Source organism: Argentina silus (genome assembly GCF_951799395.1).
Source record: "Argentina silus genome assembly, chromosome: 21".
NCBI classification, from domain to species: domain Eukaryota; kingdom Metazoa; phylum Chordata; class Actinopteri; order Argentiniformes; family Argentinidae; genus Argentina; species Argentina silus.
Genome location: NC_139675.1, coordinates 4,149,718 through 4,293,896, shown reverse-complemented (window position 1 = coordinate 4,293,896; position 144,179 = coordinate 4,149,718). Strand labels below are relative to the sequence as shown.

The following is a 144,179-nucleotide window of genomic DNA, read 5'->3' as shown; positions in this document are numbered from 1 at the left end:
GTCAATGATTTGTTGCACTTTGCAAACATTATCATTATTCAGGTGTATTACAATGTGCATGCATAAAAAACTATTTGTCCAAAGTGATTGTCCAAAAAGTGATTGTTCCAAAATTCAGACTGAATATATAGGACACCTTCTGTTCTAACTTCTACCAACTAGCCACGGAGGACCATTTGCCCATGAGATACAACTTCATCTTTAAATTATCAACTAATTCTATCATGTTTAGTATAATGAGTTATGCTGCTCCAGTTTGTAGTTTAGAGCTTTAAAATAGTGCTTAAAGAGGGACTGCACTGGCTGCTTTCACCTTGATTTTTCTCCTCATTTTCAAAAGATGCAACTGAAAACTAGATGTGTTTCTTGGAGGTGTGGTTGGATGAGCCTGACATGTGTGAGGGAAGGGAGAGGCATCTAAACTTGCCAAGTGTTAGTGCTGAACGCTACGTTTGCACTGTTTATTATTATTATTGCTGCTATTCTTATTTTATGCCTTAAATTTTGCTGTCTTGTACATTTGTTTAGTATATATTGTATATTCTTTTGTATTGTATATTTTACATTGGTTGGCATTCTGCGGACAGCAAAGTAAGAATTTCGTTGTACAGGGAAACATGTTTTCTACTGTGCCAATGATAAAAAACACTTTGAATCTTGAATCTTGAATCTTGAAGTAAAGATGTACTGTACCAGCTCCATACTGAAATAAGGTATAGGAAAGTCCCGGAATGGTTCATAAAAAAAGTTCAAGTGGATGGGGAGATTTGGCGGGACGCCAGTACCTGGAGATGGCTGGTGGTGCCAGGTGGTGCCATAGGCTAGGTTTCTTAGCCAATCTTTCTTTTAGCGTTCCCCTACATTTCTGGTACATTTCTCCAAAAAACTAAAACGAAGTTTCAAGCCCTTTGTTCCCCCGTGTGTTTATTTCATACCACCACAAGATTGTACCTTTAAAGGGATGTTCCACCTTTTTAAAATGTTTTCCTGGTTTGGCTCTGACCGTGGCTGCAGTAGATTAGCCCAGACATTTTTTAGTTATATAATTTAGCTGCCTTAGATACTGAGTAGGGCCCATAGGGCCCCATTCATTCTGGAAATATGTCACCTTGAAATATGACACCTTGCAGACACTCCAAACCAACTAATATTATGACCGAATCCCCCTCTGAAGACTGTCTGAATTACATTTTTGAAAAGTAACTTTACTACACTGTACTTTAAAAAGTGAAATGCAAAAAGTGTATTACAGTGTAACAAAATTACTTTTCTGAGAAAAAAAAATGCAGACGAAGTCTTGGAATTATTTTCTGAATTAATGGTAATTAATATAACTACTCAGCATTTAAGGAAGCAACATATGCAACTAAAAACTGTCTGGGCTAATCATCTACACCCAAGGTCAGGGCCAAACCAGGAAAAAATTATTTAACAATAAATTAGTGCAGAAAACTGACAATTGCTATGTTTTCATCTTCTCTTGCCAGGGAAACCAGAGCGAACATCTTAATCTTGAAGGAGGACAGCTGCTGAGGCAGGAATTACATCATCAAACAAGTAGAAGCTTGAGTCATCAAGTGTCACAGAACAAGTGACACCATCACAATGTCAAAACAATGTCACATTAATTGGTAATAAATTAGTTGAGTGAGTTAATGGCAAACTCTCTGTGATTATAGAACTACATTGTCTTTTAAAGCCTTGAGTTATGTTCATGATAAATGACAGAACGACTGCACATGCAAGGTTTGATCCAGGCAGTGCGGCCAATGTGGACAAACACATATCAAGATTATTTTTTATTTAACCGTATGAGACCAAGGCCTCTCTTGCAGGTGCACCCTGACCACAATATAAATACCATTTCTAAACAACACATTAAATATACAACACAGTAAAAAAAAAAATCAATACATGATATGAAACCACAACATTTATATGTTTTATATGATTATTTCCAATTATACATCATAAAAAATTACAACATTATAAAACACAGTCACATCCTTCACCAACGAGGTCAATAATGATAGGTCATAATCATCCATATATTGAAAGTAAAGTATTTTGTAAATTACATCAGCGTTCACTGTCCAATAGCCAATATTAGAGATGAAAGGGTAAAAAAATCGTAACATTTTGTGTGTGTCTTTTCAAAATAAAAGTCCAGCTGCAATATAATCCTTTAATTATTGAGGGGGAACATTTTTGCTTGATTCTTACATGGGGAAAAGAAATGCCATGTGTTTGACACTCTTGCTCTAGAAGGCTACACCTAAGGCGTCCCAACATCCACAGTGATAGTTGTGAACAGGTCACCTTTCTCCAACTTGACCACTGTGTACTTGAGGGAGTTGATGCCGTCACTGTTTATCGTTGTTCTCGTGTGAAGTATCCTGTTGAACCTGCGTAACAAAACCAAACAATCTTAGATAACACATCTAGGAAGCAGAAAGAAAGCATAATGGCTTCCTTGACTTTCACTGATGTCTATTTGGTCCTCGTGTTGATTAGACTCCAAAGGCTGATGGAACACACCCGATTAACCAAATAACCGACAGTGTGAATCGCGCAGGGTCGTTAAATTTAGCTGGAACGCATTTCTCGAATGTTGCCTGAACATAATCCCGCCTACACAAGCCATTAATTATGTTAAATAAGAAAACGAAAATAAGAAAGAAAAGAAAAATCGAAAAGTGATAAATACTAACTGGACAATGTGATTACCACTGGTTTCATTTTTAAATTACAATTCGTTGGCGATTGAGTGCATGTAGGCGCATGGGAAGGCATCTTGAGTGAGGGGTGCTGCCATGCAAAAGCCACAATTGTATCCTTGAAACGGCTACATTTAAGTTGCTGTTTTCGTTATTTTTGCCCCATCTAATCATTGATTAATCATTGATTAGATGCATTGTGATGGAAGTATTCTCTCGCTTCGTCTCATGCACTCTCATTGTCGTTTCGCTCTCTCTCTCTTTCGCGCGCGCACACACACACACACACACACACACACACACACACACACACACACACACACACACACACACACACTGTGCAACCTTGCATCAGCTGAAGCCCTCGGTAACAAATAATCTATGGACTTTAACTGCTGTAGCTACATTTAAGAATATAAATAAATATTCTATTTTTTATATTCTTAAATTTAGCGCGAATATCTTCCCGTGCCTATGAGTGCACGAGAGCAGACACCTCTTGACCAATCACAACAGTGTTTATGCTCTCGCGCCAACGAATACAAAATTGCCGTTATACATTCTCTTCATCACTGACAGGTAAGCTTGTTTGTGAGAAAAAAATAAAATAAATGGATACATTTCTAATAAAAAAATTCAGCCCACACCCAGTGGCAACAGAAAGTTGTACTGGTACTACAAATGAAGCCCCTGCTGTTGGGACCAGCTGCTCAGGTCGTCCAGGTATGACCACCAGTTCTGATGCTAGCTGTAGCTCTGCTGGTGCTGCTCGCCAAGCTGCCACCAATATGGACAGTGATGACGAAGCAGCCCAAGAGCCACCGACCCCTGCCCCAGGAAAACACCAACCTGACAGGGAGGTTGGAGCCTCAAAGAGACGCAAATATAACAAAGTCTATATTACTATGGGGTTCACTTACACTGTGTGTTTATATAACTGTATGTATGCTGTCTTATTGACCAAAGCTCTCTGAAGAATGTGACCTCTTTAAATAAAGTATGAATAAAAACCTAAAAATGCATCCTGGAAAACCAGTGCCAAAGACAAACTAAAACCCTCAGACCCTGCAGTGAGTTTGACCCTAGTCCTGATGAAGTTTAAAGGCTTTACCTTCTTTTTCGATGTGGCTCCTTTATTATGTATTTTTTATTTCTGTTTAGATTTATTTGGGGTTTATTTTTTCCTTGTTTTCGTTTGAAGCTTTGTCTGATATCTGTTGTTTGTTTCGATGTGTGTTTGTGTGTTCTATTCCACAATGTTCTGATTTTGGTATGCTTACCTGTAACTGTTGGTGCTGTTGAAGGGGTCAATAGATAATTGTTAACAAAAACAAAAAGGCTTTACCTTTGAGGATTTGGTTCATTGTGTGCGTCTCGATTGTGTCTGATCATCCGATATTTTCCAATTTGGCCGTCCGGGCGAGATAGCGTCATGCCTTTCAAAGTAATCCTGTGAGAGTTACAAACAATGGGCTTTCAATGATGTAGCTAGCTCCTCAAACACTTCTTCAATGTAGTACAGTACCACTGATTGAAGACAATGTAGTCGTAAAGTAACTAATGGGTGTAGTTCTGTAAATGTGTGGGGGCATAAACTATGGTTAGGGCATTTCTCAACCTCAGTCCTGGGGTATCAGTAGGTTGTGCAGGCATTTGTTCCGGCCCAGAACAATTACAGTGCCCTCCGTAAGTAATGGGACAGTGAAGCATTTTTTCTTCTCTTGGCTCTATAGTCCAAAAGTTTGGATTTAAAATCAAACAATTACTATGAGGTTAAAGTATAGATTACCAGCTTTTATATGATGGTATTGTTGTATACTGGTTCCACAATTTAGAATTGACAACACTTTTTATACATTGTCCCCCTATTTCAGGGCACCAAAAGTAATGGGACAATTGGCTTGACAGGGGTTTCCGTTTAGTCAGGTGTGTTCTGTCACATCATTTGTGCAGGCATAAGAGAGCTGTCAATGTCTAGTCTGTCTCTTGGCTGTGTTTGCCTTTGGAGTCTGTTATTGGTGTCCGACAAATAACAATGGCTGAAATATCAGAAAAAAATCAATCAGAAACATAGCTAAGACCTTAGGCTTACCCAAAACAACAGTTTGGAACATCATTAAAAAGAAAGAAAGCACTAGTGATCTCAGCAATCGCAAACGGCCTGGTAGGCCAAGGAAGACTTCTACAGTGGATGACCAAAGAATGCTAATTATATTTAAGATAAACCCTAAAACAACTGTCCCAGAGATCAGAAACACTCTCCAGGAGGTAGGCGTGAATGTGTCTCCCATCTGCAGAATACGTCACCAACCAAACTACAGACCCTTCACTGCACTCGTTATCCTCAAAAAGGACGGTCAGGATACAGTTTGCTAAAACGTACTTAAGAATGACTGCAGAGGTCTGGAAAAAAAGGTCTTCTGGACAGATAATATTAATATTTCTTGACTGGCCAAGTCAATCTTCAGATTTAAATCCAATTTAACATGCATTGCATTTCCTGATGATAATATTTTAGGCAAAAGGACCTCAAAACAAACAACAACTGAAGATGGCTGCAGGACAGGCCTGGCAGAGCATTAACAGAAAACATACCCAGTGTCTGGTGGGGTCTATGGGCCGCAGACTTCAGGCAGTTATTGCATACTGTATGATTGTCATCCAAATAATGAACATGAGTGCTTAATTTGGACATTATATCTGAATCTGAATCTGTCCCATTACATTTGGTGCCTTGAAATATGGGGACTATATGTATATAAAGTGTTGTAATTTCTAAATGGTGAAACCAATATTTACAAATAAAATACAATCTGATAATCTATACTTTAACCTCATAGTTATTAGTTATTTCAAATCCAAACGTTTGAAGTATAGAGCCAAATTAAGAAAAAAATGCTTCACTGTCCCATTACTTACAGTACGGAGGGAACTGAACATCTTGTTCAGCGAACCCAAAAGCTTGATGATTAGTTTAATCATGTTTGTGTGTGCTGGGCAAGCCAGCCTGCAAACTCTGTGGGGCCTCAAAAAGAGAAAACAGCCTGCTCTAGAACATGGTCTCTTGGTCTGTACGACACCCTGCATTTCTGGTTGTGTCAACTTTGAAAAGAATGAAAGACAAAATTACAAAAAGTAAAAATGATGTCTCCAATTCCTTACCTGTTGGAGATGTCATCATCTTCACCACCCCAACCCCAGTAGTCGTTGGGAAAGCCATTGATTTTCTGGTATTGTTCTTTATTCAGTGCCGTGACACCGCCAAAAATACTACTGTAGGGCAACCTGTAGTATTCCAAAGTACAGCAGCATGTTTATTCCTGCTTCACATGTGGCTTGAATTTCTGACATGTTGGAATTGGAATATTTTATTCTATTAATTGTCTAATCTATGAATCGAGTGAGATCCAGAAAGAAGGTATTCAAACCCTCCGAAGGTAGGCTACATACAGAGTGACTGAATTTTAAACAATTTTTTAAATAGCCTACTGGCATTACGACTGCCAATGGCCCCTGGTGTGAGCATTGATTACTTTGTCTTATGATGACTGTTGGATAGATGATTCCCTTACTTAAACAAATGTATTTGTTGTATGTCGCTTTGAATAAAGGCGCCTGCTAAATGCCATAAATGTACAAATTTAAATGTAATGAGACGACCACACTAAACGTATCCTCAAAGCCAGTACAACCAAGTCAAAACTGTTGGATGTTATGAATGTTGATCTGATGAATGTGATGAATGTTTTCGCAGATGTGTGAACCTGCTGTCCTGTCACCTGACGTACAGCTGCAACGTTGACTTAGAGTGCCCTGACTGATCTGAACGTTATGCTTCTTCAACAACGGTAAGTGATCATCCAAGCTAGCCGTACTGTACCTAAAGCCGAAACTGTCTACAGCCACAGACAGGTGTCGGGGCTGGCTAAAGCATTTGTAGGCGTTGCGGTCATCCATGGGAATGAGGTCCACGTCACTGAACACAAAGCAGTCATAGTCGTACTCTTTCAGAGCCTCAGCGTAGCCAATGTTCATCAGTTTGGCCCTGTTAAATGTGCCGTCTCCATCCTAATGAAAAAAAAAAAGGATTACGCCCAATACTTTTGATCTTTGTTACACAACAAAGTTTTGTGTCTGATTGTTGAATACAGACCTTGGTTAAATACATGTTTAAAAAATACTTGTTTTTCAATAGTTTTGTGTATCGAAATCATTTCTGTTATGAATAGAATTTCTGTTCGGGGACAGACACCATGCAATAAATGGCACAACATTAAAGCCTTTATATCTCCAATGGTGTATTGTAGGTCTCCTTACTTTACCTGATTGATAACATAGATGCCATAGTCCAGCTGTTGGCGCTGCAGGAAAGGATGGAGATAGTGAATCCAAAACTTAAGGTGCTCATGGCGTTTGCGGAAGGGTATGATGATGGCAACTTTCTGGAGAGCGATGCAGTCATCCGGCTGATAGCGGCCACCTTCCATCACATTTGGGTTTTCATTCCTTGACGAATTCCAGCTTCTCGGTGTGGAAAATTCAACCCTAAAAGGCCCAACTGCCGACGAGGAAACGTGTTAGCATCAAAGACATAACCGACGCTCACTGCTGTTCACCGCGATTAGGGCTCGGTTTGATGAACATTGTATTTCTTTGCCTGTTGTATCCAGATGTTCCTTCTTTGTTTCCCCTCCTCTGATCACATTCCCCAGTAACAAAATAGTGTTTTCAAACATTACATAAACCCTTTTTGTAAAAGACGCAGTAACAGCATGACATCTTGTGATGTCTTGTGATGCATCTTGTGACAAGGTAGCTTTCACTTTCATTGACATTTTGAAAATAGATCAACCATGATGATGTGTTTTAGAAGACATGTTTTAAAAGACACGTTTTTACCTACCAAGATGAGGGGATGGATCTGGGCAGCTTTTAGATTTCTGCAACCTGTCTGAAAAAAGATTATTGAATTAAGACAATGGTTGAGTGGGTTGAAATCCAATGGGAGCTGTTGTCCACCCCAGAAACTAGCAACATACATTAGTGGAAGTTGCTTGACAATTAAGTGCAAGTAAGTGGAAGATATTTTATATTATAAATTCTGTCACACATGTTTTTATTTGTGCTTATTGGCAAATATTCATGAGGGCAGAGCATCTCTTCAGACTGCGCATGTACGTAGCAGTCACTCTCCTTAAACAAAGTCTGTTTTTTGCAGATTGGCATGCTAACATGTTCCGGTATGTGTGGCGAAAATATCAGAAGACCCTAGACATTACACAAGTTGAGCTCAAATAAATAAGGACAATGTGCAGATATTAGTATTAAACAAATGTTTTAACCAAAGCGACTTACATTGCAGTGACTGCATACATTTCAGTATATATGGTCCCAGCAGGAATCAAACCCACAACCTAAGCGTTGTTAGCGCCATGCTCTACCAACTGAGCCACAAAGGACCACAGAGGATTCATTAAGTGAATTAATTAATTAATATTTTTGAAATGTGTACTCCAATTACCTTTATGGGAATCTTTGACATACAAAAAATACATACAGTGTGGTTGCAGTACTGGAATTATTGCAGCAAATGTTATGACAGTGCTTGCCGTTGGGCTGGAGATGTGGCAAATCTACTTTGGATGACTTGGTTTGTAAAAAGTAAATGTTGAAATGCTAACCTTCAGAGCTTTCCCTCAACCCGCACCGGCCCCTGCATTTCGTTTGGTGTATGTATTGTTTGGTTATGCTTTTGGCAAGCGTTTCCGTTTTCGAATTAAGAGAACCTGTTGTTACTTCTGTGGGAGAAAATAAAGCAGTTATTAGTGGACATGCTTCAGCAAGTCCTGCAGAACACGTTCTTAGAATGATTACACAACAATGCACTCTCTTGGCTACCAGTTATACCCCAGTAAAACCACTCTCAACCATTAAACCAACCATCCCTCTACCCACTGCACTGAACTACCCCAGGCTCATCCTATATATCTATCTATGACCTTCTAAGATACTATCTATCTAACCTACTATCTTTCCAACCTTACATCTATCCAACCTTTCTATCCAACTACCTAGCATTCATTTCAACAGTCACTACTGCTTCACTCAGTATAACCCATACTCATGGGTTATCATTGTTTTGATCTTTCTATACCTCCCCTCTCTCATCCATCCATCCTCTCATTCATCCATTCATCCATCCATCCATCCAATCAACCAACCGAACCAACCTATCTCACTTTCTTTCAACTCCCCAGAAAATCTCAACCCTGATAAAAGGCTTTCTGATACCTATTAAACCTTTTAAACTATGAAGCTTTTTTGGAACTACCTCTGGCTCATCCTATCTTTATTTTATTGTTTTAATATGTTTTTAGGGCATTTCTGCTTTATTGGGATAGAGACAGTAGAGACTGACAGGAAGGATGGGAGAGAGAGGAGGGATGACATGCAAGACAGGTCGAGGGTCGGAATCGAACCAGGAACCTTGAGATTATGTGGTATGCGCATTAGTGTTCTACACCACTAAGCGCCCCCTGGCTCATCCAATCTATCTATCTATCTAGCTAACATTCTGTCTATGACCTTCTAACCTTTCAACTACCTGGCCATCGTCCTTTCACCAGTCACTACTGCTTCAATCAGTATAACCCATACTCATTAACCTCTTCACTGTTTTGATCTTTCTATACCTCCCCTCTCTCATCCACCCATCTTCTCTTTCACCTGTCCATTCATTCATTCATCCATCCAATCAACCAGCCTAACCAACCTATCTCACTTTCTTTCAACTACCCAGAAAATCATCATAATGTGTTTCAGCTAGCATCCACAAGGGAGAAATGTAACTCAAGGCAACATTTATAGCCTATGTCCCGTTGGGACCACATCTACTGAGAAATGTATGCACTCACTGCAATTTAAGTCGCTTTGGATAAAAGCGTCAGGTAAATGGCTTTTTTTTTTTTTTTTTTACAGCAAGCATCCACAAAGGGGAAATGTAACTCAAGTCAACATTTATAGCCTATGTATTTTTTATAAACAAATCCTAGTGTAATTATTAAGCGTTTGTTTTGTGAAAGGGGAAGGACAATTGCTGTGAAGAACTCGACGTTGTTATGAATAAATGTTTAAAGAAATAAAAAAAAAAGATATGCAATATTCCCTCTCCATACTGCGCGTCACGTCCCACTGCACGCACATCATATCCGATGGCCCACTATCATGCTGTCCAGTTTACCTCAACTCCTTGCGCTGTCTCTGAAATAATACTAAAATAAAATAAAAACTTTTGATAACGAATTAAACAGGCTAAGCACAACTTCGTCTGCGCTGCTGGGATACAGATGTGGGCAGAGCCACAACGATATAGAATGTGTTTGCATCCAAAGGCAGCTGTCTTGCCAGCGGAGTGGCGGCTACTGTGCCGCTTTAAAAAGACGATTTTGTAAACGATTCAAACTATTATACTCAAACATATACCGACATATATAAGTTATAGTTATTTAGCTTGCTAGGTTTATTTACTCAAACTATGTTGCTGACGACCGAACAATACCCAAGCACCTGGCTTTCATTCAGTGGCTGGCTCACACTCATATCAGACTGACATCTTCGGATGGTGGCATCTATATCTATATCTATATCTATATCTATATATATATCCCGTCGTCCACACTGTTAATTGTTATTGTTGGTTGTTGCGTTGTTGAGGAGTTGCTTGCCCTAAGGCATTTCTTTACACAGTATTATGTATATTGTGTAAACGACTATTAAGATAATTTATTTAACTTAACCTATGCTCTAGGCAAATGTGAATTACAAATTGAGCTAAATTCATGAACTATCACAAAACCTTTGTCATTGAGTCAAAGTAGTATGCATCAACCACTCACACTGACATAATAATATGACACGATAATGGGCAGTTGACGATGTATATGATTTTTTGGACCTGACCTTTTTGCCGCACCCTCTTTTACGCGTTTTGCCGCACCCTCTTCTACGCTAGATCTGTCACCTGCGTAAGTCAAGTCGGGAGGCTACACAACTAGCGCGCATTAGGATCCCCAATTAGCCCAATTAGGATCACCTTGAGTCAGCTCTGTGATCTGGCATTACAAGTTGTCATGCTGTTGTGTTGGCAACAGGATGGCACCAACCTTTATGCCACCACAACGCTACGTTTAACAGGTTAACGCTACGTTTAACCTCATTACAGCCTAACTTAAAGGTTATGTACTTTGGACTCATAGGCTACTAAATTTATGGCCACCGTAGCTTACAGATAGGGTGTTTATTGCAGCAGGCCCTGATTAGGGGAAATGTTTTGTGGAACTGTAGGTTACTTTTGACTGCACGATACAATACAAATGCTAATTAATATGCATTTAGTCAAATTATGAATTGAGGACGGAGTTTACGCAGTATTCCTTGGTGTTCGTTTCTATTAGTGGTGTCGGTCAAGGGGTAAGGAAATCTGAGTACATAGGCCTATTGACAACTGTGCATCTGGCCCGCCTTGGATTTACTTGAAACGAATTAATAGATACAATTATTTACCGTACCACTATTAGGCTTAATTGTAGGTTATTTAATTTAAACAGATCAATATGTATGCAAAGTTACAGTACTTACCTATGGTGTACACGTGGTCCATGACGAATTGTTTTGAATAGTTACGTTGCATCATTGACATTTCCCGTAAATTCACAATAATGTATTGTGAATGATACGACAACACGACAATCATACTCAGAGTGAAGAAGATCAGTAGCAAAACAATAATTTTTTTCAGCATCTTAAAGCTTCGAATCACAAGCTGCCACAAATCCGTGTGCCGATTGATGAACAAACTTATTTGCCAACAGCAATGTCAAGCAAAATGGGCAAGACAATGTTACGTAGTTCCCTCTCCAATGATAATCGGAATGAAAAAGGTGCCAGGCTCCTGACAGGTCCCGGCGGTGCGTTCATTGGTAACCAAGTCAACCAGGTGGACCAGACTGTCCAGTTTTTCAAGTCAACATGTAAAAGATACCTCAAGGAGGAGCTACCAATACGCTCTGACATACTCTGGACAGAATTATTCAAAGCAGTGAATGTTTTGATTATTCAAAGCAGTGAATGTTTTGATTATTCAAAACAGATGGGTCATAGATTCAACAGAGACTATTCTTCTCTTTTGATATGGGGTATGAAGTGTAACTAACTACCTGTTCCCTGCCAGCCTGTCATGGTTGGCAGTCACAATGCTAGAAGAAGGAAGGATTACTTTTAAAAAAGAAAAAAAAGAAAAAAAAGAAAGTCGAGAAACTGTACATACAGTAGGGCTCAAAGCACAAAGCAACGCTATTATTATTATTATTATTATTATTATTATTATTATTATTATTATTATTATTATAACTTAGTACCTTCGGAAAGTATTCAGACCCCTTCAATTTTTCCACATTTTGTTGTGTTATAGACTCAATTTAAAATGGATTAAATTAAAATCATTTGCCATCAATCCACACACAATACCCCAGAATGACAAAGTGAAAATAGGTTTTTAGAAACTTCAGTAAATTTATTAAAATTGAAATACAGAAATACGTCATGTACATAAGTATTCAGACCCTTAGCTATGACACTCTTAAAATTAGCTAAAATGCAAAAATGTCATCAACAAATCACTCAATAAGTTGAATTGAGTCCATCTTAATGCAAGGATAATAGTTCATGTAATTTTGGAATTAATATCTTTGTTTCTATCAATGTTTTTATAGGGTCTCTGATTTGCATAGGACTCAGTTACACACTGTGTAGATTAGGATGTCACAACCAACTCAGCATAATTTTCTCTTGATCCTGACAAACTCCCCAGTCCCTGCCAGTGACAAACATACTCATAACTTGATGCAGCTACCACTATTCTTCACACAAGAGATGGTGCGGAAACTGCATTGCATGTGCTGGATTTGCACCAAACTTAATGCTTTGTAGTAAAAACAAATAAACACATCTCCAGCCACTTTCTTTGCTGTATCACTTGAATTCATTGTTGCAAACACAATTATGGATATGAGAAAGATTATTTTCCATTAAGGGATTCTTTTTGGCCACTTGGTTATAGACCAATTTTGTAGAGTGACTGAGATGATGTTGTCCCATAGAGCGTGCTTTTTCTTCTCACTTCTTCTTTCTTCTTAACTTATTGAGTGATTTGTTGATGACATTTTTTAAGAATGTCATAGCAAAGGGTCTGAATACTTATGTACATGAGGTATTTATGCATTTCAATTTTAATACATTTATCGAAATTTCTAAAAACCTGTTTTCACTTTGTCATTCTGGGGTATTGTGTGGTGGATTGATGGCAACTTCCTTTAATTTAATCCATTTTAATTTGAGTCTATAGCGCAACAAAATGTAGAAAAAGTGAAGGGGTCTGACTACCAAGTGGCGTAGCACACTAAGGCGCATACCATATCATCGCAAGGTCCCTGGTTCGATTCCGGCCATCGACGTGTCCTGCATGTCATTCCTCCTCTCTCTCACCCATCCTTCCTGTCAATCTCTAATATCTCTATCCTAATAAAGCAGAAATGCCCTAAAAACACACACACACACATATATATAAATATTATTTATATATATATATATAAATAAATAAAAGTCAGCACTGTAGTATTTACAAATCATATCACCAAGATTGACAATTTCTCAGTCTCACATCAGCACACTTGCACTGCGTTGAGAGGTGTTCCATTATTTGAGGTGTGTCCTTTAAAACAGGTGTGTCGCAGCCGAGTCTTTTGGCTTGGTGCAGAGGTGCCTGCTTTAACGCGTTTTTCAAGTTCGTTTACATTTTCTGCACGCTGTGGGATACAGTGACATGCCCTGCTGGAAAGGTGAGTGAGTATTAACACACCAGCAAGTCAGTGGAGGCTGGTGGAGGTAGAATATCATCAGGAAATGTTCCTATTCTTGGCCTTGAAAAGCTCCCTAGGTGCTATGGCGGTATGTTTGGGGTCATGAAGTGCCATCCAATGAATTTGGAGGCATTTGCTTGTACTCGAGCAGACAATATGTTTCTCTACACTTCATAACACAATCAACAGTAACATCAATTAAGGCAGTTATTGTGGCAGCTATACATCCCAAAACCGTAGCACCCCCTCCATCATGTATCACAGATGAGGTGGTAGGCTGTAAATCTTGGGCAGATTTTTTCTCCAAACTTTCCTTTTGCAATCACTCCTTTTTGAGTATAACTAGTGGTTTGCACCTTGCAGTGAAATGTCTGTCGTTCGGCTGGCGACGTATTCTGCTGACACATTCACACCTACCTCCTGGAGAGTGTTCCTGATCTGTGGGACAGTTGCTTTTTAGTTTTTTTCTTAATTATGGTGAGCATTCTTTGGTCATCCACTGTAGAAGTCTTCCTTGGCCTACCAGCCTGTTTGCGATTGCTGAACTCACCAGTGCTTTCTTTATTTTTTAATGATCTTACAAACTGTTTATTTTGGTAAATCTATATGGGGACTATGTATAAAAATGGTTGTCATTTCTAAATTGTGGAACCAATCTGAAAAAAGAAAATGCAAAAATGCGTCCTCTTTCCAATACTTATGGGGGGCACTGTATAACAGAGATCAGTGGTTTTACCACTATTGTATTTTGAATTTGATGAAATTTTTAGGACATTTACATCAACAAACAATCATTTGCAAAAGAGCCACCAGCCTGTCTTATAAGAGTTAAGTGATTATACTTGGCTGTTAATCGGTTAATTACTTGTCTGACCATAATGTATAAATTGTATACGATCATGTTTGTTCTCTATTCAAAGGCCACACAACGAATGTATATTAGTGACATTACTATAGTGTGATTCATCTCTCTAGATGTGAGTGTTCATTAACCAGGTTTGGTTAGATTTTTATTTTGGAAAAATAAACATACAGCATAAAATGCATCCGATCCCAGAGGACAGCACATAAAAGCATTACTAAAACCCTTATTTCCAATGTGGTTGACAACAAAGTTGCATCCATCCTTACACGTTCAGGGCTGCGCGAAGCCCACAGATCGCATCGCTCACCGGCTCTGCAGCCCACAGACCGACCGGCCCATACACCAGCCCCACAGCCCACAGATCGCGTCGCTCACCGGCCCGCAGCACACAGATCCACCGGCCGACCAGATTTTGGTGCACCAGATGGCCAGTCCACTATTGGTACTTGGTAAGGTCCATGTAATATCAAAACTGAAAAATATACACTATACAGTATGTCTGTCTATAGTTTCTAATATCTGTCTGCCTGCCTGCCTGCCTGTCTGTCTGCCTGTCTCTGTCTGTCTGTCTGTCTGTCTGTCTGTCTGTTTGCCTGCCTGCCTGCCTGCCTGCACACCTGCCTGCCTATCTGACTGTTGAGGTAGCACTCAAAGCACTGTTGGAAAACCCGAGTCAAGAATGAATTTACAGTGAGGTGGTGTTGTGAGATGGTTAATGATAAACCTTTGGTGGTGTATAGAAACTAGGCTTTGGAGGGAAGCCAAAAGGTAAATAATTCCATGGTTATCTCTGACAGAGCCCTTTGTTGACAGTGTTATTGCACAGTAACATGCTTATCAATGGTATAACACAAGGAACCAGTAGGGAAGGTTGATTTTATGGGATGGGGGGGTCAAAGGTACGTCACATGGTCGCAAGTAGGAAACCAGACTTTGACAGTTACCGTCAGTTTTTTTTTGTTTTAATGACTGTTGGTTTTCTTCCTGCCTTCCTTCCCGACAGTCTTCCCAACAATGATAAGAGGCCCCAACAACATGTGAGTACACAGTTTTTCTCTGTTGATATGGGGGATGAAGTGGAACTAACTACCTGTTCCCTGCCAGCCTGCTCATGGTCCAAATTGTGCTCTTTACTTGGGTTTTTTGTTTGGTCTCCAAAAGAAAACAAGGCTTTTTGAAATAATGTGTGCTGTCTCTTGCAAGAGTTGAGCTGTGAAATGTACCTATTATTTTTGTATTTTGATTTGTTCTTCAATTACTTGCTTGTTGCTTGCTCGTGTAATCCTAGGATGGCATGACACCTAAAGAAATCGGTTATTCATCAATAATAAATGCTAGATTAGGTATAGATTTTTCTGCCGACGAAACCAACTGTTGTACTGTATTGTAGGCCCACACACACAAGTTCATAGTTTTTTTTAACTCTTTTACTGTAGCTTTGATTACAGTCAATTAAGGTCAATGAACTGAGGTTAGCCTATTGTTTTGTTTTCTTCTTATTTGGGGGCAGACATGAGGAATGTAGAATGCGGAAACCCATCTACTGTTTCTTTGCAATTAGACTGTTTACATGCATTGCAATAAATCAAGCTTACATTTAGGGTTCTGATGGGGTAAGAAAGTTTAACTAAGGTCATGAGCGCATTTCTAAGTTATATTCTGAAAGAATCAATGGATATACTGTATATCATGAATTGAAAAGTCAAAAAATTGATGTACTAATCGCAGATTGCCCTTTTCTTGAGTGCACTATGGGTAAAATAGCCTTTTCTTCTGCTGCCCCTGCCCCTGCCCCTGCCCTGCCCCTGCCTAGAGGGGACCCTCCTCTATCTATAAGATTCCTCTACACTGTTGAATCTTATAAGCCTAGACTGAAGACTCATCTCTTTGAACAAGCTTTTAAAAGCATCGTCTGGGATCTTGGAATCTTTCTCAATGGTAATTGATTCTTGAAACCATGTATAGCTTTGGGATATGGTGAAAACGATCATTTCAATATCATGGACTGTTCATCCTGCCTTCCAGAGCCCTGTCTATGAATTTGAGAATGATCACATTTCCCTGGTCCCATCTCTAAATTTGTGGTGAGCTAGTTATGCAGTATATTTCTGTCTGACTTTATTGGTTGTGATGTTTTTGAATATGTGAAGAACTTTGGATTTGTGAGCAAGTACAATTTATTATCGTAATTATTATTATTATGATTACCATGATTATTATGATTATGATTATGATGGTGATTATTATTATCCTGTTCTGGACTCTCTCCTTGAAGGGGCTCCCTGAACCAGACATGTGATAATGGCATTTCCATGGACCTGTTCCTGCACGGGTCCCTGATTCCATCGGTAAGCAGCAGTGTGTTTCCCAGTCCACTCTCGGCAACAGACTCACATGTTCTATTCCAGCACCGACAACCTGTATTCAACCACTTGGATCAATTATCTCCAAGCCCATGATTGGTTGAGGTTACAACAATGGCAATTTTGTACTGTATGTTCCAGTTTGTCATTGTGGTCACGCTGTCATACCTGCAAAGGAGAGCCCAGCAGCTGTCCATAGATGAGAAGCTTCCCTTCCTCAGCGGACGATTTGGGATCGTCGTGTGAGTTGAACCGTGTCTTGACCACTTTATGACCGTTTATGACCTCTCTTGTCAGACATACAGCCTTTATGGGGACATGCTTCGATCCCACAATTAAAATGGTTGTGCTCCAGCCGGTCTTCGCGTTAGATGTTCACATCTGAGGAACCACGTCAACGTAACGTTAACAATCTTAGAACCTCTGCAGTCTGACTGCTCATAAGCTGGGCTTGAATGCAAACCACTGTGTCTTACACGTATGTTCTGGATTTCTTTCCCTGACAACATAACCTGAGCAGGGAAAACTCTGGGCTCTATTCATAGCCTAACACTAGTGCCTGGAGAAGCCAGGTAAAAGAGAGGAACTTGGGGACCTACTCATGCAGTATCAACCACTATCAGTGGAGGCTGGTGGAGATAGAAGTCATTGTCATGCATGGAAGAGTATCCAACACGTGCACAGTATCTGTATATTGTATCTCTGTCTTGTCTGTCGCTGTATGTCATTGGATGTTGCTTGTTTTCGGCATGGAGGACCACACTGAAAAAAAAAAAGTGTTTTCAGTAATGCTGTCATGTGCTATCCTCAGGGATCAGATGCTTCTTTGATGTATTCTTTATCCCAAATTAAGTCAAATTTGATCAAATCAAATCAAGTAAAATCTGGTTCTTTCCAGGCCGTTGGACTTCATTGGGAGCCTCAGCAACAGGTGGTCCTATGGGTTTGCGTTTGGCGCTGTGTCCTCCAGTGTGTTACTGCTCTTCTCTGAGCATTACGTGCCATTTGATGTTCCTCCTTGGGCCAAAGGTGAACCATTGTTTACCTTCTTCTTCCTCCTTCCGGGTGTCAGACGCCTAAGCTTACTGTGTGTCACATAGCTTTACTGTTCCAACGGTTACTTGCCACTTTACTGAATGACACTGGTATGACATAGGATGATGCTGTTCCCAGGAAATTAACCATGTGTATCATATGTAAATATAAATGTCAAATATGTACTGTGGTGCAAATAATGATCTTGTTTAATGTCGGTACTGTATATTTGTCTTTGCAGCATGTGTGTATCTTGTGGGTGCTCTGGAGGTGGGCCTGGCTTATTTCCCCTTCTTTGCATGTCTGTCCACTCCCTTTCGAGCATTCGGTGCTGTCCTGGGTATCCTCTACTCTTTGACATGGTCAGTGCACTTTTGTTGTCATGGCGACTCCTGGACAGCTCAGTTTATATTGAAGGAAAGAATCTCACTAATGTGTCAAGTGTTTTTGTTAGTGATTGTTGTTTAAGTAGATAGAAGGCCTTTTTTATTTTCCTTCATGAAAGTGGAAAAGGCACACACATTTTACATTTAAATTTTTGGCATGTAGCAGACGGCTGTGACGTTTTTTATATACAGTCATGAGAAAAAGTTAGGACACCCCCCAAAATATTAAGTTATTCTCTTAAAAATATGGACATATCAATATGTTATCTTCTTTCTAACAATGTCTATAGATAAAGGGGATGTAATTGAACAAAAAACTATGAAAATGTAACTTTGTAATCATTTATTTAACGAAAAATTAACAATAATGCCAATTCCTACTGAGGAAAAAGTTAGGACACCCTATGCCCTAATAGCTAGTATTGCCCCCCTTGGCTGAAATAACCTCAATTAGACGTTTCTTATAACTGTCTACAGGTCTCTGACATCAATTGGGAGAAAGTTTTTCCCACTCCTCCTTGCAGAATTCTTTCAGCTGTGTGATGTTCGAGGGGTGTCTTGCATGCACAGCCAGTTTCAAATCAATCCACAGCATCTCAATAAGATTAAGATCCGGGCTTTGACTTGACCATTCCAGAACTCTCAATTTATTTTTCTTGAGCCATTCCTTGGTAGATTTACTGGAATGTTTTGGGTCATTGTCATGTTGCATGGTCCACATCTGCTTCAGCTTCAACTTTCGAACAGATGGTCTCACATTTTCCTCAAGCACCCTCTGATACAATACAAAATTCATAGTGGATTCTATGATGGTGAGCTGACCAGGCCCTGCTGCAGAAAAGCAGCCCCAAACCATGACATTTCCACCCCCATGCTTCACAGTTGGTATGAGGTTCTTGTTCTCAAATGCTGTCTTGGTTTTGTGCCAAACATGTCTACTCTTACTGTGCCCAAATAGTTCAACTTTGGATTCATCTGTCCAAAGCACATTGTTCCAGAAGTTCTGGTCTTTCTCTAGGTGTTCTCTGGCAAACTTTAGTCTTGCCCTGATGTTTTTTTTTGACAGCAGGGGTTTCCTCCTTGCACACCTCCCATGTAATGCAAACTTGTTCAGTCTCTTTCTTATGGTGGATGCATGTACTTTGACATCAATTGTGGCAAGAGATACCTGTAGGTCTCGTGATGACATTCTGGGATTGTTGGAGACTTCTTTAAGCATCTTTCGGTCAGCTCTTAGGCTGAACTTGCTTGGGCGGCCTGACCTGGCCATGTTGGTGGTGGTTTTAAATGTTCTCCACTTGTAAATTATTTTCCGGACAGTGGAATGGCCAATTTCGAATAGTTTGGAGATCTTTTTATATCCCTTCCCAGACTCATATGCATCTACAATTTTTCTTCTGAAGGCCTCAGAGAGCTCTTTTGATCTCGCCATGGTGATGCAACTCACTTCAACAATCAAGAGCAAACCAAACTAAATATCTGAGGCTTAAATAGGACAGGCTCCTCCAAAATCCTCTGTAACGATGTTCTAATCATTTGCACCTGATGTGGTGCTCTTTATTATAATTTTAGGCATTTTAAGTGGAACTAAATGTGGGGGTGTCCTAACTTTTTCCTCACAAGAAGATTGCATTTCTATTAATTACATTTTACCAATCATTTTTTAAATAATTTGTTTCAGTTGTATTTGTTTAGTTATATTACCTCAATTTTTCAATATTGTTCAAATGAATATCAAATGTCCATATGTTTGAATATGTTGAAGAAGACAAAGGTTTTCATAGGGTGTCCTAATTTTTTCTCATGACTGTATTTGTTTTAGTTATTTGTTTTGTCTGTCGACATGGCGCAGATCCTGCTTTAACAAGTTTTGTTGTTGATCTTTTCTGCAGGATAATCATCACGCTGTGGGATACAGTGACATGCCCTGCTGGAAAGGTGAGTGACTATTAACACACCAGCACGTCAGTGGAGGCTGGGTGGAGGTAGAAATCGGAGAACAGGCTCATTGTAATGAATGGGATGGAAGGAGGAATGGTGTTTGCCCATCCTACAATTTCTACCTCCACCAGCCTCCCCGGCAACACATAGACATGCAGCCAATCACCACCATAATGCATTTCAGAAAACAGAAGTGTAAGTCGTTCACTTCTCATCTGCTTGACTGATCAACTGTGAACTCGACAGACATTCTGACTGCTGCTGTGACTTCACTACTGTTTGCACTACTACTGTTTGCACTAAATACCTCATGCAATTTGCAACAATGCATAAGCGCACTTTATAACTTTATAACTGTGATCCACCAGGTGCAATATAGAATTTGTATATGTATATATGGAACTAGTTTTTTTTTTTTTTTTTTCTTTAGTTTAGTCTGTTGTGTTAGGGGGGACTAGCAAAGTAAGATTTTCATTGTGTGGTGTAACTGTCTGTTTACTGTGCATATGACTAATAAATATCTTGAATCTTGAATCTTGAATCTTGAATCTTGAATCTTGAATCTTTAGGTGCTGGGCAGTTACCAGAAGCTCATCTACCAGTGGCCCTGCATTTTATCCCTCATGTTCCTCCTGGGGCGCTTTATATACATGCTGGTGAAAGCCGTACGGATTCGTCTGCAGCTTGAGAGTGAGGTGAGAATAACTGTCAATGAGTAGCCTTCTGAAGGGAGATGTGGAGGATGAATCGCCTGGCACCAACCCCGGGCATTTTAATAGGTGTAAGCAATATGGTATTAGTTTCACTATGTCAATCAGAGGATACAGTTAGTTTGAAAAGCAACCATCCAAAGGAAGAGTTTAATCAAATCATTAAACGTAGATCATCCATTGGAATGGAGACATTTATTTTTTCTGTCACAATGTCATTCATTTATCAATTGACCTTCTGACCAAAAATACCTCGTCATTGACCAAAAAGACCTTGTCATTGACCAAAAAGACCATGTCATTGACCAAAAAGACCTTGTCATTGACCAAAAAGACCTTGTCATTGACCAAAAAGACCATGTCATTGACCAAAAAGACCATGTCATTGACCCAAAAGACCATGTCATTGACTAAAAAGACCATGTCATTGACTAAAAAGACCATGTCATTGCTACTCCCCTCTTTATTCCTGTGTGATGTATTTGACCACTCTTTACTCTTCCAGGACCATGAGCAAATGATACAGTACCACCAGGTCCAACATGTCCAACGGTTGTTCAGGAGACCTGATGACAGGTAGAGAAACACTGTCACTGAATTGTTGTGAAGCGTCTTTGTTCACAGATTACTGCCAGGGTTTTACTCTGCATGTAGTCTAGCACTGGTAGTCATAACAGTACCAATCTGAAAGTGCTATGGTGCAAATACTGCGCAGCTATACAGATTCAGTTGAGTTGAGCTCTGCATCTTATTTGAGTTATAGCCCACTGAAGTTACAGTACAACCTTAAGTTTTTTTTTGTTCAATTATAGCATTGCTGAATGTTACCAATGCCAGGTTTCTCTTTATGTTTGTCAGAAATGTACAAATTACAAACTTAAATGGCATACGCTGTTAGAGAAACCAATTTTTGTCACATATCATTGCTTGACATTATTAACGCTGAATACAGTATGGAGGTCATCCAGTTCATTGCTGTGTTAATAAAGGCTTTTGTTTATTCTCGTAGAACAACACAGGCCAGCTGGTTCCAGAGGAAGATCTATGACTGGGACCCCTACTTTAAGTTCCCCAATAGAATGATCGGCACATCCGTCATATCACTGATAGGCTTGTACACGGTGAGTATTTCTCCAGTTAACATGATGTTACTCTGATATCGGGGAGGGGATGATTCGGTCTCTGTCTGTTCGTATGTCACATGCTTTTTCTCCGACACCACTGGGACAATTTTGATGAAACTTGGGAGAATAATGGGTCATGCCATATACAGTAGACGTGGGTTAATCTACGCTGAAAGATGCTACTTGCCATAGAGATTGTTTCGGAGTTTCGAGGTGACGCCGATTCATCATTAAAAACGTCATAACAGGGTGCAAAGTGGAGAGCTAGGAGTGTAGCCTAATGCAGTAGGCATACAGCCTTACGAATTTGCGAATAATATTTTGAGACGCAAATCTGTAAGAAGCCTGATCAAATAAGCACTACAGGTTCAGGTGACTTTTCAGTCTGGCTATGAATGCAGCTGTAGGGAGTGTAGCCTAATGCAGTAGGCGTGTAGCGAAATGAATTTGGCAATATTCTCTACAAAACAGAGACTTAGTAAAAACTTGAATAAACTTTTCTAGATCATTCGTGGGGGAGAACATGTTTATTGTACACTTGTGTTTCTCAACTCTGGTCCAGGGTCCTCATTCCCCTGGGTTGCACATGTGTTTATCTCCCTGAACTTAATTAAAACACTGCTGTATTGTGTGCATTGGGTGCACCTTCTGCAGATAACTCTGGCTGACTACAGTCTCAGTGACTTTGCCTTTGATAGACTGGATATGTTGAAAGACTCACTGGAGGACTTGGCTGCTTCCTGCAATGGGACTGAGATGTTTGGAGCCATGATCCCCCAACTTGAGGAATTCAGTGACGTTGCCAGAAGTAAGGATTATGTTAATAATAAAATAAATAATGGCTTGGACTGGGATGTGTGCGTGCGTGCGTGCGTGCGTGTGCGTGAATGGTTTCCAAATTATATTTATGTGTCAGTTATGATAGTTTGTGTATGTTTGTTTTATTTATTTTCCAGAGTCCTGGCTAGCCACTACCATCTTTGCCAGCTTAACATCTGTGTCATACACATTTCATGTATTAGTGTGTTATAGGTATGTCCATTTGAACACTTATCTGATATTTAATTGTTATTGTAACTATTATTATTATTATTATTATTATTATACTATTATTATTATTATTATTATTATTATTATTATTATTATTATTGTAACTATTGATCTTTCAAGAGTAGAGAAGAAAAACACCCCCTTCCAAATATTTCAGACTACAATAGGAACAGCATACAGTACCTGTCTGTATGTCTGTAGACACACAAGGACAGGCTTACACACACAATGAAAGATATCATGATTAGAATAAATTTGAATAAATTTGGAGGCATTTGCTTGTACTCGAGCAGACAAGATGTTTCTGTACACTTCAGAATACATTCTGCTGCTGCCGTCAGCAGTTACATCATCAATTAAGACAAGTTAGCCACTTCTAGTAGCAGCTATACATGCCCTAACACTAACACCCACTCCACTATGTTTCACAGATGAGATGGTGTGCTGTAAATCTTGGGCAGATCCTTTTTTCGCCAAACTTCCGTCTTGCAATCACTCATGTTGACAGACACCAGTAGCAGACTCCAAAGTCAAACACACAGCCTAGAACCCTTGAAACAGGGGAGCGATGTTGCGTACCTTGGAGTGGAGTTAGGGTTAAGGTGAGGGCTAACTGGTCTCTGGTCCCAAGCCCCGTATTCATGATTATTTATAGTTAATCATAATAGGGAGGGATAGCACGTGAACACTGACATACTGGCATACAATTTCACCACGAGGTGTATAGCTTACACAAATGTTTACCTTAATGGGCGTTATAATTGTGGCCTCTCTCACAGGAAACATATTAAGAGATTGTGGGCTGGGCAGAAGGGCTTTCTTCCCGAGAAGTTTCACAATCCGAGCTCTGCAGTCAGTGTGGTGGGTAGCATCCCATTCTAGAATGTCCCTGAAAATGTCTGAGGAAGTTGGTTGGCTGTAGCATAAAAATATCTATGTTATGGTCATATTTTGTAATATGTCATTATAAAAAACATTGATATGTCATGAATGTGATATACTGTATTTACAATACAGTTGAGTTGACAGTTTTAAAATTGAACTTTTCAGGCTGCCATTGCCAGATACTCTGGTTGGCAAATAGCATTTACATTGTGGGGTAAGAAAACCATTTATTAGGCCTATAGTGCAACTGAAGAGCGTTCTTAAATGCCCATGTTGAATTTAATTTAAGGGGGGCACATACAGTACATCTATAAGAATGATAATTTGACACGGTGGAACACAGATAAGGATATTCCACTTGGTTGTGTATGTACAGTAATCATTCTCAAATTCCTCTCCCTGTTCCAGGTTATCTCATTGTTCACTTTGTCCAGTTTGTGTTTGCACTGCTCTTTGTGTACGGACTGGTCCTCCCCATTAAACATGGCAGGGTACTGGACATGTTGGCTAACCTGGGTGTCATCCTGTGAGTCACAGATAACACTGAAAAAACATTTTAACCAGGAAATAACTAGTTATCGAAATGATAACAATTTATTCAAATCAGTTGAGTGTTTGCATTTCTTTACTGAGAGTCAAAGTATTTATCTCATTGTATGTTCACTATGTGAGTACTGAAAAATAATCTTCTGTATGAAGTAATTCTGATTTATTTTTTTCTTTATTTTTTCTGTCTTAGCTTGACCATAGGTCTTGTTGTAGGACTAGTAATACTACAGATTATACTGGTCCAAGTGTTCTTTCTCCAGGACAAGATTTCACCCTCTGACAAAGAAAAACCATTGGCATTGAACAACAGGTACTTAGTTTTTTTTTTTCTTTAAGGAATAAACAACACAAACCCAAAATCAGGTACTGAAGAACGGGAACATAACCTAACACTGAATGAAAATTGACACCCTGAGCCGAAATGTTGGTGAATACCATTGCTATGATGTCACAGCAATGGGAGAAGAGCGTACGACTTTCACTTTTAATCAGTTTCAACAAAAGAAATGTCACCAAAAATAAGAACAGTGTGACAAACCTGAGGGTGGTTGGTCCCTTATAGGGGAGTTTATTGTGAGTTGGTAACGTATACCCTTGGCTCCAGTATCACTGGGTATCACCAACTCCACCCAACCAGAGTCAGAATGAGGGTTTACAGACTGATTCATTGCCATATACAGACATACATACTGACATACATACTTTAGTGCTTGTAACATTGGCATCTGGGCACAGAGTTACATGAAAAGGGTCGGTCTAATTGCTATACGGTATTTCTCCTCAAGGAAAGCGTTCCACAACTTCAACTACTTCTTCTTCTTCTACAACGTCGTGATGGGCCTGAGCAACTGTATTCTGCGTCTGCTCACCAGCTGCGTGGTGGGAACCTGGCTTGTGTCGCGCATCGACCGGACCATCATGCAGAGGGGTTATGAGTCTATGGACCCAGGTCAGTGAACAGTATGCCCAACCAAGAAACTATCACAGGTGCTGGGTTCAAGAAACAGGCAAAGAAGGGAAACACCCGCACACAATATGAATAGCCATGTTCATTCAAACAGTGCCCCCAGGTGTTTTTCTCCTTTTCATAGAAGTGAACACCTGAACCTGGTGGGACACCAATGCAGATACTGGAGGGCCCTGGCTCCACCCAAGCACTACCAGAGCTTATAGTGGTGTTTATGATTGTTGAATCAGGTGTTTTAGTGCAGGATTGGTGACCATGATGAAACATCCTGACGGGACTATAGGGATCAGATTTCTACTCCAACAACAAGCACATTTCTCCTAATTTATAAACAGTGTTTAGTAAGAGAAATCTTGCTGCATGCGCAAGTGATTCAGTAACTCAAATGTTGCCTTTTTGGGGTTTTTTTTTTACAGGGGGAGGCAGTATTTTGCTGTTTTTTAAAATGTGTTTCAGTAAATTAACTCAGGGCGCCACCATGTGGCAAACAATGTTGCAACCTGTTAAAATAGTGGAGTTCAGCTGAGTTTGTCAAAATGGGGCCTTGATTTGTAAACACAAATTTATGGTTTCTTCCTGTATGCAACTAATTATAATTTAAATGACTGTATAGCTGGATTACAGTTACACGATAAAGCGTGAATCATGTATTTTGTTTTGTATTTTGAAAGGTAGCTAGGCCTATCGTTAGTATATGTAATGGAGGTAGTTTGTTACACCCAAAGACTGGCGTTAGCTCCTTAAGATATTGCCTAGGCTTTAGCTCGGCAGGCTAACACAGTCTTGTGTCACAGAAGACAAACTCGGGCAAGTAGACATGTTAATGTCTGTGTATGTGACTGTATATGTAACTGTTAAATGGCTCTTTGTCATTTCAGGGTACAGCACATGGATCGGAATGATTTTCGCAGACCATTATCACAACAATCCTGTTATGATGTGTTTCTGCAACCTTCTACTGACCAACACTGTGGAGAGGCAGAAAGTGGCAGCAGCAGCGACATACTCCCAGTTCAGCAACACATCACCAGGTCGGTCAAAATCATGAGATTCATACATTTAAAAAACAACGTTTTACATATAATATTAAGAGATGAGGAATTATATTCTGTTCTATGAGTGTGCATTGCATCACACAGTACAAGGCAGCTCAAGGTTTATTGACGGGAAATATTTCGAAGGGAACATAGAGATAACACAGTCCTCAATAGGCCTAAAAATACTTTTGAGCAAACATGTAAACAGATCTTTGTGTACCGGAGGTGGTTTGGAATCAGGCTCTCATGAGAAAGTCAGGTCTCGGACCTTGAGGATGTGCTTTTGGCCTAATGGTAGACGCTCTGGTCGTCCACGGGGCAGACCGGGGTTGGAACACCGCACCACACTTCTGGGTCCGTGGATAAGTATAATTTAGATACAGGATTAATGCTGGACTGGGGGAAAAAAGTCTCCACACAGGACCGGAATAAAACAACACTGTTTTATCATTCATCACCTTTCTTGGTCCTAGAATCAGCAGCAGGTGGCAGGGTCAGGCGACGGTGGCTTCTCCTTTACACCCTCATGAAGAACCCACGACTGATCCTCCAGAGGAAGAACCGGATCGTTGCAGACAACGCTGACCAGGACACAGTTATCCGTACCTGGCTGTTAGCGTCTCAGACTAGGCAGTCAGAAGAGACAGCGCCAGCAGTTACTGTATCAGTGTCAGAAGACCAACAAGTATAATTTACTTCAGATTCTGATTATGTACAGGTAATTCAATGCCCCCGATTATAAAAGTCTTAGAGAAATCCCATGTAAACTTTTGTTAAAGATATGTTGTTTATTAATACATTGCAAATCAAATTGATAGTAACCACCTACCTACATCATTAGCTTACTCATGTGAAAGATGGGGCTTGGGACCAGAGACCAGTAAGCCCTCAAGTTTGTATTTCTTTCTGTTTGCGGTTGAAACTGGATTGACAAGTGTGAATAATTGCACATTTTAATAAAGACAACATTTTAATAACTTGTTATCGTCATTTGTGCCGATATGGAAAATGGCTTATGTGGTTTTGTGAAAGTGGTAGGGAACTTAAAGACAGACACCACATTGGAAGCAGACAGCGCACACTTGATAAGTTTCATATTAGATAAGTGCGGTTAGACGCAGAACAACTTGTGCCATGTGACCCCGACATCCCATTCAACTTGCTGGACACGTTTTTGTATCCCCCATACTGGATAGCATGTTGGTAACGTAGGCTGGAGTCAAATCGCAAATACATTCTAGGCTGTGTTGAGGACAAGGTTCACAGTTGTTCAGACACTTTCTGTTAGTGTCGATATAAATTGACAGGTGTGGTACCTTGGGCATCATCAACGCGACACTGAGGTGACGTCGTTTCGAAATTCGACCACATTTTCAAACAATTTCAGTTGACGACTATTTATTTCGCTACCATTCATATCAGGAAGTAGACGACGATTTATTTACGATCAATTTTAGTAGACTCTGAAATGGACGATGCCTCGTCTTGATTGAGAAGCATTTTTCCCCCAAACAGTGCCACCATTGATTGAAGTCAATTAGCATTCCTGGAGTCAGGTAATCACATTTTACGATACATTTTTATGATCAATTATTGTTCATCACCCGATATACATTTAACCAAAAAAGTAGTTTGTGTTATATTAACCGCTAAAAAAAACTGGATCGAACTATTAGGCTAACGAACAAGCTAGCTAGGTGTGTTAGGCTCTGTCATTGAGTTGTTATTAGAGTATTCGGAGTTGTCAAGTTAGCTAGTTAGCAAGCATGTGGAACAACATTGATCTTTTGAGCAAGTTATCAATTGTGGGCCGTTAACTAATAACTAGCTAGCTACAGGCTTTGAGTCAAGGACAGATGGCAGCCTTGGTCCCAGGCTAGTACAGGTATGGCAAAGTTGGACGTAGCCCGACGATCTTTTCACCGGCGTCCTACGTGTGATGATCTGGAGAGCGGAGCCGCCAACATTGAGCCCTTCACTTGAGATAACGTTTTGTAACGGAATTGTCAATGGTGAAAGTCAAGAACAATATGTCATGATTCCTACAAGATGGGTTTCTTTTTTTTCCAGCAGGATGGCTGATGATCTTATGAAGAAGATGTTACGGGCTGTCCTCCAGTCTAACAAACATGGAGTGTCCATCACACGCCTGCAGTCGGACTTCAAGTCTTTGACGGGCGATTTCATTCCCCACAAGCAGTTGGGCTACCCCTCCATGGAGGGCTTCCTCAGGAGTGTCCCCTCGGTGGTGAAGATGGAGAATCGCATGGGGGAGGTACAGTAGCTAGCCACGACCGCTTCGTCTGCACTGGTTCGGAAGTAGCCCATCTGTGTATAGAATTGCATTTATATTGACCTTTCGATGTTGTGTACAACATCTACATGTGTAAACATATAATCCTATTCACAGACAGTTCAGAAGTTCCACAGCTGCTGCTCATAAATTGGCTACTCAGACACTTCACTCTGGCAGAATTTTATTTCAATTTGATTAGACCAGTGGCTGAGATATGGACATCGAAGCTTATTTGGCTTCGGTAAAATCATCACATGCAATACTGACATACAATAATAGCCTTAAAACCAGGTTCTTTTAGTTTGGTAAGAGTTCATTGGTCGATTGGGCTCGAATGGTTTTACGGTGTGTTTTTTTATTTATGACTTTTGTGATCATACTACTCTAACTTCTCCTAGCTTATATGTTTTGCAACCGCCTGCCAAGAGACTGCACATATTGCTCAGCTGGTTGCCCGACAGAAGACCTCCAAGAAGCCTGGCCGGTCCCAGATGGTGAACTGTCAGATGAGGGTTAAACCATCCTCATTCATGTTTCATGGTAGGTCTGTCTTGTCCCTATTCCTGTCACCGTCATCCAACGGGAGATGGAGAAATGCCTCGTTTGAGGACATTAGTTAACAATACGTTTTGGCAGACATTTTATCTCTGCCGTTTAGCTGACGCTTTTGACCAAAGCGACTTACATTGCAGTGAGTGCATACATTTCAGTATATATGGTCCCAGCGGGAATTGAACCCACAACCTAAGCGTTGTTAGCGCCATGCTCTACCAACTGAGCCACAGAGGACATTTTGCTACTGCTGAACCATAGACATGGTTGGAACAGGACTTACAGTAACTGGGCACATGCAGGTCATAGAGAACTAGAAAACTAGACAGGCTGGCCTAGTTCAGCCGGTATTCCTCTGAGAATATCGGCTGTCGAAAGAAAGCTAAGAATACGACTCCTAAAAATCCCTTCCTCTCACTCGATTGCTCGCTCTCTGTACAATATTTTGGTGTGTGAACAAAACCTGGCGGGGGTGGGGGGGGAGAGAGAGAGAGAGAGAGAGAGAGAGGGAGGAAGTATGAAGCTTCACAACCCTGATGGCCATTGTCTCTCCTCCTTCCCACTTGTCTTCCAGAGAAGCCTAGGACATCGTTGCGTCAACCAAGCCACTATGGGCGCTCTGGCTGGGGCGTGACCCAGACATCTATGGGGACACGGCCGCGCATTAATGGAGGCTACGGAGGTTTTGGCAGCGAACAGGCCCCATACCAGACCCCCAGACAGTCCTTCAGCCAACATAACAATAGGTTCAACCCTGCACCCCAGCACAGAGGACCTATCACTCAGATGAAGAAACCACCCGTGCAGTGTGAGAGGTGAGTGGGTGGACTGAAGGACGCATGCACACACACACACACACACACACACACACACACACACACACACACACACACACACAAGGGCTGTCAGTTTTGGATTCAATATTCACGTTTTATTAGGATGTGACGACTTTGCCACTAAAATTAGAGGCAGCAAAGATGCGTCAGTGTGCGCAGGAGCCGAGAGCGGAGCAGCAGTGTGATGAGAAAAAAGGTTAATATTTCCCACAGCCTCTCAGGCAGTACTGCTTAAGCAGCCTGCCCACCTTATTCCGCTCAGACACCATACTTCAGACTGATGTAAGCATTAAGTACCAACTGTGACATCATGAGTGCCCAGGCAAACTGCTTTATTTCAAACATTGCTGGATTGCCTTTGGCGCAGGGCCAACTAGAGCTCCAATTAACCTTAGTAAGCACTTTTAGCACCTCCTGGTGGCCGGTTGTTGTAATGACACTGTGAAGTTTTTGCTGAAAAATTAATTCAACCAGTCTGTAAATACGGTTATTCTGCTCCACCGAAAGACGTGGTCAAAAAGGTGAGTTTCTTAAATTCAATGGATGCAAAATGTCTAATTTCTATTTGGGTGTTTTTGCGTTAAAATAGCCATAGAGACATGCATATAGGCAACATTGCATAACTATTGACATTTTTTTTCTTTCCAGAAATAATTAACTTGGGGTCTCTTTGGGAAGTCCTAATTCACTGCTTAATTGTCATGTGAAAGAAAAACTGGGTGGGTATCTAAGGGTTAATAAGCATGTTATTGGGGGCAATTTCATTATCATGCAAACATAATATTATCGCCTTATTGCAAACATACGAATGTGAATTTTAGACCAAATTGACACACACACAGTATTATGAGGTCATTGTGTGTGGTTGCAAACACGCACACATTCACACACATTTGTTCTTGTAATGTATAGGCAATATGTTTCAATGTTGGATGCAGGCCTCCTGTAGTTTACCACAAAACATTTAGTCTATTTGATGATGCAAAACAAGTTGCTCATGTTGATGGTGGCACACTTCATATTGATGGGGGGCCCAATCTCTCTGATGTCTTTAGGCCGGACAAGAGGTTGACCCCGCCTTCCAGATCGTCAAGTAACTACCATAAACCTGCTGGTAAGTGGCACTCCCTTGTCCACGCATCCGCTTATAAGCCTGTCCCAACACTTTTTGAATAATAATTTCTTTCTCCCCACCTTAAGTTAACCACTAATCTAATCTACCCACAGTTATGGGTGAGGTAACCACTAATCTAGTCTCTACCCACACAATCTGGAGTAAACTGTATTACTAGTACATCATTTTTTTGCGGCTATTTTCCAGCTCCCTCCCAGAGGCCAAAGGCCTCTCAGCAGAACATCTACAACCCAGAATTGGTTCAGAGTCGCCTCACTGAGGTCCTGACCAAATACTGCAGTGGTCTCTGGCAGTCCAAACTGCCCACGGTGTACCGGGAAATGTTCAACCAGGAACTACACGGCCAAGCAGTCATAGACCTGGAGAACTGGACGCACATTTGCTCAGTGAGTATGACTGCAACAATTCCAATATTGCTTGGAGGAGTAAAAGTCATGTTTCAGACATGCTTTTTTGTAGGCAGAAGTGCATTTGGTGGACACTAGTATCGCTTTGTAGTATCTGGACATTTCTCTGATATCAAGTATTTGTAAGTATTTGTAAGTATTTGAGCCTCGTACCTGCTGGACACCAGTTAGAACTTCATTGTTCACCCAGATATAGAAATAGTCATTTTGCTTGACCTCAGATGTAACACAATAATCATGAATCACAAATGTTGGGTTGTATTAATGGGATCTGCGTGTCTCTGCTGTGGACAATTTTGTCGCAACGAAGGTGACACTTTGGCCCACATTTCCTCTCCTTACCTCTATGCTTAAAGTAACAGTATAATGGATCATAGAAAGGACCCAGCAATTAAATCAAAACTAGTTTGGAACAGAACAGGCCGTGTTACGACAGACACCACCTGCGAATCATTTGCCAAATTCATGTGAAGTTTTGAGAGATGATTTGATTTGAGTTTTATGAGAACTGTTTTTGTGCAATTGGCGTGAGTTATGAGTAGAATGACACCGCTTGTGTTACAGATTGAACAGCCTGGCAGCACTAACCGAGCAGACCGACTGATTTACCCCCCTCAGTCCAAAGCCCCCAGCATCGCCCCTCCAGTGAAACCAGCCATCACAATGAAACAAACCACTCCTACCCCCCTTTCCATCCTGAGAATCCCAGCCCTGAACCCCGTCACCCCCAGGTGGAGTTTCTCCCCTTCTACTCCTACGTCTCTGACTCTGCCCTCCCCCAAATGGAGCCAGGCTCCCACTCCCGCCTCCTCGCCAGCTGCAACTGTCCCCCCGGACGTTTGCCTCAAACTCAAGGAGCTCCTGTCCAAGTACAGCCATGGCCTGTGGGCCCACGCCCTCCCCAAGCTCTTCCTGGAGACCTACAAGACCCCTTTCCCCGAACACGTGCTAGCAAACCTATCCCTGCTGCTGGACATGTGCACCGTGGAGTACCCCTTGCCTGACAACAAGAAGAAGGCCATTCTCTACGGCCCCTCCGCGGAGAACAAGAGCAGAGCCCAGCAGGTCCCCTCCGCCGCCCCGCCCCCATCGGCCAGCTCTCTGGTGCCTCTGCTGGTTCAGCCTGAGGAACAGTACCCCTCAGTGCTGGTGGTGGAAGCCAGCACCAAAGGTGTCATAATCAGGTAGATGCCAACGTTGACACTGTGAGGAAGAGCGGAAATAAAATATAGATCAGGCAAATGGCAAATATAAAGTCTGAAGGTCAGAGTCATTTGGCTTCTCACAGTGGTGGCCATACCTTCTGAAGAGATGGTTCACTTTTCTTTGTACATTTGCATATGTATATATCTGTTGTCGTTGATCTAGATGAGTTTTGATTGCATATTTCTGATTAGTGATTTTTCCTGCACAGTAAAAAATTATTCAGGGGTTTTGTAAATGTAACCCCAAAAATAACAGGTTCTTCAAAACTGCAGCAGCTTTTGCTGCCTCTGACCTGTACCATGTCCCTCAGGTACATAGGCGAGGGATATTCTCAAGCCCAGGAGGCGATGGAGAACGCCATGCGGTTGCTCTACAGCCAGGTCGGCGCCCAGAAGCCCTTACTCAACCACGCCATGGGAAAACTGGCTGCCGTGAGGGTCGAAGGTGGAGAGGAGGTCGTCCGAGCCCAAGTCGGTGAGGTCATGAATGACAGTCAGGTCAAGGTAAGGTCTTTTGTACCCCATTTATGGCAACAATAGTTGGGTGAACATAAGAGCCACAGTCATATTATAATGATAATATTATTGTCAGTCAAATTATACACACTGTTTAGTTTTAAGTCTGTTATGTGGTCCTATGTGGCTTAGTTGGTAGAGCATGGTGCTAACAACGCTTAGGTTGGGGGTTTGATTCCCGCCGGGACCATATATACTGAAAGATGTATGCACTCACTGCAATGTAAGTTGCGTCACAAGCGTCAGCTAAATGGCATACGTTATTATTATTATATTAAACGCATCATAAGAAAAGGTCCGGCCCTTTAGTGTTGAGACAGTGTGGTTGTCCATAGACCAGCGGTTTGTTTAGGTAGGTGAACTGTCTCTATGGGCAACCATCTCAAATGGGCATTGAGAATTTAAACGGGTATTGACAGTTTACTCAATCGACTCCTCTGGGTGCTTTTCCAAGCACCTGAATCTTGAGTGAGGATTTGACCCATAGCAAGGAAATCGAATGAAAAGCCCCCAGGAAATCAAATGAAAAGATTTAAGTTGTCATCAGTGTGGTATGATTTTGTACGTTTCGTAAGCATTGCTTGTCATGTATGTACTGGAGCTAAACGCAAAACATTTAAATAAAGGTCCACTGCAAATCCAAGCCCCCATTTCTGATCAGACTTAATCTTGCCCCTGCAGGTGTACTATGTGGACCATGGGTTCTCAGAAGTCATCAGCAAAAGCAGGCTTCTTGAACTGCACAAGGACTTCTTCAAGTTGCCATTTCAAGCTGCCAGCTGCAGACTAGCAGGTAACTACAAACCGCAGTTTATGACGCTTTATGATGATAAAGTAATCGTCATCTTCTATTGCTCTGTTCTCCTGAGTAATGTCTGTCTGCGATGTTCTCTCTGCAGGCCTGGAGCGCTTCATGACAGAGCCTGCAGTGCTGAAGACGTTGGAGTCCCTGGCTGTTGGTAAGATCCTCCTGCTGGAGACCCTGGGGAAGGACGAAACGCTGGTGGTGCTGTACGACACGTCGCACGATGATGATGTCAATGTCAACGCTGCCTGTCTCCTGGCCCTCCAGGATAAGTCCATGGCGAACCCTCTGCAGGTTGGTAGCATGTTATCATCCTGGGAATCGCTTTCTACAGCAGGTTAGGTTGTAAACCGAGGAGCTTCAGTTAATACCTCAGCAAAAACGTCAGTGTGGTGGGGGGGCAGACAACTTTTCATCCCCCGGTTGGACTTCCTTCGCTCCTCGAATCTCAGTTGAGAGATTTGAGATTCTGGTTTTCAAGATCACAAGCTAACACAAATGTTTTTTACAAGCCAAAAGCATTTTCAATACCCTTTCACAAACACTAATGGAATATACCTATGGTACCTGCTGAACATTGTGATGTTACATTAACATTTTAAAGCAAAAAATAGGGGCTACAATACATCTATAAGTAATATTCTTCAAGAGTCAATGGTAATGCATTTATACATTCAAAAGTGCCTTCACAAATTACTGATTGTGGCGAATCGTACAATGAGGAGTTTCTGTGTTTTCTCTTGTAGGTCAACAGCACGTACATGAATATATGTGTGACCAACGTATGCTCTGATCAGGCCATCTTCTGCCAGTTGCCCTCACGAGGGCAGGTGAAGCTGAAGGAAATCTTGGAGAAGATTGAAGCCTTCTTCATATCCCAGGTAAATGAAGACTGGTACAGTGGCACACCATTTATTTGTCACATGTATATTAAAGGGATTTACAAAATATTTTCACAGGTCACGTCAGAGTCGTTGGTGTCGAGGCCGTTTTGTGGGAAGTGCTGCCTCGCCCGCTACAAGGGGAAATGGTCCAGGGTGGAGGTACTGTACCTTTTAGAATAAAAATAAATTGAATTATTCAGCAACATTGGATGTTTTTCAATGTTTTCTTTGATAATACAACACCGTTCTCTTGCCCAGATATGTTCATGGAGGAATGCCGTGCTTTTTAAAAAGAATTCTCCACAGAATGCCACGCATGCTCAAAGCCAGCGTGTCCCACTCCCCTATCTCAGATCACCAACCTGCACGGTAGCAGAGTGCTGGATATTCGGTTTGTTGACCTGGGAGTCCCCGCCTCCGTGGAGGTCATCGAACTGAGGGAGATCCCCACACCGTTCTTACATGAGCTCATGGTCATCCCACACCAGGTGAGACAGCCACTCACCAGATGCCGAATCGACACCCACAGGCTTCAACACTTATTTTGAAATGCAAATTGGTTTCCCAAGATGCTTACCTAATCAGTTGGGCGTCGTAGAAGTGTGCAGGGCAGTCTTGAAGTTACAAGGTACAGTTGTTTCACAATTGTGTGACCATGGAACATTTATTTAAGGACCTCCTCTTCCCAAAAACCTCATGCACATATTTCTTGACTGTTGTTGTTAGAAAATATGTTAAAACATGTTAAATAGAACATGCTTTTGTGAAAAATTTGATTTCCCTTATTATCAAGTCTAGATATCAACTGTATTAACATCAACGAAAGTATCTACTGTATTGCTCAATGTCTCCAAGAGTGGCTCATCCTTGTAACTAAAGCCTCTCTGACCTGAATACAAGACCACACAGCTAAACAAGATGGTCAGCAAAAACCCTACACGTAGCTCAGTGGTCCTCAATCCTGGTCTTGGAGAGCCGCAGGAAAGGTACAGGTTTTTGTCCCAACCCAGCATTGACACACCTCACTCGGCTAATCAAGGTGATGAAGAACAGTTGATTCGTTCAATCAGGTGTGATAACACTAGACTGGAACAAATAACCTGGACCCACTGCGGCTCTCCAGGACCAGGATTGAGTACCACTGCTTTAGATATTAAAGTAAAGCATCTACAGAAAACAATTTTAAGGGTATGTCAGCACATTAGAAGGTCTTAATGTAAGAGTCCTCAAATACATTTTTCGTTTGAGAAGGGGAAATCTACAGTACCACTGCTAAACAAGATGGTCAGCATAAACCCTAGCTGTGGTGAAGACTGTGCCCTGTGTGTTTTTGTGTCCTCTGTCTTGTAGGCCATCAAGTGCTGTCTGGAGGATCTGGCTATAGCGGGGGGAGCCTGGCCTCCTGAAGCTGTCCTCTGGCTGAGAGATGCTGTCCACAACGCTATGGACTGTAGCATGAAGGTCATTCACACAGTTGTATCTATACATATGTATGTATGTGTATATATATATAGATATATATATAGATATATATATATATGAGAGACAGACAGACAGACAGACAGAGAGAGACTGGGTCAAATGACGTGCAGTTAAACAGTGAGGAATAGATCCAAGGGAAGTTGGTGGGTGTGTGCCAACCCTTTCTTTACTTGGGATCATGTTTACTTGACCGACTCACCAGAGCAGAGACACACAGTAAGTGGGTCTTCAGAGCAGGTTCAAACTTACACACACACACTTAATAGTGTAACAAGTGTAGAGCATGATAGCCAGACACACGTATGTATTTATCTTCATATTTTGGACAAACACAGATATTGTTGAAAAGTGTGTTATGCACAGCTAGTTAAAGAGGAAATTCTTGTCCATGCTCTGCTTGGAAGAAAGGACCAAAGTCAGTGGTGTAACTAATTCCATTGCTTGTAATATTAGTGGAGCTATATCTGACTTTTTGCTTGTAGCATTTGGGCTAATTTCGGATCAGATTTTTTTCAAACCTCCCCCCCCCTTCTTTCTGCACCATAGATCTCCAAGCTGGACGAAGCCAAGCTGGTTCACATCTACCTGTTCACCTCCAAGGGCACTCAGGATGTGAAGAGCAGTGTCAACCACCAGATGGCGCACTCTGATCTGTGGAAGCGGCTCAGCCAGAGGAACGCTAACCCTCTGAGCTCCGAGGCCGCTGCCACCGCCGGTGGCCTCACCAAGATGATGGAAGAGCTGTCCCTGACGAGCCCCGCCCGCAGCCCTGTGCCGCACCCAACCCCAGCCCAGGGATCAGAGGAGTTGACGGCGGACAGAGTCGCCCCCACGGGGGTCACCTCGGCTAGGGGGGAGTCTCTGCAGCTGCCCCCGCTCATGGAGCTCCCTCAGATGGGCCAGAACATGGATATTTATGTGTCTGTGGCCTGTCATCCGGGGCACTTTGTGTTGCAGGCCTGGCAGGATCTTTATAAGCTGGTGGTTCTGATGGGAGAGATGATCCTCTACTACAACAAGACAGAGGAGAGGACCAGAGGAGAGGACGTGAGGAAAGGAGAGATATATGCTGCCAAAGTGGAGAATAAGTGAGTACATCAGGGGAGGCTGATGGAGGTAGAAATCAGAGGCCGGACTCATTGTAATGCATGGAATGGAATATGGAATGGTATCAAACATTCTAATGAATGGAATGAGGAATGACATCGATGCCATTCCTCATTTCATTCCATGCGTTATAATGAGCCTGTCCTCCGATTTCTACCTCCACCAGCCTCCCCTGGTACCTACAGTAGCACAGGGCAGTGTTTTCCCCCAGCTTTTCCCCCTCTTAGGCGGGGTACAGAGGCCCATCAATCAGCATTCAGAGCTGCCTTTACTAACTGTTTCTATTGAGTTCTATGTAAGCCAAAAGGTTTTAGGCAGGGCAAGACCGATCCAGGCGGGTGACCCTATTCAATGGTGGGGGAAACGCTGGCACAGGGATGGGCAACACCAGTTCTGGAAGGCCCAGCACTATAAACAGGCTGCACCCAGCTAATCAAAAGCTGTATGGTTAGTTTAGAGACAACATCAATTGTGTTTGCAGCGTTCTCCTCTGGCGCTGGATTGCTTTATCAAAACCCGACTGGCATTTATTCCTGTCAGGAATGCGCTGAACCGCTGAATTAACTGAGGAACGTCGTATCACTTTCGCATTAGTTTTTAACAACGTTGTTGTTGGCAATCAAAGATAGTTACTCCAGGGGAGCTTCGTGGCGTAGCACACTAATGCGCATACCACGTAATCGCAAGGATCCTGGTTCGATTCCGACCCTCGACATATCTTGCATGTCATCCCTCCTCTCTCTCACCCATCCTTCCTGTCAATCTCTACTGTCTCTATCCCAATAAAGCAGAAATGCCGTAAAAATATATATATATATATATATAAAAAATAAAAGATAGTTACTCTATAGTTCTATCATAACTAAATATATAGTTTAATTTGCCTTGAAATGGTTTTCCTAGTGGTGCCGCCAAGTTCACAGCGTGGCCCAGTGCCACTCTCGCATTCTTTGGTTTGTGCTGGGGTTCTCCACACAGCCCGACAGGCCTGGAGGCATTCACCACATCTGCAGTTGGGCATGCGGTTCAACTCCCGGAGGCATTGGACATCTTTGATTTGACCCTTCAAAAATATCTGCTGGTTTTAGAAACTGCTGCCTTGCACTAGATGTTTACTCTAGTCCCTGACCAACAGGTCCTGGTTTATATTATAATACCTTCTGATAAGTTACGGACTGCAAAACTAACTTTTAACTTTTTTTTTCTGGGTTGTGATGTTGAACCTTGACGCTCTCCCTTCCCCTCCTTCCTCAGCTGGCACCGGGTGCTGGTGAAGGGGCTGCTGCTCAACGGCCTGGTGTCGGTGTACGAGCTGGATTACGGCAAACATGAGCTGGTCAGCTGCACCCAGCTGCAGCCTCTCATTGAGGAGTTTAGACATCTGCCCTTCCAAGGCATCACTGCACAGTTGGCCGGTGAGTGGACGTTGAGACACGATGGCTCTGATTTATAACATCATCATCATCATCATCAAAGAAATATGGTTGATCACATTGATCAGAGAGTAAATTGATGAATTGATTGCCGGTTGATAAATAAGACCGGTCTTTGGCAAACTCTTGTTCTCCCCTTCTTTATCTGCACTGAGCTTACTAGACCCCCCCCCCACACACACACACATGGGAAAGGAATGTGCTTTCGTTTGCCAGGTCGATCAGATCAGTGTGTGGATGAGGAGGGGAAGCACTTTTAGATTCATGGGATGCAACACAGGTGTTGAAGCAGTGGTCTGAACATCTCAATCTAATTTTAGGAAATGTAACAAATGTGTCTATATAAGCTCATCTGATCCCCCTATCCCTCCCTCCCTGTCTCCAGGTGTTGAGCAGAGGCAGTGGTCGGAGGCGGCCTCCATCGTGTTCAGGAACCACGTGGAGAAGAGGGCCCTGGTGGCTCAGATTGAGTCGGTCCAGGAAGCAGCCCTGCCCTGGGACAGGAAGGTCACCGTCTTCCTGGTGGACACGTCCAGGGAGACGGACGTCTGGGTGCACAACATCATGGCTGAGTTCCCAGAGGAGCTCAGTACCGCTGCCTAGGCTAGGCTATTGTCGGGAGGGGGTATCTGTGTCTGTGTCTGTGTGTGTCTAAAAATATATATCTTATTCCAGAGCCAGGTGCATTGTTCCGTTTTCAATCTCCATTTGCAGTTATTTAGCACCAGCTTTTGTCCTTTGCACGAAATCAGTTAAGCCATTTATCTCTTTACTAATTTAATTTGTGGTTGTGTTTTTGTGTTATACTTTATTTGTTTCCTTTTTTCTGATGCATTGGATGTTGAAATGCTTGAGATTGATTTGAATCTGTGCAGTTGTTTTGCTTTTTGCATGATCTCACAGTACTTATAAAAGAAAATGGCGAAATTGAGTGAATGTAGAGTTATACAAAGTTTTGTGCTTGGAAGGCATTATCTTCTGTTCTCATTCGAAATTACTGTTATGAGTGGGATAACAAATATTATTTCCATGTCCATGCGTTTTGTTAATTTCATTAAATGTTCCCTACATTCGGAATGTGTTCCATAAATATATTTACTTTCGTAAGAATGGAAAAAATAGAGGATTACATTAGGTATTAGCATTGAGAGAATTTATTGGTCGACGGGTCCGAATGTTATTTTGAAGAGCGAAATATACAGCACAGTTAGCAGTTGTTTAGAAAAGCGCTATACAAATAAAGGTATTATTATTATTTATTGTTATATGCGCGCTCGCCTTGGACCGAAGCAATGACATCACTGGAGTGGCAGGCCAGCGAGGGGGTGTACCGAAAAGTTTACTTTGCCTTTGAGGGAGTTACACACAGTACGCAAACCACTGAAAGACAAGTTGAAAGGAAAGTTGACTATTTCATTTCAGCCCGGGTTGTCAACATTCGAGGATATCCGTGCGTGCCATGAACGTTTTTGTTAGTTAGTTGTTAGTTTTCTTTGTATGAAGCGACCCAATAGTGTGACTCGACTGGCCCGAGAAGAAACCATATCTGGTCAAAGTATTCGTCTGTCACAACGCGGGACCCGTTTGCTATAAATAGATTTGGATAAGCAGTGGAAGAGGTACGGGAATATTGAAATATCCACTTGCAATAGCGGACTTCATCTTGACAACGTGAGTCTGTGCTGTCTTAAGACATACATGATAACATTTTAAGGATTTTGGCATGTAACATACTAAGACCCTGACCCTCACCGACGCTTTCAATGATGTGTTACCCAGGGGGTGTTAAAACTACTGAAACACTACTCAAACATTTAGTTTTTTACCAATAGCAATTCATTATTTTAATAATCAAAAGAAAAATTACTGGTATATGTTTATGCATTTGATCTGTCAAGTACTCTGCTATGGAGTGACAGTGCCCATTGTTTTAAATCCTGGCCTAATCTTACTTTAACTTTGCAGTACAATACTAATAACTTTGTTGCTCAAATAGAATACTGGCCTACATGTACCTCTTAGGAGAAAAACTGTTCTATTGTACTGTCTGCTTAACTTCAACTTCAGTGCAGACAGACAGCCCCCCACACACAGTGTTCCTCAGTCCTCACATAGCGTCTTTCTTTAGTTTGCCGTCTTCATAGCTGATTGATGAACGCGTTGAAACATTAAAACATGCGCTTCTGACAACAGATTCATGTTTAACATCAGCAACGCATATGTATACGTTCAAAGTGTAGCATACCATATGCCTTACGGTTTGTTGCATGAGAATAGTAATAAAGTCTACTTTATTTTTGAAGCACTTTTCATACATTATGTTCCTTTCGAAGTGCTAATACTAGTAGTAGGCCTAAAGTAGTTATAGGCGACGGGTAAACCCGCTGAGCTATGATGCCTGAACGCAGGGCTCTGATTTGATCCATGGTATTGCATCGTTATAGCAGCAGCCGGCCTATAAATAACTCCTCCCTCCCTTAGTGCCCCGGGAGTGACAGGGGAGCTGTTTCTATCAGCTGTCCCCCACTGGGGTTTAGAAGGCAGGGAAGGCTTTGCAGTTTGACCCACAGACCTTCAACTCCTCTCTCTCCACCATGATGCTAGCGGAGTGGTGGGGGTCTGGTCGGGGCGGGGGTGGATGGGTATATATGATCTCAAGACAGTGATGCCCAACTTTTGGTGTTAAGTGTAAGTGTTGGGCCTACCGCTGTACACAGCTCATAAGGCCTATGTTAACATTTCATGACACCAGTTACAAACATTCCCCCAACATTTGAAAACGCCAAGCAACACATATCAGTCTGAATCTGGGTCAAGGGTCCACTTTTATGTGCTAAACAAATGCTCATCTCGCAATGCTACTATTGCCAGTGAAGTTGTTTAGTTTGCAGATGATTATCGAACGGCATAAAATAGCAAAGTGATACTCAGTTCTACAGTATCCCCCTGGGTTTGCTCATGTTGTTCTAGCCTAGAACTAACACATGTTGGGGGTGGGGGTGGGCTCCGGAGCTGTGTTGATCAACTTGTGTATTTTTGCTGTTGTTGTTGATGCCTACAGACTTCCTCCCAGGGCCTCGCCAGGCACTGTGTTTCCTTTCGTCTGTTTTGTCGGGGGGAGGTCGGCCGCTGTGATCGGGTTGTGCCGTCATGTCCTTTAAGAAGGATTACAGGGATGTGGACGAGGACGAACTGCTGAAGAAGCTCTCTGAGGAGGAGCTGCAGAGGCTGGAGGATGAACTGGAAGAGTTAGACCCTGACGTAAGTTATGGTTTTATCTTTTTTATGACCTTTCAGGCAGAGTTGCTGGAAAAAGGTTGGGGTTGGGGCCATGCCAGTATGCATTAAATCACTGTATCACGATCGAATATCCAAGTGTGGGAGTAGATCTCAGCCAGAATGAATCCCACCTCCCTGCAACTCTTCCCCAGGTTGTTGCTGTCAACATGATTTGTTAACTTGGTAAAAAATCAAAAAGGGGCTGAATATTTACATTTTAAAAGATCCTGACATACAGGTGTATTACATTTATCATTATAACATTTAGTTTTTGTATGCTATTTAGAATGGCCTGAAAAGGCCTGGGCCAGTATGCTGTAAGCAGTAAGGTAAAACACATTAATCACATCAAACCCAATGCTTAAAACCACTCAACATGCACAAACATAACTTTCAAGTGAGAGCTACAAGCTAACTTTCATGTGAGAGTTTTGTGAAGTTGGCTGAAGTTGGGATACGATCTCAGCTGATATTTATGACTTTATGTGGCTACTTGTGGCTGTGTTTGTATCCATGATTGTTCATCATCTGTAGAGGTGTTGACAGAACCAGTAATAGGGTCATGATTAATGGGCGACAGCTCATAAAAGCTGGAAGCTAGCCATGCCAAGTGAGCTAGCATGGCTTTTTGTGTGTGTGTGTGTGGGTGTGTGTGTGTGTGTGGGTGTGGGTGTGTGTGTGTGTGTGTGTGTGTGTGTGTGTGTGTGTGTGTGTGTGTGTGTGTGTGTGTGGTGTGCGCACTTGTGAGTTCCTGTAGTGTGTGCATTAGTGTGTGCCTTAGTGCGTGGGTAGTATCAGTGTGTATGTGAAAGAACCTACGTTTTCAAGTGTGTAAAGTCCTTGCCTTTCGGAAGTCATATATTTGTGGTAATAGCCATGTTTAGGAGTCAGACTGATGTATGACTACTGTGTGGCATGTTAGTACCCATGCATGTGTAGGTGCTGAGAGCTAAGATAAGGTATCAGTCTATATGGACCTGATTTTGCACTAAGAATAGCTACAGTATAGTGTTTAACGGGTCTGGGAACTGTCTCTGTTCTATACTTGGATAGTGACAATAAAGGTCTTGCAGTTAATATTTACCACAACAAAGATACCACCATATCTGGCTATGTGGATCTCTATTTCAGGCTCTCTTTTAACTGTTTATTTAGGTTTGACGTTCCGCTAGCAGATATGCTAATTCGTATTTATGTCTGTGCTTTTGAGACATCAACACTGTCTACGAGGGTAAGTAGTTTCTTGGAGGCCTGCTGTGTATGTAAAACCAAAAGCTTACTGTACATGCATGAGTAATATGATTAAATATGAATTAATGCTCAGTTAGTTTTTCAGTTTTTTTGGCCCACAACTTGTTTTGGTATACAGCTAAGAGAGGGGGCTAGGGGAATGGCACAGTATGTCAAATTATTTGAATGTGACTTCAGATAAAACTTGTAAAGGTATAAAATACAAACACCAGAACAACAACAGCGTTGTCAGGCTGCCTTCAATCTACAAAGGCACTTAGATGTATCATACTGCAGGGAGCGTGATTTGGCATATATTTTTTATTTTGTCTCCTATCCACTGTGCTAATTAAAGAGTTCCTGGTGTGGTTAGAATGCTATGTTGACCAGAAAAAGGCTTTTTGCCCACCTGAAGTCGTCTAACAAGGTCGGCATAGGAGAAGTTAAACTTAAATCACCAACTGCCAAAGAATTCCGGAACACTCACCACCTAAAGTGCCAAGTGTTTTATGTGGTATTTACCAAGCAGCAATACTTTTATTGGCTACACAATTAAGCATCACAATTCATGCGTAATTTCTGGTGAATAAAGTCACCCTTGGCACTCTATAATGTTGACAATTTGGGTGACTTTTTCCTTCTAGAATGCCCTGTTACCTGCCGGCATGAGGCAGAAGGACCAGACCAAGAAGGCCCCCACAGGAAGCTTTGAGAGAGACAACCTGCTCGCCCACCTGGAGAAGCAGGCCAATGAGCATCCCGACAAGGAGGACCTTGTGCCCTTCACCGGGGAGAAGAGAGGTAGGAGGCCCATCCAGATACTCCTGTAGATAAGAATTTTGTCAAATGTACATCACAGAAAGCTAGCATCCATGCCCCTTGCATCATTTTCACATTTCCTTAATAAAAGTGTCATGGAAGAGGGTTTCATGCTCAAACGAGAAGAGAAGAGGTGCTGCCTTAAATAAATAATCACTGCATGTTCATAGAAGAGCCGTGACACTCTCTCAATAAAAAAAACAACACAATTTTATTTCTCTTCGTATTAAAAACGTGACGTTTCCGTCCCCGCGACCTTCATCAAGCAAGCTTGTCCGTGAAATTAGCATGCATAAGAAAAAGGATGGTGTAGAAGGTGGTGGTGGAACCCCCTGCGCCGAGAGGGGTGTGGTCAGAAGACGGAAGGGCTTAACCAACCGACCAATCTCTGGCACAGAGTCCTTTTATCAGGACATATGCCACTATAACTCTGACTGAGCCTGCCTATCTGTCAGGGCCCACGGCCAACTGGCCCATTCTCTTCCCAGGCCCAGACCAGGTGAGGCGGAGCCTGCTGAGCAGCAGTCTGTCTCTGCTGCTGCGGTCCCATACTCTACCCCGTCCCCTGAAGTGTGCTCGTGTCTTGTCCCACACTCCCCCACACAGATTCAAAAGCATAGGACGCAATGATGTAAGCAAGGGTAGTCACAGTTACAGTACATTCTTTTTGAAGGGAGAGTTTCATACTGTACCTTCACCCCAGGCGACACACCAAGACACTTTTGAAGACGTGTTCCTGTTTATTTTGTAATCATCCAATGTTATGGAAGTGGATGTGGTCCACATTTCTGGCCACAAATTGAACCACATCCACTTATTGGAAATTGTGGAAGTGGAAGTTGCTAAATAATGCGGAAATTGACTTGGTGTGTCGACTGGAGTGAAGGTTTGAGGTTAATCACGGACATTTGAAGGAAACAGTGGAGGATTGGAATAGAGCACCAGTCAGTCTGGTCTGACAGCCACCACTGAGCTGGCTGGTGCAGGAACATCCTGGCAGCCAGAGGCTAGGTGAGGTGAGGTGAGCTGACTTGGAACATGGAATGAGCAACTGTCTCCAGACCAGATGATCCGGTAGGGCTTCAGCTGCTGTCAGGCCCAGAGAGGACACAGTTTCTGATCCGGGACCAGATCCCTGACTCCGCATCGCAGGTTTTTCACACACATGTTCATTCACAGACGCTAATCCTGAGTCGTTAGGCGGTGTAGCCCATGACGCAGGGCGGCCAGATGCCAGGGATGGCTGGGAGTAACAGTCGCTCCCCTCTGTCCTGTGAGACTGGCTTTTTAGAGCCGCCATGATTGACGACTGCGTGACGCAATGTGATATTACAGACGTCGTTTCCATTGGTCAGTTGGTGAAAACCAACTGGAAAAGGAGTAGTAACTATCTATACTATCTACTATAGTAGTAACTAACACTGTATGTAGTAACTGGCCCATTGGTCCTCCAGGGAAAGCCTGGGTGCCTAAGAAGGTGGTGGACCCCATCATGGAGAATGTGACTCTGGAGCCGGAGCTGGAGGAAGCCCTGGCCAATGCTAGTGATGCTGAACTCTGTGACATCGCAGGTAGGGAGAAAGATACACATGCATATAAAGTACTGTATATATTTCTTTCTCTTTCTCTCCCTCCCTCCCTCCCTCCCTCCCTTCCTCTCTCCTCTCTCATTCCCAGTCACACAGGAACACTCAAACACACACATGAGCATTTACAGACACTCCTACATTCCGTACATTTCTGAAAGACATTGAATTTGTATTGTGAATTGAACATACTGGTCTGTTTACATTTCTCTGCGTTGACCAATGGAAGTAGACATACTGTTGGTGAATACCTTACATATAATGTGTGATCAGATTTTCAATGTACAGCGTGCACATTTGAGCTATACCTGTGTCTAATCTGTGTTATATAATCTAAAAACAATGTTCTGTGTTCTGTAGACACTTACAGAATCATTTTGAGGGGTCCTTAATGACCGCATAACCTTTTTGGTTACAAGACCTCCAGTGGCTTTGTGTCGATTTCTGTCCTATTTCCTGTCACCATTTCCTCACGGTTAATGCTAAGTGGGATACTTGGGACAGCCCGACTCTGACGTCACCCTATTGAAGTGGACATTTAAAACAGTTAGGTAAGGGTTATGGTTAGGGTAAAAGGGTGAGGATTGACCTGAGGATCCCACTTAGCATCTACCATTTCTTCACACAAAATGTCCTCTTTGCGTGAAGAAATGTTGTATTCGTCCTAAAAACAGCCACCACAATCTCTCCTCTATCAGTAACCTTCTGCTCTCATTTAACTCTCCTGTCTCCTCCAGCGTCCCACCCCTCCTCTCCCTGTGTCCCTCATCCTGCCATCATCTTCTTCCATCTTCATCACCCTCTCCTCGTCTTCATCATACCCTCCGTTAGTGTCTCCTCCTGCTGGACTCCCTCCGGGCTATAGGACAAATAGACAGGGTATCTAGGTGCCTGCCCACGCATAACCTGTCGTAGCATTTTCTTCACGTCTTTGTTTGTCACCACTTTATTTGGATAGTGCCCTGTAGTTCGTCTGCATCTTCTAGACGGTGAACTGCGAGTCTGTTGACATGGGACAGTTTACTAGGGTTAGGGATTTGGGTAAAAAAAAATCCCAAGTTTTTGAATGGGCCGGATACATAGACTTGTAACATATTCCAGGTTTTCAGTTCCTTCCAAGTTTCCTGATCTCCGTCTATGGTTAGGGTTAGGTTGAGGGTTCAGTTTAAGGTCAGGGTAAGGGTTAGGTCTAAGGGGAGAGGTTGAGGTCATGTTTAGTGGACAGTTGAACAGTTAGTTAGTTAAGTTAGAACATCTGGTAAACCATCTGCAGGGGACTATCCAAATGAAGTGACTTGATATGAGTTTGATCAGGGTTGGGCAGGTAAGCTTGTACCCACGCTGGCCCCATAGAAAAATCAAATCAAATCAAAACTCCATGGTGAGTGGACCAGCAGCCATCTTTGGTGTAATATTCTATTTTGGTGACTGGCCCTTTCATGTTTAGATTGTCCACTCCTGAGTTGCAGTAGATGGTGCCTCACGGTTTGCTTGCCTGGAGCGATTCAGCCCTCCCGGGTACTTCATTGGTTTGCAATTAATAATACCGTCTCCTCGAGATGACTCACTGGTTCCGTGGCCTACTAAAAATGGACAGCCTGTTCTCTGTTGTTTGTGTCTGTAAAAACAGCCTGTTCTCATACACTCCGTCACCTTGACAGATGAAAAGATGTGCTGGATGTTTTTTTAAGTGCTTTCTGCTGTTTTTCTGCTTTCTTCTTGGCTCTCTTGTTTTGACTCTTATTTGTGCTTGCCTCAATTCATTTGGTGCTGTACCAAATAAACCTGAACCCACCAGCTGGACAAGGGCGCAGAACATAACACAACCCCAAAAAATATGCATAGTCTATACAACAGTCAAGGTGTTTCTACAGCAGGGGAGGCTGGTGGAGGTAGAAATCGGAGGACTGGCTCATTGTGATGCATGGAATGGAATGACGAATGGTATCAAGCACTGATTCCATTCCATGCATCACAATGAGCCTGTCCTCCAGACTCTTTATACTGTCATTATAGGGTGTACAAGCTCAGGGAAATAATGTCTGTATTGAGTGACATTTGCAACAGTGACAATTGCTACTTGAACAATGCTCTTCATCGTGATCTGCATCGCAGCGGTTGTTCTTGTGTTTCGCAGTGCTGTGATATGAATTGCTTTGTGTGAAATGTACTGTATGTCTGGGCTGATGGTTTTTTGTGTGGGATGTTTTTAAGTTTGAACCTGCTCGGAAGACCCACTTACTGTGTGTCTCTGCTCTGGTGAGTCGGTCAAGTAAACATGATCCCAAGTAAAGAAAGGGTTGGCACACACCCACCAACTTCCCTTGGATCTATTCCTCACTGTTCACGTCATTTGACCCAGTCTCTCTCTCTCTCTCTCTCTCTCTTTCTCTCACTCTCTCTCTCTCTCTCTTTCTCTCTCTCTCTCTCTCTCTCTCTCTCCCTCCCTCCCTCTCTCTCTCTCTCTCTCTCACTCTCTCTCTCTCTCTCTCTCTCCCTCCCTCCCTCTCTCTCCCTCATACTCTGTTTTTTCTCTCCTTTCTTCCTATCACTCCATCTCTCCTCCTTCACCTCCAGCCATCCTGGGCATGCACACACTGATGAGTAACCAGCAGTACTACGAAGCTCTGGCCAGCAGCAATATTGTCAACAAACAAGGTTTAAACAGTAAGTGCGATAGCTCCTGGGAACTGCCCTAATGTGATTCACCTGTTTATCCTATATCATACTTCCAGTAATCCTTTGTTGTGAACTTGCAAGTGGCAAGACAAATGTGAACTACAGTCGTTTGGATACTGGCATGGAACACAGTTGTTTTTATCACTTTAACACATTTAACAATTATTGTTTCTTCAATTGTTTACAATTATTGTTTTTTCAATTGTTTGCACGATCCAGTTACGTTGATCAGTAATTATTATATTGTGTTACACACATTACTACGCGCTGTTTAGTGAGTTCAACAGAGAGCTAAATGGAGCAACGTTTCAGAACAAATAGCTCCAATTGAAAACTGTACCTTTTAAAGTTTGTATATCGCCTAATAATTCTTGATAGTTAATCTTAGTCTTTGATCTGAACTATTTGTTGTACGGTTACCTTTACTTGACATGCTGTCTCTATGTTGTCATGGAGTTTCTTAAAGGAGATGTTTTGCTTTTTGCTTACTTGCCCCGTAAACTTGATTCCATTAGATCTAAGGCGAGTGTGGCTGTTGGCTACATGCTGAGATTCCAAAATAGCACAGATAGGCACTCAAAAACAGTCTGGATTGTTCTACAGCACTTGCAAGGACTTGAAAAAACAATGAGCCATCCCATTGAAAATTAAATGAAGTTCGTGATAGATTTTTCAAACGAGTCCCCCCGCATCGTAGAGAATTAATAGATTTAGTCGAAATATGAACCATTTTCTTTGAAGCCAACGGGAACTTGAAACAAGAGTGTGATTTGCACTCATAGTATGCCGTGCGTTTCCCTGCTGCAGGTGTTATCCAGTGCACCCAGTATAAGCCTGTCCCTGACGAGCAGCCCAACGCCACCGATGTTGAGGAGACGCTGCAGAGGATGAAGAGGAACGACCCTGACCTTCTGGAGGTCAACCTCAATAACATCAAGGTGATTCTGGCCATTGATAATACATGCATGATTTATGATATAACACAGTACAGTAATACTGTCAAACAGGATATGGTTGATAATCAAGGGTCGGGGTCAATGCCATCAGTGTTATGGAAATCCAAGGGCAAAATCGCTTTATCACCACCACCTGTTTTACTCTACCCAATGTGTAGGTCTGTACAGCAGCACAGCCCTGCTACACCGTTATGGAGGCCTTACAGCTGAAAACAGCGGTGGCAACGATAGTTCACTACAAACTAAAGAGAGAAAAGTATTTTCTTGTCACCTTTGTTTTCTAGAACATTCCAGTGCCCGTCCTGAAGGCCTACGCAGAAGTCCTGAAGGAGAACACGGTCGTAGAGCGTCTGAGCATCGTCGGAACCAGGAGTAATGACCCCATAGCCTTTGTGAGTGACTGACTGATTGGTGATTCACATATTTTATGGAGACTTTACAGATGGTCACATGGTTCAACTCACTACTCATGTTCAAATACCCCCAGCCGCGGCATCAAATTGCAAATTGCTAGCTTTTCGGTTTTTAATATACCTGACAGCAAATTCCTGGAAACCACTGTTTGCTTGGCATTAATGTTTCCAGTATATTTTTGATTCAGTGTCCCTCGTTGCTCTGTCTGGATTAGGCCCTGGCAGACATGCTGAAGGGCAACACCACTCTGAAGAGCCTGAACGTGGAGTCTAACTTCATCACAGGGGCAGGCATCCTGACTCTGATACAGGCCCTGCAGTCCAACACAACTCTCCTAGAACTCAAGATTGACAACCAGGTTGGTACTAGTTGGTCTGTCTGTCTGTCTGTCTGTCTGTCAGGAACATTTGAGTGCCGAAACAGAATCCTTGGTCTGTCTGTCTGTTCATTTATTTATTTATTTATTATCTCTCAATCTGCCGTCCTATCAGATGCCCTATACTGGCTAGCAGACACAGCTTATCGAGAAATATTCAGTTTACAGGATGTGATGGTGTTAATAAACACAACTCTCCGGATGGATTACGGTCGCTTCAACAGGTCTGAGAAGCGTTTGCACAAGTGTGGAGTTCTTTCCAGAAGGATAGATTATTAATAAAAAGAAGCTAAATCCAAACTGTCATATGAGAGACTAAATATGGCCATAAGTCTTTACTGTACATCGAACAAGTGAAATATTTCCTAACATAGTAGGGAGAATGTCACTACTCCGGGCTTTGTATTTGTTTATGTGACATACATAGTTGGCCCCATTTTGTTGAATAGATTTCAGGTATTTGGACAGTTATTTAGATTTAGTTTGACCGTGTTTTCGAAGGGTGTTTAAGGGTTATGTTTAGGTTAAGGGTCAAAGGAATTAGCTGAACATTTCGTCTTGATAGTTAGTTGAACAATCTATCAACTATCTCTAAGGGGACTCAGTCAAATGTTGCTGAACATCTTCATCGTCATGATGCTGCGTCGTAACGCATGTGATTCCTCGCTCTCCCCGTCTCAAAACAGAGCCAGCCTTTGGGGAACAAGGTGGAGATGGAGATAGCCAGTATGCTGGAGAAGAACACGTCGTTGCTGAAGTTCGGCTACCATTTCACCCAGCAGGGCCCGCGACTGCGTGGCTCCAACGCCATGATGAACAACAATGACCTGGGTGAGATCTTTGTTCCAGTCATGCTACCGTACCACTCATTCACTAATGCAACTATCCTAATAATAATATTAATAACAATAATAATAATGATAATACTAATCATAATAACGACAATGATAATGATAATAATAATAATAATAATAATACTGATAATAACAATAATAATAATAATAATACATTGAATTCATAGAGCGCTTTTCTAAGACCCAAGTCCCTCCATCACTCACCCTGTCTTTCTTTGCAGGCATCTCACTATTTTATGACATCCTTACTCACATTTGTACAATCCTCAGAAACCCTCACTCACTCACACCTAAGACCTTTGAATAACACCATTTTTTAAATATAAACTTTCCAAGAAATGGAGAAGAAGAAAAAAAACCCACTCATGGAACTGAACCTGCCCCATCAGTACGTCATCGTTTTGCTGTAACTCAATAAGGCAAGCAGGCAGAGCCAAATCCAGTCATGTTAAATTCTTGTTGTTGCTGTTTCGATCTCTTCTCTGGAATCAAAGCCGAACTGGTGTTCCCGTGAACAGGCACTGAGGCACTACCAGTAATGAGTAATATAACGCTGTTTATAAAAGGAGCACTACGGGTCTGTGTTCTGTCCCAAATAAACAAATCAGCCTCGTATGAATCTCCTTGAATCATATGGCATAATCAATATTGCTCCATACATCAATAATATTATTATACTGTGTGTCTGTATGATTTTATGACTCTTCTCAAGAAGATATGCATGAGCTGCTCTTGTAAATTATTATGATTAGCGTTTCTTTTAGAATGTGAAAGGCACACACATTGTAGACAGTTAGTGTCGGTCATCGTGTGTGTGTGTGTGTGTGTGTATGTAGTGTGTGAATGTAGTGTGTGTGTGTGTGTGCGCGTGCTCGTGCGTGTGTGTGTGTGTGTGTGTACATGGGTGGGCATGTATTTATCTGTATGCCACTGTTTTGTTACAGCTCGGGTTATTCGATCTGACTCAGACGGTTCCTTTACCCTCACTCTGTCCGTGCCAGAGTTGGAGAGGGCGTTTGGTAAAAAGTTCAAGAGCAAGTCCAAGTAAAGACAGCCATTTTATGAATAGTCTTTCCTTTTCAGCAGTCTTTCTTCAGCAGTCTCTTCCTTCAGCAGTCTCTTCCTTCAGCAGTCTCTTCCTTCAGCAGTCTCTTCCTTCAGCAGTCTCTTCCTTCAGCAGTCTCTTCCCTCAGCAGTCTCTTGCCCATCCATGACTACCTGGGTCTTCCTCTCCTCTTCTCCACCCCCCTCCTTCCTCTCTCCACCAGTGCCCTTCTTTAGTAGCTCTTAAGATCTTAAGTAGGTCTTCATTGTCGGGCGCTCGCTTCTGGCTTTTACAATTTCAGTGACATGGGGGGGAAGGTTTGAAGGTGACATTGACCGGCTATTCTCTTCAAAACTCTCTATCAGGCAAACGGTCACAGGACACAACTGCTTTGCTTGACTGTATTTCTCTCTTCGAGCACTTCTGCTTAATTTAAAACGTAGGTTTTTTTGGTTATACAAAATGTTCAAGAGGACACTGTCTAGACAAATTTGTTGAAATGTTTTCATTGCGTCTCTAATTTATGTGTGCTTGCTCTTCCTCTCTCCCTATATCTCTCTCTCTCTCTCTCTCTCCCTCTCTCTCTCTCTATCTCCCTCCCTCCCTCTCTCTCTCTCTCCCTCTCTCTCTCTCTCTCTCCCTCTCTCTCTCTCTTTCTCTCTCTCTGTCTCTAACTTCCTTACCACAGTAAGAAAGAGAAGGCTTGAAGGAGGGCCCATCTTCCCCAAGTGTCGGTCAAACGTGTAGCCTCCCCTGCCGGGGCTGCCCGCCGCGCCGCGCCCCTCCACATCGAACCTAACTCCCACAATAAGCCCCTGCTTCAACCCCAACTCCAACCGTCCACCATGACAGAGATGGGCCCTGGTCAAATACCTCTAAAGTGCATTCTTCCTTCCTTCCTTCCTTCCTTCCTACCTTTCTCTCTTCCTTGGAATAAACATCTCTCACAAACTAATTAGTTTGACAAACAAACTCATCTGACTTGACAGGATCTTTGAAAACCCTGTTTTTCACCTATCCAATTATCTAGATCAGTGATTACTTCAAGGGATGGAGGAAGGAAGGAAGGATATATTTCAGAAGTATTGGAACAGAGCCGTGGTTCCATTTGAACAGGGGGGGGGGGTTCTGGTGAATCCTGTCTCTCCAGAGGCATGTAGTTATCTACTATTGTAAATGTTTTCTTTCACAGTTTTTGTACTGATACTGGTTAGATGACTTCAGTTATGACTGTTGGTCATTGTGAGACTAATCCACCATAAAGAATATATTTATTTGTTTTTACTGGAGATGACGTTTTGTGGTTGTAAAAATGAAATGGTGTACACCCATTCTGTAAAATGCTGTACCACCACCTGCAATGTCTTCCTGACTTTGTCAGGACATTACACACTGCAAATTTCAGCATTTTGCAACCACTTAACGTATTTTTTTTTGTGTGAGGTTCATAAAGGTTTGTAGTCAGCTCACACCGTTTGTAAGCAATGTCATTTGGAGGTAGAAGCAGTGTTCAGAGGTGTAGGTGGGGATACTATGTTTAGGGGTGTTATTTATTTATGAGTACCCCTAATAAGGTTTGAACAGTCAGAGTTTTGTTCTGATTGTTGCTTTTTCAGTTGAACTGGTAGCGATGGTCTTGAATGTGCCAGCCACCCGAGTGTTCTTGAAGTGCAATGTCATCACTTAGCAACAACAACCACAACAACAACAACTACAAAATGTGAAATGATTTACCTGCCTGCTGTGAGATTCTATGAGATTCCTCCTCGACACTCCTTAGGGTTTCTATGTGTGACCTGGTATCGATTTGATCCTGTATATTTGTTACTGGTTTGATGCAGGTATTAGTGTGGATGCTGTATTATCAAAAGGGACTCTCCAACCCAGCTGAACCACTGAGTATTAGCTTCCTCCTCACCCCTGCCTGGCTGTTCTGTGGATTTGCTTGAGTACTGTTTTATTAGGTAGTTCACATTATTGAATTGTTTTGTTTATGGATAAATCAGGTTTGCAAGTACCATGTTGTAATGTCTTTCCTGTGTGCATCCAGTGAACTTCTGAGGGAATAAGTATCGTTCACATCCCCCATCCAACTTCTTCTTTTGTCAGTTGAGTCCTTGGTCATAATCCTTTCTAATTGCATGCGATTGTGTCAATAATGATAAGCTCTGCTTTGTTATACCAAGCCGGAGGTAACACTGACCCCCTGTGGACAGCTACAGGAACTACACCATTGTAGTCACCCAGAGCTGGTGCCATGGGCTACTGTAGGCAGCAACCTGCACCCTGAGTTTTAATCAGACCAAGTATAACTAAAGGTCCAGGCCATGGGACCTTACCATTGTTAATGCAAACATCTTTGGCGTCAACTCACAATAAATACATCCTCCACAAAGCTACAAAATTACTCACTTATAAAACTTGAGTATGAACACCTGCAAAACCAATCTTCATATTGTTATAGGGGCACTTAACCTATTTTTGACATGATATTAATTTCATTACCTCCAGCACCGTACCAGTGTCTATTATATGAAAACAACGATTGTCTACGTTTTGTTGTCAAAAAGACAAAAAGAATGGTTCCACAGGAAATAAACATAGAACATTAAAAAAAATCACAGTTTTCACATGAAAACTGGTATAGTTGTGGAGATGATACATATGAGGTGAAAAATCTGTGAATCCCCCCTTTAAGTCAAATCCCCCCGATCTCTTTCAAAACAATGTAAATCCATCTCATCAAACAGAACTGGGGGAGGGAAAAAAAACATTTTGGTCTGTGAACAAGTTTTATTTATTCTTAAGCAGAACATACAAGATGGTCCTTTATTGCTGATATAGCATTCCATTCTGGTTACCAACATGACATTCTCACAACCGACCAACGTGTACAACTGAATTATCAAGCATAATAATGTCCTCTTAAACTGTATTTATTTATTTATATATATCTTTTTTTGCTGATTAAGCAAATTATTGAACAAACTATTCGCAGTCCAGGGGGGGAAAACTAATTTTCCCTCTCTTCACACGATGGAAAATCTAGCCCTCCAGTCAATACTGTTTTTAATTATTGTTTTTTTTTTCCATAGCAAATCCTGATAGCGTTATTGAATTCCAGTTAAATGTCGAAGCTTAAAGCTGAGTTTCAGCAGTACTGCTGCATGGTCATCCTCATCAAAAACTGTAAATGAAATTCCTGAATGCATACATGTTATTACCCTTATCATACCATGATAAGATAACCACATTCAAAATCAGAGTTATTGCCATATATTTTTGCGTGACTAAGAGGAAAAATGGGTATTGTACATATTCACAACAGACTTGACTAGACAAATGGCATGCACGACATAAGAAGGTACACAGAGTTGATATAAAATTTGTTCAGACCGACGTCATGATTATGGAGTGAAAGGGGGGCTCGACAAATAGGTGTACATACGCGTGTGCAAAAAGTTGACATAAGACAAAACCAAACGTAGCCTAACATGAAACGATTCTTCAAATGTCCTTTAAAGATAAAATATGGCTTATAAGAGTTATTCTCAGATATTGTTTTGACAGACACACAGTAATGATTATTTCATTGATCATTTCCACCTCAGGCTATTTACAAAGAAAACTGGTGAAGCGTGGAGTTTATTTTCGGTGCTAAGTCTCTGCATCGGCACAGAGCAAAGTAATCTAAGATTCTCACCTAGGAGGGATTAACAATCTAACGTCACTCCGGTTGTTAAAACCTACTTCTTCAGCATGTCTTGGAGTGGACCGGGGAGGTATTTCATGACGGTGTCCATGATGCTCTGCTCTTCCTCATCGTCATCCCCGCAGCCGGAGGGCACGGCTTTCTTGGGACGGGTCAAGCTGCCCTCGGTGGCCTCCTCCATGGCGGCCTGAGCCTCTGCCTCGGCCACCTCCCTCTTCTTGATGCCATACTGCACAGGGAACAGAGGAACACAGACACATTCTGGGTCAGTTGCCGAGGCACAAATTAAAGGTCCAGTATGTAGATTTTAGCTTTGAAACAGTGCAAAAGGCAATCGACTTTGTTAGCACTGTGGCTAACTCACTAGCTTTTGAAGCAGGGAGTCTATGGTTGGATCTCAGTTACCGTCGCAGGCCAGAGAAGTGTGACTCACAGTGCAATGAGTGTATACATTTTTTGTAGGCTCCCTGCAGAAGTTAAACCCGCAGCCTTACTCCACCAAGTGGGCCACACTGGACCACATAAACACATAATAATGTTAACTAAACAACAGCGCACTGACACCATCAAAAGTGCATGGATTCATGTAATCAAATGGAACCAAAAAGGTTTTTCCCACCAACTGCTTTAGGGTCAATACTGAATGCGGTCAACGGTGTACTACAGTACTTTCATGTGTCGGAGCTTATTTTCTGGCGTATGTATGATAAAATAGATCAATCGCTGTTGAAATCTCAGGGCTGATGAAACAGAGACCTGTAAAAAGTGTGTGAATCTGGTGAGATGGTGGTGCGATGCTGTCGCACTGTTGGGATTAAAGACAGTTTTGGATGTGTGACTCAAACACAGAAATCTGTGCTAATGAATTCCTCTCTCTCTCATCTCTCAGCCCCAAAGCATCTGGTGACAGATTGTGCACAGCTGTTATGAGCACCTTGGTACGTTTTCATGTTATTTAGGGATCTGCCGAAAAAAAAGTGTTCTTCAAATGAAGCTCTTGCAGTTTGACATATTCCTTTTTTTGTTTTGTTACACTGGCGCACAACTACCCAGTTGACATCAACTTCAATTGGTGCCATCTTAGAGAATTAATTGAATAGAGGGGCTTGAAGAATGGGTTTTTGGGGAAACGTAGTTACATAAAAACCCACCTTGTTGACCCTTCCTTGACCTCGTTTGCATGTTCAAGGTAAAAGGATTGTAGGGAAAGTCACAAGCATTTTAACAGAGCAATGTAGGCTACAGTGGGGCAAACTCTCCCAAAACACTTCCTGCAAAGGTTACTAGCCCTGCATCCTTGGTAAAAGGACCTTATGTCTTTGGCTGCCTCTGCCACCCTGCTTTCCAATGTATATTCCCCAGGTGAAGGTGTGGGTGTATATTCCCCAGGTGAAGGTGTATATTTTTGCAGTGTGGTGGTTACAAGCAATTAGCAACCACACGGTAGTCGTGCCTGAGTCCCTGAGGAGCATGATTCAATATGTCGCATTCGAATCACGGGAAATATGGTGCCTCAGCTGAACTGATATAAATGCACCTCAGTTAACAACACTTTTCTCTTTCTATGTTTTATTTTTTGTTGAGCACCGTGTATAAATAGCACTGTGGAAATACAGCAGGCGCAAAGCTAAACTTTCAAACAGAAGCCATGAAAGGAAGGAAAATGGTTTTATTGGAGAGCAGCCAAAAAGCAAGGCTTTTGAAGCCCATATTCCCCGTCTCCTGACGATTCTAAACTAGTGAACTCAGCTCTGGCAGCTGGACCTTCCTCCCACTGGGGCCTCTGAATGTGTGAAAATGTTTACCAGATCGATATGGGTCAAACGTACGCCTAGTTTCACTCCGCTTTTCCCTGTCGCAATGTGTTTGAACAGTATTTATAACCAAAGGTTGAGCAACGATCATAAATGTTCAAAGCAATGTTAACGTTCTGTTTTTATTGACAGTTTTTTTTCTACATTTATCGGTATGTTTACCTTATCTCGGATGCCTTGTCTCATTGTTTCCCTCTCGACTTCCATCTTGGCATATTTCTCCTTCCTCTCCTCCTCCTCCTGCCTCAGAGCCTCTTGTCTCTCCTCCTCCTTTTTCTCTGCGTCTGGGTCCTTCTCGGCCTCGTCTCCGCCCAGCATCTTCCCCACGTCAGGTGGGCCCCCTTCACATGACAGAGAGAAAGACAGCTGTCAAACAAACATCACAGATGTCCATCAGAGTAGTTGTTGAAGTGGGCCACAGCTTGAATGTTGGCACCTTTTACACGGGACCAGCTCTGAAATAAATTATTCCACTACAAGTACTTTATTAGAGAGGCAAAGTAATGACGTTTGGAATGGTGTCTCCAATGATTGACCATGAGCTGTGGGAAGAAAATTATATTACACAAATGCATACAATTCCTTGACACAATTCTGCTCAGGGTAATGTAATGCGTTCTAGGCAGTTGAGGTTATGTTTCCCAATAAAGACTAGAAACGTAAAAGTCACATTTATTAACATTTTAGATGGGTATATATATATATATGTGTGTGTGTGTTTTATTTTTTGTTGCATTGAGGGAATACAGTTAGTACATACACTTTAGTGGGTGTTTTTTTTTTTTACACAAATGCACACCCAATGACACAACAATAAAGCATCATCAATACCACTGACCCAGAAAATACATTGTATTTCTGAGTCTGGGTTGACAGTGGTCAGGTCTCAGGAAAACAACGTCACTGTGCAATGCTTAGCCATCTGCAACACAGGCTGTGGTTTAGTAAACAAAAATAGTACACATGCACCCACTGCTATAGAAGGTTTGATTGGATCCAGCACTAGTCCCCTCCTGGGACCTGGAGGAGAGAGGGGGTGAGGTCATAGCACTGGGGGAAGGACTTGAGTATGTTACATTTACATTCATCCAAAGCGACTTATAACACATACTTTTGTCTAAGTAAGTGAATCATCTATCCATCAGTCATCATAAGAAGAAGTAATCTATGCTCGGACCGGAGGCTATTGGCAGTCACCATGCTTTTTTTATTATTATTTATTTACAGGAGAGAAACTTGTACAGGGGGGTAGTGGGGAAGAAGAGGTCTTTAGGAGGGACAGTTAACATGTAGTATGTAGTATGTAGTACGTAGTATGTGGAGGGAGGCCTTGTTGTCACTGGTTTGTCTCAAGGCTGAGGTTGGTTGGTTGGTTGGTTGGTTGGTTGGTTGCAGCCAGGATTAGACGTTTTGGTGTTTCTCATCCTATACGAATTAAAAAAAATAAAAAAAATAATCTGTATCCTTTTCACCAAGAGAGTCACTCTCAATCGCATTACAGAGCGTAATGTTGAACGTGAAGAAGGAAAAAAAGCATTCGAGCCGTTCATTAGCCTGAGCAGTTGGGCTGTTTGTCTGTCTGAGTTATTGCCTGACTGTGCTTCACGACTGCATGGCTGCCCATGACAGAGAGAGACAGGGAGGGAATTCCAGGAGACCAATTCCCCTAGTGCTGTTAGGACTTTTCTTTTTTTTGTGTGTGTGTGTGTGTGTGTGTGTGTGTGTGTGTGTGATTTGTTTGGACTCATCAGCATAAAATAGAACTGCAGCAAAAACAGAGTCGTCGGCTGCTGCTCCCCTTTGCCGGGCGCCTCGTCATGCAGCTGACGCAGCAGAACCCCGCGTCCGTGAGTCACTCCTCTTCGATTGTGGCCAGGTGAGAACAAGCCACAGCAGCTGGTATCATCAAATTCCTTCCCTCCGTTTTCTCACCACGTCGGAATTTTAAATGGACCACAAGCCTCGACACCACAGGGCACTCTTGTCAGTCCTCCAGGTCCAAGTGAACCATGTTGTCTTACATTCTGTTCCTCCCTCTTGTGGGGTCCACTCTTCCTTATTGAAATACATTGAAAGGTAATATTATGACCAGTAGTTTGGATTTTTGGATTGGGGATTTTAGATTTTTCTGGAGATTTCATCCAAAATCAAGGACCGATTCGGAAACAGGACACAACACAACGCAGGATCATTTGGATCTCGATGAGATGTTCTGAAGAGATCTGAGAGGATTGGATAGGTTCAGGCATGGGGTGAAAATTCTACCGACTGTAGCCTTTTTGTTGAAATGCAGTGGTAAAGCAAGCAATAACTGTAGCACACTCTTTAAACCTATCCAATCCTCTCAAGATCTGCACAAAATGCCTAGAGGCTAGAGAGAACAGCTGGAATTTAGATTTCAGCGTTAGTGTTAAATTGATGTGGCGGCCGACACATAGCAAACCTTTTCCTTGCGTGTCAGCGTGATTTCAGTGTTTGCTTTCTGCTTCGCTGCATCCCATCACTTCATTCAGAGGGAATATACTTGAGAGACGGAATTGATGTGGGATGTTTTTTCACATCCCCTAATAACAAAGGTTAGGATTGGTAGAAGGGTAATCCGAACCGAGATCTGTGGTTTACGGCAACTCCTACCTCATGCTTTGATGTCGTTGAGCATGTTAACTGGATTAGGTATGCTTTATGAAACCGTGCAACCATCTTCTCGTAAAACGACCCATTCTCACTGTTCCACTGTCGTGACATTGTAGGGTGGCATACATTATTTATAGACTCGGGGGCCGTAGGCTGAAGGAGCCCAAGGTCACTGTGATGAATTGAATTGGATTTGCAGGACAAAGACGGAGCTGTGCACCTTCAGATAGAACCAATCACATTTAAGTGCCGTGGATGAGATTAGCTTTTACTTTTAGTAAATGACTGTGGAAAAATCTTGAATCTTGAGTCTGCCTTCAATCTTCGATCAAATAGCTACTGCTTTGTTGTGATACTAGCGTCCCTCAGGTTAAAAATATTGGAACTGTATTTTAATTACGGTTTGCTATATTTTAATTGGGTTGTGGGTTCGATTTCCACTGGGACCATATAAACCCAAACTGTATGCAATCACTGAAATGTAAGTCACTTTGGATAAAACCATCAGGTAAATTCTCTCTCTATATATATATATATATATATATCTATATATATAGATAGATAGATGGAGCCACCACTATATTGGTTTTGCTTAGGCTACACCTATCCAGCCCCTTTCCATGTGCGGACATCACCAGATGGAGCTAGGAGGAAGGGGCTAGTGGGGGCTAGTGGGGGCTTTTGGACCGGGCGTTTCTCTTCAACATGAAGCGGGAGTGTAATTATTTTTAACAATTTTTAAAATGTTCTCGAATTTTGGCCACACTCTTTTTCTCTGTCAACTCTTAAGTGACTGTGATTGAACTGGCGTTGCTGTACATCTTGTTCTGATTGATCTTGAGTTCTGATTGATCAGTCATGACTCAAGACACACTGGGTCTTGGTTTTAACCTGAAGGGGTCAGATCTGGCGCTTGACCTATAATAATAACCCTCCCTGCGGGTGTAACCGGTAGGGTTAGAAACCCAGGTGTCCTGCATCCCAAGCTTTAGTGTATACCATTAGATTGAAGAGCATATCCTTGTGGTCTGAGGGCGACATTTGTTCCCAGGCAGGTCTACCCATCATGGGAGGGTCATTCTTAATCACAGGGACATGTAGAGATAATTGAGCCATTGTCTTTCAGTTTAAAACTATGGTGCCATCCCATGGCGGAAAAGTCATTTTAAAAACAAAATACACATCCCACAAGGAAGCACGAGCGTGGGAGTATCGCCGAATCATGAAAAACCGTAGCCACAAGCAGGGATTCCCCATGAAGGTCTTAATCCATTGCCAAATATGGCAGAGTGGGCAATGATACAGACTCACAGCAATCAATACATTAGTGGAAATCAATACAGTATTGGCCAGCTCTGTAATTCACTGTAGCTCATATGCGGTCCTGCTTCAACACACCCAGCAGGTGATAAGTATAGGCGTTTCAAAATGGAGGAGAGTTTAAATAAAATATGTATGAATCCTGCACCATAGCATCTGGCATTCATAGAGATTTCTGAGACCAAAGGGGCCTTTCGATTACCTCCTTCTGCAATTACTACTTCCACCGACTAACAGTGTGAAATTGCATTTATTTTCAGGTGGTACAGGCAAGAAAATCATACAGGGAATCATAAATTCAAATATGTTAGATAAAGCTGTGGTTCAATTTGTGGAAGTACAGTATGCAGAAATAAGTCGGCTGATATATGACTTTTTTGAGCATCTAACATTGGCTTTGTTAATCCTTCAAATGAACAGCAATGCATTGGCTAAATTGTATATCACATTCATTGATGTACATATTTATTGATTGTTTTATTTCGTTCTTTCGTTTTTCACAGGTTTTCAAATGTGCAGCATACCCTGATGTCATGTTGCGCTATGCATGTCAGAGAAATCACTGCATGTCAGAGAAAGTGCAAGTTTGCAAAAAAAAAAAAGGTCATTCCTTATACGCTGATAGGAGGTATTACAGCTGTTTTTTTAAAACAATGTATTTACGAGCAACATTCATGTTTGGGCTACGCACATGAATAAACCAATCATATAATTTTAAATAAATATAGTGGATAATGAGATAAAAGACCAGCTTATTTGAATGCAAAAACGTGTAAATCGTATTGACTGTACACAACCCGGCGGCTTCATAGGATTCTTATCGCGAAGAGAGCACGCGGTTATGCTGCAGAAGTTGGGAGGTTGCGGTACTACATATCAGTGAGAATTAATAGCCCACCTCAACTCGCACAATCTGCAGACGCCACTACAGTGGAGGCTACGCCGAGTGATGGCAAAAGTGCAGCAGACCCAGACGAATATAATGAGAAGCAGTATACAAGCACTATAGACTACCGGTATTACTTTTCGTCACGTTCACTGATATTTCACATTTGAGAGAAACGTTAGATAGGCGACAGCATGTCACCTTACATACATACATACATACATACATACATACATACATACATATACAACTAGAATTCGTATTACTGTACACAACTAGGCCTATAGGCCTATTTATTTTGCGCATAATGTTATAGCCCACGTCCTCCCTGTCTATTAACCTCATGACTCTCCTCTTATGGCTGAGGGTTCATCAACTTACCTCCCATAGCAGCTTTCATTACAAAATTCATGGTGTCGCTTTTAGAGTCTTCTCTCCCTCAGATTCACGGTATCACTTTCAGACAGGACCGCTGCAGTCCAGGAGCCAGAACCTGGGAATGAATAAAGGAGCGGTTAAATTATGACCAATAACTGACTTTTATTCTCATTTAAAGATGGCTGTGTGATTCCTTGGTTTGCCACTTGAATGCTAGTGATTTGGATATAGGGTTTGTTATTGCACCTGTGAGGAACGCTACCCTTAACGTACAGCTCCATTTATCTTATGCATTTATGCTGACGGCTGGATTCCCCGGAAGCAGCCCCGTGAAGGACAGAAAAAAGGTCAATGATGAGCTGTTTCTTGGGGCATATTTCTGTAAAAGGCTACAGTTGACGGCACAGGTGTCGTAAGCAACCAGTCCATCCAACGTTAGTAGCCTGCATAGCATTCACCGCTCGCTGCATGGGCCAAGGAGGCTACTTCAAATTAGAAGACGCCAAAGCATAGCGTATAGCCTACTTGGCGAGGTATATGCGCCCTAATCAGAATAACAGCATTATGTTTCTCCGATCAACGGACATCCCTCGAGTAACCTAATGGTGAAAATATAAACCTAATCGATGCCTGCAGCCCAGTAATCTGCGTTCCGTACGAAACTTTCCATTATCCTCATTCAATCATGTTGATACCGCATGCATGGTGAGTAGCCTAGTATGCCGTCCCGAGTAGCGTTATCATTTTCAATCAGGGGTTAATTCAATTCCCTGCGATCACGTTTTTAAGTCGTTTTCCCTGTCATTCCCGACAACCCCAACTGAACCCCACACACCTATCATTTTCGTGCGCGGAGCATTTCAGAACCATTTTGGGGGGGGACAGCTCCCAATTCGTCCCATGTCAAAATATCCTATCTCCTCTGAAAATCAGGGCATGCGATTACCTTTCTGAGCGCCTTGGGTCTTTGAAAAGAGCGACGTTATCCTTGCAAATGTTGAAGTTCACGGCAAATAGAGGGTGGGGATCTTTAGAGGCTCAGAGTCACTTCGAACATCCCTGTATTTCCAGGCGAAAGGGACGTCTTCCTGCACAACGACTGCACGAGCGTCGGAGGAGGGAACTGCAGTTGCTGATGATGAGGGCAATCACATGGAGTTCTGTACCTTCTCCCAAACGTCCCACGTCTTCACTGACAGGAACTGACTGCCCATGCACAGCAGTTCATCCCCGTGCATCGTCTGCCTCCACTGCAATTAGCCTCCTCAGATTAGGCTACTCTGTGGCAACCTCCCGCCGTTTGATACCCTACAGATCAGTTTAACTCCTTTTGATATTTTCCCTCAAAAGTCTGACCTAAATGTTTTGCTCATGGGTGAATGTAGACTTCTCGGTAACGTCATGCACCACTTGGTTATCGTCGTTCTATCTCATTATCTCATGCTGTAGTGATTGAGGTGACTGATGTAAGCTAAAACGCACTCAAAATGCAAGTCAGCATTGTCTCTGCAGGACATTAATGCAGCCTATTATACATTTTTATTTTCAATTGCCCGGACAAAGGCTATTCTAATGAATTCCCAATGTCATCAGGTTGTGCAAACCTGCGTGAAAATAACGCATGGTATCTTTCATCGAGACATGAACAACTTAACAGCGCGAAAAGACACATAAATCTGCAGCAGCGCCTTTTTTTTTTTTATCTCCTCTCCCCACCACCAACCTCTGCTGCTCAGAAAACTGTTTAAAATTCCATAAACCTTTTAATCAAGCCTATCTTTTAATGATATCAAACTGGTTTAGGCTTTTTTTTTTTTTTTTTTGATAAATAGGAATTCATTTCATGTAAGTTCTGCTCTGTTGGTTTAATTGTTAAGAAACGTCAGTCCAGTAAATCAAGCGGAGCTGCATGCCTGTATTTCAGTTACACTAATTGAACTTTGAGGTGATAAATAACCAGATTGTAACCAAGGTGACAGATCATTAACCAAAGAAGGTTGGTAAATTAATGCGTAAACCAGGGAGGGTAACCAAGGTAACTAAGAGAAAGTAAGGTGCAGCAGCAGGTTTTCTAAAACACTTCACACATTGCCCACTTTCACTGCCGCTCCCTAAAGCTCTCTTTCTCTCTCTTTCTCTCTCACTCTCTCTCGCTCCATCACACACACAGACACACACACACACACACACAACGTTTTCATTTTCCTTATTAAACAACCTCTGCAAGGGTGACTGCATCTTGGCTTGCTTGCTTGACATGCAGCTTGCTCCCTGCTGCCTACAGAGTATACAGAGCCCACTGTGTACCTTAGTAGATACTACTGCAGCAGACTGGAGGAAGGCTGCCCTAGTAACCATTAATTAATCAAGACGTAGGGCTCTGTCCAGGAGAAACACTGACACAAACATCCATCATTCCCTTTGTCGAAGCCCCCCTGTGCTGTAACACAACATTACTCCAATCATGGAACATGCACCAGGGAGGTGTGTTCTATTGAACTGTATCGGTAGATGGTAGAGAGAGAGAGAGAGAGAGTCCCATTTCTCTATTGGTATGCATAAGAGCCTTATGTGGGTAAAACAACATAGGTTTTGTGATGTTGAATACTGTAGGTCTGATTGTTAATAAAAGAATGACATTTTACATAGTGGACAACCCTTTTGTTGATCATTGTGTTCTGAGAAATATCAGTGAATTGTCAGTTTCACCCGTCATGCACCATTTTATTCCTGTCTTACATTCATATCAGTGGTACTCGTCAAATCCCTGCGCCTTATCTAAGCTGAAGGACACACTGGCCTCTGAGTGTTTTTCCAGAAGTCAGGGGAGGGATGGTTTGCTTTTGATATGACTGTCCATCAGATGCACTCTGTGGTCTCCTGAGAACTAGGTGTGCCTGTGTGGGCTTCTACTGCAATGCGTAAAGGGTTCACTTCACTTTCCAGTGAAGGCAGACAGGCAGGCCAGGCAGGCAGGCAGGCAGGCAGACAGGCAGGCAGGCAGGCAGGCAGGCAGGCCAGCCTGCAGCTATTGTGATGTTAAGAGCTTGAGTGATCTTCCCCACTGAGTGGGCAAAGGAAGCATCCCAGACCCAGTTGGAACGTGGCCAAAGTGCATACAGAGCCTCAGAGAGACACTGTGTATCCTATGCTGCAGATGCATTCCCTCGATGGCTCTGTTGGATCATTTAACACGGCCACCCGCTGGTCCCCATGTTCCAGGGGAGGTGCTGGTGCGTGACGCTGGGTTACATTCGGTTACTCCAATGGGTAAATAATAACACAGCCAGCACTCTCAAACAGCCTATAGAAAAATACATATTTATTGAATGCGTGTTAACAGTCACTGCGGACGCGTTTCGGCGTCAAGCCTTCATCGTCATAGAGGCTTTGGGCTCATCTAGTTACTGCACATAAGATATTTGGCTGAAAGCAATGTTCACACAATTAGTACCCAAGCAGTGTTCTGTGTTATATAAACTCTCAGTGCCAAATGTGAGTTTAAGTGCAGTTCTCTGCCTTATGTGGACCATGACTGGCCTCTGCGTACCCTGCATAAGTAAGGGGACAGTGAAGCATTTTTTTCTTCTTTTGGCTCTACAATCGAGTGTAGTTTGGATTTTGTATAAAATGTGGTGTAATTTCTGAATGTTGAAGCCAATATATACACAAATACCATCGAATAAAAGCTGAGAATCTCCACTTTAACTTCATAGTAATTCTTTGAATCCAAGTCTCCAAATAATCTTTGCTTCTGGAGTGTAGAGCCGAAAGAAGACAAAATACATCACTGTCCCATTACTTACGCAGGGCACTGTATTTAACAGTGAATGTGTGTATATATGAATGTGTGTGTGTATATATATACACACATTCATCCCCTCTCCTCTCTCCAGGTCGTTGCTGTAAAAGATAACATGTTCTCAGTCAACTTACCTGGCAAAATAAAGGATTCATCAATACAAAAAATAAACATTGAAGACCTATGTGTTGCTTCTTATTTACAATTTTGAAATACAACATTTTCAATAACATTAACCATCCGTGTTGAAATTCGGTTAATTTAATGACACCAATATCTGAAAGGTATATATATATTTACCCACAAATCTATTTTTGTTCAATGTCAGTTCATTAATGTATTTGCCCAGTGAGTACAAGTACAATTGACCATGGAGCTTTGACTCTATATTCGGGATGTTAAAAGCTTACAGTCTTTAGAATGGATTTTGAACTTTTCTGACCTATTGCATTTACAAAAAGACAAAATAGATTTGTTTCACTTTAACTCAGGTTTGTTTTTCTAACTGAATTACATTTAGTTGAATCCTCAATAAACAACAAACGCAGTTGGATGGATCTGAACACAGATTGGCATTCAGTTTTGACAAGATACAATAAAAAATCGGCAGTTGATAGATTCGTTGGATTCAAATCTCAAACTCAACAAAAAATCAAAGATTGAGTATGGGAATGGGATTAATGTCTATGGCACAGAGTGAACTGTCCTAGCAACGTATCATACATCCACTTCAAATGTTCGTAATTGGTTGAGTTGACGACCAGGCACATTGTGGTTGAAATATCCTTAAATATGATCAATCTTGAAGGTAAAGTAATGATCTAATTTATTGTGTCCTATCATTGTAGTCATCTGTCACTGGGAGCAGCTCTTTCAATAAAACTACATTTTTAGAAGTCATGGCCTTTTTTGTTTTGTACCCAGCTTCAAGTTAACTAAATATTAATTAATTGATATCCAATGTGGGAAAGTGGTTGATGAACTAATACATCCCAGAACAGGTACATTTTGTTGTGTTTTATGGTTGGATGTATGTTGAATTAATATCAGAGAACTCAAAACAATAGGCAAATACCCTGGGCAACCTGGTGATACCTTCCCTTGAGGGGAGAAGTGAGCAGATCTGCTTAAAATCATTAATTTGCTCTTTCTCTGCAATCCTCACAGTTTGCAGACTGGCTGCCCCCAACCAGAAATACAATATCTGGACACACTACCCGCAACAGCCACGAACTAAACACTCCCCTAGCAAGAACAGGCCGGTGTCAGAACTCTCCCACCCTATATTTCACAAAACTACTCATCCACACACACACACACACACACACACACACACACACACACACACACACACACACACACACACACACACACACACACACCTCAGTCCTACTTCCTATCCTTTACAAGCAACCAAATATGACCCCTATTGACTATAAAAACACAATTGAGCTTTCTTGTTTTTAACTTTGTACTCGCCTATATTAGAGTTTTAGAGAACATCATGAATGTCTTTTATATGTATATAAATTGGTGTGACATTTCAGATTTGGGATTAGTAGTTTTATTGGTGTTTCTCGCCAATAAAACTACTACAACTACTAAAATGACCCAAATCGACAGCAAAATAAATCAATTAAAACAATATTATTATTTTAATAAAATATTATAATCAGAATCCACTGTTTAGGGTTTATACACTGTCAAATCCAATCCACAGTTTTTCAGAGAATATACATACAGTACATCACTGAAGATTTACAAATCCAGTTACAATATGTACAGAAAATAATCCATATTAAACTACTTAATTTATATTTTGCGTTTTATCTACAGAATATCTTTTCGAGAAAGACTTTTTGAAAGCTGTGAACTTATTTTGTAAAGGTGATAGTCAATCCTGGTCCTGGAGAGCCGCAGTAGGTCCAGGTTTTTCTTTCCAGCCTAGTGCTATCACACCCGATTGACAAATCAACTGATCTTCAAACCCTTGATTAGCTGAATCAGTGGTGTATTTGCTGAGCTGAAACAAAAGCATGCAGAGAGACCGTGGCTCTCCAGGACCAGGAATCAGAATGATCCAGACAATCTCACTTGTCAGTTGTTCTGTCGTGTACAGTCTTTTGTAAAACTGTTTTTGGTTTTGTAGTTTGTGTGAGCTTTTTTTTTTTTTTAAATAATAATTAACAGTTCTGCAGCGGAAATTAAGGGTTGTGAAGGTGTTGCTCGCTATTTTGACAGCTTGGAAGTGTGTTACCAAAAAGGTGCCAAAGCAAAAAAAAAAACGAAGAAACACTTTTACCTCACAGTGTCTGAGACAGAAAATACACAGTGCAGAATGATTGTCCTCTATACATTCTATACACATTTAACGGACATATAAATTGATGAAAGCTCAGTGATATTAATCACTATTCAGTTGAGCCGTATTAATCTACATCCAAAAGCGTAATATTGTCAAACAAATATTCATCATCTGAAAGACTTGGCCATCTTTGTTTGCAATGAGAATCGAATAGCCTGACAGCATGCCTGACTCAGCAAAAAAAAGCTTTGGGGGGGGGCTTGGGCCACGATATAAGCTGGTATTGATTAAGGTGGTTGATCAATATTGCATGGTTGGTGGTTAGTAGTTTTATGAGCAGCAGTCATGCTGCTTCACTTTGTTTTATGTTCCCAGCCTCACTGTGCTGACCCAGCTCTCTTCACAGCCCTGGGCTGAAGAGGAAAACATGTCTTCTGCTCAGAAACATCCTTGTTTGTGATGACATTGGAGACATTTGCTTACTGAGGGCTTTAATCTTTGCTTCCGTCCTCTTCGAACAGTGGAATGTTATTCTATGGTGTCATCATCATGTGTCAAATGGGAGTTTTCACGATGCATTGTTAATGTCAAATAATAATAATAATAATAATAATAATAATAATATGTTGGTATTGTTAGTATGTCATCATATTCAAATAAACAGTCAATAATGCGCATTGGGTTGAATTGGGTTTGGTGAGTGGTAGAGCTGTTAAATCTCCACCCTATGCTTCCTTTCCTCCGCTCCCGTCTCTGACCAGATCTACACCAAAGAACATGTGTTGGTGTATTGATTAAATGCCTTCCAGCCTGCACAAGCACAGACACACACACACTCACACACACACACACACACAAACACGCACACATGCGCATACACGCACACACGCCCGCACACATGCGCATACACGCACACACGCCCACACACACACACACACATGCGCACACACACACACACACACACACACACACACACGCACACAAACTGCTGATACTGAGCTTTCTAGTGCTGCAAAGATCCATGAATACATTTAGAAATACATTCAAAGGGTCATGCATATTTTATGAGTTTAAAAGGACAGCAAGGACAGTGGGCAGTTTCATCTCATACTCCCCCGAGAACTATGTGTACTTAAAGTGATGGCATCTATGTATACCTCAGTGGAGGTTGGTGGAGGTAGAAATCAGAGGACGGGCTCATTGTAATGTATGGAATGGAATTAGGAATGGTATCAAAAGTGTGTTTTATACCATTCCGCATTCAGTTCCATACATTACAATGAGCCCGTCCTCTGATTTCCACCTCCACCAGCCTCCCCTGGTACACCTACATTACACCACCATTTGTCAGGGTGTGGCGTGAGTCAAGGGTGTGTCTGTAGCTGCATTCTGATCCTCTGACCGCCTCCCCAAAGTGAACACTTGGTCACTCCCCCTCATGGATTTAAAGGGAATGGATCGGTGGGAGATATATATCGTGGAAACTCCCTTTAGCTCATGCTTACACCAATCCAGTGTTTTGAAATGAGTGAGGGGGAGTGTACGATCGCACACTTGGGGGCTGAAGGGTAGAGAGAATCAGAATGCTGCCTGTGACTTTGCAGATATGATGTGTGCCCTTGAGAGGCCTTCACTTGCATTGCAGGGATGATGAAATGCAGTCTACTACTGTATTAACTCTAGCTCCCCTCCCTGGTCAAATGTGAGAACTGCAGCAGACCAAGGCACGCCTAAGGAAGGTGGAGGGGAATCGTACAGTGTGTCTGTGGAGCGTTCTAGTTAATCAGTTCCAGGTGTTCATCGGACACTCTACATCCATTACCTCTCTGAGAATGCTATTGAGAGCAACCCCTCCTTCCAGATGATAATTTTAATGGGTCAACAGACAGTTGAGGCCGACCAAAGATGCTCTGGCTGTTGAGAAGATTAGCTCCTGAGTCTTGTCCCGTGGTACCAGGGCACTTTTTTTTAGTAGATATGCAGACAGTGGACCCTTGAGAGAACACATTTCTTTCGGGGGAACCCATGAGCAGTGGAGCTTGATAAATCTTATCTATATCTGGGAACACCAGATAACCTGCCCCTTGTGGGCATTGACAATGGGGTGGGTTGGGCAGAAAACTCACACCAGTGAAATAGAAAGGTGCAAGACCAAATAAGTTTTGTGGGTAATTCTAGCATTGTGACTGCCTATGGCCCCTGGTCCGAGCACTGATTACTTTATCTTATGATGACTGATGGATAGATGATTCACTTACTAAAACAAATGTATTTGTTGTAAGTCGCTTTGGATAAAGGCGTCTGCTAAATGCCATAAATGTAAATCCTAACCCTAACCCTACAGTACAGTACAGTCAGATTCTTTAGGAGAAGAGTTTAGTGAAACAAATAATAATACTGTTATGTTTAGCTGTTGTCTAGGGTTTGAATATACCAAATATTGTCCCGGCAGGGAGTGAAGAAGTGTATTCTGCCTCCCTGTAAAGGCATGAAATAGGTGTCAGCTTGAGACAAAGACAGTCCTTGTAGCCCATTGCAGCAGTGTGACAGTGCTTTGTTCATTCAAGACTTCCCTGGGTGCATCTCCCCAGGGCAGAGCGCTGTGGCTGTGCTTTCATGATGTCTCTGGGTTGAGTGGTTGGGGGTGGGGGTTGAGTGATTGGGGGTGGGGGTTGAGTGATTGGGGGTGGGGGTTGTGAAGGAGTGACTGCATTCCGGTCTCCATGCACGTCCTACTGCGTCACACACAACCGCGAACCCCCCCCCCCCCCCCCCCATCACCCCCTACCCTTGCTCTCCCCTCTCCTCAGCTCTGCAGCTCTCAAGGCTTTAACACCAGTCAGCTCTTATGCAATCCAGCCCTCATTTGTGGAAATAGCTCTGCAATGCAGCACAGTTATAAAATAGCAGCCGCACTGCTGCTGTTGACTTCAGCCCGGGAAGGGGGGGATAAAAGATGTGCTCACCGAAGTGGCTGCAAGCGGAGGGAGGTCCACGGTAGAAGAAGAAGAACACACTGTGGAACATGTTTTTGAAGAGGAAGAGAGGTTGTTGGAGACTGAAAATGAGTCCTTGAAAAAATGGTGTGCTGTAAAGCTGCAGCAAAAAAAAAACTTTTATATCCCGTTGTTTTTTTTTTGTATGCTTGTTTGTTTTTTAAGTCATTGTTGCCTTTGCTGGCTGAGTGCAAACATGCAATGGATAGAGTTTTGCTCTAGGCTATATGGATACATTTAATTCAAAGTTGATACAAAATGTGATTGGATTATTATCAAGTAACTCAGATGACCTAAATGCCTTTTGATTATCTACACATCTGTAGCAGTGGTAGTACTCAGAAGCTCAGCTCACATGACAACCTGCCTGAGCTCTTAAAGGTGACATGTAGTTTGCACGCTGCTGCCCTCTCTGCCCACACTCAACATTACATACATACATACATAATAGCAGCAAACATGTGCATATCTTTGCAAACAAACAAAATGGAAAATAGGTACTAAAGGCCAGTGCTTGATCTTGACACCAGATTTTAGAAAGCGCTTTTTTTGGACAGAAACAGCGCTCTTCATTGAGCATTATCATGTGAACTCATTCCTGGATCGCTTCCGATTTATCATGGCCATTTAGCACTATTTTAAAGCTCAAAATGACATGCTGGACCTTTGATGACTATTATTGATAACACCTAGACTTTAGCTTAGGGGGCTAGCATTGTTGATTTGACAACGTAGGTTCAATACCTGGTTATATGCATATACAGTATGTACAAAGCATAATCACAGTCTATAAGATTTCTAGAGATATGAAATATTGATTTGGATTAATATGACTATATATTAATATTTAAATATATTTTATTGATGTGATTTTATGTGATTATCTTATCACAACCAAAAACCTAAGAGACCTATTACATGATCCAATTACTTAGGCCTATGTTTTAGTCATAGAAGACTTTGTAAGGACAGAATTAATAGGATAAATCAATTCGTTTGTAATCAAAGCCATTTAGCTCCTCCGCATAGGAAATGTATTTCCGGTTTACATATCGGAAGTTTGAAGGTACAGCGCATACAAAAACACACATTTAGAAAATGAGCAGGTTGTGGGGTTTTTCGATTGCATCTTTATGCATGTTTGCTATTGTTTTAGTTATCATAGGAGACTTCCTAAAGAAATCGCTAATTCTTTCCATAAAGATTTGTCTGGGGGGTTGAAGTCCCAGAGTCAGTCTGTGGAAGACGTGGTGACCTGGATAGGAAGGGTCAGCTATGATCTTTCCTGCTCTCTTACTGGTCCTGGAGTGGAGCAGGTCGTCAGTGATATTTTAAAGTAAACATTTGTTTAAATTGATATGACTTCTAAATGCCTTCATCATTCTGAGTCAGGGTAGGATGGTGAACATTCTACACATTTTCTTTTTTTATATGGTTTGAGTTATTTATTTATTTTAAACGCTGGGTTTAGGAGCCCGAAACCATATTAAACATTTTGAAAATGTGAAAAACAAAAGGTGTAGATTTCTCTCCCATGACTCAGAATATATCATTTTCATAGACCTGTCACGCTGGGTTTAAGAGCTATTGAGAATGAGAACCGAATATCCACCTAATATCCAATATAAAACGAAAAGGAATGAGCCAACTAGAGCTAAAGACTTAACCCACGCAGGTCGACACCCCAGGGGACTTCTGACTGGTTGGTGATGGTTTGCTAGGAACCGTTACACTGCATGATGAGAAGAGGACCTGGCGGATAATTCAAGTAAATGCTGTTTTAAGTTTATACGCTTGAGTTGACTAGTCAGTGAACAATGTAAGTTCACAAGCTTGATTGCTGAAAAGTTGAACTGATCTCGTTAGTCATCTAAAGTTTTATCGGGCAGGACTAATTCCTGAAACGAAGGCGTCCATGAAGCGTCTGAGTAACAAATACAACGTCGTATCGGGTTAGCAAATGTAGCTTCATTAACTCATTTATGATCACAAACGCCTGTACATTAGTCATATTGATAGCGATGGACACGGAAGCTTCATATAAGTGTTGGTACTGTTCAATGGACCTGGAATATTCCTTCCAGCAATTAGACTGACGCATTTTTAGCTAGCTAGCTAAATCTTGTGAATCCGTACCATGGTAGGTTCCATTTACAAAGAAAGACAACGCCGTTGTATGTGTGTAGCTAGGTAAATGTCTCCAACTACTTGGAGTCGAATGATTGTAAATTGCCACTAGTAAAATATGAATTACTAACGCTAAGTTAATGGATTAGCTCGATAACGGTTGTGATCAAATGGAAGGCTAGCTTAGCTAACGCACGCAGCTAGCTGAAAGTTTGACAGCGTTTAGCCAGCTAACTGTAGTAGTAGCAAGTAGTTCTGGTTATAGCTTTTTAACCAATTTCAATAAAACACAAAGATGATTTGTGCGAAAATGTCTAGCTAGCACTAGTTGGCTGTATACTAGGTTATGAGATCAATGACATCTCGCTCATCGATGATCCAATAATACTATTACTATTACTAATAGTGCCTCAATGCATACACAACTGCTAGCTACCCGGGCCACATCGTCATTTGTCGGTATTTAATGAATAGGTGGTTGCTAGAAATGTTGTGATAATTGACATTCTCGGCCAACATTGATATCATGATCCGTGCACTGGCTTGCATTCTCTGCATTTGTGTGTGATAATACCGGTATGGTGTGTGCAACGCTGCATCATTTTGTGTATACCCCACTCTTGTCATGGGCAAATCATGCGTGTTGTTCACTCAAGGGTTCTTAAGTTAGCTTGTTTCTTGTTTGAAAACATGTTCTTCCATATTGAAAGCATGAAATAATTTTCTTCCTAAAATGTATTTTTTTGTTGTTGCTACCTGTGGATGGCGCAATTGTACTAGTTTTCTGCAACCCGTTTTGTTCTTACGGCGTCATATTTTACAGGTTAATGTGATTGGTTTTCGTATTCACATACAATGACCTTTTTGTTATCACACTTTAGTGACAGACTAAGTCGAGAGAGCATGTCTGTGTAAACAGATACAATTAAATTGCACGGATGTCACTGTTGAAATGTAAAGAAGAGAATAGTCCGAAGTCCATGTTGTTAAATTGCACAATACCACACCTTGAATCCAAATATTAACAACATAAACAAAGGTCCCAAGTTCATACGTGGCAGCTTCCTCCTCTGCCCAGTATCAACCCTGACTTGTCATGAATCATGATGAATTATGCAAATATCAGTGAACTTTCAGGTTCAGGCCAATGAAATGACACCATGCAGAAGGCATAGTTTGTGGAGGGGCATGGAGTTCAACTTCAAAAGCAACACAAGGAGTTTGACTGAGCAGCTGTTTGGGTGTTGGTTTAAACTATTTATTCAAAAAAAATATATAATAATGTATTCCATAAGCTAGCTGTAGACCAGATCAAGTAAATATGTGACAGAAGCAACTCTGCACACACACAAGCATAGGGCTACCTCACTGATTTGGGACTGGTGACAGTTTGTGCAGCCTGACTGGGATTGAACATGCTTTCCTCTCCCCTTTTTCTTTTCTTCATCTTGTCCTAGCAACTGTTGAAGTAGGCTAACCACTGATCTAAAAAAACTAAATGTTATGAGCCTATGTTGACTGACGTAACCCGACTACCCAGGAAGTTAGCTTGGATCATAAAAGGATAAAGTGTTCCATGTGGCTTCCAGATTATGTACCCACCCAGAGCTGTACTGTAGGAAGGGGTGTGTGTGTGTGTGTGTGTGTGTGTGTGTGTGTGTGTGTGTGTGTGTGTGTGTGTGTGAGAGAGAGAGAGAGGAAGAGAGAGTGTGGGAGGCATTGGCTATGTTTTTGTATTCACCTACCATGACCTTTTTGATGTCACTCTTCAGTGGCAGATTAAGTAGAGCGTCTGTGTGTGAACAGATTATAAATGACACTCCCCTTGCATGGATGTCACTGTTGAAATGTAAAGAAGAGAGGAGGCTGAAGTCCTATAAAGATAAGGACTCATTAACCCGGGAGTGCAATTTGAACCAATCGGTTCTAATACAGGTTTGAAATAGAGTTTATAAGTCACAGAGAGGACCGACATGCACTTTGGTACCAGAAATAAAAGGGGCTGAGCCAACTTTGTCTGAGTTGGACAAGGTCTGTGTGACCAGATCTGCTGATTCCCACCGCAAAAAACATGTTGGGCAGGCTATCTCTTTGGTGAATATTTGCACTGTTTGGATCAAGGCTAGGATTATACGGTCAGGGTATGTTATTTGATTGATTTATTATTTATTTGTCTTATCGTTATTTAGTTTTTTTTATCTTCCGTCCTTTACAGCACAGCGAGATAGTAAGTACCTTGTCTGTGAGAGGAATACTGAGGCTGAAGCTGTGAGCCTCCGCTCTCCCTCATCAGCCAATGAGGAGCTCACATGCAAAAGAGGGTGGCAGGGCCCTCCCCCCTCGTCTCTCTCTCTCTCTCTCGGAAGGGTGCTTTGTCGGCAAGAACCAGGTGGTTCTAACAGTGGATGTCTTTAATGCTTTGCAAGCCTGAATTGGGGAGGACAGAAACGGAGGAGGAGAGAGGGAATTCACAGAGATGCATCCAGGGCGTATAGGCAGAAACCCTCATGTGAGTCAGCTGGCTTTTCCTCCTTTTTTTTCTCCCCCTTCTCCGTCTCAGCCCCTCACATGCTCCCTCCCCCCATTGCACAGAGAAGACTGCAGCCTTTAGTCTTGTGATGCTTCATTTAAAACCAAGGCTATGGTTTCTGGATGCCAGAGGGCTTCAGGGTTAAAGAACCAGCATTAGCTAGGTTAGCATGGCTAGCTTTGTGAGAGATTTGGCCTCTCAAAGGAAAGCATGGTTATTTTTGCATATGATAGGGCCTAGCTAAATAGCTTTGCATTATGTTCTCAGGCTATTCAACAAACCAAATACGGGACAATTTGAATTTCATGTTGCCGTCAACATGGCCCATTACTGCATCTAGGCCAAATGATGGGTCTGTGATCAAATGTGTTTCCATAGAAACGTTACCCTAAATGTCTTTTCTGATTAATTGTGAGATTAATTCAAATGCCTTTATTCTTTTTTTGAGAAGTGATATAGAAACGTGTGAATCTGGCCTGTGAGCAGTGCAATGATGCCCTTTGAACATCATGCTATTGAATGACATCCAGTCAACATCATCGCAGCTTGACTTTCCCAGCTCTGCCAGAAAGAGAACATTGTTTCAGACATGCTAGGCACTGTTGGTGGTGTACATTTCACAATGTGTAGTTCTGATCTTATCAGAAAGCTTGAGACCTGCCACTGTTGTAGCCTCTACACTTCTAGGCCTAGGTGTTTACATGTACTTTAAAACTGGTCTGACAGAGCAGCTCCAACACCATGCCTTGGTGTCCCCCTGGTTTGTTGGAACAAGGGTTAGTTTAGCGAGGTAGGCCTATCTATTTGGTAATCATCTGGATGCAGTGATGGTGCCACAATTTCAGAGATGGAGTAGGCCAAGGATACTCAATCCTGGTCCTGGAGAGCTACAGTGGGTCCAGGTTTTTTTCCCAGCCTCGTGCTATCAAACTTAAATGAATTAGTCAACTGATCTTCAAAAACTTGATTAGCTGAATCAGTCAGTGCTGAGCTGGGACAAGAGCTTGCAGTTCTGCGGCTCTCCAGGACCAGGATCGAGTATCGCTGGAGTAGGCTATAGGGCCTAACCTTTTTATCTTGTAGAGATGGGTGTCCTACCCTGAAAAGAAAGTTAGGCAAAACCGTTTGGTTGATCAACCTATACAAGAAATTAGTGCTGCTCTTCAGAAATGTTGTCTTGAAATTGAATTATCAAATGACATATCATCTTTGGATTAACAGCTCCCGGACAATCTTTGGCACCATTTCATCCCAAACTACACCTACACCTCTCTAGTCTATTCCCTGTGCATCTCCGGTCTGTTTGCCTAAGTTTCTGTCAATATTAGCCTGGTCTAAGTTTTACATGTGGTTTTTGGCACAATGTGTAGATCCTGGGCAGTAGAACACCATTGTTGTTGCCAGAGCGTATTACTGCAATATAACAATCAAACAAGTGGAAACCTAGGAATGTCTTTGCTTTGTTTGTAGTTAACAATGTAGCAGGGATTAAAAAAGTGTTCTGTGGTGGTTTTACAGGAAACACTATTTCAGTGGACATGTCATTCTGAGCCATAGACCTAGCGAATGCTGAAAAACCCCAAAACATTTTGCATACTAAAACAGCATGCAGACAGACACAGAACTGCGTCTCTATGATTCAGTGAACGCTGAATCAAAGTTTAGGTCACACCATTCTCCTCTGAGGTAGCGCCACAGGCATGCAACGTCGTCATGCATGGCCGTGATTGGTTGTCCTAGCAGCACAGTGATCTTTGAGAGAATTGGCTCAGACTGCCCGCCCTTGCATGCCGTATCAGTCAGAGGCCTGCAGAAGTATCTGAACTGGATTGTTTGTTCTAAAATATTTTGTGATTAGTTTCCTTTTACTCTTTTGTTGTGTCTTTTCATGCAACAGCGCCTGCATAACAGGAACATTCATGTGAGTATTGTCTTGTACAGAGATTTTAAGTTTAGGTTGTTTGCTGCAACAGAATGTCCAAATCAAATCGGTAACATAATTACTGAAAATGAATTGGCTACATTCACTTATTGTACCTTGGTCTTTTTTAGGTTTTTTTTTGTCTGTTTTGTTTGTTTACAACACAAGGACCGGAAGGATCGCATAGACATTGGCTTAATCGACTTAATCTGCCCCAGACAATCTGCACAACACCTCCCACAACACAATGTCCCACAACACCTCCCACCGGTGCTTGCGCACCAGACACTCTTCATTCTGAGCCACACCCCGCAGTCGTATGACTCACTGGAATAAAGTCATGACTTTTCTACGTAGGTTCACTTCCACCATGGTCAGGTTTCAGTCATCCTTATTCCAGGGGTGGGCACAAAGCCTGGGAACAAGTTTATTTATACAGCAACAGAGAGTTGAAGGGATAGGCCTGGTTCATTCAAAGCACAGAATCACATATTTGAAAGATGGTAGCAGTCGTTTGACAATGGCAGGCTTCGATCGCCCCTTTGCTTCTGTTTGTATAGCCACTGTCCCCAACCGCTAACTGATAGCATTTTCTTACCATAAACCAATAGTTATAGATTGTGAGACAAAGTCATTTTTTACCTTACATTTTTTGGCTCAAAATGAAGCTATTGGCTGATGCATTGTATTAGATGATATAACACTTTAGTTAGGCCTATTCGTTTTTACTATTCCAGTGAATACAAATCCTATATATCGAAAGAGTTTGGCACCTTTTTAACTCTAATTTCTTTTTTTAGTTTCAAAGTTCTCAGAGCAAGCGAGCGCCATCCAAAAAGTTATTTTTGTGGGGTTTGAACTGTTTTTTTTGTTGTTAGTTTTTTTCTAGTGTGGTTTCCTAAAACTGAATAGCATTGCAGCCACATCAGGCAGATATCCAAAATTAACTGACAGAACAATTCTGCCCTTTGAACAACTTTGCTACCATACTAACAGTAATGCTAACAAACAGTAATTCAGGGTGGACCCAGGCTAATCACAGTTTCAGTAGAGGTTCAGTGACTACCAGAGGATTTATATGAACCCCTCTCTCTCTCTCTCTTCCCCACTTTCTTTCTTTCTTTCTATCTATCTATCTATCTATCTATCCATCTATCCATCTATCTATCTATCTATCTCCTCCCCCCTAGGAGCTGTATTATCAGACAATGCAAAGGACCAGAGAGAAGACTGAGACCATGGAGGAGAACAAGTCCAAGAGGAAGCTGAGGGTTTGTGTGGCCACGTGTAACCGTGCCGACTACTCCAAACTGGCACCCATCATGTTTGGCATCAAGGCCAACCCGGACGCCTTTGAGCTGGAGGTGGTGGTCCTCGGCTCCCATCTCATCGATGATTATGGGTGAGCGAAGACAGCAGGGGGTCTTGTCCTGAAACAGCTCTTAGATCCTTAAACCTAGACTGTCTTGGGTAGTTGTGAATATGGGCTCACTGTTCATTACATTTACATTTATGGCATTTAGCAGACGCCTTTATCCAAAGCGACTGACGACAAATACATTTGTTTAACTAAGTGAATCATCTATCTATCATCTATCTTTCTTTTTTTCTTTTTTTTTTCTTTTTATTAACAATTTTTTTTGTTCCAACAAAGACCATTTGAGGAATCAGTGCAACGTGAATGACTCTTAGGACTGCATGCAACAAATATGTTTTTTCATGGCCTTGGATTTACTGTAAATGTGCTGGTTTTGGAGAAGGCAATTGCATGAGTTTCATTCAATGCTGTCCGTCAACTGTTGGCACTTGTCCTCAAATGTTCTTTGTCGGTAGAATACGGAAACAACAGTGAAAATGTTACGATTGTGACAAGCAAGTGATGCGATAGAGGCCTTTCACATTACGGTCCAATAACCATGCATCAGCACAGGGTTTTGCAACATTCTGTGGTTGGCTTGGAATTTGTGAAACCTGACCAACTCGAATGAACAGATGCAGATAAAAAACAAAAAAGTGAACACAATGGAACTGAATCAGACAAGAAGTATAGGTGTGGAAAGGGATAGATTCTATGTGGGATCCTTGGGACGGCCCGACTCTGACGTAACTCCATTGAAGAGGAGATTTAAAAGGATCCAGTTTCCTTAGCTAGTTTCCCTCAGGAAGGAGTCAGTCTAAATAAGTTGTTGATCCTGACATGAATCTAATTAATCCTCCATTTTGCCCCCTGAAAGAAAAGTGCATCAAGTAATCTTTTGGTACCGGCCGTGTCCCCCTAGCAACACGTTCCGGATGATCGAGCAGGACGACTTTGACATCGGCTCCAAGCTGCACACCATCGTGCGTGGCGAGGACGAGGCCGCCATGGTGGAGTCGGTGGGTCTGGCCCTGGTCAAGCTCCCAGACGTCCTGCACCGGCTACGGCCAGATGTCCTGATCGTCCATGGCGACCGCTTTGATGCCCTGGCCCTAGCAACAGCCGCGGCGCTCATGAACATCCGCATCCTGCACCTGGAGGGCGGGGAGGTGAGCAGCGGGGAGGATGTGACGACCGATTTAGACGGACGTGACGACCGATTTAGACGGACGTGACGGCCGATTTAGACGGACGTGACGGCCGATTTAGACGGACGTGACGGCCGATTTAGACGGACGTGACGGCCGATTTAGACGGACGTGACGACCGATTTAGACGGACGTGACGACCGATTTAGACGGACGTGACGGCCGATTTAGACGGACGTGACGGCCGATTTAGACGGATGTGACGACCGATCTAGACGGCTTAATACAAATTGGGACTGGGAGTGAAATGTCACCTTTAACAGTCTTCATTGTTGTCGTAGCGATCTGATATGACTAGTCTAAGCCATGTGTTGAAACCCCTTGCTTGCCTTCCAGCAATGCAACCTTCAAAGGTCAGATACTATCTCAAGGGGAAGGACTTCGTTAGTCTTCCGACCAAGGCGTTCTGTCTGACCCGTCTCTGTCGCCTTGCAGGTGAGCGGCACCATTGACGACTCTATCCGGCACGCCATCTCCAAGCTAGCGCACTACCACGCCTGCTGCACCCGCAGCGCCGAGCAGCACCTCATCGCCATGTGCGAGGACCACGCCCGCATCCTGCTGGCCGGCTGCCCTTCCTACGACAAGCTGCTCGCCGCCCATCACCGAGACGACTACATGGACATCATAAAGAACTGGCTCGGTGTGTGTGTGTGTGCGCGCGCGCGTGTGCGTGTGTGTGCGTGTGCGTGTGTGTGTGTGTGCGTGGGGGTGTGTGTGTGTGTGTGTGTGCGTCTGTGTGGTGTGGGTGTGTGTGTGTGTGTGTGCGCGCGCGTGCGTCTGTGTGGTGTGTGTGTGTGTGTGTGTGCGCGCGTGTGCGTCTGTGGTGCGTGTGGGTGTGCGTGCGTGTGTGTGTATAATAACATAAGACTCATACTCTCTCTTGAATCTGTTTCAGTAGCCATCAAAAAGCTTTTCAAGGTTGAATTTGACTTTACAATTTGATCAGTGTAGTTGTCTCATGCTGGGCTCTAACCCAGTAAACATGCAAACAGTGAATTACAGTAAATTTAACACACACGCAGGCTTTCACCTGCTTAAACTGCAAGGATGTAATTGGAGACCGGTGAGATTGTAAATATGCTGAATGGAGTATGACACAGTTACAAGGACACAGGGGGTTTGGTTTCGATAATATCATGTTGGATGTAGCATTTAGAACACAAGGCTTTGTTGTCGACTTGGGTTGGTTGACTTTGTGAAACCTGACAAACGCAGATAAAAAAGTGGAAGACAATGGAGAGAGAGGGGGGCGAGGGCTATCTGGGTTTCTGGACGGTAGATTCTAAGTGGGATCCTTGGGACGGCCCGACTCTGACGTAACTCCATTGAAGTGGAGATTTAAAACGGTTAAGGTCGGGTTAAGGTTAGGGTTAAGGGTAGAGTCGTCCCGAGGATCCAACTCAGCAGTTTCTTATATCTTGTTTGATGGAGCATTTAGACAGACCTGTGCATCAGACTCGGATACAGAGAGACACGGTTGCCATGCCTTGGTTAGTTTGCAACAGTTTGTCCCACTGTCACCATGGAAGTATACAGTGAAGCCAGTGATGTCAGTGGTGTGCCCTAACCCATATCCAGTGAATATACAGTGAAGCCAGTGATGTCAGTGGTGTGCCCTAACCCAGATTGTCCTCCCCCATATTCTATGTTGTGGCTCATTACTAATTATTGGGCTGACCTTTGGGAAGGGAAAACACTCCCACATCCAGGCTGCGTAGTCTGCAGGGGCACCGGAGAGGCAGAGGCAAACAATTCTGGCCAAATTCTGCCAAGTGTTTTTCTTTGTTTGACCCGTTGGGCACCCTTACCTCCTGAGCAGAAATGACTTCAGCAACTTTAGAATGCTGAGAATGTGTTCGTGTCATCACTAGGGGACAATGTCAAGGAGCATGACTACATCGTGGCCCTGCAGCACCCGGTCACCACCGACATAAAGAACTCCATCAAGATCTATGAGCTGATGCTGGACGCCATCATAACCTTCAACAAGAAAACACTCATTCTCTTCCCTAACATTGATGCAGGTCAGTTATTAACTTCCTTAAGCATGTGCTCTTGATTTCTCTCTTTCTTTCTGCCCTCTCTCTCTCTGTGTGTCATGTCTATCCTCTCTTTGCTCATATCTCAAGATCATCTGAAAGCATCAGGCTTCAGCCCAGCCATAGCTGTGTTTTTAATTTTTTTTCGCACGAACCATAAATCAGGCTTTACTCCTCTGCCCTTGTTGTCTTGACAACATGACAACAGGAAGTAAGGAGATGGTGCGTGTGATGAGGAAGATGGGTGTGGAGCAGCACCCCAACTTCCGGGCAGTGAAGCACGTGCCCTTTGAGCAGTTCATCCAGCTGGTGAGCCATGCGGGCTGCATGATTGGCAACAGCAGCTGTGGCGTCCGCGAGGCTGGAGCCTTCGGGACCCCCGTCATCAACCTGGGAACCAGACAGACGGGCAGAGAGACAGGTATGGTTGTCTTCCGTCATCTGGTGGTCTAACAACCCTGTTTCACCATTACGTCACGGTGTAATAACAACACTTTTTAGTAGGGGGGAAAACGCAGCTAACTACATAGAGAACATTTTAAAATCGTTTTTTTTTTTTTTTTAAATCCACAAATTCATGTTTTATTGGGGCGCTTAGTGGCGTAGCACCGCGTAATCGCAAGGTTCCTTGGTCGATTCCGACCCTCGACCTATCCTCTCTCTCCCATCCTTCCTGTCAATCTCTACTGTCTCTATCCCAATAAAGCAGAAATGCCCTAAAAAAACAACATATTTAAATTCATGTTTTATTGTTTACCTCATAGGCTTCTAACTCACGACATATCGCTATATACATATAGCATATAAAACATCAAGAGGGCTGAACACACAACCACAACAATAACATACACATCATTTTACGAGTGGATGTTGGGTTAACATGAATGTGGAATCTGGAAACTATTTTCCATTGCAGAAAGAATGCATTTCATAAGTTGAGTTACAGTTAGAAATGACTTGACTGAGTTCAAGTGGGATTGACCCTCAACCCTCGTAGGGGTAGGCCTGCGTATGAGCCACGATGACGGCCTATTCTTCTATGATATCTAACAACTTCAAATGATATCCTTTGAATGGAAGGATTGACATACAGTGAACACAGTCGATCTGCTTTTACATTCTCATGATCTAAAGTACCTGTTTCGTAATTGTACAATGTTTGGGGAAAAAAATAAAAAATAAAATGCGTCCAGACTGGTCTGACAAACAGTTGCCAAGGTACACCTGAATAACATTCAATAGGACTACAGCCACCTCAGAGTGAGAGAACAGATCAGTTTACTGCCACACCACAGCTATGATGGAACAATGCATACAGACCTTCAGGACAAACTGGTATGCTCGATTTATTGTCTCAAGCGTCCTTGTTTATGAAACAAGCGTACGCAGGTAACGATGGTGACATCGGTCAGGTTTTGTTTGAATGTTGTAAGGAGTTTGATTTGGACTTCCCGCTCCATATCCCTTATGACACTTGTGATAACTAATCTGAGCACATCCTGGAAACTTTCCAGAGAGATAAGAGTTTGGAATTATCTTATCGTCTGGGTTCACTATATGCCAACCCTTTTAGTCAATAATTAATTGTGAGAACACGTTTCTTAGTCAAGCCAGTTTGTCCAGAAGGTCTGTATGCATGTCACACCTGTGGCGTTCTCTCACTCTAAACTGGCATTAGTCCTGTAAGAAAATAAAGGACAGTAACGACGTCTGTGTTTTAAGGAATCATTTACTTGTATAATCTTATTTACTGTTGTTAAAATAGACTATCATTGTGGCTTAAAGTCACCTCCTGTAGCCGTAGCCTACCCCTGCGAGGGTTGAGGTCCACTTGAACTCAGTCAAGTCAGTTAATTAGATAATTAGTGGGGTTGCTTGAAGTTTTAATAAACCTTTGCAGGGTTCCTGTGAAGGAGTGGCCCCCAGCTGTGGACTTTAACTGCCAAAGAATTCCAGAACACTCACCACCTAGAGTGCCATGTGTTCTATGTGGTATTTACCAAGCAGCAATACTTTGATTGGCGACAAAATGAAGCATCGTAATTTATGCATTTCTGGTGAATAAAGTCACCCGTGGCACTCTAGAAAGTCGACAATTTGGGTGACTTTATCCACCCTCTGCACTAAATGAGTTATAACAGGCTTTATTCACTAGGCTTGAAGCACCGGGCTTTGAACACTGGCTGGCCACCGATTAGCCCCGGCACACACCGGCACACGGTGGAAACCTGGCTGCTGTTCTGTTGATTTAAAATAAATCTAATTTTGAAGAGTTTATATGTCAGTCGCCTTTTATGTGGTTAGGCATCGGCCGGCTCTTCCCCCGTCCCTAGTTTGAAGAGGGAATCTATTACACACTGTGTTGATCAGGATGTCACGACGCAAAAATTGCCGATTTCTCAGGTTTTGTCTTGATCCTGACAAACTCCCCGTTCTTGCTGATTACAATCACACCCATAACATAATGCTGCTACCACTATGCTTGAAAAATTAATCAACTTAAAAAAAATAAAACAAAACTTAAAAAAACATTGATGTATTTCAATTTCAGGCAACAAAATGTGATTATTTTACAGGGTTGATTACTTTTGCAAGGCACTGTACATGGTGACGGTGATGATCAGCTTGGTTTTCTCTTTTCAGGGGAAAATGTTCTTCATGTCAGAGATGCAGACACTCAAAATAAAATCTACCACGCATTGGAGTTGCAGTTCGGGAAGCGGTACCCTTGGTTAGTAATTGCATTTGTTTTTGCTTGAGAGACATTCCAACATTGGCTCTCAGGATTTCTTGGCCTTGACACATTTGCAGGTAGGGTTAGGGTTATGTTTTGAAGACCTTTTAGTAAATAAAATTGGTTCAGAATGTAGATTTGAGCTTTAAAATCGTGCTAAATGGCCATGATAAATCGGTAGCCATCAAGGAATGAGATCACATAATGAAGAACGTTCTATGAAGAGCACTGTTTTAATACAAACAAAACGCTTTCTAAAATCTGGTGTTATGATCAAACACTTACCTTTACGTACGTATTTTACATTTTGTTTGTGTACAAGGATATTCACACAATTGCCGCTATTAGAAATGTGGCGTATGTAAAAAATATATATATTTTCAGTGCAGCCAGAAAGGGCAGCAATGTGCAAAACGACATGCTTGACCTTCAGAAACAAAGGTCGTGTGTGGTGGCCTCAGAGCAGTGATTTAAACACCTCTGCATGTTGTCCGGTGTCGCCTCTTAGCTCCAAGATCTACGGCGACGGGAACGCCGTCCCGCGCATCCTGAAGTTCCTGCAGGCCATCGACTTAGACGAGCCGCTGCAGAAGAGCTTCTGCTTCCCGCCGGTAAAGGAGTGCATCTCCCAGGACATCGACCACATCCTGGAGACCCAGAGCGCCTTGGCCGTGGACCTGGGAGGCACCAACCTGCGCGTGGCCATCGTTTGTATGAAGGTAGGAGGGTCGTTTCGGCCTCCGAAGCGTGTCATCAAAATGTAGTTTGTTGAATTTTTAACAACGAGATGCCCTCACCATACATTAAGGACTTCAAGATTAGAGATTGAGCTGTCAATAAATTACATGAAGAAAATGTATTTTACTGGAATGCCATCTGTCCCAAAACCCCAATTTGACTACATTGTGCTGCTTTAGGTGGTAAACCCAAAGAGTAGCCGGACTTCTGATGTGAGTTATTGTCAGGACAACATTCTAAGACACTGATTGTCTGTAATTCACGTGAGACAAAAACAGACTCATCAACCAATCAATTTATCAAATTGTTCCTGTCATGTGACAATCAAATCGTGGATGTACCAGTTTACATGTGTCCTCATGGGGGCGCCGGAGCTCAATGTGTTGATGTGAACGATCTGCATGAAACGTAACGATGAAAAACATTATTCTTTTATGATTCACATGAAATGCCTAATTGTGGAACTCTGCATGAACTTTTAGATTAAGGACACGTTTAATGGACGTTTGCTGCAGTAATTGGTTATGAATTGGTTAAGTCTTTTTTAATTTGTTGTTATTCAATAATTAATTGAGAATCCGTAATCGACATGAGAACCTTTTAATTGAGGAAATGGTAATCGAATTGTGACGTAGACCTACATTTGTTTAACATTATAGGGTAAGATAGTGAAGAAGTACACACAGGCGAACCCCAAAACCTACGAGGAGAGAATCGAGCTTATCCTCAAGATGTGTGCAGAGGCTGTTATTGATGCTGTGCACCTCAACTGTCGAATTCTTGGAGTTGGTATGTTGCTTTCTTTGTCTTATAGATAGATAGTCCCTTTTTCTTTAGAATTGCTTTGAAAAATAGCATCTGTTGGGATTCTAGATACTGTCAAACAAAAAAGCACAAGCCAGTGTGGTCCCACTTCGTAACACCCTATGAATGATTTGTGAAATATGTATTTGCCTTAAACCATGTATGAAAGCTTCATTAAGCCTTCATTTGTTAAAAGTAGCACCCAATTTCAGTATCCCTATTTCGTTGTTGTCCTTTTTTCTATTTCACCTTTAAAGCTTAACTCGACCCCATAATGTGCCCAGAGACACAGTCTGCATACACTGGACACACACTGCCCTAGTTTGACAATCTCGTCTCTGCCCCTTCACCCCCCCAGGTGTGTCGACAGGGGGCCGTGTGAACCCCCAGGAGGGCGTTGTCCTCCACTCGACCAAGCTTATCCAGGAGTGGAGCTCCATCGACATCAGGACCCCCATCTCCGACGTGCTCCACCTCCCCGTGTGGGTGGACAATGATGGCAACTGTGCCGCTCTCGCCGAGAAGAAGTTTGGCCACGGGAAGGGAGTGGAAAACTTTGTCACCATCATCACTGGAACAGGTAGTTTTATTAGGACAGCAATGATGTGTCAACAATCACTCTGTCAGGCTATTTTTTTGGTTAATGAATGGAACACCTGACGCATCGTACCTGATTAGACATTCACCAGGCATCTTTTATATGTGACCAGTTGAACAGGATGTAGGCTCAGGTGTCACAATGCTGTCCTCGTCTAACGGCTGTTTTATAGGTGACCGGAGGAACAGGATGTAGGCTAGGGTGTGCGTGTCACAATGCCGCTCAAGTTCCAATCCAGTTCACTCACGTCACCCTATTGGGTATTTCCACATGGCAGCTGTATTGACACAACGCGCCATGTTCCCATCTGTTGTGTGAGCAGGCATTGGCGGAGGCATCGTCCAGCACAACGAGCTGATCCATGGCAGCACCTTCTGCGCCGCGGAGCTGGGCCACATCATGGTGTCCCTGGACGGGCCGGAATGCATGTGCGGCAGCCGCGGCTGCATTGAGGCCTACGCCTCCGGCATGGCCCTGCAGAGAGAGGCCAAGCGGCTTCACGACGGTCAGAGCACTTCTCCTAACGCCCATGCCCACATGTGGAATTACAAGTCGGTGGAGGGAATTACAGAGACACAGGCCTCTGTTTGCAGATGCGTCACGTTAGCAGGTGCTCAGGTCAAGTCTCGGAGGGTCCCTTAAGGGGCCGTCATGTCACGGTACACCCAAATGTAATACCGAAGGCCCGACCCGGGACCAGTTGTCGGTAGGGTCTGGTGGTGTCCTGTTGGATTGTCTCGGGTCTATGTTACGGCTGATATGCCTGAGTGGACAATCACATAGTCACATAGTGCTACAGTCATGTTTACAGCCTAGTCCTACTCTTCGAGGAAGGGGACACACAGACCCAATGGCTAGTGGAAAGCCCTAAGACAATGTAACCAGAATTCTGTGCTGTTCTGTCTATACCCCGACTGTTCTGTTCCTTGCACATTTCTTCAGCATTAGAAGTGTGTGTGTGTGTGTGGGGGGGGGGGGGGATATGGTCTGTGTGTGTATGTTCACGTTTGTGCGTTAGGGAATCTGATGTGTGTGTGTGTGGTCTCCAGAGGACCTGCTTAATGTTGAAGGGGTGGAGCTGAAGAACATGGAGCCGGTCAGTGCCATCCACCTGATCAACGCAGCCCGGATGGGCAACTCGAAAGCAGACGCCGTGCTCAGAACAGGTGGGTCCACACTTACTATGCTGACCTGTAGCTGGCAACCCTGGTCCTGGAAATCCCCTCAGTAGGCTGTACTCTCTCTTGTTTTAGCACAATACTAGATCAGTTTTGAACTGTTTAATAGTCGGTTGAGTCGAGAACTTAATGGAATTAGTTGTTACAACTGGGCTAAAATCAAAGGCCTGCACATCCTGTTGGTTACCACTGTGGCCTAGTACCTTTGGCAGCTATGAAACGCCAACCTGCGTTTGTCGCTAATCATTTTTTATGATTTTTGCCTTATGTTTTCCATGTTGAGAGCCTAACCCAAGGCCTCAGTTAAAAGAACAGTACGCAACTGTATATCAGCTGTTCACCTTCAATTATCAGGTTGTTCGAGTAGAGAGAATATCTCCTACATTTCTCAATACAGATTTCATTAACCACTCTCCTCCCTCCCTCCCTCCTCAGCCGGCATGGCCCTCGGTGTTGGCATCGTCAACATCCTCCACATGGTCAACCCCTCTCTGGTCATCCTGTCGGGGGTCCTGGCCTCCCACTACCAAGATCCCGTCCAGCAGGTCATCAGCCAGCGCGCCCTCACCTCTGCCCAGAGCATCCAGGTCATGACCTCTGACCTGGAGGAGCCAGCCCTCCTTGGCGCGGCCAGCATGGTACTGGACTACACGACAAGACGCCTCTACTAAAGGGTATTCAGACACAGCTGAGCCAGGACTTACTGGTAACGACTGCCCCAGAGCCCGTCATCTTGGCTTGGAACATATCCCCACATAGCTTCTGGCACGACAGCCGGTCGGGAGCGACCGGCGCAAGTCAGCGAAAACGGCGTCCGACAAGAGACCCAACTGTTCGAACTATTACTACTCACAGAAGCGACCGTACAACAACAGTCAACTTTGTGCCGGCTCAGCTCTGTCTGAATTCACTCTCGGTTCTGCCGTAGTAGTGGTTCTGAACCCAACCAGCGCTTTTCAACTCAACCAGACGGCGTCTGTTAGGTCTGCGAGAGCAATGGCTCTCAACTGTTAGACTGGACTGACGTTGAGGCAGTTGGATGTTTATCTGAGATTTCAGTTAAATTTTGAAACAAATTTTGAAACATGAAAGCAACCATTTTAGCGGTCTCCATAGGAAGCTTGACACTCTCTGGGTTAATATCAGGTACTTTCACTGATATACTGGTAGATTCTCTGGGCTCCTTGATGTGGGATTCTATCTGCAGCTCGACAGAAGGTCATTGCTGTTGCTGCTCTGTCCTTATGTGACAATAACCCTATTTCACTATTACGTCACGGTGTAAACAATAGGCCTTTGACTATCATAGATAATGATAAACTACCTTCGTCAAATGCCAAAAACGACTTTTGTTGCTGTAGTTGTAAAATCCATGAATTTGCTCATTGGCATTTGCTCCCTTCTCACGCACACAAATAAATGTTCTGTTTCCATGGATACGTGACGGAGAAATAGGGTTAAGCAGATTATTTCAGTCTTCATTTACATAGACAGCAGCTTTTTTTTTGGGAGTGAAAAATGGTCAGTAATGCTTTATTTACCAGCAAGTAAAAATACCATGTACCTACTACCTACATTTGTTTTAACATGTAAAACTACATTGTAACAGTGTAATTACATAATCATTACTTAGTAATTACATCATGGTAGGATTAATTGTAAAAACAATTTTAGCAGAAAGTAGCAATTATTACCTTGGAGTTATCAATGTTAAATAAGTAATCATTACCATAAGTGTTTACTTTTTACAAAACGTCAGACCAAATACTATTAGTTATAGGACTGTAAAGCATTACCAAATAGAGTAATAATATTTGTATTCTTATCACAGATCACGCCGCTTCGCCATTTTGTCTGGTTGGGTTTGTTAGGGTTCTGTCTGTACTCCATAAAAGCAAAGACTTTACATGTGACCAAATGATCAATGAGATGTTTAAAGAGATGCTTGTATTGCCATATTTTAATCTTAAAATGTTTTGTTTTTATTCTAATGTCCAAAAGTATAAATGTACGCAACATTATTTGCCATGCCACACTATAGAAAGCAGCATGTTGATAAATGACACATTGATTACAGTGTATGTACTTGGTTTACCAAGGTGTAAACATTTTTTTCTGACTTCTTTTTTTTTGTTGTAACTTTTGCTTTTCTTTATTTTTTTTTCATCAAATCATATATCCAGCTGATTTGGAAGTGCTTTCAAAAGACGTTAGATTATCTGTTGTTAAAGATGAATCTATATTGAGCTTTGTGACCATCTGACCACTTGTGAGTGTTGCAGTGTTTCCCCTGCCATTGAATGGGCGGTTTCTTCTCAGTTGATTCTCGCGGTTCAGCGGTAGGCTACATGGACACAATGTGCTCACAACATGCAGAGCGCGTCATGAATTTTCGGCTTGACCACTGCAAGTTCACGTTGAACCTATTTCACATGATTTAAATAAGAGCTTTCATGAACCCATCCAAAAAAAAAGAAAGAAATTGACATGCCATGCGCAATGACGAGACTAAATCAGAGGAGGGCGTCACGGGTTAATGAGAGCGAGCAGGTGAGGACAGAGGGGGAGAGTTGTAGCAGATCATATCATGAAGAACAGCAATATGACAAAAGGAAATTGTTAGAATATCATCATTATTTCAATGGGGACCAACCCAGTGTTTAAAGAGTTCTTTAAAATATATCATAGCGTTTGTCGTAGTCATTATGCATTGTCTCTCCCGAAGCTCTCATGGGCAACAATACACGCGACAGAGCTGCCTGAGAAGTGGTGGAAATGTTTCATTGCATACAGTCAAACATGTGACTGTCTGAAGACTCACAGAACAACAGCTCAAAGAGGAACATGTTCTTATATGGACCTCCTGTCGTGGTTTCCCCTGTCTCTCTGGCAGTAATGTATATTAACTTTGGCTCCCTTATATGATTCAAGGCTCGAGATTGCAGGACATTGACGTGAACCCCCTCAAAGAACCTTATAAGATACTGCTGTAGATGTTAACCAATATCAGACAAACGCACGCCACCAAGCTACTGAGGACACCTGGTGTCCTGCCTGAAGAAAATCCTAGGGGAAACACTGGACTGTTGTATGTTATATCATATGATATATATTGCTCAACCTTTTTCAAATGAATGCATTGAACAGGTTGCCTGGCTACCCGTCCAGACCACAGACAATAGAACAGGCACCATATACTGTATATACAGGCCTTGTTTGAATACTTTACAGATGCATCCTTCCTTCCATCCTTCCTCCTTACCACTGATCTAATGTAGTAGGATGTCTCGTCACTGCATTGCTGAAAGCAACCAAGTTATTTTACATCAGTGATTTCTTCAAGGAAGGAAAGAAGGAAACATCTTCAAAGAGGTAGTTCATATGACTCCTGAATCTGAAATGGCAAGTTTCAACCGGCAGTTAGAACCCCTCACAAAGCAGGACATTCATCACCGATTGTAAAAAAAAAACAACATGCATAGCTTCTTGTCATGGGGTGAGCAATGATGGTCCTTGTGATTCATAAGGGGTACAATTGGCTATATTATCATTTCCAGTAAATTCATGAAATTAATTGTTTAAAGAAAATAAACTGTTACAATGCATTTTGAATGAGTATTTATTGATTTTATCCAATCATTTACTTTTCCAGTGTATCATACATATGCCTTTTTAAAATGTGTTAATATATTTATGGTATCACGTTAGTTACGTTTAATCAATATCCTTTGGATCATCTGCCAGCGTGGTTTTGGGTATTAAGAAAGTGCTATATAAATTGTAAATTCTATGTATTATTATTATCATCATCATCATCATGCACTGATCGAGGCCCAGACCTTCAATCACCTGATGCTGTAAAACTGACCATGACCTCAAATAAACCTGCTCTCCAGAACCATGATTCCTTACTCTTAATGCAGTGCCTATTGTCTTTATCTTAGTCATATTTCCTGTGTGCTTTAAGTGATGGTGTGCCACCAAATCACATGTACCCCTAAAATAAAAAATCTTTGCCTTTAAACTTACCCAAATCATGCCTGTCAAGTCTTTTTTTCCTATTTTAAGGGACTATCGTAGATTTATTGAAACATGTTTACCTCAGGGTCTCTAGTGTTCTAATGTGTGTAATATGGAAATGACTCCAGAATGAGTATTCAGATTTAGTGTGGGGTGAGCTACAACACAATCTGGGAAACCAAGGTAATACAACAGCGATGGGTCTAACCTCGTGACGACCCTTGGTCTAGGTAGATCAGATCGCATTTACTACACTACATAACTGACAACAGACCTCCTAACCTCAGGAGGCAGTGTTGTGCAGACTTCCCTCACTGTCAGGTGTACTTCCTGTCTGAAGGATATAAAAGAAAGGGGTGTGGCCCTGTGTGGTCTCTACCATTTCTTGACCAAGTCTCTTAGATGGTTTCTCTTGTTTGGCCTGGAGACCAACAAGGATTGTTGGACTGTTTGTTGGAGAGGGCCAAGGCTACAGGGCGGAGATCAGAGGTTGGAAGACTCAGGTGAGCACATGTCACTCTGGGCCTTAACAGACACATGCTATGCTAGAAAACCCCAAACATGGCAGTCCACATATCCGCATAGTGCAGGTAAACCAGAGGGTGATTAGCTAAATGGCATAATTGTAAACAAAGGAGCAGAAATGCAATTGCGATGCGGAATGCCATGTTTGGAGTTTTCCACTGTGACTTCAGATACTGACTGGTATAAAGTCAATTTGTATGGATATTAAGCAGCCTTTTGGATATTTCTTGGGCCGATGAAAGTCTCAGATGATGGAGTACGTGGATACTTTAAAAACTGGGATAAGTGACGCCAAAACAGGCATGGTCACAAGCTCTGGCAAGCCATTTCAACGACACTCGATCTCCTAAAACGAATAGAAACAATCTGTATAGAGGATAATGGGAATGATATTGCCCAATGAGCGGTTGTAGTGTGGTTCTGGGCCCATGGGGGTAAGAATTGGGATAAAGGTAGAGAGATGAGGGTTGGTTTGTTTTCTTAGCGGACCAGGGGAGCCTGCTTGAGGGAGATGAGGACAGAACGCATGCGCGACACATCTTTGGCCTGCTTGCTGGACTTGGGTTGAAGTCGCAAAGGCGGGCCACCCGCTCCCACTCTGTTCCTGGGTTGTTCTCGTCCATGTCCGACACCATGGCCTCCTCGGCCGCTCTGTTAAGCACATGGGAGAGAACAGCTTTAGTGGGGGAAGGCCCTAGGCAAGCCCAGAGAGCCTCACTCACGCCCAATCCCAAGTGGAACACTAGCCTCTAAGAACTTGTGGAGATCTAATCGCTTTTTTTGATCGGTATAAGCAACATAGCTCCACCATGTCCTCTGATTGGTGGAATTTTTCAGCATACTACTTACACCTAGATGGGTGGACTAGGAAATAGAAAAAAATTTCAGTCCAACAAACATTTTAAAATCCTGAATTACCCCCAAGTGCTCCTGTCAATTCTGAAATGATTGGGGCAAGTGTGAGCAATTTTGTAAAAATTACTCTTAGGTTCGACCTATCCAACCCTTTCAGATCTACAGGAGTGCCTCGGGGGGGGTTGGGGCTAGGGGTCAATTTGTAATTCAGCATGACTGTCCAGCAAACTGATTTCTACAGAGGGTTTCATCTTAGGGCTTACAATTCACAGGTGTCAAACTAATTTCATGGAGGGCTGAGTGTCAGCAGGCTTTTGGTTTTTCCTTTCAATTAAGACCTTGTCAACCAGGTTAGGGGAGTTCCATACTAATTAGTGACCTTAATTAATCAATCAAGTAGATGGGAAGAGCAAAAACCTGTACACTCGGCCCTCCATGGAATGAGTTTGACACCTGTGGCTTTCATAGATTTGTTAATCAGTCCAAATATGGTGACATGAGGTTTTTGACCACATCGCCTAGCCTTATTCCAGCCTGTACAACAGAGGTGAGGTGATACGCTGTTGCCTTGACATCCAGTGGGACTCCTCCTGGCTAAACCTGGGGACGTTTTTACCTGTTGTTGACTTTAGTCTTCTCCAGCTGCTCGTCCTGCCGAGTGTGCCACTCGTCCAGCTCCACCTTGGCCTTCTCCTTCCACTCTGACTCCTGCTTTCGTGAGTTAGCATCTAGCAAAAAAACAAAAAAGCGCATTCTCATGACATGTCGGAAGCTCGGAACCTCCTGCGTTAAAATTAACGTATTGTTTTGTTGGATTTCCTAGAGGCCTCTTTGCTTACCCAAGACCTCCAGTCTCTCCCTCTGCTCCTCCCTCCACTTGCGCAGGCTCTCTGGCTCCGCTTGCAGACGGTCAGCGCTGGAGATGGCTGCATACGCGTCAGACGGGCTGTTGGTCTCCTGAGAAACATGGTTGAATCACACCCAAAAACTTTAGTCAGAAAGTAGAAAATAAACACTACATGGTGGAGTACTCAGATGTGTTCCGACAGTAATCATTTGTGTTCAGTGTAAGAGATTATTTTACAAAGCTGTTGGAAACGCCCAGAGATTGTGTGGAGGGGTTCAAAATGACCACTATGCCTGATGTTGTATGGGCTACTATTAACTTTGTTGTGAGACAGACACAAAAAGCATTAGATGTTACCTAATGACGTTCTCCATTAACAGCACCATCAACTGCATCTGTAAGAGCAAATCATCAATTGATCAACCATCACAAACCACTGCAACACACCACCAATGAAGTAAATGGGATATAAGACACTCATGCGTAGTAGAATGGTCTCAAAAGCATGAGGAGCTATCACAAGCTAATTCATTTTCGAAATCATCATAAACTTTTAGCTAGCACAGTCAATATACCTTTGCCAGTCTGCACATTTTTGTGCAAGAACAGATTAGCTTACTACCTAGCCAGTTTACCTGCTAGTAGACCACCGTTGATGTCCATGTCACCTGTCAGATTATTGCTTAGCGAGGAAGGAACCTCTCCGCTGTCGAGGATGCTGAATCCTTCGTCGTTCTCGATCCCCGCGATCTCGCTTTCTTGCTGGGCCAAGAATGCGGCAGCAGGGTCTTCCTCGGTCCCATTCCCGGTAGCAGGCTGTGGCGCTCTGAGCATGTCAAAATCGTCCATATCTACCTAATTATTTGAAGCTAGCTATCGATAACGTTGCAGTACTTGAGGAGAAACAGGGTCGACCAAACCGATCAACTCAAGACAAGAGATGGGGAAGGACGAGAGAGTGAAAAAAAGATGCAAGGGGAAACGTGGGCAGGACCAATCAGAAAAGATAAATTGTGATGGACCTTGCTGTGCACCAACCAGTCAAGGAATATCCTCAAACTGGACTGACCAAATGAATTAATCTGATATACGTGAACGTGATTCACAGCGTGCCAAGAAAAGGTCGACCCTCACGCCCACGTGATGAGTTTAACCTGAGATGGTGCAGTTCTCTTGCTGATCAATTTGTCACGCTTGTTCCCTTTCAGCCAATGTGTGTGAACTCAGAGCGGTTCGCCTAAACTGCCATGCATAGGGACACTTGAATTCGGTTGACTTTAGGTCTGCGACGGGTTCGACTTGCAATTACCCATGGTAACCTAGTTGAGACCAGGCTTTCCGAGTTCAGAAACCTTTGCAGAAATCGTTAAAGGGGTGGGAACGCGTTTGAAATGAGTGACGCCTCGCGACATGTCAACTACACGACAACCAATCAAATACCTTGCTTGGGCAAGCCCACTAATACGTATGAGCAATTAGTGCTGAAGCAAGTCCGTTATATCGTATAATATCCGTTTTATTTACATTTAAATTTGTTCAGAAGAGGGCTTTTATTTTGAAGGTCACATCTAGCCGGAAGTATAAACTTTGTTCTCTGTGTGTCAGTCAAGTCAGCGGGAGACCATCAGTAGCTAGCGGCTTTGCCAACCTCAGATATTACACTAACCTCATTCATCACATTTTGAAAATGCCTTTAAAATTCGAACTTTGTCCTGGCAGAATGATTGGGGGTTCTCATCCCTGTTTTATCATTGCCGAAATTGGACAAAACCACCAGGGGGATATCGAAATCGCCAAGAAAATGATCAAGATGGCCAAGGTAACAGTTGCCAAATGAATTAGTTGGCATAGTTCTCTAGCTAGCTTGGCTAGGGAACTAGTGCTCCGCCTTTGAAATGTATTTTATCATGAAATGCTGAATTGTATTTTGAGTATTACAACTCGTCTGCATGGCTGTTCTGTGCATTCGTTAGCCTGCGTGGCGCCGGTCTACGCCTCCTTGGTGGGAGCATGACTTGTCGCTGGAACGAAATCGTTCCGTGCATGAGAGGGAGTTAGGAGGCGACGGAGAAGATGATACAGCTGATACCACATCAGCACAATGCACTTGATTTCATTATATTATTATAGACCGTACGATTGCTTCGATAGACAATTTTCATATCGGAATGTGGGGGTAAATGTTGCAGGGGTAAAGCACAGGTCAATGGCAATGCATTTACCAAGACGGCCACCAAAATGACACTGATGGGACGAAGACGAATCAGCTGTCCTATTTCAGAATAGGAATGTTCATCAACACAAAATGTCAGGTTTTACGCAATGCTGGAACTTATATTTATACATTAATAATAAGTGAGATGGATATGCAAATGACTATCTATGAATGAATATGCTACTTTATGCAGGATGACTTCTTACACAACTTAAATGTATCTTACTTGATATAATGGGACAATTTGATCTGGACTGGTAGACACATTGTATTATTTCCTTGCAACATCAAAAAACATATTGGGGCATGATTGAGATGCTCAGGGGTCCAGGGGTCGAGTGCTCCACCCACTGTAATGCCATCATAAGTTCAGACAAGAGAGGGGAATACATACTATACGCACGTTTTTAAAAGCCTTCTTTTCTGTATTGCAAGTATTGTCTATTATTTAAGGGAATTTGTTTGTTACAATCCAATCTGCTTCATTACAATGCATTACACGAAGCTCCATATGGTAAAGGAAAATAATAAGAATTGATGAATGGGAAACGTTGGTTTGTAAGTGTTTAACAATGTTGCTAACTGGAACTTTCCATTCCATTCCGTCAATGTGACTGGCCACTCCTTTACCGTCCCAAAGACGGAAATTATTAGAAGACGCAATGTGATAAAAAAATAAATGGTCTAGTAATAAAAAATAAAAAAAACCGTGATAATAAAACTTCAGCAAGGTTATCAATTTGCATGTCTGACTTTTAACCCAACCCCTTAGAAAGGTTCTAATAGGTCTAGCTGTCTATTTCACCATACTCATATTGACATCAATTTACAGGACTGCGGGGCAGACTGTGCTAAATTTCAGAAAAGCGAACTTGAGCACAAGTTCAACAAACGTGCCCTGGAGCGCCCATACACGTCAAAGCAGTCCTGGGGGAAAACATATGGAGAGCATAAGCGCCACCTGGAGTTCAGTCATGAGCAGTACAAGGAGCTGCAGAAATATGCCAAGGAGGTTGGAATTTTCTTCACCGCTTCCGGAATGGATGAGGTAAGGAGTGATTTAATTCATAAATGATTAGGACATGTTTATGAGATTAAGTGTGTGAATATTCCTGGCTTCAAGATGCATGATTTTGCACATTTTAGATCATTATTATGTTCGCTTAATAATGTAGAAATGTGGGTAGTACAAATGTGTTTTTAATTTGCATCCTTGTTAGATGGCTGTGGAGTTCCTAAATGACCTCAATGTGCCCTTCTTCAAAGTTGGCTCAGGAGATACCAACAACTTTCCCTATCTTGAAAAGACTGCGAAAAAAGGTCAGTTAGTCAATTCAACTGTTGTCAGAAAAAAAGGGAATCTTCCCCATTGTAGAAGTTGGTATAGTATACGTAGAATGTGTATTTAAAAATGTGTCATACTTTCTTGAGATCTTAAATAACTCCTGATTTGCTGAAATGATAGAGAATCCAAATGCAACCAAGACTTTTAACTCTATCAAACGTTTGTTTGTCTTTGGTGACCCTGGAGGTTTCATGATAGGCAGCCATGATACAGAGCATTCAAATTTGACAAGTTATGAAGGAAACCTTTCTGCTACCTTTTACATGTACATCTTTTGTGGAAGCGTGAAGGAAAGTTATGCTCCCTCATGCTTTGTTCTTATAATTATATCGTTTGAAACTTTCAAATATTTGCTATTATTGAGTTTGTCGAGTGCGTTTTGTATTTGTTAACCCCTGAAATGTTGCTTCATGGTTAAGTGACATCGAGAACGAGGATGGTCAGATTCCTTTAACTGCTGAACCTCCTCACCTTGATCTTTCTAACGTTTTCAAACAAGGTCATGGAAAAGTTGCAAGGTTAGGAAAAAAATCCTCCCCTCCCCCGGTCTCTTAGGGCGGCCCATGGTGGTATCCAGTGGTATGCAGTCGATGGAAACGATGCGTCGGGTCTATAAGACGGTGAAGGAGCACAATCAGAACTTCTGTATTCTCCAGTGCACCAGCGCCTATCCGTTGGAGGCTGAAGACGTCAACCTCCGTATCATCACGGTAAGTGCTTCTCATGAGCCACATTTCCACGACCACAGCATCTCAGGGCAGGCCAGTGTGTGTTAGTGCCAGAGGTTTGAAACCGAGAAACTCAACAAGCAATTACTTCCTGCAAACTAGGATAACTAGGAAGGAATACTTTTCCGAACTCCTACTGATGTTCGTTTGCATAGTCTCCTATTTGTTTTGTTTCAAACTTCTCTGGTGGTAGCAAGCAGTGACTTGCTCATGACATAAGTGCATGGATTGTTGCAACAGAGATAATTGGTCACTTTGAACTTGACAAACGGGTCAAGGATAAATGGCGACCGCGCATAAAGATGGCGTCCTCCACACACTTGCAGTGAAACATTAACATTTTGTCAGTGCATCATTTTTCTTATCTTTAAAAAACAAACTCTGGTGTGCAGGAGCAAGAAATGACAGCATGTTTGCCTTGCACTGTGATGTGGAGGATGCCATCTTTATGCACTTTCGCCATGTATCCTTGACCTGTCTGTCAAGTTTAAAATGACCATTTTTCATAGTTCACTGACAAAATGTTTGCATTGCACTGCCAAAATATGCAGAGGACGCCATCTTTACGTTTGGCAGTAGACTGACCAGTCACACTTCTTCTCTCTGGCATAGGAATACCAAAAGGAATTCCCTGATATTCCAATCGGATATTCTGGCCACGAGTCAGGGATAAACATCTCTGTGGCCGCAGTGGCGCTGGGGGCAAAGGTCATCGAGCGTCACGTGACCCTGGACAAGACCTGGAAGGGCAGTGACCACGAGGCGTCACTGGAGCCCTCTGAGTTGACAGAGCTGGTCAAAGCCGTCCGGCTGGTGGAGCGGGCTTTAGGGACGGGGATCAAGCAGATGCTGCCCTGTGAGAAACCCTGCCATGACAAGGTTAGCCACAGGATGACTATAGAGACAACATTAATTCTCTTTACACTGAGTCCCCTATGAGAGTGGGAATGATTTACAGGATAGCTGGAACAGCAAAGTTAAAAAAATAATAATAATAATCCTCATGTGTCTGTCCTCTCTTCCAGCTGGGAAAGTCGGTGGTGGCCAAGGTCGCCATCTCCAAAGGCACGGTGCTGAGTCTGGAGATGCTGACGGTGAAGGTGGGCGAGCCGCAGGGCGTGCCCCCACAGGACATCTTCCAGCTGGTGGGCAAGGCTGTGACCGAGGACGTGGGGGAGGACGAGAGCGTCACTCCGGAGATGGTCGACAGCTACGGCAAGAAGGCCAAGTGCTGAGTGCAGCCTGGGCGATGCAGTACCAATGTGCCAGTGCCAACCAATGACCGTCGATTACAAGCCAAGGAAAAGTCAGCTAAGGGAACTACGGTGATTCTGCAACTAAGATTCTACAAGATTAAGAGGCCAGAACATGTCACCGGAGGGAGGGAGGGAACATGTGGTATTTCAGCTGTCATGTGTTTTTTTCTTGTTTTTTTTTCTTGTTTTTTTTTTATAAATGCATAGAAACAAATAATGCAGCACACTAGACTGTAAGAGTGGAATCCTAACTCGAGATCTGCGTGCGTAACTCAGGCGTTTGTGGAAATCTTGCACTGATCAATTGAATTTGCAAGATGATTCGATTTAGGATTCCACCTTAAGTGCCTTATCCCAAAGGTGAACGTTTTGTATTTTTAACGCTGACTGACATGATTGGGTACTGATGGTAGATGGATGTTTATTGCTCATGTACTGTGGAAGAGACTGTACTGTACTTCACTGTCATGTGGAATTGAGATGAATTAAAGCTGCAATCCTATGTTGATTTGTTTACTCATTCAGACATCGATCAATTTATTGAACGCTGAAGGTCAGAAATGACATGCTAAATTAAAATGCTTTACTTAGTTTTTCACTTCAAGTACAACTGCATTTTAGTCTGTTATGTAGAAGTGTTGACCCTTCTCTCATTTACATATAATATATATAATATCTAATATAATACCAAACCATAAAGCATTCCATGAAATCAAGATTGATGACACATTTGAAGATTATATTACAGCTTTGATAAATAGGATGAATAAATGATAGTGTACCATTATACTGTTGTTATTATTATTATTATTATTATAGCATTACCAAACATGAAAATCACACACACAAGAAAGTGTATTTACAATTAAATCTATGACTACTGTCTGAGCAAAGTGAGTATTGTACACTATGGCAGTAGGGCCCTATGTATTTTGGAAATATGTCCATAACACCTTGCATATCAAAAGTCTTCTCAAAGCTGAGATTCCATCGTCATTTTTCTGCCCCTAATAAATCTCAGCTCTATTGCAGTCCTGCCAGAAGTCACTTTGAAAGTAAAACATAAGTCATCACAAGAATACTGGCAAGCAACAACACTCAAACCACAAAAACCTTGGAGGGTAATGTTTTACAGGTGCAGTTTCACTCGCACAGCACCAACAACACCATTGTTCTCACACAACTTTCACCAGGATATCTTCAAACATCTTTCTTTTTATGTAAAGTAAAGGTCACAAAAATTCCAATGTCCAAAATCGTTACGAATTTATTGTCATGTCCCTTGTGACGACCCTAGGTCTAGGTAGATTAGATTGCATTTATTATACTACATAACTGACTACACACCTCCTAACCTCAGGAGGCAGTGTTGTGCAGACGTCCCTCTCAGGTGTACTTCCTGCCTGAAGGATATACAAGAGAGGGGGGTGTGGCCTGCACTCTTAGTCTCTACCATTTCTTGACCAAGTCTCTTAGATGGTTTCTCTAGTTCGGCCTGGAGACCTCAAGGACTGTTGGACTTGACATGTGGGGCACAAGTCCCTTCTCTAGTTTTGTTTTATAGTTTAGCTTTACCTTTACGTTACGTTTAAATTTAATTAGGAAAAAATCTGAACAAACAACAAAGCGTGGGGGCGGCCGACCCAGAGAGGACCGACGCAACAGGTCTGAGAACAGAGGTTGGAGGACTCAGGTGAGCACATGTCACTCGGGGGGGCTGACAGACACTCATGGACATATTTCACTTCCATGTTATGCTGCCTTCAATGCTGAGAAACATGGCTTGCTGTGTTGGAAATGTCTGACTTTGAGTAAATGGCCATTCAAGCCGATGACAGTAGTTCAGCAAAAGCCAATTTATCCATCCGAACATCTATTCATCGATATCATCTATTTTGTAGATATTAGCATTTGTTTTTACAAATATCAACATATTACTGCCTACTGTGTGTGAATATCACAAACAAAGATCCAAAGATGTCATTGGGGGTAATAAAAATGAAAACTATCAGATTTTTTTTTAACTACAACCAGTTTCCAGACAGGTTTGTGACCGGATACTTTGAAAATCATTGTTGAGCAAAGCTGGGCCTGCTTGAAGGGCTTGCCTGAAGTGCCAGTTGGGCAGGCTTTGTAAATCTGAGATGATTCAATTGGCTCTGTTGTCCCAGGATTGTTATATTGTCTCAACGTGTCAGTGTACATTATGTATTGATAATTCTGTGTCATTGTCCCAGTGACTCATACTTTATGCTCAATAAATTCTTATATTAATAAAACATATTCCCAAAAAACAATTTGACACTTACATTCACACATTCCATTTATTAGCATGTGAGACTTTATACAGAACGACTGATGATTTTTACAGTATTATACATGATTCAAGTATACACGATTATGACTTCACTATGAATGTTGTGGAAATATAAAAGCATTGCATGTCAGCTATCACACGTCCTTTTAGTTCTGCGTATTGACAGGTGTTTGAGTTACTTGTGGATACTGTACATACAGTTTCAGAGTCATTGAAAGCAAAAGGTCAGAACTTGTAATTGTAACATTTGTCACATGCTAAATTGGATGCAGTCGGTAAATGTATGAGTCTCTAGTCATCTGCATTTGAATCTGTTATATAAAAGTGTTGATTCTTTCTACAATATGTATAATATCAAACCATAAAGCATGCCATGAAAGCAAGATTATCTACATATACAGTGCCTATGGAAAGTATTCACAATTTTCACATTTTGTTGCCTCAGAGTCTGAAATTGAAATGCATTGAATCAGGATTCATCTTTTTCGGCACTGTATGATCTAATGATGACACATTTTTATGTTTGTATTGTAGCGTCCAAACCATTAATAAACATTAAAATGACATACAGTACAAGAAAGTGTTTTAACAATATCTCAGAGAAATGAACGGTTTCACTTTACTCAAAGCACCCATTTGAAGTATTATGTAACCCTACCTTCTTCCAGCATTTAAAATACCCACATGTATTACCCAATTTTTCCTTTTTACACTATTTGGAATAAGAAACGTGAAAGGTCAATTCAATCGTGTTTCATATTCAGGAGCTTCAAAATATGACACGGTACTGGTTCAGTTATGATTGCACTGTTTGTACAGTGTCTCATGATGGGAAACAACATGGCAATATCTTGCTTGATATCCTAGTAAGACAGTTGATATTGACATTTCATGAGAAAAGAACATCATTCTTGTAATGTACATAAACATAATGTACTATGACCTGCCACCATATGATCCTTTGAGCTAGGCAGTAGTCATCCTTGAGCTCCTTATTTATATATAATGTATGTACATTAAATTATGTGGTCTAACATTTATGAAACATTTAAGAGATATTCACATTTAGAGTTAATAATTTCAACGAACCAAACTGTCCCTAGCAACGTTCTATGTGCAACTGTCAAGTTTGTGAATGTATGTAAATAATGAGCCCAACACTGACCACTGCCAGCTCATAGCCATCGTAGTGTCTCGTCTAAAGCTTGTAGGAGCTGGTGGCCTTTGGACTGATGTAAGGTCAGTGCTGAGACAAAAGCTTTTTGTTGGTTCAAAATATGAAAGAGCGCTGAATTTAGCGGTAGCGATAGTCGTAGTAGTGCTAGAACACTCGTAGAGCCCGAGGTTCAATTATTAGCAAGGTTCAAAGTTCAACCGCCGAAGGTTAGGAGACGGCACACAGAGGCAATGGAATTGATTTCTATCATAGAAATCATGGAAAACCTCTTCGGCTTAACTCTCTCGACCAAACCGTCCCCATTCAAACCCACCTTTTTGATTATTTAAGGAATGTGGTTATTATTTTATTTTATTTTGAATTTGCCAACTAATGTTATTAACACCTTAAACAAACCTCCACGTTAATAAGAAATTAGGGGAAAAAAACATTATGTAATTGAGTCTCATCTTTGTGCTGTAAATAGAAGTATAGTCAACATGTAAGATCAAAAAGTATGATTCAGTACTGTTACTGCTTGCTTTAGTATGCAGAAAAAAACAATGAATTAATTGTTATATTAAACAACTATTTAAATGCTTCCTATGACTCACATGCTCGCATGTGGAAGTTTAAGCAGAGTTCATTACCCCTTCAATAAAAGTGCTTTCTGCCTTAAATTGAGAGAAGCTGAAAATGACTGTACATGCTTCCTACCTCATACTGCTGCTGAATTTCACAAACGGTATGTTTAATTGAGCCTAAGAGCATTCCTCTCGTCAGCTACTGCATTAGGATGAACATGTGCCATGCTTGATATGTTTGTTTTACATTGAATAAACGAGTGAAATGTAGTGCATTTCATCCATTACAAAGATGAACATAGAAATGTTGCAGTATTAAGAACAGTATAGGATTAACACACTATATTCCCCTAAATATGTGTCATCCAGGTTGGAAAAGATGGGTGGTTATGAAACAGCAGCTGAACTAGTATTGCTACATTACCATTACTAAATAACAAAAACAACCCTCTTAAAATGTTTCCGCATATGTTTTTTCATACATTTTACAAACGAAGGCTTCAAACTCATACAGCCCAATGTACAACAGTTATCATCCAGTTCAAAGATGTACAAATTCTGAAGTTCAAAGTTATATTTAAGAACAAACCCCTTCTGGGTTAACTTTTTTGAAATAAAGTATTGTAGAATAAATACAACAGAAAAAAACTAATAAAAAAAGATCAACAGAAACTCTCCCCTGTGACCAAGCCCATCTTCAGACACTCTGCCAGCAACTACATGCTGGAGTTCGGCAAATCTAACCCTCTCTCTGACTAAAATGGAATGCCAAGACGTTTACTTACACAATCACTATCCGTTTCTTGATTCAGCATGTGCACGCTTCAATATTCCTTGCATCCGTTGAACTTCACAATTTCCCTGCCAGTTCTCCACTTGGTTTTTCGGACATGAACTTTCCCGAGTCAACAGTCACACCGGTCATAGACGGTTGATGGTCACAGGCTGGCTATTTGAAAGGTACTCTCTATTCTTGTCCCATAGTCCTCTGGAGTGATGCCAGACGTGATCTCTAAACGTCCATCATGGCCAGGATTAAAATCACCTGCATGTCATCAACAGCATTAGACCAATGGGAGCTCTTGGGTGTGGTCATGTGACATGAAGAGAAGTCTTTCTCATTGGGTGGCGTCATCATGAATCACTGATTGACAGGTCCATCTGCCTGCTCCAAGTCCACGACATACTGTACCTGTTGCAGCTCAGAGGGTTAAATTGAGTCAGCCTCACTCCCTTACAATCTGAACCTCGCCGTGTGTGTGTGTGTGTGTGCGCATGTGTGTGTGTGTGTGTGTGTGTGTGTGTGCACGCGTGTGCATGCATGCATGTGTGAGTGCATGTATGCTGCGCCTGTGTGCATGTAGAGGTGTGCTTCAAACTGACACTGGACAACTGATGATCTTGTCCTCCAGCATGACGCTGACAATGAGGAAGACGAAGTAGAGCAGGAACATGGAGAAGCCCAAGGTCTTGCTCATCTTCCACTTGCACACGCCGATGGAGATGATGACAAAGAGGAGCATGAGGAAGAGGAGCACGATGGCGCAGAAGAGACCGTTGCTGCTGACCTCCACGGGCTTGAAGTCGTTGAAGATGGTGAAGACGAGCCAGGGAAAGGGGAGACTGTAGAGGGTAGAGGACAAGACACGTGCTGTTACTCTCTATATACAGAGCGGTGTGCCTACTGTAACACCAGGGTCAAATCATTGTTTTCATTATTTTATTTTATTTATACAGGTGAATCCCATTGAGATTAAAACATCTTGCAAGAGAGATCAGTTTCCAAACAGCAAGCAACTTCAAGCGATTCATTAATTCACCATTCATTCGTTCATTAATCCATTCATCAAAAATACAATACTTTCAAATACTTGAGGAGTGCTTGATTTTAGTTTGCCTGGCACAATGGATTCAATGGAATAGTCCTAAAAGTGCCAACTCTAAGCTAAAGCAAACATACCTCCAAATACTTTCATAAGTATTTTAATGTATGTATTTGACCCAGGTCTGCCCTCTGTGTCTTTGAGGAAGGAAAATCACACGCAAGATAATACAACAAAAAGGAGCTGTCGTCACGACAACATAACATAAGAGAGAAAGAGGTTGGAATGAGAGAGCCTGTTTTGATTGCTTTAAAAATGCATCCTTGCTTCTTCCCTTCCTTGAGGTAATCACCGATCTCATGTGATAAGATTGGTCAAAGCAACCTTTACCCGGCATTGCTCTCACCAAGTCACGTCAGATCAGTGACTGGAGAGAGATTCCTTCCTCATGACACCAGTTAGAGAGTTGTCTCCTGTTTATAATGAGGACTTGTGATTCTGATATGCCATGATCAGTGCAGGATGTAGCCGAAATTAACTGTCCCGGTCCCAACCCCTCAACTTCCAAAATGATGTGCAGGGGTCAACGTTGTGGTGGATGGGGAAATCGCTGTTAGCTGCTTTAAGAGTGCTGAAATGGGGCACTTCCAACAGTCAAATGTGGCATTCAATGGAGCAGTCAAAGCCATTTTGTTGGTTGAAGTGGTGTAAAATAATGTGGCCCTGTTCAGAAATAACTCTTTGTCTTCTTTCCAAAGACACTTGTGTAGATATGAGAGGATTTGATGGGCATAAACGAGACAGTAATACCTCTAACCTGCCGTCGAATAGGCTAGGTGGAATTTGAATCCAGACATTTCAGATCTACTAAAGTGTCTAGGGTGTAGGGGCAAGGGGTTATTGGTTTCTTGATGGGACCAGTGATCTTGGCTGACTTACCCCACAGTAATGTCAAAGATGTTGGAGCCAACAGAGCTGGAAACAGCCATGTCCCCCAGGCCCTTCCGTGCTACAATGACACTGGTGATTAGGTCTGGGATTGAAGTACCAGCTGCTAATATGGTCAATCCCATAATCTCCTCCGTAATCCAGAAGGTCTCTCCAACCTGAAAGTGAAAATGGGGTTCGATGCAGTATTCAAAAGAAGAAAAAAGGAGGAATCAGATTGGCATTTATAATGTTATACAGCAGAAACTCAGCCAAACGACTAGATCCGTTTTGAAATAGTTGGCCCCTTTAGTCCAGATTAGGAGTTAAAAATTGATCTGTCCAATGGATCAAGTAAGATTACTCAAAGCACTTGTTTAGCTTTGGGATTACAGCAGCCATGACTACCAGTCCACAGGTGAGGGAAGGAAGGACATCAAAGAGCTCGAAGGGCTCACTTGAAGATGAACACCATTGTCTTATTTTGGTCACACTATAATTCCCGTTAAATGTCACTTTACCATAAGCCTTACTAACGCATCCAAATGATATACTGACTATTTCAGTGATGCCTTACTTTCAGGACTGCATTATAGAGGAAAACGTTGTCGATTGACAAACTGCTTTGATGATTATTGTTACCATTGCTTGACCCTCCGATTATTGGTTTATTCTTGCAGTTTTGTTGCAGCTTAGGGAATTCAACTAATTTGTAGTACAAAATGGGCAATAGTGGCACTTGTTTCAAAGAATACTGATAATAATAATAAAAATAAATAAATAAATAATAATAATAATAAAAATTGGGTTTTATTTAGGTAATTACCATTTTACCATGGAATTTACATAGGAATAACAAGTGAACAGCAGACTGTTAAAGAAATCATGACAGTGGGGTGAGCTTACCTGGTGGGCCCACCACACCATAAGGTATGAGAAGATGGCTATCCAGGTGATGGAACCAAGGAAAGTAATGGGAAAGAATTTCTCTGACGTCTGAAAAATAGAATAAACAATATTTTCAACTAAGATTAATTCATGAAAAATTTCAGAGAGTATAATTGATGTTTCAGAGAGTATAATTGATGCAGTATTCATGAAAATGTGTTTCATACCACAGTACCACAGTTTTAGCCAAATTACAATGTGAGATAAAGGCATGTAAGTGGAACTTAATTCGTATTCTGACACTGTTTGGGCATCACCGGTCATGCAGAGGACGCCTACCGTTATGTTCCATGTCACATTTCGCTACAAACTGTGCTTATTTCCTTTTTCCTGTTTCCTGCTTCCTTATTTCCTGTGCATCAGTGCAGCAGAATTTTCTTTTTGTTGATAATTTCCCAATTTCCTGCTGTTTTCATTTTTCGTGGGTTTAGGGCCAGAAGGGTTTAAGGGCCGGAAGGGTTTAGGGGCCGGAAGTCTCTGGATTCTGCTGTTTAACCCTTGCGCACCACTCAGGCCCTTGAGCTCCGCTCTGTAGACTTCCTGGTTTTAATTTCTCCCTGGCACTTGATGGATCAACTGAATAATCTGATTGGCTGAGATTGAGTATACACATACCAGGTGTGTGTTCAGCAGACACAACCTACAGAACGTAGGAGAACGTAAAAGAACATCTGCGTCCTTATTGGATCCATGAATCCATTGGATGCACTCACAGTTAAGCTCCGTTTGAACACATTTCATACCAACTGAATATGGCCCTGGAATGTACAACATTGTGGCGTGTTAAGAGAGAAATACAGCATATTGTGAAAAACAGCCTGTGACGTGCAGAGTGAGGAACCATGACAGCTCTGGTCATGGCACCTCTCCCCTCCTCCATTCCACTCCCTACCTTTCCCATTCAAGTGAGTAAAACACGCAGTTCCTCTGGCAGTGGCAGCAGAAGGCGCACCTCAGTAAGGAGCATTAAGGATGGTTCACATGGAAGTAATGAAGTTAAAAATGACCTTAACCCTAACCCTAAATTATCTTTCCACTGAAATATTGACAATAACATACTTTTATCTCTATGTAAGACTACACTTTTGATTGTAAAACCTGCTAGCATTATGCTAAGCGGGGCAGCTGGCACTGCCCAATTACAAATTCCCTGACTAAATGGAATAGTGGAAAAGTTTTGGATTAGCCTGACATTAACCATCTACATATCAGGAGTGGGGGAGTTCTCCTAATTATAGATTCTCTGATACGATCCTGGCCCTCCAGGTATAAATCCGTCGCTACTCACAGTAAAAGGTAAGATGTAAATCAGCTTGACCTGAGGTTGTGAGCAACAGGAGCCGTGCAGCCCTGGTCAGGAGTGTGGACTTACTTCTCTCCTGACATCGGGCAGAGTGAGCCACAGGGGGAACACTATGGGGAGGATCACAAGGTACGTCAGACGTTTACGGTTGGTGTCCGGCCATGCCAGACTGAGGGGCGTGTCTTCGTCCTCCTCCTCCTCGTCCTTCCGAACAGGGAGCAAAATCAGTTTAGAGAGAGCTGTGACCCTAGGCATTCACACTATTATGAATCCGTTTCACTAATGAATTCATCAAGAGTTTATTGCTGAAGTGCAACCATGGAACATCTACAGTATGCACTACATTGGGCGGTCTTCCTGGAAACAGATGCTAGCCTAGTCCTGGACTGAATCACACTTTCCATTGAAAATCTCAATTGAAAATGCTTGTTTGTCTAGGATTAGTCTTAATCTGACTGTGGCTAATCCTAGGCTCAAAAGCATCCTCAACCGAGATTTCTCCATTGAAAGTGTGATTTAATCCAGGACTATAAGCTTAATCTGTGTCTGGGAAACTGCCCCCATGAGTGAAAGATATGAACCCTACCCCTTCCTCTCCCCCCACACTGCCATTCATGGGGGGTGTGACTTCCACAGCCACGTTAGAGCTGTTGGGGATGTTTTTGTCCCCTGAGGAACCAAAGAGAAAGACGCAAGATATTAGAATGGAGAGAGATAGCATAGTGGCACCCTATGGGAGGCAGGTGGAGGCAGCAATCGGAGGTGTTCGATACCATTCGTCATTCCGTTCCATGCATTACAATGAGCCCGTCCTCCGATTTCTACCTCCACCAGCCTCCCCCTAGTGAAACCCTTAGGGAGGAATGTCCACCATCCCCTCTGTCTCTAGACTGTCTTGGTTGAAAAGTATTTTAAATTCATTCAAATACTTGAGGTGTGATTTGAACTCGCTCGGCGCACAGGGTACGGCGGCACTTTGCACTTTTAGAGATAATTCAGTTTGTTCCTGTGTCCCAGGAAAGCTAAATTAAGAACACCTCGAGTGTACGAAAGATATATTAAAGCACACCTCCTAGTATAAAAGGATTTCAAATTACAGGTCAAGCCTAAGAAACTGCCCACCTCAATAGATGTTGAGCCATTGCTCAGCTTCCTTTGAGGGTTAATCATCTGATCCCCCGACCTCTCACACTTATCCTGTTAAAGCAGTTTCTATTCTGAACACCTCAGTCAGTGATGGTGTTACATCATTCATGTAATACAGTAAGACTCAATGCTCTACTTGGGGTTTACTGTGTAAAACAGTGTTTGCTTGATAAGTAAAATGTAAATACGATGTGTATGTAGTATATCTAAGTTGACGTAACTCTAGCGTAGTTTGAAATGCATTTCTCACCTGGGACACCATTGGGTCTGTCTTCATCTTGACATTTCTGTTTCGCCATCTTGTGAAGAATGGACGCCTTCTCTTTGAATCGCCCTGAAACCCAATTATCGTGAGTACTGAGACCTCAAACATGTGACCCTTAGGATAGATATCCCAGGGAAAATAGTAACATGTTAGACATGGGTGAAGGACTTTTTTCATTTGTATATAGGCTACTGTATTTCTTAATTTCAAATCCTATATCCAAAATAATTGCTGTATTACTTGGATTGAATTATATTTTTCTATAATTCTGGATTGCATTGACCATGTCTCCACACCAAGCTTTCCGTTTTGGGGGTGGCACAGGGGGTATGGGGATGGCACAGGGGGTATGGGGGTGGCACTTGTGGACGTACAGTATAAGACAGTATGGGGGTGACACTGATTGAAGTGTAAGGGGGGTCTGGATGGTGTGCGTGCGTGCGTGCGTGTATGTGTGTGTTTGTGGCATCCTTACCTTCACCAAGGGGGTCCAAAGTGTGGATCATCAGCTGGAAGATGCTGTTCCTCATCAGAGTGTTGTGTAGGGAGGCGGAGCTTCCTCCCCTCTGGAGGCGGGGCTTGGCCTGCAGGACAGTTAACATCCTTGATAATGTTGCAATCTACAGTCTGTGTTTGTGTCTGCACCGCTTTTGTTGATATCATATAACTGCTGGTGGCAAACCAGATTGATTGATTGGAACACTTTGCTTTTGGGGTTTATAAAGCATTTAATAATCATTATAGATTGTTAACTATTCGTTTTTTTTTTTTTAAATCTGTTATTTAAACATATCCCAGTGGTTAAGAGGGTGTGATCAGTGGTACTGGAATACCAACAAGTGGTTAACTCTGATCCTCTTTGCACTCAATCTATACTCTATATTAAATCTATACTCTATATTAAATCTACTTGAGTTCGCCGAAGATTAGAGCAAGCCACTGTTTGGTCCTGAGATGACACAGTGCTGAGTTACAACTGTGTACAGTATAACCGTCTTTATAGTATAACCTTTTTTCTTTTTTTTTTTTTTAAAACAACAAACAAATCGTACACCTTCACTTAAAGTGTTACAGGGATGGGGTGGCGAGATCTATTGTGTACAGTGTATTGTGACAATGTGTAAAATGCACTTTAAACTTAATAAACGTCAACCTTCTACCTACCGTCAGCTTGTTCTCATCGTCAACGCTTGTCTTCAAAGGAGAGAAAGACAAAGACAGAACACATCCAGATATGAAGTCACACATGCATTTATCTCAGAGTCTCATCTCTCGATTAAGAGTCTGACTTAGTGAGACTACACATGCAACAGGGGAGGCTGTGGGAGGTAGAAATTGGAAGACAGGCTCATTTGTAATGCACGGAATGGAATGAGGAATGGTATCAAAAACACATGCCTCGTTCCATTCCATTGATTACAATGAGCCTGTCCTCCGATTTCTACCTCCATAAATATAACTGGTAAATATCGGGTAAACCCAGAGTGCTTCACAGAGAGTTTAACGACTGTAACCAGCAGGGAAAACATGGCAGCTACGGGTTTTGCCAACACAATCTACAGTACAGATGCTGATTCTTTAGTCTAAATCCAACAGTTCTTCAGAGGACATATACAGCACAGTTGTGGAGACAGAACCTACACAATTGGCTTGAGATAGACATTTGAAAGAGCATACTGCTTCATAGCATTAGAAACTGTTTTATGATTAGAACACTTGGGGTGTGGAATACGATATGAAACCATAGCAAGCAGTAGGTTTTCCTGGATAACGGGGAAAAACCCTTAGTGTGGATCGATTTGTTCACTACAGCTAAGCTGATTTTTAAATTCCAAACTTCCCCAAAAATTAGATTAGTGTGCTCTGTCCCATTTGAGGTAGAATAGGAATCGGATTTATGCCATGAATATAACAGTATTTATGGGATGTATATTAAACATGATGAGGTGACATGCAAAACATGACAGTAAAGATAACATTAAGGATTTCATTTGCGCCATGATGTGGCATGTTGTACATACCACGGGTTTGAAGACAGCTGGCTGTCAGGTAATGAAAAACAAATTACCTTCCCAGCCACCAAACAGCATGTACTGTATTAATGTCAAGGAATATTGAATTTGCTAGAATTACTTGAATGGGACATTTCAATCTAACAAAACACAACATTGGCGTTTTATAGTTCTCAGACACCATCGTAACTGGTGATGTGTAACCTTTGCAACAGAAAGCATAAAAATAGGAACACATAATCCAATTAGGTATGATCTTTGAAAGGGAGGAAGAAACAGCTGTAGCAGTTATAGCAGCTACAGTGTTCACTCACCACACATACAATAGGTCACGTATGAGGTCAGAGGTTAAAACACAGTAGAACAGTTTGGGGTCAGTAACGTCCCGTCTGCTTAGATACCACCCTTTTGGTGTAACACTTTTTTTCACAGCACGGAAATGTTCAGATATATACTGTACTAAGAAATGACAAGGTGTGATGAATGTCATTACGCAATATGAATCACTTGTTAGTTTCTTTGGAGCTCATTATAACAAGCAACACTGGGTATCATTTTGCACCGGGCGTTACCAAATGCGCTGAACTAGTTGAAGTTGGTACCAAAACATACCTGATGCACATAATTTTCTAAAATAATAATACAAAATAACTACCAGTGTAAATACCTCTAAATAAAGTGCTGCCCCTTTTGGGTATCAATGCAGGCCTGCTTTGGGGGTTAGGAAGGATCTATGGACGTGCTTGTCGTCTAGCTGAGGGTTAGCGCCCTGCCATGTGAGTGTACCAATGCCCTTCCAGTAAGGCCCACATTCGGTTCACGTTTGCCTAATGCTCACATGGCCCCGTAGCCGGCCACATGCAGGCTATTGAGCCTAATAACCTGCAGCATCTGCTAGGGCTTAGGGTAAGAGAGGAACACTTTGTATTGTACTGCAGGCAACTGTGCTTGTGTTGTCCTCTGATGCCGTCACCTGACGTCTCCCCCCCGTCCCAGTTCACAGCTCAGGCGATGTGGTATCTTTATCCCCTGCCCATCTTTATTTCCTGCTTTTGATCTCAGCGCTGTATGATCTGTTTTGTGCATCACCGTGTCTCGGTGTCTCGGCGACATCAACCCTGACGGTCTTGCCATGGAATACTATATAGAGAGTAGATCGGCTATAAAAATAGCTTCTCTCCCCTAGCTTAGTAATGGAGTGGGTTGAGAGAGGAGACGGCTGTGATGGTGAGCAAAAGCCTGCAGAAACTAGAGCTTTCCGAGACCAGGGCAGCTGGAACAAATGAACTGTGGCTGGAGCGATATGTACTTTTATACAAGTCCAAGTTTGTTTAACTGAGAAAAAAAACAACCTAAAACAGCAGTGACATCATACCGTAGTATTACACAGCAAATGTTTGAGGTTAGTTCGGAACATCTGAATATGTAATGCCTAGGTGGTCTTTTATTTACTATTAGGCCTGTATGTACTCAACACCAGAACATAGGCATACTGTACGTGTGACAACCGGCTTGTCATGTCAAAAACAATAACAATGAATGTGCGCTTTTCTTTTTTCCTCAAAAAATAGCTACTGTACTGTGTGTGTTAGACGTTATCATCTATGTTCAGTTAGAGTTTGTGATACTGTACGGTATCCAAAACACCTAAAACTCAACTTTTCCAAGTGATATCATTGCAACCAATAAAAACCACAATGTCTGCCTCCTTGCTAAACTACTTGCTTGAACTACTGATTAATCCCAAGATCCATGTAGATGTTTACACGTACAGTTTGGCTGTCAAATAACACATTTGCTAGAATGTGGGCCTGACAGGAACGAAATAATACTGTAGCTGTGTATGTAATTCAATCAATAAGTAACTGTGGAAGACTACATTGCAAAAAAACAATACTGTTACTGCACAGATTAAAGTGCATTTTATGTAACATTTATCTTTTGATGTGACTGTGCACTTCAGCAGTGAATGAGTGATGTGTCTGTTTAGCAGTTTGGGCCTAATCAAGGAAATTACTGTGTCAATAGTTGAATCAATCAACAATAATGTATTGGTTTCAAAAAGAAAAAGATGTTGATAATGTGATTATATAGTGTACATTAGTAACCCGAGTGGTCGTGTGTGTGTGTGTGTGTGTGTGTGTGTGAGAAACACTGTCAACCCTTGCGATGCCACAGAGTCTCTCAAAGCTCTTCAGAGAAGAACACGTTGAAGCAGAATGATGCAGGTTGATTCGTCAACTTCCAAATAGCTACAATACAAATAGTTTAGGCGGGAGCCAAGTTACTGTACATTTCAGTCACAGGATTTATTCTGCAGACACCATGAAGTGATGAGGCTTTTCACGAAGGTGAGAGAAATCTCCTTGCAAGGCAGAAGTCATCTCCGTTCACATGACCTACCAAGCTCCCAGACTTAGAGGGGATTAATCGGGAGAGATAACCACATTTAGAACAGTAATTTCCAACCCTTCGTGTGAACTTGCACAACAACCTTCACAGGTCACAACGTGACACCTGATTCGTTGCTTGTTCGTTCTTCGTTCCCTCTTTTCCAGATTGAATATCGGTGGCGACATGGGTGGGTTTGATCTCCTGTCACCTTTTTGACAATAAGAATGTAATAATTTAATTGTGGAAAAGTCAGAAGGTCATTTAGTATTTCAGTCCCCACAAAACGCTGCATTGACTGCCATCGATTTGGGAGTAAATGATGATGAAAGAAAATGTTTCACTGGACACTGTCATAGTAATGCTGAAGAAACTTCAGGGTATTCAACCTTTTGGCTAAGAAATTGTAATGAGACACGACAGCCATATGCTGAATATTAAGTCTATTACCTTTTCCTCATGAGGATGAAATAAACTCCATCCTGATGCAATTAAAATGTTTAAATTTATAATGTATTAATAATATAGCCTGCAGAATAATACTTGCATACAGTTAGCTTTGTTTGCAACCTTTCTCTTAATTAACCAAGCCCAATATAATTAAACTGTATCAGTTTAAGCTTGAGCAAGTTGCCAAAAAAACAGGACTGGGCAGTTTTGTCCCTCGGGGAAGTGGTTTGGCACAGGAAGTAGACCTTCACAATACAAGTATACATTTTGATGTAAACAACGAGGTAAGAGGGACAGGGCTATTTGCAGCACGACTATCATTTTAATAGCATCGAGGGGCAAGAATAATAGGACATTTTGGCATAAAATATCCGGTGACACCGTGATAAATATTCTGAATATTCTATTCAGGAAACGTAGGTGAATAAAATGATCCCATGCAAAGAGAGTGGGACTTTCCTTTCTTAAGATAAAACCAAAATTCTAAATTCTTTGATTTGCGTGCAACGATATACCTCTTTGATACGGGTGTATTTCATCAGTACTTATAGCCTGTAGAAAGTATAGATTTATTCATACATTTCATATTATATTTCCGTAGTATATTTATTCAGTCTTGCTGGGTGTCACAGGCTTTAAAAGTCAGCTGCAGCAACAGGTTAGTCACATCACACAGGGTAGTCGCTTTATATTTGCTGTCGTCACAGATTATAAACAGTTAATAAGGGATTAAGGGGGATTGTAGTCTTAGAATGATCAACTATTGCAAGCGCCATTTCCACTTGCGCCATCTAATATATTGTTTGTGTTTTTAATCTGTTGGTTAAAGGCATACTGGAGACGACAATAACATAATCACAGTACACCGGTTTTCCAGTCTTCGCTGAATTCTTCCCTACAAGCCACAATGCCGGTCGTCTATTATTAGTGCTGCTAATTGGCTTGAAGGATTTGCGGAGGGATTACTTAAGAACTACCGACATATGAGGGCGAGCAAGTCGTACATCAAGTGCCGACCTATACAAAGCAAAGCCGTTTGGAATCAGACCTGTGCAGAGATGAACCAATCTGAAAGGGCCAATTCCCAGACGGACCAAATGCAAACAGACATTCTACCCCTACAATGATACTAATATCACTCCCAGCTGAGCCTCTCCAGGCTGCATGGTTACAAGTTGAATTTAGCAATAGCATCTCAACTTTAAGATTCAAGTTGCAAACGAAATGTACCAATTAATAATTCAAATCAACTACAGTTTGCGTAAAAGATGAAGGGAGAAAGTCTATCCACCCACCACCCACAAATAGACTGTTAGATCCACATTGGTCCTCATCAAACTCATTATATCTTTGATTTGTTTTATTTTTCAAAATCTAATGGAAACATTCGAAAATTCAACATTTTCCAAATCAAATGAGTTGATGAATTGAGGTGCCAATTTCTTGATGGTGATTTACTTTATCGTTCATCAGATAATGTATTTTAAAGTACTGCTTGCTGGAATGGTATCAAACCTCATTACTCTATAATTCAATACAATATCTAGAGAAGCACACATTGTGTGTTGCAATTAAATTATAAATTGATGGGGAAACTCTATTCCCTCTAAATTTCAGATGGACAATCTACCTCAGATTGCACAGAATACTGTATGTCCCTGAAGATCCTGGAATTGGGATGCGATACAAAGCTACAGGTAATCACAGCCTACATCATCCAGCTACAGAAATTCACCTGTGGTCCATATGTGAATATTACATTGGAAAGCAATGCATCTGATTCCAACTGGACAGAGAGAGAAGACAGCAGGTTGGAAGAGTTGGATAGAGAGTATGACAGTATGTGACAACAGAGTTTTCATCATCAATATTTTATTTTCTTGCACAACATTGACTATTTGCTGTGTCTATTTTGGGTTGCTTGTGTGCCCTTTTTAGATCTGAGCTAGGTTTGCTGTCCATTTGGCTCATGATCAATGCAGAAACGTGTTCTCAACGCTTCAGTTATGATATTTGTGAATAAATGAGCCTTGGAACAGTGAGTGTTTAAACTACTTTATTGGGTAACACCTGATTTGGAGAGTCCCCCTATAGATGGTTAATGGATATTCAACTGACCATCCTCAACTGTTCAGCTGACTATCCATTAACTCTAATTGTAACCTAAACCACATCAAGTTGTTGCATACCAACAGAGTTGCAATTAATAGTTTATTGATAGTGTGAGGGTCTGTAGACCATCTATAGGGCAGTATCCAAATAAAGTGTGGCCCATTGCTGTAACTCAACTCCTACGCGAAGGTAAATATTGACTGGTGAAGTGTACTAGCTACACTTCGTGGGGGCTGTCCACTCCATCTTGTCTCATCCCTCAAAGAAATGTGGGATCTTGCAGATCTTAACGACTGGCTCTTAAGGAATCACTCCGTCAGGCTACACCAAGCCCCCCTCTGAAGCCACTCTCCATTTATCAATGGGAATAATCTTAGTTGAGTGTTGGGTCACTAAGATAGATGCTTTGTGACAGAGATCCTGACTAACCCTCACACCCCTCCCCACGGCCCTCCTCTGTCCACAGTTTGGAGAATATTGTGTGCAGTCAAATCACTTTGCTATATGGAACCTTGTTTAAAAGTGTCACTTTAGCCCATAACAGATAATGGCAAAGATATGATAACTAGTTTGTTTCCTTATTTACAGTTATTTACAGTTCCCGGGGTGAACCATAGACCACTGACTGGAGTAACATCAGGTATTCAATGAAAGATTGAGACTTTTAATTTGATCAAATTAATCATGAACATTTTAGTAGGGTTTTTTAAATTATTCCTCAGGAACATGACCATGTGCGACTGTTTATGTCAATGTTCCAAAATCGTCCGAATTAACTCGACCTTGTGATATTAAATATAAGGATGAATCATTGTAAACTTTGTAAAGTGATGGGATGGTGATGAGCATGCAGTAGACCTAAACGCAGATTTGTAATAGTTTGGGTGTGGTATTTTTGTATCATTATAATATTTTGTACATTTTCTAACAAAGAAAAAACTGATTGTATCCATAACATTTGTTTGCTATATCTGGCAGACCAGTTTGGCAGGAGCTCAGGCCTTGGGTTTAAACAGGAGTGGAGCGGGCGCTACCCAGACCAGCTTGTGGTTTGACTTTAGTCAGCTCGAAGACGGACATCTTTGTATGGCCGTGCACAGGTGATGGCTAAGACAAATCTTAATCCCTGAAGGGGAAGTCAAAAGGTGTGGCTGGCAGTCTGCCACCCTACTGTGCACTCACCGACCTGTAAATACCCTCTCCTTGAGATGGACAGCTCTGCCAAAAGTCAACAAAAAGTCAGTCAAATATAGGGACCAAGACATGGCAAACTCACCTTAGGCGCTGCCTCCAATTCGTCAACTTGATTCCCACCCAATTTACTCTTTATGACGGACTCTATGGATGCATTGAATTTCATGAACGTCACGTAGCACAAGTAGCACGATAGCAGGCTGAAACTTTCAAAAACTGTGATTTGGTTATCCAAAAAGAACGCAATGAGCATCAATAAGCCAATGATGTAGAAGGACACATCTCTGAAAAGTGGCCACCAGGTCAAGTTCAACACCTCCTTGGAGAAAATCGCACACATCCCGATGACGAACAGGATGTTGAACACGGCAGAACCCACGATGGTCCCTATGCCAACGTTACTGTGGGAAATGAACACCCCGATAACGGAGGTGAAGAGTTCTGGGGCCGAGCCCCCGGCCGCCATGAAGGTGGCCCCAGCCACGTCGTCCGAGATGGCCAGCTTCTCAGTGATGACTGTCAGGGCGGGTACAAAGAACTCATCGCACACAATGGCTAAGGCTATGAACATGTATAACATCCCAAACATGTGCAGCCCCACCGCCCCATCCCTCCTCTGCTGCAGGTTGAAGAGATCCGTAGGGTAGTCCCCCTTGTTCATACCGTCGGCCGTCACCTTCATGGCAATGGGGGTATCCATGGAGACGTTCAGGCCATCCTGGTGTTTGGTGGAGAGCAGAGTTCTGTGTGGGACGGACTCGGACTGCCCTTCGTCGGATGCGAAGAGAGGTCCACTGGGGAACCCGGTAGTAATCCACGCAAAGGCACTCCATGAGAAGACTGAGCTTATGGCCACGAGGCTGAGGGCGAAGCCTAGAATCCGTATAGGTCTTAGTTTTCTCCGGACGTGTTGGTGCTGACGCCTTTTGCAGCTTCTGCTCAGGGGGGTGTCCTTAGGGTCCTTCTCAGCACAAGAGGGCATCAAATCCATGGCTGTGGTTGCGGCTAGGCTGTTTTAGGCTGACGTTACTATGGTGTGAAGCACAACATAATGCTCCCGCTTCTCTAAACACAACTGAGAGGCCCCTGACGTCTTCCAGGGTCTGGGGCAAATAAAGGTTTCCTCATATTAGTCTCTGGAAAACACAAACAGGGAAGGAAGGACAGGGATCATAATAAGGAAAGTATATGTCTGCAGCAAACCCAGTTCTGTTAATCTGTTGTGAATATCCACAAGGCATTTGTATACAATATACTGTGGGTCTATTTTAAGTGCTCCTTTGTATCAACACAAGCGAATACTGTACACATGAGTAAAGGTTATCATGAAGGTCTAGATGTAAATCACAAAACAAAATGATGTTGTAGGGGATGGCATTTATAATTGATAATTAATCAGATCAATTAGGCTCATCAAGCATTGAATGGATTACCATTAATATCACTTTTTCTCCTTCAACTGAATCTATTTAAACACACGGTTATCTGTAACATTCAGCTCAAACCAATGTAAACAGTGCACGTAATTACCATACATTTAATTACCCTTTTGGCGGCTAATTTGAGACCAAACCTTACTAACAATACTGCCCACCTTCTAAATGCCATACTCTAGGTACAATCTAAACTGCGATGTCATAAAAGGCTAAAATTGGACACTTAGAAACAAAAAAAACAACAACAAAAAAGAGAATAAAAAGAGAATAGTTTACCACACTGGCAGTCTCCCGTCGACGACACAAGAGAAGAGGACGTTGAATTTTCTGTTAATGCCAATCCTGAGTGATGAGGTGCTGTCGGCTCAAACTGTTCTTTGAAATCCTAATGCAAATCCGCTGAAAGATTTCCTACCACCTTAGGGGAGGAGCTGCAGAGACCCAATGGTGAAGAATCCTCCCTCCCTCCCTCCCTCCCTCTACCCCCTCTATGGAGTCAACCTTACGCAATAACCTCCTGCTTCATTGTCCATTGCATTGAAACACCTGGTACCATGCACGACAGTATGGATGGCCTATTGCATGGTAAAGGCACGCAAGATTTATACTACAGTGACTGAAACATGAGGACATTTAGAAACAGAGACAGAGGTAAAATAACTGTGGTGGCACTGTCATAGTACCATGTGAGGTAAGACACATGGAAAAATATAATTCATTTGATACAATAAAATATCTGGATTACACATCCATCAAAACCGAGGCCATGCAGTTGTACCTCTCATAGTCTGACACCTGTTCTTCAGGACACGCATAGGAGGCAGAACACTGTATGCACGGGGGGGGGGGGGGGGGGCAGGGTAGTGTTGAATCCTCCCAGGCCTTCTGGTCTAAAGCTTGTAGCAGAGAGGTCAGGCTAACACGTGAGAGATAAAGCCACACTGGTGTCCTGAAGGTGAGATCAACTTATCTGACCTGCGCTGTTATATAGAGACCCAATGACACGGGAGAGTGGAGCGAGGGTTAGCCACAGTTGAGTTCTCTAACCGGGGGATCAGCTGGTGGTAATTAGCGAGGTTTATTCGGGTTAGCAGAGAAATGTCTCGCTCCTGTGGTTCCTGCGGTTGTTCTTAGGTCGTGTGTGACATTAATCTGATTGAGTAAAGTGCTCACTGTGCCCTTTTGCCGAAATTGAATCACTGAGCAAAGTTAAACATTTATTTGTTTTAATCCACGTCAAACCACAGTTAGGCATGGGTGACGTAGGCTATGAGTGTTCTCCCTCTCTGTTTTTTTTTTTACATAAATGCAAAGAGAACTCAAACTCGCAACTTTCAAAAATCTTTCTCGAACATGCAGAGGCACAGACAGACCAGCTTTGTGCATGGAAGAGGAGCAGATACAGTATATACCGTATAGCTTAAAAGTACCGCAAAGCCCTTGGCCTAAAGTGACTTGTAGGTTGGATACTTTGAGGATGACCTTTGTTACTGTGCTGTACACCGCTGTGACAGCGTCATTGCAGCTATAACAAGACATCAAGCCATGCTAGAGAACTTGTTTTCCAAGCTGGTGCAGTGATACAGTTCATTATGTGTGTCTGTACATTTGTACATTCAAATGTCAAAGGTCTAAAGTTCAAAGGTCACCCCATAAAACAGAAGTAATGAAGGCATGGGGAATATTAGCATTATGTGAATAAATTGAGCTGCCTTTCATCCCACACAAAGGCATGGCTACTCTGTGAAGTATGTTGATTATGATTATACATTTGTGAAATACATTGATTATGATGATTTATACATTTGTGAAATACATTGATTACAATTATACATTTGTGAAATATGTTGATTACGATGATTATACGTTTGTTTTACCTACCATGTCCTGGCTGTGGTGATTTGTTTCACTTCTTGGCAGGACTTGCAGTCATACCCTGAAAAGGGGAATAGATAAATGCAACTCTGTGGAAACGAGATTAGGTTGTTAATGACTAAAGCTCCTACACAACTTTAAATAGATACTAAGAACTCGCTTATTGGGGCACTGTGAAAGGGAGGCCCTGTGGCGCCCGCCAGGGACATCAATGCTTCCCTTAGTTGCCCATCTCGTGAGGTTCACCACAGTTGAAAGCAGTTATTCATGCATTTCAATGCCAGTTGTCTTCATTTGATCAAATTTGAGTCTTGTTCGCCGTCTTGTGTCAGTGCTGCAAATACGTAGAGCATTTAAGGGCATGCATTTACAGTATGCATACAGTACACGCACGCGCACACACACAGTTCCCTATCTAGCTCTCTTGCCATACCCTTGTGAGAAAATGTGGCTCGATCCAATAACATAGTCTGTGGTTTCAGAGTTATTTGATGCCTGTCCTGAATATTGCTTCACCAGAAAATATTGTGGACACAGTGATATGATCTGACAAAAGCCTAGTGAAAGTGACATATGGCATTGACTAATGGATATTGCACATTGCCACAGTCAAGATCCTCCAGGATTGTGTGGACTACTGAGGTGGTCCAGTCAGGTATATCTGAGACAACTTAATGTGGTTAGAGATGGTATTTGGTCGCTCCATGGCTCTCTCTGGTGGTCAACTAGGGAAGTAGCATCCAGCGGTTAGCCTTCTACACAACATATCCCCAAGCTCTCTCAAAGTGGAGAGCTGGTGCACTGGCACGGACATTCCACTAGGGGCATAGTCCCTTCCCTTTCTTTCTCTCTCTCTCACCCTACCCCTCCTCTCTTTCTCCCTCTCCCATCCCATTCAATTCAGCAACTGACTTCAAGTTAAGTCTTTATGGCCGACAATAAAAGCCTGTTTGCACACCTAACAGCTCTTGCAGTGTCAACAGTTCTCCGCTACGTCATGTAATCGGCCCTATAGGCGTCACTTTGTTTTTCCGACACTAACAAGTTACCCATTGTCTAAACTACAAATATTGGCCATCGCAAAGTATAGCCTAATGTTTATGATTTTTCTGTCACACCCCAAGAAAGCTTATTCTCCGATGCATTTTACACACAGTTGTGGTGTATGTGATTTGGTTTTATATTTGTGACCTAATACGTTTCTGTTCTGAAGAAAATATCAACTGAAGGTTCACTTTAACTTCCTCCTTTGTTGATACTTCATGAGTGTCTGTCATAGGGTTGCATAGCAACTAGCGCACCTGCTATGAGTATTGCTGCTTGTGTAGACCAGTTTAGGAGGAGTTAGGAACAATGTTTTCATGGGGAGAAGACACCCGTATTGGTTTTGGTTTGGTGAATATGAATAGATATGGTGAATAGATATGACCAAAAAGCCACCAGAGAACGGTGTTCATTTCACACACCTAATTTACATTTACATTTATGGCATTTAGCAGGCGCCTTTATCCAAAGCGACTTACAACAAATACATTTGTTTAAGTAAGTGAATCATCTATCCAACAGTCATCATAAGATAAAGTAATCAATGCTCACACCAGGGGCCATTGGCAGTCGTAATGCCAGAAGCCAATTTTTATACATTTTTAATGTATTTTTTTATTATTTATTAACAGGAGAGAACTTGTACAGGGGGGAAGTAGGGGTGAAGAGGTCTCAAGGGTTGGGGTTAGGGTTAGTACAGGAAGGGTAGTGGGGGTGAAGAGGTCTTAGGAGGACTGTTAAGATGTTGCCTGAAGAGATGGGTTTCCAATCTACGGCGGACGATCGGTAATGACTCTGCAGTTCTGACAGTGGGGGGAAGCTCATTCCACCAGCGTCGCGCCAGGACAGTGAAAAGCCTGTGTTTTTAATATCCCTTTGTTTTTATTTATTTTCCCAGAAAAAAAGGCATGTTGTACTGCATTTGTGTATAACATTTTGCGATACAATGTCTTAACTAATTAAATAATGTCAGTCTGATTGACATGTTTCACGATCATTTTAAAAGTAAGAACATTTGGAATCTTTATCTAAATAAATGTTTCAAACAATGCGTATAACTCAATACGCATATAGCTAAATTAAAGTTGTATCACTTATAACTTTGTTAATGTCAAAACCTTCTGGGGTCACCAAAGAAAGTTGAATAAAGAATCCAAACAACCAAGACTTTTAACTCTAACATTTCAGCAAATCAGGAGTTACTTTCTTGAGATCTTGAATATGACACATTCTACAATGGGGAATTCACTTTTTTTCTGACAACAGTTAAATTGACTAACTGACCTTTTTTCGCAGTCTTTTCAAGATAGGGAAAGTTGTTGGTATCTCCTGAGCCAACTTTGAAGAAGGGCACATTGAGGTCATGTAGGAACTCCACAGCCATCTAATAAGGATGCCAATTAAAAATACATTTGTACTACCCACATTTCTACATTATTAAGCGAACATAATAAATATCTAAAATGTGCAAAATTATGCATCTTGAAGCCAGGAATATTTATACATCTAATCTAATAAACATGTCCAAATCATTTATGAATTAAATCACCCCTTCGTCCATTCCAGAAGCGGTGAAGAAAATTCCAACCTCCTTGGCATATTTCTGCAGCTCCTTGTACTGCTCATGACTGAACTCCAGGTGGCGCTTATGCTCTCCATATGTTTTCCCCCCAGGACTGCTTTGACGTGTATGGGCGCTCCAGGGCACGTTTGTTGAAGTCCTGTAAATTAATGTCAATATGAGTATGGTGAAATAGACAGATAGACCTATTAGAACCTTTTTAAGGGGTTGGGTTAAAATTGATAAATGCACATTGATAACCTTGCTGAAGTTTTATCATCACGTATTTTAAAAAAATGTTATCACATTGCGTCTTCTAATAATTTCCGTCTTTGGGACAGTAAAGGAGTGGTCTGTCGCATTGACGGAATAGAATGGAAAGTTCCAGTTAGCAACACTTACAAACCAACGTCTCCCCTTCATCAATTATTTTGCTTTACTATATGGAGCTTCATGTACATTGTAATATCCTAGATTGTAATATATTGTAATGATGCAGATTGTAACAACACATTCCCTTAAATAATAGACAATACTTGCAATACAGAAAAGAAGGCTTTTAAAAACGTACATATAGTATGTATTCCCCTCTCTTGTCTGAACTTATGATGGCATAACAGTGGGTGGGGCACTCGACCCCTGGACCCCTGAGCATCTCAATCATGCCCCAATATGTTTTTTGATGTTGCAAGGAATGTGGTTGAAGGGAAATAATACAATGTGTCTACCAGTCCAGATCAAATTGTCCCATTATATCTATTAAGTTGTGTAAGTACAGAAACAAGTGCGACCATTTGTCATGAGGTCATCCTGCATAAAGTAGCATATGAATTCAGAGATACATTTGCATATGTAGCTCACTTATTATCAATGTATAAATATAAATTCCAGAATTGTATAACACCTGACATTTTCGTGTTGATGGACATTCCTATTCTGAAATAGGACAGCTGTACGTACATTTTAGTCCCGTCAGTGGCAATTTTGGTGGCAGTTTTGGTCATGGCATTGCCACTAATTAGCAGCTGTTACCTTGACCACCTTGATCATTTTCTTGGCGATTTCGATATCCCCCTGGTGGTTTTGTCCAATTTCGGCAATAATAAAGCAGGGATTAGAACCCCCAATCACTCTGTTCGAATTTTAAATGCATTTTCAAAATATGATGAATGAGGTTAGTACATTATCTGATGTTTGCAAAGCAGCTCCACCTGATGGTTTCCAACTGACTTGACTGACACAGAGAATAAAATGTATACTTCCAGCTTGCTGTGGCCTTCAAAATAAAAGCCCTCTTCTGAACATAGTTCATCAATAAAAAAATAAAGTTCAAACATCAATAAATTCCGTGTCGCCTCGCACAAATTGGCTGATAGGGAACACGTGTGAAAAATGTAGCAGCAAGAGAACCGAGTCCTCATTCAAACAGAAGCCCCCCCAAGACGAAAACCGCACCATCTCGGGTTAAACTCATCACGTGAGCCTAAGTGCCAACCTTTTCGTGGCACGCTGTGAATCACGGGATGTTTCCGTATCAGATTAATTCATTTGCTCAGTCCAGTTTGAGGATATTCCCTGACTGGTTGGTGCACAGCAAGGTCCATCACAATTTCTCTTTTCTGATTGGTCCTGCCCACGTTTCCGCTTCATGGCTGTGTTGAATTTTTTTTTTTCACTCTCTCCTCGTCCTTCCCCATCTCTTGTCTTGAGCTGATCGGTTCGGTCGACCCCGCTTCTCCTCAGATACCGCAACGTTATCGATAGCTAAGCCTCAAATAATTAGGTAGATATGGACGATTTCGACATGCTCAACGCGCCACAGCCTGCTACCGGGAATGGGACCGAGGAAGACCCTGCTGCCGCATTCTTGGCCCAGCAAGAAAGCGAGATCGCGGGGATCGAGAACGACGAAGGATTCAGCATCCTCGACAGCGGAGAGGTTCCTTCGTCGCTAAGCAATAATCTGACGGGCGACATGGACATCAACGGTAGTCAACTGGCTTCCTAGCTAGTAGTGTTGGTCCCAATATTTCAGTTACATTTACCCGTTGTCTTTTGTCAACGTACGTAACACAGCTAGCAAGTAATCATTGCCGGCTATTAGGTTAACCGGTAAGATAGCCTTGGTAGCTAGCTAGTATAATCGGTTATGTCGACGAGAAAGTCAGGACAAGGCACAGCAGGTGATGGGGGGGAAAAACAATTAACGTTACCTAGCTAACGTTTTTTCCACGTTGACCAGCTGACCTGATGGGTTCATATTGTGAATAGCAAACAGATTGCCAAATCCGTTTGTTCGCTAGCTAGGGTAACTTGGGCTAGCTAGCCATTTGCTAACACTGCACAGCCGTCCTTGTCTACGGCTACGACAGTTATCGCAATTTGATAAGGCTCATTGTGACCTTTAGACATACTGAGCTGTCGGTTTTAGGAAGTGAGATTATTGGCCAATTATGTTGATTAGAAGAACTGGCCTGGCATATTACGCTGCTCTTTAGGAGGGGTTGAGTTTGCCTACTCAGGCATTTCTGTTCTTGCACAAAAATGTGCAGACTTTGTCAAAGGTGTATTGACTGTGCTTAGCTAAACGTTTATGATTTCGAACATGAATTTGTTTGTGATGGCTCCTCATGCTTTTGAGACCATTCTACTACGGATGAGTGTTTTATATCCTATGTACTTCATTGGTGGTGTGTTGCAGTGGTTTGTGATTGTTCATCAATTGATTATTTGCTCTTACAGATGCAGTTGATGGTGCTGTTAATGGAGAACTTCATGAGGTAATATCTAATGCTTTTTTGTGTCTGTCTAACAAAGTTAATAGTAGCCCATACAACATCAGGCATAGTGGTCATTTTGAACCCCTCCACACAATCTGGGTGTTTCCAACAGCTTTGATCTGAAAGTCACATTTTAAACATGTAAAAGAATCTTACACTGAACACAAATGATTACTGTCGGAACACATCTGAGTACTCCACCATGTAGTGTTTATTTTCTACTTTCTGACTAAAAGGGCTTTGGGTGTGATTCAACCATGTTTCTCAGGAGACCAACGGCCCGTCTGACGCGTATGCAGCCATCTCCAGCGCTGACCGTCTGCAAGCGGAGCCAGAGAGCCTGCGCAAGTGGAGGGAGGAGCAGAGGGAGAGACTGGAGGTCTTAGGTAAGCAAAGAGGCCTCTGGGAAATCCAACAAAACAATACGTTAATTTTAACGCAGGAGGTTCCGAGCTTCCGACATGTCATGAGAATGCGCCTTTTTGTTTTTTTACTAGATGCTAACTCACGAAAGCAGGAGTCAGAGTGGAAGGAGAAGGCCAAGGTGGAGCTGGACGAGTGGCACACTCGGCAGGACGAGCAGCTGGAGAAGACTAAAGTCAACAACAGGTAAAAACGGCCCCAGGTTTAGCCAGGAGGAGTCCCACTGGATGCCAAGGCAACAGCGTATCACCTCACCTCTGTTGTACAGGCTGGAATAAGGCTAGGCGATATGGTCAAAAACCTCATGTCATCATATTTGGACGGATTAACAAATCTATGTAAGCCCTAGGATGAAACCCTCTGTAGAAATCAGTTTGCTGGACAGTTATGCTGAATTACAAATCGATCGACAGGAGCACTTGGAGGTGATTCAGGATTTTCAAGTGCTTGTTGGGCTGACATTTCTCCTATTTCCTCGTCCACCCCTTCCTTATGCTCTCCCTTCCTCTGTTATGTCCTTTTAATCTGACCGAGACCATTGGCTACTGGACTCTGTCCTCTGAAGAACAAGGGTTTGACTCATTTTTTAGAATGACAAGAGGGGAAGAGATTATATCGCCCTACATCCTGATAGTGCTTCACACTTTCAAATGGCATGAGTTAACTGACAAGTGTCATCATAGACTAGGCCATGTTTGGTCAGAGCAACTGTCTGGTTTACTTGACCTTGAGCATTTGATAGAATCCAATGTTTTGGTCATAATTTTTTAATTGTGTATGTGATGTAGTTCATTGTTCCGTAACTTTCCCAATTGACTCCAGTTGAAGCATCACAAATAGCCTTTACAAATGAAACGCCTCAACTAGAAAATGGTGGAGAAAGCTAATCTGGGGTTGGTTAGCCAGGCTGTGGGAGTCTTTTAGGTGGTTCAGCCCCCCCCCCCCCCCCCCCCCCCACCAGGAGCTGAGCACCTGAAGCTATCTGTAACCCAAGCCCGTCCTCCACAATAAATAATGTACAACTAACGGTCAATCTCCCAGACTCTTCATCTACTCTCCCTTTGCTATGTTTGTTTGTGTGTGGGCTGGTGTGTGTATGTTCTTCTTCTCCTTTTTACCGCTCTCTCTCTTCTCTCCTGCTTGCTGCTTTCCTCTGGGACACCCTCATGTCCAGGGTGCTGGATGAAGACTTCTACAAACAGCCCTTCTCTGAGCTGATTGGTTATGTGTATGTTGCTAAACTAACATCCTTTCTTTTCACATTTTCACAAATTCGCATCTTACATTAACACTCATTTTTTTTAATTTAGTCTCCCCGCATTCTTTTTAAATTATTATTATTTATTTTTTTTAAACGTTCTTTTTTACAACATTGACTTGATGCCAACGAAACAAGGCTTTAGAGTTCTCATTATTTTTGAATGTTTTTGGAGGTAGTGTGTGACCGTATGTCTCTGCATGTTTTTGCAAATATGAACCTGGTGATTATTTTTAATGCAGTGAATGTGTTTATGACCATCGCACCAGCCACCGTCTGAATGCTCCTTGCTGAGTTTACGTAAATTAGTTTGCTATTACTGTGTAGCGTAGGAAATGAAGTGGGCGTTTCTTTTTCGTTTGCATCGTACATCAAACTATTTGTTTTCGTTTCTGTCATGCCATTCCTTCATAATGTCATTTGCAAATGTTTTGAATTCTTATGAATTTCTTATAATCATTTAACGTTCTATGATTCATGTGCTTATGGAGAACCAGGCTAGTTACAGATTTATTTTTGATGTGTAGGACATGACGTTTCAAACCTAGTCACAGTACAGTATGTTGGTATGCACAAGTAACCAACCTGAGGACAAATGTGTGATTGAGACTGTGTTCGAGCTGACAAGCTGTGTTGATGATATGTGGCTAATGCCTCTAGTAGAATTATGCCTGTAGTTCTGTTTGAAGCAACTGAGTCTCCAGCTCTAGTGGTCTTTTTAAATTTTATGAGTAAATTCACAACGTGCGGGCAGATTATTTGAAAATGCTTTCGTACGTTGAGAGATCCTACAGTACATGACAAATGGCAAGAGTTACGGTGCTTTTAGAAATGCCGTCATACTTGGCCAAACAGCTTTTCACCAGCCAGCGTACAGCCCTGTGAGGACAAACAAAAAATCCTATGCCATACATTGCTTACACCTGGCTGCCTCTCAGCAAGATCCTGTTAGCCATTCAAAAGCAACAATGTTCTCAGAGCGCAGCTTCCTTCCTGAGTACTTCTGCCACATCAGCGCCTCCTACAATTACTGCACACCCTCGCAGGCAGACGGGGATGATAGAACAGCTGAGATTGCTGTTTGTGTAGATGTAAGAGTCAACATCATGTGGTGAAGTTAAAGGTGAACACCAGCTGAATATGGATATTGTTTGTTGTATTGTTTTGTTCTATTAAACTTTTTCTCTATTAACTTATATATATATATATATAGTCTCAGATTTAGTGGCAGACTGGCTGTCAAAGATTGCACCGCTCTCCCTCAGCCGCTTTTTGCATATACTGAAGGCTCAATGGATACGCAATTGCTTCAAACATACTGTAACTGTGTTCTGCTTAGAATATTCTAGCAGCTAGCTACTGTCTGCCGTAGAATGAGATGGCTATTGCTGCAACTTGCTCTGTTAGTATTGCAGCCCTTATATCTGCCATTGACTTCAAGCATGTTATGAAAATGCTCTCTTGTCTCTTGACAAAATGACCCATAGAAATAGAGGGTGGCCTTTTTAAATGCCCTGGCCCAACTAACCAATGGTACAGTACATAAAGGCTGCAAGCTAAGCACTTTAGAGCACTTGGAAGGGAAAAAAAAATCTATAGAAAAAAAGGTTTTTCTCTGGAAATGCATGCTGGCTTTTGTCATCTGCATAAAGCTCATTTACTTTTCATTTTCTATATATCTGACTTGTGATCTGTTTCTCCTTGTTTCTTTTCCTATGCACCTTTAAGCACACACATTAACCATCCTTGCTACCGCCTAGACCAGTTAAGTAAAAAAAGAAAAGACGATCGAATATATCTTAGGGACAATATACATCCAAAAATGGAGAGAGAAAAAGATCCACACACAATTAGAATAGATATGATTAAAACTCCACTGCCAAACTAGAAGCTGGGTGTCCCTCTGTGATGTGATGGTCCACTAGTCCTGTGCATATCTGTAGTAGTTCGTTGTGACAGTGAATTTTCATTGGCTTCTCATCCCCATTTTGCTGTGTGTTTTGTGTACTAGTTTAGTCGGGGAGGGGGGGGGGGGGGGGGGGGGTTACATTCAGTAAGAGCTTAGTCCTTGGCAGTGGAATTGTCCTATCTTTGGGTTGATGGGTGGGTTCGGGTATGTTATTCTCCCCCCCCCCCCCCCCCCCCGGGCTTGCATTTCAAAATGTCCTCTTATTGTTATTGTGGCACACTACCATTTTCAATTTTATTTGGTGTGTAATGGTAAGGCTACCTGTCAAATTAGATGCCCCTTTTTTGTTTAGTATTGAGGTAAATTTTTTTATAATATAGTAGCCTATTTACCAGTTCTGAATATCATCAAACTACTGCCAATATTGTAAATTAAATACGTATCTTACGGTTATCGAGCCTTTGCTGCATTTCAAAATGGCCTGCTTTCAAATCGTAGCTAAATGCATGGCAACGTCTGAGGCTTCCAGGTTTTGGTTGTTAAAAAATAAATAAGTTCTCTTTCAAGGACAAGTACAGGGAATTAAATGAACAATTCCTGTACTTGGACCTTATGCTTGAGATAATATTTCCAGAACCAAAGGGCAAGTTAGTGGTGCTGCCCCCAGTTCTTTGACGAACTGCATTTTTAACCAACCAAACCTCTTTATGATTGTTACATAGACCAGTTTTTTTCCCCCTCAATAACCAAATACCGTTTTTAGAGAGACAGAAATGCAGGTAATTTTACTGTATGATTGGGGTGGGGGCATGCTAAATGATCTTGTTCGATATATCCCTGTACTCATTTGTTTTTGATGTGACCACCTGGAGAATGTTTATTTTTACATGTAGTGACTGGACTGTTGTGACTTAGCTTATGGTCTCTCCTCAATACTCCCTCCTCAAGCAAATCCTCACATTTAGATTCAGACCAATGAAGTTAAATGTTAAGAGAATATTAGACTCGTGGTCAAGATTCGATGGAGTTAAATATTAAGAATGTTGATTGACGATACAGAACGGTTCCTGTATGGTTCCTGTTCTGTTTATTACATCTCTGTCTGAAGCCTGGCCAGTCAGTCTTAAGAACCCCGCTGGGTAGGCCGAATGTGATATAATATGCAGACTAACTGATGAAAAAGCATTGTTAGTATGAACACCTATACCCATTGGTGGGTACTCATGCAGAGAGGAGGTGGTGTTGGGTGAGCAGCTGTAGACACTCTTGTCACCCAATCCCAAATGGACCCCAACCAACCGAACCCCCTATGCACTTGAGGAGATCTGCAAGGATTGGATAGGTGTAATTCCACCCAGCCTATCAGAGGACATGGTGGAGCTATGTTGCTTATACCGATCAAAAAAACCGATTAGATCTCCACAAGTTCTTAGAGGCTAGTGTTCCACTCGGGATTGGGCGTGAGTGAGGCTCTCTGGGCTTGCCTAGGGCCTTCCCCCACTAAAGCTGTTCTCTCCCGTGTGCTTAACAGAGCGGCCGAGGAGGCCATGGTGTCGGACATGGACGAGAACAACCCAGGAACAGAGTGGGAGCGGGTGGCCCGCCTCTGCGACTTCAACCCCAAGTCCAGCAAGCAGGCCAAAGATGTGTCGCGCATGCGTTCTGTCCTCATCTCCCTCAAGCAGGCTCCCCTGGTCCGCTAAGAAAACAAACCAACCCTCATCTCTCTACCTTTATCCCAATTCTTACCCCCATGGGCCCAGAACCACACTACAACCGCTCATTGGGCAATATCATTCCCATTATCCCCTACCAAGAAACCTGACCTGTGGTGGTTGTTGTAAATGAATAATTCCCCCTTCCGTCATTAAAGAAAAAAGTATACAGATTTATTTTTTGTTTCTATTCTTTTAAGGACCAAACCTTCCAATAGTGTTTTTAAACCATCTAGAGCCGGCTTGTGGCATTGTGAACATTTTAATCTATGCATTTGCTTTTAAATTTCCCAGGAATCAAGAACAGTGATACTGTACATGTGACCTATAGTATGTGTGTGTAAACTCTGTGTGAGTGTGGATGGGTGTGTGTGTACTCTATATGCGTGTACATATACAGAATACAGGCGATATATATATATACACAGTATATAAAAATTTAAAAAATGTCATGAAGAATTTAGTAGAGTTTGTGGTGTAAGACTAGCTGTAGCCCATTGTTGCTTCATGTGTGTTCATTGTCCACTTAATTTCAATATCAGTAAAAGTGAATTAAACATTTGTCGTCATTCTTTAAGTGTGTTCTGTCCTCGATATATTTAGCCGGGGTTATACCTCATTAGACATTTCATGTACAGTTAGTGGTAGTTGTAATGGCTTGCCGGAGCTTGTGACTTAATTCAACCATGAGTGCTACCTGTTTTGGCCCTTTTTGCTACCCTACCTGTTTTGGCCCTAACCAGTTTTGGTGTTACTTATCCCAGTTTTTAAAGTATCCACGTACTCCGTCATCTGAGATTTTCATCGGCCCAAGAAATATCCAAAAGGCTGCTTAACATCCATACAAATTGACTTTATACTAGTCAGTACCTGAAGTCACAGTGGAAAACTCCAAACATGGCACTCCGCATCGCGATTGCATTTCTGCTTCTTTGTTTACAATTATGCCATTTAGCTAATCACCCTCTGGTTTACCTGCACTATGCGGATGTGTGGACTGCCATGTTTGGGGTTTTCCAGCATCGCGTGTGTCTTTTAAGGCCCAGAGTGACGTGCTCACCTGAGTCCTCCAACCTCTGATCTCCGCCCTGTAGCCTTGGCCCTCTCTGGGTCGGCTTGCCCCAGTGTTGTCTTGTTTGTTCAGGTTTTATTTGAAAATGGAAGGTGCTACGATAAAATAGAATATATATAGATAACAAAACTAGGGAAGGGACTTGTGCCCCACATGTCAAGTCCAACAATCTTTGAGGTCTCCAGGCCGAACTAGAGAAACCATCTAAGAGACTTGGTCAAGAAATGGTAGAGACTAAGAGTTCTTTTATATCCTTCAGGCAGGGAATACACCTGAGAGGGACGTCTCCACAACACTGCCTTCTGGGGTTAGGAGGTGTGTTGTCAATTATGCAGTGTAGTAAATGCGATCTAATCTACCTAGACCAAGGGTCGTCACGAGGTTAGACCCATCGCTGTTGTATTACCTTGGTTTCCCAGGTTGTGTCGTAACTCACCCCACACTAAAACTGATTACTTATTCAGGAGTCATTTCACCTGCTGGTATCACACAGCTGGAGAACACCAGAGACGCTGAGGTAGATGCGTTTAGAGAGGTCTTCGCTGAGGCGCACTGAGAGCAAATGCTTTTGTTTCAGTCATATTGTTGGACATAAATAAATCTGTTCCTGCAGACTGGCTGTGTTCCAAAATGCGTTCTTGTGCCCTGTGTAGAGCGCAGACCAAAACGGATATGTTCAATGCAACGCATTTTGGAAGACAGCCATCGACTGCAGATTCACTTTTATTCCCTGATTTGTTGATACAATAATGAGTTACGATTGATGAGTCTATTTTAATGGGTTGCGTTCACACAGAGAGTTCCGAATTATTGGCCAGACCCTCTGCTTGTATCGACCTGTTTAAGGAGGAGAAACATTTATGGCTTCTGTATTTTTTCTCTCCCATATTCAAAGCTTAATATACTCAGTAATACATTATGTTACTGGCCTGTACTTTGCTGACACACATTAACCATTTGAGATATTCCAGAGCTTGTTTGACTCATATGTTTGCCCACTATTTTAGCAACATACTTTCTTTACATACTTTGAAGTTACAGTAACTTTTCGGTCGGGTGGGATTTGAACCACAATTGCAGAGAAGAGAAGTTCTGCATCAAGTGACTTATGTAGTGCACCACACATGCTCTCAGGAAAGATGTGCTATTGCTTTTTACATTTTTCAGAAATGTGAATTGAAATAAAGCCAAAGCAGTGTTTTCACTGTGTTTAATTGTCCCACAGCAGTTCAATTATGCCACAAGAGATTGTGAGGAAGGAGAAAATGTCATATTTTAGTTCAAGTTAGTTGTGTTTAGCAGTCAGATATGGTTGGATTTCAACCTGGGACTTTGTGGACTTCACACACAGGGCTTAACCACATGACCACTGAGGTGTCAGACATCTTTGCTGTCATAACTCTCTTTGAGCTCCCCAGGAGTGTTTGAATTATGACACCCCCCTTCCTCACAACCCCACCCCCACTGCCACGCCCCTCCAGCCAGCCCCTGTTGGAGCCCAGCTGAATCTCATTGCCAATCAATCAATCAGCCCCTACATCGCCTTGGAAGAAGTGGTTGCCTTCACCAAACAAGTTACAGTAAGAAATAATTGTTTTTGTTTTGTTTGATTGTGTTTTAGATTTGAGTTTACATGAGTTGCCTCCCTTTTTACTGTCTTTTTGGCTACAGGGATTTGGCCTGGGAGTTAAACATAAAAACCCTTGAATGCTACCTGCCTCTGAACCTCCTTCCATGCTGTTCCACTCAAATGTGTTGTGAGATATAATTTTACACAGTGTAGTTGTATGTGGAGTTTTACACAGTAGTGATGCATTACCTCTGCTCTCTAGCAGTGGTTGCTAGTCACAGTTCATACAACCTCCACTCACAGTCTAGGATTCAACTCTGTATACCAAAGGTCAGAACATAATTTGGTAGAAAAGGTTTTTGACTCTCCACCACTCACAATATCTGCTAAAGAAAACAGGTGCAGCTACATATGCAGTAGTCAGTTGCTCTGCGGTTAGATTCCTGTGCTGTTGAGTGACAAAGTTTGTGCCTCTGAATGTAAGGATTGTAGGTTTGAATCTGGGTACAGTCCTGGGGTCAGTTTTCTGAAAGCTTTGTAGCTAATGCTATTTTTTATCACAAATGTCAGGCCCACTCTCTCCTAGATCAGCAAAGTTGTTAATTGTCAACTGTTTTAAGACCAAGTGTAGCTGCTCCATGCGTACAGTTTTTCTCAATCGCTTGAGAACATTTCTTGAAACAGTTAACACGTACCCCTTAATACTTAACACAACACATTTCTTTAGCAAAATGCACTATAACTCTCAACTTTGAACTCATGTTACAAAAGCCAATGAGTGCATCAAAACAGTATCCTCTATTGAAAAGTTCAGTCCACCATTAATTTCATAATGACACACTAAATAGTAACTATAAACATAAATACTCATTGCAGGTTGGACAACTTTCATTTGAAAACAAATGTGAAAAACAGTTAGAACAGTTATTTCACACAGCAGAAAAACATTGTACGATATAGTTTACGGTAGTACTGCGCCTGTTACAGAAAATATGATTGCTTACTATAAATACGAATCAAGTTCATCTCAAATATTCAGAGTCATGCAGGTAGTTACAACAACAAAAATGGTATGACTGTTGTATTACTGATGACCTATTTCATTTGTGAGTACAGGCTGATTGTTAGTTGAACTGTTGAGCAATGAGAGTTAACATGTATGGAGTAAGATTAACTATAATGGGAGAAATAGCTATATGCTGTCAAGGAATAATTCCATTTTGTTGTCAACACTTACTCAATAGATTTGTGTCTTATATACTGTAGGTGTCTAACTTTTGTGAAAGCAATATTTAGCTGAAAAACTTGTGCTCATGTATGTTATTGCTGTGCGTATGTGACTTTCAGTTTCATCCAAATAGTTGAAGAACTTGAGCAAAACTGCAACTTCCTGTCTTGCCTCTGGGAAGTTAAGTATTGCATGTTCCTTAGTTGCAGAGTTGGTGGCATTATGGTATGGAACATGCCCCATGAGCAGAATGTAGCTATTTGAAATGTCCATGCTACTGATGTTGTTGCACTTCTTTTTTTTTGCAGGTGTCTGCTGACGTTGATGTCAAAATGACAGAGTGATGTCTTTGCGTCCCAGTGGTGTAATGGTGAAGGACAGGTCCCGCAAGCAGGATGTTGCTGGTTCAAACCCAGCTGAGGCCATGAGGTAAGTTGAGCAGTTTCCAAGTGACCTTCCTTTGTAAGGTTTAGGTGGTGGCTAATTCTTGGTAAAAGTGCTTCTTAGAAGAAGAAGAATTTGATATATATATATTTATCAAATTCTTCTTCTAAGAAGCATCTTTACCAATAATTAGCCACCACCTAAACCTTCCGATGGATGGCGGGAGAGATTTCAAACAAAATTACTGGTGGAATTAAGGAGGAACAGCAGATTGCTTCTCGATAACCGCTGCTGGACATTGTTCTGGAAGGGCGGGGGGGGATACTCCCTCACATCCCCCCCACTCTCCTTTTTTTTTGTCCGAGCCTTGTCCGCAGCTTGCGGGGGGGACACTCCCTCACATGCCCCCCACTTCCCTTTTTTTTTTTGTCCGAGCCTTGTCCGCAGCTTGCGGGGGACACACTCCCTCGCACCCCCCCCCACTTTCCTTTTTTTTTGTCCGAGCCTTGTCTGCAGCTTGCAGGGGGGACACTCCCTCACATGCCCCCCACTTCCCTTTTTTTTTTGTCCGAGCCTCGTCCACAGCTTGCGGGGGGGACACTCCCTCACTTTCCTTTTTTTTTGTCCGAGCCTTGTCCGCTGATCAGACCTTGCACCAATGTTCCGATAAGCTACCTGAGGAAGCACGGCTTCTCTACCTTGCGATAGCAGCCACAGGGTCTCGCACATGTTCCAGAGCCATGACCGGGTCTCGAACCTCTAACCCCGTGATGATGGGGGCAAGGCACTAACCGCTCAGCCACGACTCCTTCACACTTTACCTACTTCGTTTCTTTTATTTGACTTGAAGGTTTGAGGAAACATATTCAAAAGCATGTTCCAAACATACCTCAAGCACTATCACCTGGGCTTGAACCTCTAACCCTGTGATGATGGGGGCAAGGCACTAACCGCACAGCCACGACTCCTTCACACTTCACATACTTCGTTTCTTTTGTTTGACTTGAAGGTTTGAGGAAACATATTCAAAAGCATGTTCCAAACATAGCTCAAGCACCATCACTGGGGCTTGAACCTCTAACCCCGTGATGATGGGGGCAAGGCACTAACCGCACAGCCACGACTCCTTCACACTTTACGTACTTCGTTTCTTTTATTTGACTTGAAGGTTTGAGGAAACATATTCAAAAGCATGTTCCAAACATAGCTCAAGCACCATCACTGGGGCTTGAACCTCTAACCCTGTGATAATGGGGGCAAGGCACTAACCGCACAGCCACAACTCCTTCACACTTTACATACTTCGTTTCTTTTATTTGACTTGAAGGTTTGAGGAAACATATTCAAAAGCATGTTCCAAACATAGCTCAAGCACCATCACTGGGACTTGAACCTCTAACCCCGTGATGATGGGGGCAAGGCACTAACCCCCCAGCCACGACTCCTTCACACTTTACATACTTCGTTTCTTTTATTTGACTTGAAGGTTTGAGGAAACATATTCAAAAGCATGTTCCAAACATAGCTCAAGCACCATCACTGGGGCTTGAACCTCTAACCCCGTGATAATGGGGGCAAGGCACTAACCGCACAGCCACAACTCCTTCACACTTTACATACTTCGTTTCTTTTATTTGACTTGAAGGTTTGAGGAAACATATTCAAAAGCATGTTCCAAACATAGCTCAAGCACCATCACTGGGACTTGAACCTCTAACCCCGTGATGATGGGGGCAAGGCACTAACCCCCCAGCCACGACTCCTTCACACTTTATGTACTTCGTTTCTTTTATTTGACTTGAAGGTTTGAGGAAACATATTCAAAAGCATGTTCCAAACATAGCTCAAGCACCATCACTGGGACTTGAACCTCTAACCCCGTGATGATGGGGGCAAGGCACTAACCCCCCAGCCACGACTCCTTCACACTTTATGTACTTCGTTTCTTTTATTTGACTTGAAGGTTTGAGGAAACATATTCAAAAGCATGTTCCAAACATAGCTCAAGCACCATCACTGGGGCTTGAACCTCTAACCCCATGATGATGGGGGCAAGTTACTAACCGCACAGCCACGACTCCTTCACATTTTACATACTTCGTTTCTTTTATTTGACTTGCTGGTTTGAGGAAACATATTCAAAAGCATGTTCCAAACATAGCTCAAGCACCATCACTGGGGCTTGAACCTCTAACCCTGTGATGATGGGGGGTAAGGTACTAACCACACAGCCACAACTCCTTCACACTTTACATACTTCGTTTCTTCTATTTGACTTGAAATTTTGAGGAAACATATTCAAAAGCAAGTTCCAAACCGAGCCTTGAACCAGTGACCTCTTTTTTATGAGACAGCATTCTTTGCAGTGAGCCACCACCACTTTCAGACTTGCTGTGCTTCTTTTTGTAACATATTCCAAATTACATTAACGTTTGCTGAAACATGTTCAAAAGCAAGTCCCAAACCGAGACTTGAACCAGTGATCTTTCACAGATGAGGCAGTTCCTTGCACAGAGCTACCACACAATTCTCCTGTATTCCCCTTAATCTTTGACATCAAGGTTTGTGGACACATGTATAAAAGCAATTTTGTCAAACCACGACAGAGTAGTTTTGATCCCTCAACCTCCTGTCTACAAGTCAAAGGTCTTACTGAAGAGCCACAGCTACTTCATGTTACCAGTGCTTCTATTTATGTTTTATATATTGTGAGTTGATTAATTAGAGAAGTGTTGGAGGAAGAGACATGGGTTCAAGAGAGGGTGTGTGTATATCTGTTTATGGACACTAGAGGGCAGTTCAGAGAACTGGATCCTGCCTCATGTCCTCTCTCCTGACTGATTGCGGCAGCATCTGAACTGCCCTCTAGTGTCCATAAACAGACACACACACACACACACACACACACACACACACACACACACACACACACACACACACACACACACACACACACACACACACACACACACACACACACCCTTTCATGAACCCTTGTCTCTTCCTGCTCTGGAGTGTGACTATATTGCTTTTGTACATGTGTAAACCTTGATGTCAAAGATTAATGCAAGATAATTGTGGTGGTGGCTCTGTGCAAAGAACTAATTATTTTTGCCAATCGAGATGTATCAGGTCCAATCATGAACCGATCCACTGGAGGGAGGTGATTACAGATCTAAAGCAAGGGAGCAATTTCAAGCCTTTGGTTTCCCATAGACTCAATGTTAGAGCTATATCTGCTAATGGACACTAGAGGGCAGTTCAGAGGCTAGAAACTCATGTGATAACTTCAAACCTAAACTGGATCCTGCCTCATGTCTCTCTCTCCTGACAGACAGCGGCAGCCTCTGAACTGCCCTCTAGTGTCCATTAGCAGATCTAGGTCTATCATTGAGTCTATGGGAAACCAAAGGCTTTAAATTGTCCTCTGCTGGCAATACATTCACAGTAGACTCTTTGTTTCTGCTTTTTGTGTTTGTCAACCTTAAGCTATCATTCGTGTCTAGCTGTTCAGTTGATGCTTGATTTGACTTATAAAAACATAGTTTACTTCAAATTTGCTTCTCTATCATAAACACACACACCCTCAATAAAACCGAAATTCTCTCTCCTGACCGATTGCGGCAGCCTCTGAACTGCCCTCTAGTGTCCATAAACAGACACACACACACCCTCTCATGAACCCTTGTGTCTTCCTGCTCTGGAGTGTGACTATATTGCTTTTGTACATGTGTAAATCTTGATATCAAAGATTAATGCAAGATAATTGTGGTGGTGGCTCTGTGCAAAGAACTAATTTGCCAATCGAGATGAATCAAGTCTAATCATGAACCGATCCACTGGATGGAGGTGATGATCCTGCCTCATGTCTCTCTCCTGACAGACAGCGGCAGCCTCTGAACTGCCCTCTAGTGTCCATTAGCAGATCTAGCTCTAACATTGAGTCTATGGGAAACCAAAGGCTTTAAATTGTCCTCTGCTGGCAATACATTCACAGTAGACTCTTTGTTTCTGCTTTTTGTGTTTGTCAACCTTAAGCTATCATTTCAGTTTCTAGCTGCTTGGTTAATGCTTGATTTGACTTATTTCATATTTACACACACACACACACCCTCAGTAAAACCAAAACTGGATCCTGCCTCCTCTCTCCTGACTGATTGAGGCAGCCTCTGAACTGCCCTCTAGTGTCTATAAATAGACACGCACACACACCCTCTCGTGAACCCTTGTCTCTTCCTCCAACACTTCCTCCACTCTTCCTCCAACACTAAATAGAAGCACTGGTAACATGAAGTAGCTGTGGCTCTTCAGTAAGACCTTTGACTTGTAGACAGGAGGTTGAGGGATCAAACCTACGCTGTAGTGGTTTGACAAAATTGCTTTTGTACACGTGTCTGCAAACCTTGATGTCAAAGATTAAGAGGAATACAGGAGAATCGTGTGGTGGCTCTGTGCTACTTGTGAACTTTGCCTCACCTGTAAGAGATCACTGGTTCAAGGATTGCTTTGGAACTTCCTTTTGAACATGTTTCAGCAAACCTTGATGTCAAATAAACAAAAAGAAGCATGACAGTTGTGGAAGTGGTGGTGGCTCTGTGCAAGGAACTCTGCCTCATCTCTAAGAGGTCACCGGTTCAAGGCTTGGTTTGGAACTTGCTTTTAAATATGTTTCCACAATCTTTAATGTCAAATATACAAAAAGAAGCTTGAGAATTGTGGAAGTGGTGGTGGCTCTGTGCAGCAGGCTCTGTGCAGCAAACGCCACCTCATCTGTTTGAGATCACCGGTTCAAGGCTCGGTTAGGAACTTGCTTTTGAATATGTTTCCTCAAAACTTCAAGTCAAATAGAAGAAACGAATTATAGAAAGTGTGAAGGAGTCGTGGCTGTGTGGTTAGTACCTTGCCCCCATCATCACGGGGTTAGAGGTTCAAGCCCCAGTGATGGTGCTTGAGCTATGTTTGGAATATGCTTTTAAATATGTTTCCTCAAACCTTCAAGTCAAATAAAAGAAACGAAGTAGGTAAAATGTGAAGGAGTCGTGGCTGTGTGGTTAGTACCTTGCCCCCATCATCACGGAGTTAGAGGTTCAAGCCCCAGTGATGGTGCTTGAGCTATGTTTGGAATATGCTTTTAAATATGTTTCCTCAAACCTTCAAGTCAAATAAAAGAAACGAAGTAGGTAAAATGTGAAGGAGTCGTGGCTGTGTGGTTAGTACCTTGCCCCCATCATCACGGAGTTAGAGGTTCAAGCCCCAGTGATGGTGCTTGAGCTATGTTTGGAATATGCTTTTAAATATGTTTCCTCAAACCTTCAAGTCAAATAAAAGAAACGAAGTAGGTAAAATGTGAAGGAGTCGTGGCTGTGTGGTTAGTACCTTGCCCCCATCATCACGGAGTTAGAGGTTCAAGCCCCAGTGATGGTGCTTGAGCTATGTTTGGAATATGCTTTTAAATATGTTTCCTCAAACCTTCAAGTCAAATATAAGAAACGAAGTAGGTGAAGTGTGAAGGAGTTGTGGCTGTGCGGTTAGTAACTTGCCCCCATCATCACGGAGTTAGAGGTTTGAGACCTGATCATGGCTCTGGAACATGTGCCAGACCCCGTGGCTGTAATGCATTCTATTCAACATTAAAGTGGCATTGCTTCTTTGAATTGTGATCATTGATTAATCTGTTTTACTTCACACAGTTTGATTACAAATTTAAAGCAAGAGAGCAATTTGAAGCCTTTGGTTTCCCATAGATTCAATGTTAGAGCTAGATCTGCTAATGGACACTAGAGGGCAGTTCAGAGGCTGCCGCTGTCGGTCAGGAGAGAGACATGAGGCAGGATCCATGATAGCTTAAAACCTAAACTGGATCCTGCCTCATGTCTCTCTCTCCTGACCGACAGTGACAGCCTCTGAACTGCCCTCTAGTGCCCATTAGCAGATCTAGCTCTAACATTCAGTCTATGGGAAACCAAAGGGTTGAAATTGT

At 42.3% G+C, this 144,179-nt stretch overlaps 10 protein-coding genes and 1 pseudogene across 15 annotated transcripts in view; 7 read left to right on the top strand and 4 right to left on the bottom strand.

Moving 5' to 3' along the window:
• spink4 (serine peptidase inhibitor, Kazal type 4) overlaps positions 1-1,658 on the top strand; it is a 2,869-nt gene extending 1,211 nt beyond the window's left edge. The window contains exon 4 of the mRNA XM_083692647.1: positions 1,488-1,658. Within this exon, the coding sequence (XP_083548773.1) occupies positions 1,488-1,533 (46 nt within the window). The 3' untranslated portion in view covers positions 1,534-1,658. The remainder of the gene's footprint in view (positions 1-1,487) is intronic.
• Positions 1,659-1,786: 128 nt separating this feature from the next.
• b4galt1 (UDP-Gal:betaGlcNAc beta 1,4- galactosyltransferase, polypeptide 1) lies at positions 1,787-11,656 on the bottom strand. 3 transcript variants are annotated; one of them, XM_083692644.1, is made up of 8 exons: positions 11,355-11,656; positions 8,399-8,515; positions 7,621-7,668; positions 7,040-7,275; positions 6,598-6,785; positions 5,880-6,002; positions 4,063-4,167; positions 1,787-2,405 (listed from the first exon to the last, which is right to left on the bottom strand). In XM_083692644.1, exons 1-8 carry the CDS (start codon positions 11,515-11,517, stop codon positions 2,276-2,278), a joined length of 1,110 nt encoding a protein of 369 aa, XP_083548770.1. In that variant the 5' UTR covers positions 11,518-11,656; the 3' UTR covers positions 1,787-2,275. The 3 variants fall into 3 exon arrangements, with proteins under 3 accessions (XP_083548770.1, XP_083548772.1, XP_083548771.1); XM_083692646.1 differs by having other exon boundaries at positions 7,621-7,664; positions 11,355-11,654; XM_083692645.1 differs by lacking the exon at positions 8,399-8,515 and having other exon boundaries at positions 11,355-11,655.
• Positions 11,657-16,455: 4,799 nt separating this feature from the next.
• Positions 16,456-27,420, top strand: stra6l (STRA6-like; the record flags this gene model as incomplete). Its single annotated transcript, XM_083692810.1, has 18 exons — positions 16,456-16,475; positions 16,774-16,846; positions 16,967-17,103; positions 17,760-17,890; positions 18,138-18,258; positions 20,175-20,220; positions 20,793-20,918; positions 21,439-21,509; positions 21,943-22,054; positions 22,712-22,865; positions 23,014-23,089; positions 23,887-23,968; positions 24,158-24,206; positions 24,401-24,518; positions 24,732-24,851; positions 25,327-25,490; positions 26,387-26,539; positions 27,019-27,420. 18 exons carry the CDS (start codon positions 16,456-16,458, stop codon positions 27,234-27,236), a joined length of 1,971 nt encoding a protein of 656 aa, XP_083548936.1. The 3' UTR covers positions 27,237-27,420.
• A 1,199-nt stretch (positions 27,421-28,619) lies between these two features.
• Positions 28,620-39,806, top strand: tdrd7a (tudor domain containing 7 a; the record flags this gene model as incomplete). Its single annotated transcript, XM_083692809.1, has 16 exons — positions 28,620-28,820; positions 29,240-29,381; positions 29,968-30,208; positions 31,285-31,343; positions 31,551-31,750; positions 32,336-32,955; positions 33,288-33,480; positions 34,174-34,285; positions 34,392-34,591; positions 35,044-35,178; positions 35,257-35,340; positions 35,535-35,669; positions 36,532-36,642; positions 37,210-37,751; positions 39,025-39,185; positions 39,589-39,806. The coding sequence occupies 16 exons, from the start codon at positions 28,620-28,622 to the stop codon at positions 39,804-39,806; spliced, it is 3,354 nt and encodes a 1,117-aa protein (XP_083548935.1).
• A 2,547-nt stretch (positions 39,807-42,353) lies between these two features.
• Positions 42,354-53,188, top strand: tmod1 (tropomodulin 1; the record flags this gene model as incomplete). Its single annotated transcript, XM_083693381.1, has 9 exons — positions 42,354-42,464; positions 44,357-44,513; positions 45,986-46,102; positions 48,695-48,784; positions 49,604-49,734; positions 50,037-50,144; positions 50,381-50,524; positions 51,229-51,373; positions 53,130-53,188. The coding sequence occupies 9 exons, from the start codon at positions 42,354-42,356 to the stop codon at positions 53,186-53,188; spliced, it is 1,062 nt and encodes a 353-aa protein (XP_083549507.1).
• A 2,999-nt stretch (positions 53,189-56,187) lies between these two features.
• Positions 56,188-63,219, bottom strand: cplx2a (complexin 2a; the record flags this gene model as incomplete). Its single annotated transcript, XM_083692635.1, has 3 exons — positions 56,188-56,382; positions 58,130-58,308; positions 63,189-63,219. 3 exons carry the CDS (start codon positions 63,217-63,219, stop codon positions 56,188-56,190), a joined length of 405 nt encoding a protein of 134 aa, XP_083548761.1.
• Positions 63,220-73,936: 10,717 nt separating this feature from the next.
• On the top strand, positions 73,937-93,130 carry gne (glucosamine (UDP-N-acetyl)-2-epimerase/N-acetylmannosamine kinase). 3 transcript variants are annotated; one of them, XM_083693317.1, is made up of 13 exons: positions 73,937-74,056; positions 80,057-80,268; positions 81,146-81,392; positions 81,867-82,074; positions 83,306-83,458; positions 83,682-83,894; positions 86,117-86,204; positions 86,716-86,926; positions 87,605-87,734; positions 88,108-88,329; positions 88,670-88,852; positions 89,397-89,513; positions 89,961-93,130. In XM_083693317.1, the coding sequence occupies exons 2-13, from the start codon at positions 80,075-80,077 to the stop codon at positions 90,194-90,196; spliced, it is 2,202 nt and encodes a 733-aa protein (XP_083549443.1). In that variant the 5' UTR covers positions 73,937-74,056; positions 80,057-80,074; the 3' UTR covers positions 90,197-93,130. The 3 variants fall into 3 exon arrangements, with proteins under 3 accessions (XP_083549443.1, XP_083549442.1, XP_083549444.1); XM_083693316.1 differs by lacking the exon at positions 73,937-74,056 and adding an exon at positions 76,789-76,924; XM_083693318.1 differs by lacking the exon at positions 73,937-74,056 and adding an exon at positions 79,155-79,219.
• Positions 93,131-94,453: 1,323 nt separating this feature from the next.
• LOC310821325 (clathrin light chain A-like) lies at positions 94,454-96,621 on the bottom strand (annotated as a pseudogene). The gene is made up of 4 exons (XR_014555120.1): positions 96,395-96,621; positions 95,765-95,882; positions 95,542-95,653; positions 94,454-94,721 (listed from the first exon to the last, which is right to left on the bottom strand). The product of XR_014555120.1 is annotated as a clathrin light chain A-like (transcript).
• A 752-nt stretch (positions 96,622-97,373) lies between these two features.
• nansa (N-acetylneuraminic acid synthase a) lies at positions 97,374-101,822 on the top strand. The gene is made up of 6 exons (XM_083692893.1): positions 97,374-97,591; positions 98,820-99,035; positions 99,208-99,307; positions 99,888-100,042; positions 100,673-100,939; positions 101,086-101,822. Exons 1-6 carry the CDS (start codon positions 97,460-97,462, stop codon positions 101,293-101,295), a joined length of 1,080 nt encoding a protein of 359 aa, XP_083549019.1. The 5' UTR covers positions 97,374-97,459; the 3' UTR covers positions 101,296-101,822.
• Positions 101,823-103,639: 1,817 nt separating this feature from the next.
• Positions 103,640-120,935, bottom strand: LOC310820964 (solute carrier family 24 member 2; the record flags this gene model as incomplete). The annotated part of the gene is made up of 9 exons (XM_083692808.1): positions 103,640-106,996; positions 108,136-108,302; positions 109,030-109,119; positions 110,444-110,578; positions 110,961-111,043; positions 111,771-111,854; positions 112,261-112,369; positions 112,950-112,979; positions 120,027-120,935. 9 exons carry the CDS (start codon positions 120,933-120,935, stop codon positions 106,747-106,749), a joined length of 1,857 nt encoding a protein of 618 aa, XP_083548934.1. The 3' UTR covers positions 103,640-106,746.
• Positions 120,936-127,543: 6,608 nt separating this feature from the next.
• On the top strand, positions 127,544-134,506 carry clta (clathrin, light chain A). Its single transcript, XM_083692927.1, has 5 exons — positions 127,544-127,848; positions 128,603-128,640; positions 128,909-129,026; positions 129,138-129,249; positions 133,762-134,506. The coding sequence occupies exons 1-5, from the start codon at positions 127,650-127,652 to the stop codon at positions 133,931-133,933; spliced, it is 639 nt and encodes a 212-aa protein (XP_083549053.1). The 5' UTR covers positions 127,544-127,649; the 3' UTR covers positions 133,934-134,506.
• The last annotated feature ends 9,673 nt before the right edge of the window (positions 134,507-144,179 follow it).

Bases quoted from the DNA above. Each gene is read 5' to 3' on its own strand.
- b4galt1 (XM_083692644.1), bottom strand. From the start codon at position 11,517: ATGCTGAAAAAAATTATTGTTTTGCTACTGATCTTCTTCACTCTGAGT. The intron at 7,669-8,398 runs GTTAGCATTTCA...ATCTTTTTTCAG, and splicing joins GTTGAGGGAAAGCTCTGAAG to ACAGGTTGCAGAAATCTAAA. The intron at 4,168-5,879 runs GTAAGGAATTGG...TAACTCTCACAG, and splicing joins GATGATGACATCTCCAACAG to GATTACTTTGAAAGGCATGA.
- gne (XM_083693316.1), top strand. From the start codon at position 76,892: ATGCATCCAGGGCGTATAGGCAGAAACCCTCAT. The intron at 81,393-81,866 runs GTGAGCAGCGGG...GTCGCCTTGCAG, and splicing joins TGCACCTGGAGGGCGGGGAG to GTGAGCGGCACCATTGACGA. The intron at 88,330-88,669 runs GTAGTTTTATTA...TTGTGTGAGCAG, and splicing joins CACCATCATCACTGGAACAG to GCATTGGCGGAGGCATCGTC.
- nansa (XM_083692893.1), top strand. From the start codon at position 97,460: ATGCCTTTAAAATTCGAACTTTGTCCTGGCAGAATGATTGGGGGTTCT. The intron at 99,308-99,887 runs GTCAGTTAGTCA...CCGGTCTCTTAG, and splicing joins TGAAAAGACTGCGAAAAAAG to GGCGGCCCATGGTGGTATCC. The intron at 100,940-101,085 runs GTTAGCCACAGG...CCTCTCTTCCAG, and splicing joins AGAAACCCTGCCATGACAAG to CTGGGAAAGTCGGTGGTGGC.
- clta (XM_083692927.1), top strand. From the start codon at position 127,650: ATGGACGATTTCGACATGCTCAACGCGCCACAGCCTGCTACCGGGAAT. The intron at 127,849-128,602 runs GTAGTCAACTGG...TTGCTCTTACAG, and splicing joins GGGCGACATGGACATCAACG to ATGCAGTTGATGGTGCTGTT. The intron at 129,027-129,137 runs GTAAGCAAAGAG...TTTTTTTACTAG, and splicing joins GGAGAGACTGGAGGTCTTAG to ATGCTAACTCACGAAAGCAG.